Raw genomic sequence first — 144,179 nt, forward strand, 5'->3', positions numbered from 1 at the left:
TGATGATGCCAACTGTTTGAACGGCTCTGATGTCTTGCACATGTGACAAGTCGGCAAAGAAACAAGTGTTGTACAGTAAGCTTATGTTACTCGGGTCGATGTATGATGATGGTCATCTGAGCCTCATCCTAACTAATTTTATGTTACACTGTTCTGTTCTACCCCATCATTTCTTTAATAAGAATATTTGATTTGACGTCACCCAACATCACCATCACCATCACCTTCTTTTCTTTTCTTTTTCTTTTGAAAAAAAAAAAAAAAAAAGACTTTAGCTGATCCAACACGTGAAATAGAACATCCATACCTTCCACCATCCTTGCTGATGAGACACGCAGGTGCAAGATCTATGAGATGCCCTAACCCCACGACAAAGTGACAAATCTCGTTCCCAGGAAATTCTTTAATTTGAAGTTTTTGATGGAATATTATCAGAAAAAATCTCATAAAAAATAATTTTTTAAAATTATTTGTTATTTGTCAATACATAATTTAAACATATAATTATATAATGAATTAGTTAAAAATGTAATAACTTTTATGTTACTATGAGGATAACTTTGAGATAAGATTGCAAAAAGTAAAAACTACCAATTATTTGTAAATCTTAGGGTATAATTGTAATGCATCGTCCGTTTGCGAGGGGGGGGGGGGGCGGTGCGCTCTGTGGGTGTAGCATGGTGGTGGAGGGTAGGCGGGGCTCTGTGGGGCCCACTGTGATGTAAGTGTTTTATCCACACCGTTCATCGCTTTTCTCAGATCATTTTAAGGTATTACATAAAAATGAATCAGGTCCACAGCACCATTGGACCACACCAAAGGAAGATGCATTGATAATGACACGCACCGTTGAAACCTTTCTAAGGGCCACCGTGATGTTGTTTTTACCATCCAACCTATTCATAAGGTCATGTAGACGTGGATGAAGTGAAAAAAACAAATATCAGCTTGATACGAATAGGTTGGATTGAACGTCCACCTTCCCAAGAAATTTTTAATGGTGAATGTTCAATCCCCACTTTGTGGTCCACTTAAGCCCTGTACCTGCTTAATATTTTGGCTCATAACTTAAAATGATACGAGAAAAACGATGAACAGCGTGGATAAAATACTTACATCACGGTGGGCCCCACAGAGCCCTGACCAGACGGATTACCGTCCGGGTGGAGGGGTCAGAAAGGTTGGGAGGCCGTGTTTAGCTGGGCAATTTGGTGAGAAAGGAATAACTAGTGCTTCAATAATCCATCGGAAGTTTATGAGGAGACATTTCTAAGCTCAATAATAATAATCAGTTGTCAAGTTGGCAGTGGCTTTTTCAGCGTTGAAAGAGTCCAGTCTGAGATGAGCTGTAACTAAATAAATTAATTAATTAATTTTAAAAAAAGAAAAAGAAAAAAGAAGAAGAGATAAGCTGTAATTTTTTGTTTTGTGCTAGCCTTTGGCCCAGGGTCTTATACATGTTGTCCGTTGCTGCTATATATAGCCGGCCTTTTGGCCCTGTTCAATAAAATTGTTATCTTCCAAATTGTTATTTTTATTTTTATTTTATTGCAATGCTTAATTGATTTCTCTTGAAAATATCATAAGGTTGTCGCCCTGCCCACTCAGACCCCCTTATCAGGCAGGCACAATGTTAGCAAGAAATGCATGCTTTGTGATCTGTGGTCCACCGTTAAAATGGGACACCCAAACATCAGACTAATCCAACCATCAGGTTGGCCGCCATATGAATTTGGAGGTTTTTGGTTGGTTTTACATAGTTTTCTTTGGTGTGGCGCACTTGATGATTGCTTAGACTGTCTTTTGGGGCAACCCATTTTCATGGTAGGACAACCCTTCTGGACGAATTGGATTCCACTGGCAGCTAGTTGCACAGTTTTCTCATCTACAACCAGTCGAGGGTGAGATATCCCCACACAACAATTCGAAAAAAGACTGTTTTAGCATTTGCCCAACCGGAGAACTGATAACCTGCAAGCAAGGCACCGCAACTTGGACTGTACCATTATTCCCCCAACATGCCACTTTTGTAGGACATCAATACCATGAAAACGGTAGGTCCAACCATGAAGATCACTTGACTAAGAAATCAGACCAGTTCAATCATTTGGAATCAATGGACAACTGACAACCTGACTCAACATACAGGTGTAGCCCACCTACTGACAAATCAATGGGCACGATCAATCTTGGCTCTGCAGGAAAAAAAAAACATACAATGGCCTACACTTGCTGCATGCATACCAGTCCACATGTAACAAATACAAATGCATGTGCTCAACAGACCAAGGCCTGAGCCATCCAGAGAATCCAGACAATGAACCCCATATCTGCTCTGGCTGGAAGAAGAGAGATGCAACGGAATCGAATTTCCAATGAGAAAGACAAGGCATTTGAACAAATGGTAAGAATGACAATATGATACATTCTCGAAAAAGAATTCCCCTCACAAATCTTTTAGCCCCATGCATAGGGATTTCATAAAGGAGACTTGGAAGGAGGGATGGATGTAGAAAAGAGCTACCACTTTGAACCAGGCTCTTTTACAGGTCTTCAATGGTCATTGGATGTCCTCTTTTTGAATGCTAGATTCTTCAACGATGCTGGATGGAGCTTGGTTTTCTATACTTGGGAAAGGCGATGGAGCGAAACAACATTTCCTTTCAATCTCAACTCTATTGTTCTGATTGTCAGAGAGCCTTAAACTGAGGTATTTAAGGTGTGCGGAATGGCACCCAAGATTTTCATTTGTTGAGGCTGATTGAGACCAAGGCGAGGAACAAATATCTATGAGGAATCATCGCTGCGTCTCTGTTGTATGATGATTGAGCTGATGCTAGTTAGAGAAACAACTAGAAAAAGCAGTTCAAGAACTTCATATTCTAACCTCGTCACCTCAGATCCCTGCCACAGAAACAAGCAACAAAGCAATATTGAATACTTTAGTTTCTTTGATTCATTTGGATGATCAATGAAATGAATAACAATACTCGATTCAATACAGTGGACATTACTGAAGTAGGGCTAGCCCAACTTCCTTTGGAATGATGGACCATCCCCTGCATTTGCAATTAGGACCATTGCAGATCCAACTTGGAACACATGGCACTGCATTTGGGATTGGGCTCACTACTAATTATAATGTTGCCACACCCAATTTGATGATTTCTATATTGATTTGGATTATTGCTATTCGGATCAGTTGAGCATCCAAATGCACTAAAAAACCGATATATAGAGTTCGAAATGTAAACCATACCGAATATCTTGGATGGCGGACAGCAGCATTTATCAAAATTCTCATGGCATTAAAGATGCTATTTCGGAAGCTATAGACTAGCATGAGGCGGTCATGTGTCACCCTGGCGAAGCTTTCTTGCACCTTTCAGCTCTACCATGAAAATTTCAGCTTTCAACATCCTTGGAAAGAATCTGATCGGGATAAAGCATTTCATAATGCCATTCATATTGGAAGATTGAGCTAGATCTCTTAAAGATTCTGTGCTAAGCATCTTTGATCTGGACCATCCTCACATAACCATCACCACCACATGTAAGGAAGCCATGAGAAAGGACTACAATGTCTGTGACAGCAACCTGCTTCAGGAGCATGAAATACCCGTTCAACAAGGGAAAGTGGTTGCCTCTTAAAAAAAGATAAGGTTTCAAATCCAACTGATTGGACCATATTTTGTGTTACACTCAGCTAATAACTTCCGACCTATCATGTCCGTGCAACATCCAAACTTTTCAATAGGTTGGCCCCACCATGAGGATCACCTTTTTGCAAAAATCAGTCCAATCCACTCGTTAGTGGGCCAGAAAACAATGTGGCTGATTTTTTCACAAGGCAATCTCAATGATTGTGACAACCCGTTGGACGGATTGGATGCCATGCACGCATGAGAGGTTGGAAGTTATTAGCTGGGTTGGAACAGAAGTTATGGTCCAACCAGTTGGACTTCAGACCTATTTAAAGAATTCTCTCTATTTCTAAAAGCACCATCTTCTTATTCAGACATGGTTGAAACTTTAATCTAGGGCCGGCAATTGACTGGGCTGGCCTGTAAGCATTCTGGGCCCATCGACCATTGACCAGGCTGGGGCCTGATGTTTAGATCCACGGATTGGGCCCTCGCTACATTTCAGGCAGGCTGAACTTTAGGCCCGAGTAATAACGGGCATATTATGGTCTAATGGCTGAATTTCAGGCCAGCTGAATTTTAGGCTCGAGTAATAACGGGCTAACTATGGTCTTGCCCAAAATCCATCACATTGCCACCCTACTTAAACCTCAACTTTTGCAGAGTGTACATCTCTCCCTTTGGCAGAAATAGATTACCCGAACAACTCCACCAAAGCCCCGTGAACTCGGTTGCAGAAAAGTGTGTCTGTCGTGCATATTTTGCCAATGGAATACTAGGTCAACCTCAGAACCTCTTACATCCCAAAGTTTAACATCTCCATCTTTACTACCCGTCAAGAACAGGCTCGTATTGGGAATGGTTGATATTTTGGTAATGCTTCCTGCATTCCCATTAGATCAGAATCTATATTAAAAAGAATCATGTCGGCATTCTAAAGTAAGAGCACATATTTAAAAAGAAAAAAGAAAAAGAAAAGTCATGTTGCTGACCTTGGTGAGCTTTTGGTATATGCCAAAGCATCCCATTCCGGTTTTGTTCCCCAAATTTGTTGGAAGTCCCAGACTGCATGTTATGGGCTGAAGAGGACCTCATGTTTTGTTCATTGAGATGCCGGTGCCGCTTAGTCCTCCCAGTTGCAATGTAGCGAAAGTCATGCAGTCCGATATCGCCCCCTTTTCCCCCAGTAACAATCAGAGGTGAAATTGAACCACTTCCTATATCATTGTCAAACACTGAAAGGGACCGTGCGCCACCTTCACATGAACAGGTGAAAACATTGGAACCATCAAATGCTTTTTTGTGGCATACAGAAAGAAGAAAGTTAACACAAGAAAGATGGTAGCCATGAGCCACAATGAAGGTGTGATGATTGAGAATAAATGCTAAATTATATGACTAAGAATGCAGGGTCAGTTCATCATCTTTTCATGCACTTTGGGATTACTATGATGAAATTTTTAACGCCCTTTCCAACATAAAGTGGGTCATGCTGGGCTCCATTGGAGACTTGTTACATGCTTGTAGTGCAAAGGATAAATGAAATAGAACCCTTCAACGTCTCTCCCCTAGCTGTGATGTGGTCGCTATGGAAAGAACAAGATAATTGTAAGTACGAAAACAGATCTGAATCCATGATGTTGTATACAAAAATGACTAAGGGAAGGTAATGCGGGGCATTTTCACATCGGGTCGAGTGGGGTGGCCTGTGGGATGTAGGGGCACACTCGGGGTGGGCGGTCCGCAAAACCTATAGATTTGGGGGCCATGAGGAGGGTTCAACCGAGGACCTAACCCATGGATTTGGAGTCTGAGCTATGAGATAAATGGATTAATTCGCCATGCTCAATCAGTTGAAGCTTTTAGAGCAAGTGGTTAATTGTTAAATTGGTATCGGATCAGGAGGTCTTGTGTTTGAGACTCCTCACTAGGAGTGATTAATGCGGGGCATTTTCACACCGAGCTCGAGTGGGGTGGCTTGTGAGATGTAGGGGCACATTTGGGGTAGGCTACCCGTAGAACCCATGGATTACTTGTCTTGCATCAGAAGCGTTGTCTTGGGGATTGGGGTTCATATGTAAAAGGGGAGATCTTGTGGGTAATTGGGGTGGCACTTTCTAACTTCGGTGTTAGAGATGGTGTGGGATGATCTCTCATAATCCCTTCATCCCTATGACTGCAGCCTTCTTGTTTCAATCTTTTAGCTTGGTGCTAATGAAGTTGCATTACCGTTCAAGGAAAAAAGAAGAAGAAGAAGAAGAAGAATAAAAAAAAGGGAGAAAAACCATATATGACAGAACTCCAATTAAACTTCGGCTTCAACATCTAGAAAAGGGTATTTATCCCCAAAATCCTAATACATGAACCTTTATTGTCTGTAACTCATTGCATATTTTAGTTTTATACTGTCTCAAAAGGGTGTCTCTCTCTCATTGTAAGCTTCTATATTTTCTCCTTTCACCAAGAAGGGTGTTTTAATCATTACGCAGTTGTATATAGGACTGCAACTTGGCTTCGGGTCAACCAGAACCTGACTGACCCAACCTGTGTTTGGGTTGGGTTGTCAAAGTCCATGGGTTGGGTTCGGGTTGAAATATGCTAAACGTGATTTAAATTTGGGTCAGGTTCAGGCTAGGGTTGAGCAAATTCGGGTCGGGTTAGGTCTGGTTGGGAATAATCACATGTAATTGGGTTGGGCCGGGATGGGTTTGGTCGAGTATAGAGGACTTTGGGTAGGTTCAGGTTGATCACATTGGGTTGGAATTTGGGTTGGGTCAGGTTGCAGTTCAGGTCCTCTGGAGGATGGGTTGTGCTTGGGCTGACCCTCGACCAGACCGAACCTGCCTGAGTTGCACCCTGAGTTGTCTATTACTAGGGCAATTACCCAATCAGTAATGAAGATTGAATCAGTGCTTCACTCAGCTTCTCTATGTACTTTCTAAACTCAACTCTAATATAGCTTGAATACAGAACAGTGGGTCACATTCTAACACTTACCTGGATTCTTGCACAAAGATTGTTAACTTTCTTGTTTTAGTTCCCTTCCCAAGAGATCCATGAGAAAAGTTTTTAAAAAGAAGAAGAAGAAAAGATTCCATGCACCCAGTTTTACTTCGATGTTCAATACTTCAGGAGTGTACCTTCATGACATATAACAGAAGCTTGTGAGGTTGCTGGAGGAGCCAATGTATCCCATATGACTAAATTTACGCCATTTGGGCTATAGCCAGCCGTGGCAAGAATTGAACCACTGGCAGCCACATATCCAACATCCCTGAAACCAGCTACCAAGGTGGTTTTAAGGTTTTTTAGCATAAAAAAATACAATGTGACATGTATACAACGGAATGAACAAGTGTCATATATTTACTCATTTTACTCAGAAGGATACGTACGATGCATAGCTGTTAAAGCAAAGAGATGATTCTGTAGGGTGGACGTTGCTCCTGCCTCCAACCTCAAGTTGCCATGTGCAAAGAGTACCATCTAATGCAGCGGTAGCAAATCTGTGACCACAGCGATCAAACTGCAATGCCGATATTGACGCGAGTGCATATGGTGGAGGTACATTTGCAGCAGGCAGGACACCATAGGTTGCTGTAGCTCTGCCCTTACCAAACTGCACAAGTCAAAACCATGTTGATTGAGCATAGGAAGGGTGTATAATTACAGGTGTGGAAAGAGAATTCAAAATAAATATCATTGTAAAGTAGTCTAAGTGCCAAATGTGAGAGTTCAAGGATCCAATGGAATCGGTTTGGTTTTACAAAGGTCCCCCTAGGGTCTCTGATTTTTCTTGGCTAGTGGCGAAAAATAGGTGCTTACAGTGGACAAATTGTAGAAGAGACATATGAGCATCCCTGATGCCTATATTACGTGCCTTCGAGATGAGGAATCAGTGAACAACTTGTTTATTCGTTGAATTTCTGCCAGAGCTATTTGGTGTTAGGGTTTTTCTATTTGTCCAATTGCAGTTGGGTAATGCCAGGTTTTATACAGTAATTCTTTTTAGCTTGGCATGGGGCGTCGTATCAACCTTAAAGGGAAAGCATTGTGAAGATTGTCGCTCCTAGCGGGTTTATGGTTGATTGGGGCTGAGCATAATGGGAGATGTTTCCGCAGAGCCCTGATCAGGTGTTAGGAGCAGGAAGATGGATGTTATCTCATAGGCTTTGATTCTTAAGCCCTTTGTTTCTTTTTCTGCTGGTTTTAACTCCCTCCCTCCCTCCCTCTCTCTCAATAGTAAATCTCATCCTCTAATAAAATTGATGTTAATTCTTAAATAATAGAAGAAAGAGCCAAACTAGTTCTCTTCAACAGCATGAGATTTACTTTATTTTTTTTTGGAAGGTGCAAATTTTATTAGGCCAAAGCCGAAGGAAAAACAGCAAGAAAGGAAAACACTAAACACACACACACACACACACACACACACACACACACACACACACACACACAAAAAAAAAACTACAGATACAACAACAGCAACCCCCGGGCCACGAAGGGTCCCAAAAAGGCCTAACGAAGAACACCACAGCCCAGCTCAAGGAGCCCAATCCTTAAACAACGGCATCAATCTGTTGAACACCCCTATGATTGAAAGACTTGTTGCGAAAGCATTGGTTGTTTCTCTCCCCAAAAAACTGCAAGAAGAATGAACCTCCATCTCTTTCTACCCAAAGACCATCCACTGCATGCCAGGCAAACAGGAGATCTCCAATCAAAGTAGGCATAACCCATTGACGTTGGCTAGAGACAGCACCCCAAACTAGATCGCAAACATAAATGGGCAGTGAATGAAGAGATGGTTGACTATTTATGCATCTCACTCGCATAAGAAGAATCATTCCTCACCTTCGAAAGCTATCAATAATTAGAATGCAAACTCTCGCAACTAGCCACACAAATGCCATGATCTTCAGGGGAGCCCTGTACGTCCACACAAAACTCAAGGGGTTGGGGGGAGCTAGAGTCAGCGGCCTGGAAAGAAGACGAAGAAGGATCGGACTGAGAATACCCCCGACGCTTTAGGTTTCCAGACCAAGGCATCTTCCTCCTCTGCCGAGACAAGCGATCCCTACAAGCCAGAGAGTAAGTTAGCAAGACTGGCAATCTTGCTATCCTTTAAATTCCTCCTAAAAGGAGGAAGCCACAACCCTTCCAAGCCTCTCCCCGAAATGCACAGGGCGATTGAAATGTTAATATATGTGCAGACAAAGGCCAGATCTGAGAAGTCAGCAATGATGGGCTGACCCCCCAACCAGGGATCCAGCCAAAACCTCACCCTTTTACCATTACCCACCATGAAAACCAATCCTCGAAAAACAGAAGGAGCCACCCGATTTATGCCCCTCTAGGTGTAGGACAAACGATAGAGGGAAGAAGTTTTAGTCCACCATCCCATAGGTGAGAGACCATATTTTGTAGTGATTAGAGATCTCCACAAAGCGCCACTCTCTTTAGAGAACCTCCAGACCCACTTGCCTGAAAATGTTGAATTAACCAAATCCATGCGCTTAATTCCTGCACCTCCCTGCGAGTAGGGAGTGCATACCTCTTTCCAATTTAGCGGGGGGAATTTTCTAGTAGATAATCCCCCATCCAAAGAAAGTCTCTACACATCTTATCGATTCTAGTAATAACTGATTTCAACCATTGGAATAAGGATATATAGTAGGTCGGGAGGTTAGCTAAAAAATCCTTAATGAGGGCAAGCCTTCCACCTAGAGAGAGCAGACTACTCTTCAAAGTAGAAAGCTTCCACTCTATTCTTTCAAGGACTCTATCCCAAAGGAATAACAGGGGCTTTCCAACACAGAGGGAGACCTAGATAGAAGGTGGATAAAGATCTAAAACTACATCCAAACACAATTGCTGAACGAGCTATGTTCTCCTGAGACAGGTGAATTCTAAATAATTGGCACTTGTATTTGTTAACTTTCAGCCCCGAAATAGTCTCAAACTAGCAAATAATCATGTTGAGGATGTCTACCATGAAATCTTCTGCTTCACAAAACAAAAGCATATCATCAACAAACTGAAGGTGAGAAATACAGGAGGGAAAATTCTCAACCAGGAAGCCATTATATAGCCAACTTCCGGCCCACGAGAAAGCATTCTGCTTAACACTTTAGATACCAAAATAAACAGAAAAGGAGAGAAGGGCTCTCCTTGCCGAAGACCTCTAGAGGATTTAAAGAGCCCAAAGGGAGATCCATTTATTGCAATGGAGAATCTTGTTGAAGAGATGCATGATTGGATCAAAGATCTTTATTTACTCCTAAAACCCAAGCGCGAAAGCATGTAGTCCAGAAATGACCAATTAACATGGGCATACACCTTGAGATCCAATTTGCAAACAATCCTAGCTTTCTTAGATCTATAGACAGAGTGAAGGCATTCATTAGCTATTAAAACACTATCCAGGATCTGCCTACCTTCAACAAAAGTGCTTTGGAAAGGGGATATGATTTTTTTTGAAAGATCACTGAGATTTCATTAGAAAGGAAAGGAAGAAAACAAAGACAGGAAAGAACAGGAAAAAAAACAACAAAGAAAGGAAAGGGGATATGATTTTAGGAATCACCTTACGCAAGTGTTGGCTAAGAATTTTAGCAACGATTTTTTAGGGGCTGCCAATAAGACTGATAGGCCGAAAATCCTTCAAGCTCACTACCCACTCTACTTTTGGAATGACGGCTACGAAAGTACAACCCAACTCAAGGGTAAGAGAGCCGGAGAAAAAGAAGTCCTCAACAAATCTAAACAGATCATCTTTTAATAAGTCCAAAAAACATGGTAGAAAGCAATAGTGAAGCCGTCAGGTCTCGGAGCTTTATCCTTTTCAAGAACTAAAACTGAATCCAAGATCTCATCAAGAGAAATTGAACTTCCAAGAAAGTTAGATTCCTCCTGAGAAAGGGATTCGAGGGGCAGATTGATGGGCCTAAGACAGTCAAAGCTCTCATCCGATAATAGAGAGGAATAGAATAAAAAAATCTCACTACAAATTTCATCCTTACTAGAAGTTATTTCATCGTCGACGAGGGAAGAAATAGTATTAGCTCGCGCTAGAGAACTAGCTATACCATGAAAATTTTTGGTATTCCTATCTCCCTCCTTACGCCAAATAGCTCGATGTGTATGATCATAAAGCGGTTAGTAATCCTTTAGATCCTTGTGTAAAGCTCTCTTCCAAGATGCATCCAAAAGATTAGAAATCTAAAGAAAGGATGGCAAAATTCCCTTATGCGTTTGTGATTGGAAGCTGACGCCATTTAATTTCTTCTTCTTAAGCCTAGAATTATAGTTAGAGCGATACTTATCTCTGAGCACTGAATCTTCTTCTGGAAGTTGGCCTGCCTCTTCCTTGACGTCCAAAGCCTGAATACTCAATAGAATTTGATCCATCTCTTTTCCTCAAGGCCAAAAACCTATTTATGCTACACTTTTAGCCTAGCTTTTAACATATGGAGCTTTTTAAACAAAGAAAAGTCCCCGGACACCCTTCAACGATAAAGGATGACCACCACTCTCAAATTAGGGGTCTAAGGCCTTCCAACTCGAGCCACACAAGCTCGAATCTAAAAGGTTTCGGGCCCCATTTAACTTCATCTACTTCTTATATGATTGGACAATGATCAAAGATTGGTTTTGACAGACAAACGGGAATTGATCTAACCATCCCTTAGAGACCAAAAATTTGTCTGAAAGGGACATAACCGAAGGAGACCGAACATTTGACCATGAGAAGTTGATGTTAGTCATGGGTAAATCTACTAATTCATGATCGTTAACCCATTGAGAAAAGTTACGCATGCTAGCCATTACCTTGCCTCCCAATGATTTTTCATGAGAAAATCTAATGACAGTGAAATCATCACCCATACACCAGGAAAGATTAAATCTATCTCTGATAGAGGATAATTCATCCCAAAACACACTGCGAGATGAGGATAGACTAGGGTTGTAAATTCCAGAAAATAACCACAAAAAGTTGGATGGTATGTCCTTGAACACTACGTTGACTGAGATATTTCCCAACTAGCAGTCTTCTTTGCATCGAACAGAGGGATCCCACAAGACCAGGATACCCCCAGCAGAGCCAGACGAGTTCAGGGCCAACTATTCAGCTCCCTTTCGACCCCAGATCGATTTGACCAATGAGGCGTTAACCGATTGTAACTTAGTTTCCTACGACACAATCAATCTAGATTTAGATTGAACACAAACATCCTTCACTATAGCCCTTTTATCAAGACACCCCAGACCCCTCATGTTCCATGAAAAAATCTTCATTAGGAAGGACCACTACCCCCTTTACCTCTTCTCTCCACTCAGGGGATGGCCTCGATCATTCCATCCTGACCCACTCTAAGGTTCAACAATTCTCTGTTAGACTTAGAAGATTTCAGAGAATTCCTACTAGTCATGACTGAAGGACTCCACAACCCCCTTGCCGCCGCCAGATAGAAAAGGGCTGTGTAGTCCTCATCCTTATTCCCAAAGAATACACCCATCAGCCTTCCCACATGACTAACCGCATCCCTAACCCAACGCTTCCTTTTAATTGTTTCAACTAGATTATCCAACTGGCTTAGGGATAAGAAAGGAGGGACACATAAATCATGGGTATCCGCAGCATTTGGAATCCCAAAATAAGCTCTAATTGGAGGGATCTCCATCATCTCAGCCAAAAGAGCCCTTTCAACATTTTCTGTCAGCCTTACCTCCAAACTCGAGTTGACCCAGAGAGGGATGGAGGAAGACATACGTGAAGAGTAAGGAACCAAGGCCAAAGGGCCCAATTCCTCAAGGAATGGAAGAGGTTCCTTAGAATGAAGCTCCGAAGAAAACGAAACCAATGGGGCTTTGGGGGGAGTGACTAACCTAGGGCTACCTGACTAGCGAGAAAAGGGATCACCCATCAAGAGGGGAGCTACCACTGGGGCGAAAGGAGGAAGAACTTTTGTTCTGGTTAGAGGACTCCGAAGGACTACCCGAAGACACACAGCTACCAGGATCCACACATATATCTTCAGATCTCCTGGGTCTGTCTGGCATCTCACCATCTTCCTCAGAAGTGAAGGTAACTTCTTGCACGGAGGCCCTAGCCTGATAGAGCTCTTGGCTTTGCTAAAGAAAAAGGGGGTTCTGATTTTTGGTGTCGAATTCAGTATTCCCTCAACATGAGTTGTTTGAACCAAATAATCTGTTTAGTCATCTTCGCATGAATGTCTCTAAACAACAATCCCTATAGATGTCATTTACTTGTGCACAATCATCTTATTGGGCATTAAATATATTACTTGCCAACCACATTATTGCAGAAAAACCAAGTTACAAAATTTACAAATGACTGGACACAGAAAAGTGAAAGACAAAACTAAAGGACCAAAAGAAACACAATGAACTTATCCTCAAAAGCCAAGGAGTTCAATCAAGCAGTTACATCCCTTAGAGAGGATAAGCCCAGCAAAAACTTTCTTTTAGATTTCACAGTCCTTTATCAAAGCTTTTAGATAATCATCATTATCATCAAAGCTTTTTGATGAATTATTATAATTAATCATGAAAATATAAATCGTGAGTCTGGACAACAGAGTTCCATTATATGCAGCACATAAGTCTTTGATAAAATATTAACGACAGGTTTCACATACCTCCCAAAGGTAAACATGCGTATTGCTGGATCCAACCAAGAAAAAAGGCCTAGAAGGATGACTGGATAAGGCTCTTGTTTTAATGTTTTCAACTGTTGCTGGTGGATCAACAAAATCATCAAAATCTTCCTGTTCACCCCAACCAAAGCCAGAAGCCCCAACACCAGCGTAACCTGGAATTCCAAATGCTCCACCACCCGTCAAGTCCTTCCCGGGTCTTGCCAAAGAACCTCGTCCAACTGTTGGTCCACCCAACCCAAGGTGCGCTCCTTTCTTGCTGCCAAGACCAATGCCTGGAGAAATAAATGTAGCAATTGGTGTGGATTCAGATCCCGCCCACCCATTCTCTGGCCAATCAGACTCTGACCAAATGTACTCAGCCGGCACTCGGAAAGGTTCAACTTTCAAATTAAAGAAAATTAGCCCCTGGATGAAACAGAAATTTTATTTAAGAGTAATGTAGAGATATCTAAACACATTCAAAGAAATGAGGCTTTTCATAAAAAGAGGGGAAGAAAAAACAGAGAGACGGGGGAGGGGGTGAGGGAGGGAGGCTATTTTGTAGTTTAATCTAGCTATTCCATTACTTCTCACTCCCAAAGCATCATGGAAGCTTTAACTGTTATGATTTGCCCTTGCACGTAGAACAATCATGTGCTTGATACAAAAGGACCGGAATAAAGTTGAAAAAGAAATATCCAAACAACACACATACAGACATTTTCAGGCATGCCTCTCTGATAAGGAGAGCTAAATGTTTAACCAAATTTGAAATGTGAAGCATCATTTCTGGTACAAGCTCTCCATTGGCGTCAGTGTACATCACTAGCATTTTTATTTGTAACGTGGCACATGGCAATCCACTAAGCCCTGGTAGCCATATGAGAATAACAACTCATACAAATGAGCACTATCACCTAACCCACTGAAATTGTTAACAACTATTTTTTTGAAAGATAACGGAAACTTTCATTGAAAGAGTGCTGAGGTAGAGCTAAAGCAAAAAACAAAAAACATACAATGGAAAGAAAAGGGAGTTCAATTGTTTACAATTATATCAATTTTGTTGCAAAAAAATCTGCCAACCAGCGTTCAATTCATCCAAATAAATCTCCATAAGTACTCCATTAATAGCAGACGAACGCCACCTCAAATTGGAGTAAAGTTAAAAGAAGTAATCTTTGAACAAAGACTGACCTTCCGGTTGCTGGCAAGTGCAGCTTGTTGTTGATTGATGGAATTTACACACATTGCCTGCACAAAGCCAAAAATTAAATCAGATAATGTAAAACTTAGTTCTGAAGTAGATGACAAATTGGTTCCGAATAATTTCTAAGACACAATGATTGACCTAATACAAAAATAAAACCTTGTAATTGTATCATAGAATAGAATAATGAGTTTCCAAAAAAAAAAGGATTCCCAGTCCACTGCACACAACGGATCGGGAAAAAACGTTTACCTCTAGAAGCTCTCCATTTTTCTTATATATTTCCTTCGGATTCCGGAAAGAAGTCACATCCGTGAGGAGACTGGAATCTTTTCGTCCGGTGCCCTGACTACTGTCCGAAGATCGAGTCCTAGCATGAAATCCAGCTTCGCAAATAGCAGAACTGCTAATCCTAACTTGATCAGTATGTATGGTGTCACCATTTTCATACTCATCAGTGATGGCTTTATGTATATCCAACCAGCCCTTAGAGGGCTTCTGGCCAACAGAAGGGAAAAGCAATTTTTCATGGATAAAACTTTCATGGATTGCCTTGGGATCAACACAAATCTCCCATAGTATTTCAAAGAAGTATGCCCCATTTTCATTGTTAATCTGCAAGCTATCAATACCCTGTTTTATGCAATCGTGGGGTGGCCTCTGTTCTGACTGACTAGATGCCTCTAACAAAACAAGAGTAGGTGCAGGCAAACCCTTCTCTACTTTCTGTCCCAGGAATGATGCAAGTTGTTTAGCAAGAGAGGAGGAAATGTACCCAACTGTGTCCTTTATCAACTTAGCTAAGAGTGCAGGGAACAGCTTGATCAGTTCCAGCATGCTGGTAATATCAGATTGATAATTTGCAGAACTAGATTGCAAAGAAGAACCTTCACACAGAGGAACACTAGAAGAAAAACTATTTCCAAGATCAGCCATCAATGTGTTTAAATGACTGTTGCAGAGGTTGGATAGGTGTCGCCACAAACAAACCCCGATGAGTTGCCATTTTTCATCTTCCGGTATTGAAAGCATTACTGATTCACTTTGTGTGTGTTGCTGCTGTTGGGAGTTAGAAGCTGGAATGTTTCCTTCAGAATCACTAGATGTAACATGGACCATCGACTCTGCAGCTTGAAGTAAAGATCTCTTCAGGTCTGCCAGTTTAATTTCAGAAGGAGAATGTCCGCCTCTGGATGCAATCAAGATGGGCTGTATCATAAGAAATAATGTTTTCCAATTCCCCTGAGACCATGCTGAAGCAAAGCACACACAATATTCAAGAATATCAAGAACAGTAAAGCTTTTCACAGTGAGATCTTTTGTGAGGAAGCCAGAACCATAAAGCTTTAAAAGAGGTCTTAAACTCCCCATTGAGCACATAACATCCTGTAAATAAAAATCCCAAGGATGAAACCGACCAAATCTAACCTCACCAAATACATTTCTCACAGGCAATGTTGGTCTCAGTGCGGAACGAGTAATACTGCAGGCAACAATATACCGGACGAGTAAACCGGATACCTCTTTGCTAGCCTTCAGAAATAGCTTGGGCAGAGGAGGACATAGCATGGAACTGTCAGAAGCATGCTGTTCATCGTGTAGGTGTAATTGAGAAGTATAGCCATGCTGTTCATCATGTGGGTGTTCTCGAGAAGTGTAGCCATGTAACATGCTGTATCCAAGAAATAATAACCCATTGTTGCATGCAAATTTTATTATCTGTGAAACAAAAGCTAATCATTGCCCCGCAGGAAATACAGCAAAGAGAAGATAGCAAATCAGGTGAATGAGACGCATTGCATTCTGAATTCGAGAAAGACATTACCATATTCATCAAATCAACAGATTCCAATGAATACTTCTGCTCCAAAATGGCAAGTCCCATGTTTAGCATCTGTTCAAATTTTTCCAGTAACAGCTCATATTGATGAGCATCATAACTGCAGGCAGGTGCACCAGATAGCCAGCTTGGATGCTCCATTATTGATTTTGAAACGAACTGCATTGCCAAATTCAATTTAGCACGGGACTCCAGATGCCAAGTAACATCTCCTGACAGCCAGCTTGAAGCCTCATGCATGGATGGCTTCAGAATCTCATTAAGAGTGCTAAGCTTTCCACTATCTGATAAGCTGTCCTGATCTTTACTGTCAAGAGTGCTTGAAGCAGATGAAAGGCATTCCAGAGCTTCAAGCTTGAGATAAATATGAACTCGATCAGATATTCTTTCTTACTCTACAATAAGATTATCACACAGAATTTGAATTCAACGACTGCTATTTACAAAGCCCGATATTGTAAGTCCAACAATAAAATATGCATAAAACTTGAACTCCAGATGCTAACATTCCAACTTAAACCACAGTTACCAACAGAAAGAAGTCCTTTGTTCATGTTGATAGCTGATAGAACAAAGCAGAAAATAAGACAGCTAGAAAAATTAGGCTGCCATAGTCATTTCAAGGGTAAAGCTTTATCCAGATACAACCTTGTCATTGTTTCATTGAATGAAGTGCTGATATCAACACTGGCAACATAGTTTCGCTAGTCAGTAATTATAAATTGTGAGAAATCATGTCATCTAAATATGGTATTGACTCATTTGGGCCCCTCTCCTTGTGAGAACTTATCTCATCTTAGTGATAGTTGACAAGAATTTACTTCTCTAATCTTGCTATTAATGTAAGGTTAATAGAAATGCCCGGGATGATTAACCACAATTAAAGAGAATTTAATTATCTGGATATTAAACACAAGTAAACAGAATTAATGCACTGTAAAAGGCATGTATACATTAATACATAAACTTCTAGAAAAGTATGTTACTTTACATCATAATCAAAGTAATAACAAAGTGGGTGCATGTCCAAAAGAAGCCAACAGGAATATATGTGTGAAAGGAAGATTACAAGTTACTCAGTGTCTCTTTGTGCCATTGACAGCTCTAGATTAGAATTTTCTGTTTTAGGTTGAAATTACTAAAGCATTAAAAAAGGTAAAATGTGAAAATGCAAAAGCACAAACCACTGTTTCTGAGAACAATGAACAAGATGGATATGAAAAGAGAAATTCTGCCAAATCAGCTCTTTGTCAGGATGCAACAGTTACTCATAACAACGCAATAAACTTACCGGGAGTCCACATCGGTTTAAGGCACTTGCCGTCATCCATGTTGCCCACCTTGCCAGCATTGCAGCTGTGCATTCCCCAACAGAATTCTTCATGTTATTTTTCGCCGATAGCAGTACACAGTACTGGCCAATACTTGGGTCTGAAAGAGCAGCACGATTGCTAGGGATAGCCAACTTATCGACTGTAGAATCCATCTCGAAGCCAAGCAAATGCTGAAAAGAATGAGAATAATTCCCCAATACCCACTGAACATACCAGAAAAAGTTTATACAGTATTAGCAGAACATATTTTTCACATACCACGCATGCAGTTGTTGACAGAAAGCAATGTTCTCAAAAAAGGGAAAAGTATGAACTTCTAAATTGCATAATTTACACACCTCAAGCAGGCTAGCAAGCCAGTAATCCTCTTTCTCAATTGCAGTTGGAAGCAGAAAATTTGATATAAGATGGCGTTCCAACGGACCACCGTATCCCTCAACTAGTCGGCAAATTACAAGAGCCAGCTGTTCATCTCCATGGTTTTTAGCGCAGACTGTGACTGCAGAAGAAGGATCACCTCCAAGAAGAAAAAAGGCAATAGCAAGCTCTAGCTGATGTTTTCCCATTAAAACATACGCATTCTTCAAAGCAGCTGCCTTATTTTTTTCCTCCTGAAAGTTTTAGTATAGACATTAATAGAAAAGCACAGTAAACATGGCAGTAGTGATAGTTGCATTCGTCTTATACAAGACTCATCCAATGGGAAGGACATGGCTCAATGTGAAGGTTCAGTCTGGTGGGTAAGATTGTATGGGTATACTTCTTCATGTGTGGTTCCTGGATGTTATCAGTTCGATAATAGATAATAGACAGCAATGATAATAGATGATATATAGCAATGAAGGAATAGATGATATATTATACAAATGAGGTTTTCCTTTATTACGATACAACACCTGGAAATTGCGTGAAAGAAATCCAACCAAGGGCCTGTCCTTTTCATCTTTGCTGATTTTAAAAAGTCCAGTCAACACTTGAAGTCTGTTTAGTGCAAGATACAGAAGTGCACAGTCCTTTGGATCCTTCTTCTTTAAATATTGTACTCTTGCCAGCTTCTCCATCTACATACTCAAATACCTTCAGTCAGAAAAGAAAGGGAACTCCAAAATAAAACAAAAGATATATACATTACATATTCACATACAAAAAAGTCAATAGCTAAAGAGACATAAAATCTTCAGTTTGTAGTTCATTTACTCATTTGGCAATGGAAAAAAATAATTTGAATGCAAAAGGTGGCACACTGATCATAGGTTCCTAATGAACAAGTGTTTTGAGGTAATATATTAGACAACGGAGGATTTTATCCAATGTTTAAAATAAAATAAAATAAAAAACAGAGGATTTTACAGACTGCATTTGTGTCCTAATTTTCAAGGTTGTGGCCTCAAATTTAAACAGAGACAAGACCTTGTCCTATCTGACCAGGATCATTCATTTGCTAGATCAACTCAAATTTGGCAAGTAGTGTTTCTAGAAATTGAATTTCAATTGGTTGCCATTGGTCAAAGGGGCATTCTTGAACAAGGAAAAGGATACAATTAATTTAAAAGGTTTGAACATGCAGCATTTGAGATGAAAATCACATATAGTGACAGGTTTTAGCTCTTACAAGTATAACCTGGTCCCAGGTTGGAAGTTCAACCGACAAATGAATTTTCCTTTGGTGCTTCAAGTCATATTATAAATTGGGAAGAAGGAAACAGATGCTAGAAAATTTAGCAAACATTCCTGATACAAAATAGTAGCATGTTTCTAGCATATCAAGATCCAAAATACTACAAATGATGTTCCTTGGATATGGTGATCATAATAAGTAACCTTTCCCCAAGCCAAATTGGAAACCATTTGGGACCCAAGAATTAATGACATGCACAATGATTGAAAATGGAAGCCATTGGTGGCACAAAAGAGAATATTTATTTCTTGTGAGATTCATATATAAGGTAGCAAGCCTAATGAGCCAAAACTCAATATCTTAGACCCTATCTGCTTTAGTTAGACAATAAACTATCAAGATACTTCAGAAACAAGCATGGTGTGCTGTTAAGGCCATAACAGGGCCGTAAAAGTCGTTACGTAAAGCTAACGGTGGCGACCGTTACACGTTATGGGGTCGTAACGGCCGTAACAGCCGTTATGGAAGAAAAAAAAGACCCGTAATTGTCTGTTATGGGGAATATACGAGTTTTCCAAACTTTTTAATCAACATTTCGAGACAGATACAGGTTTTTCAGGATTTTTTTTTTTCAATTAAAAAACAGACCATAACGGCCGTTATGGGGGCTGTAACAGCTGTTACAACCCATATCGTAAAGGTAATGGTGGTGGCCATTACGGCCACCGTTACCATTACAGAACACCTTGGAAACAAGAGCATCTGATTTAAAAGTCAACAAAAGACAATCATTAAAGAGAGAAATAGCAAAGATATTCAGCTTATATTCTTACCCTTGTCCGTAACTGGGCCACATTGGTAAACCAAAATCCCACACCTAAATTTCTCATTTCTATCCAAGATGGTTCATTAGATAGGAAAGAACTAAACAGATTGTCTTGGCAATCAGATTGGAAGGCCCACACAATTGACCCAGAATCAACGATCAACTCTTCTGCAGCAGCCAGCCTTCCAAATTTCCGGAGAATATATAGTTGTTGATATCGTACCGCAACCCAAAACCTTCAGAAAGGTGAAGTAATACAATTGGTCTTGATAAACAAAGAGTACTTTAATAGAAACGACTAATCATCTGTCCACATTCTTGCATTGGGAATAACAACAAATAAATAAATAAAAACTGGCTACCTTGCCACTAAATAGCACAAAGTAAATATAACTTCCATTTTACTTCAGAAGGGAAAAAAAAAATGGCACTATTGCAGGTGAAAGCTTTGCTAAAGTAAAAGATAGAAACTATCCACAGGTTTCAGTTAGCTTCAAGTCAAAGTTGAAAGCAGAGATCTTTCCCAAGAAAAATAAAATAAAATGAAAGCAGAGCACTCCATAAAGGGCTTCAGAACTTGAGGTGGAATCTGCAAGAGAAGACTCTTGGGTCCACTCTAAAGTAGTACTCCAGCAAGCGTTTTGAAAATTGCAAAACAAACTTTACATGTGAAACCTCTTTGGTCTGCTCCCCAGACTGAAATGTGTAAAACAAACTTTATAGAAGAAGCCTCTGGTAATAGTTTGGATCAGTAACTACAAACAAGGGACCTGAGATGCCACTAGTGGCCTATTGGAAAGGGCTAACTCCAACAATGGACCATGCCTGACACACAACTCATTGCCCAATGAGAATAATGGAACCAGGATATCAAATATGGGCATGGGAACTCAGATGGATAGGTATAAATGGAAACAACTCATTTTCTCTGAACATATATACCAGTATTACCAAGTCAACATATGTGAATGCAAGTATAAAATAATAATAACCAGAAAGAAAATAACAAAGTAATATTTAAGTTTAAAACTCTAAGTTCACATACCATCCAGCCAACTATAGAAGTAGAAATTGTAAGAAGACATGCACACGCGCGCGCACGCGCACACACACACACTCACTTATTTTTTTATTTTTTTTAAAGACAAATGAAAAGGTCGTCTTATTCAAAACCCCAATTATGACATCCCTTCTCTCGCACTCCACACCTCGGAACGCACTATTCTTATAGAGAAAAACGTGCGTTAACATCTTCTTAACCCGAAATGGCTGAGGAGAGGAAAGGTTCCTTTTTGAGGGTACTCCCAGGAACAGATCCAGTGGAGATGGGGTGGGGCCTGTAGCTCAGAGGATTAGAGCACGTGGCTACAAACCACGGTGTTGGGGGTTTGAATCCCTCCTCGCCAACAACCGGCCCAAACATTCCATTCCTGCATCTCAAGGACCAAAACTTGATTCTCCAATACATTTAAATATTCGCAAAAAGAAAAAGGCCAAAGGGCCAGGTCCTCATAAGAATGGGTAAGAACACAAAGCAAAAAGGAGACTTCTCCAAGATGTGCTCAGAAAGAACTTTCCAATCATTATTTGGTACATAGAATGAGAGATCGTCCCTATAGTGAATGAGAGAAAAGAAATAATCCAACTCTTGCTTTCTGGAAGATTGTCAGCAGCTATGGGAGCGTTTACCAATCCAAAAATAAAATAAAAAATGTAGGAGAGTGTCTCTTGGAGGTTTATTATGATTTACATGTATAAAGTGTAATACACGTACCTAAGGTCAAACTTATTTAAATGTATTATAAAGTCATATAAACTTGACTTTATAATAAATGACTTTCTAAAGTCAAGTTTAGAACAGACAAACTCTGCTTGAAAGCGTATGCACCAGGGCTCTACATGGTAAGAGTGCGCCAGCTGACCCCTACTTGGGAAAAGGAGGGGGTTGAGGTCAAGTAGGCAACCAGTCATTGAAAATTTTCCAGGTAATCTTGTGAATATTGTTTCAAATGAGTGGCAAAGCAGAATTTGTAAAGCTGGCCCCCCGATAGTTGGGACAAGAAGATGATGATGATGATGACGATGACGATGATGATAATAAAGTCAAGTCTAAAAATATATCTTTGATAGGAAATGCAAAATCATAGAATAATTGATACATCCAAGCCACAAATCACCAGCAAATGGCTCCCAGAAAAATTCACTACATGGACAATCGAGGATCATGTAGGCCCTGATCAGACCCATCCAATCTGGACAATCCAATCATCCAGATTATAGATCTGGACCTTAAGGAACGTCCATTATGGTACGATTGATGACCAGGATCAGATCTATGATCTGCTTGTCTCGTTGCACCCACATGGTCAATTTGATGGTCCATAGATGCCAAATGATATCTCATTATCAGTTGAGGGCCTGGTTGACATTGATTGATATAGATGGCCCATATTGACAATCAGGTGAACTGCAGTGCCCGCAAGTCCATGCACTTATGCGTCCAACGCATTTACAGGGCATTTAAGGAAAGATTGTGATATGTGGATTCTTCAGAATTTGTTAGTATAGAGAATCCAAGTTGTGTATTGCATTGTGTATTTTCTTTATGTTCCTTTTTTGGTGTATAAATGTGCATAGTGTTGTGTGCTCCTGTGGAGTATGTTTTTGTTTCTCTAGCAATATAATAAAAGGTGTGGTAGGGCTTCAAGCTCTAACACAACAACAAGTAACAAGCTTTTCTCTCAAACCCTGTCTCCTCTCACTCTTTTCCTACTATTTCCTTTTCTCCGTTTCTCCCTTTCACTCCCTAAATCCATCCAAACCAACTTGGTATCAGAGTACGTCACTGCAAGTTAATCAACACTACCGGAACCTACTGACGTCAGCACTATACATTCCATATGGTTCGTTTCTTTCAACTGGAAGAATATGGTTTGAAACAGCTGATTTTAAAATATTTATAACGATTTTTGGAGGCCTTTTGAGGTATTTTTGGACTGTTTTTCACATTCGACCAAAAATAAATAAAAAATCTCTAAGTTTTGGTGATTCCTCTCCAATCAGTGGATGTTTCTTTGACTTCTCTTCATAGTAAGCATTAGATTCTCTGTCCCTAATGACCCATGGAGTTTTTATCTCATGATGGGAAGATCTGAGAGGGTTGTGAGCCAAATAGAGGTCTGGTTGTACCCTTTTTGGGGCTTGGGGCTGAGACTATACACCATAACTCATGGTGTATGTCCAGTGTAGTGGGTGGCCTCCATGCTTGAGTCGGGCCTCGTTGTGAGTGTGGTTGCTGTATTTCTCTTAAAAAGTTGCTTTTAGGACCTCAGGTCCTCTTCTGGAATCCACATACATACAAATCTGAGTATCGCATGGTGCGTGCTTTCTTGCAGCTGTTGTGGCTTTGTTTTGTATTGCTAGGCCCTTGTGGAAGACGAAACTTCTTCCGTATCCGAAGTCAGATCATCAAAATCGTACCCCTTGTTGATTACTACAGCAAAGTTAAATGGTAACAACTATTTGTAGTGGGTGCAATCGATGAAATTGTTTCTAAGAAGAAGAGAGAGACTTTCTTACGTATTAGATAAAGCGTTGGATCTTTCAGGTATAAATTTAAAAACTTGGACCAAGGAGAACTACCAAGTCATGGCTTGGCTGCTTAACAGTATGGAACCTACTGTAAGTAATTCAATTATGTTTCTAACATCAACCAAAAGGATATAAGACACCCCTCATGATATGTATTCAGAGGCCCATAACGTATCCAAAATTTTCCAATTGAGCTCAGACATTGGAAAATTCCAACAAGATTCAAGATCCCTGAAGGAGTATTTTTCAGCTCTTTGGGGTATGTGGGATGAGTTGAATCTCTATCATCCACTCCCTTCTCACTTTACCATGGACTATGAACATGAACGGCAGCACCGTATAGAAACGAGAATTATGAAATTTCTCTCTAGCCTCAACTCTGAGTATTATAGCGTTCAAAAGCAGATTATAGTCATGGACCCTAGTCCTTCTCTAACAGCTATCTATGCCCACATTTTAAAGGGTCGATACATTGTCCGACCCTACTTTTGCTCCACCCGATCAGCATACCTTCCTTTAGCCACGAGACTCAAGTTCTAATGTGGAGCAGTTGGGGACATGGACGTGATAGTGGGTCGAGTGATCAAAGCAAGGGTTGTGACACTAATCGTGTTAGCCGTGGTAGTCGAGGCCGCAATGGACAAGGACAAAGACGTGATGGACCACACCTTTGTACACACCATGGGGGCACCAAGCACTCTGTTAATAGATGTTGGGATCTTGTTGATCATCCATCTTGGGCAGGCGTATGTGTAACCGATAGTGCCTCCACTAGCTCTAAGAAGACTTCATTGCTACCTATAGTGGAGAAGCCTCCTCGAGTGATTCAGTTCTTGTCTCGTAAGCCCTATGATGCATTGATGCGACTTCATATTCGTGATATTCCTGACACTTTTAGAGCCACGATAGCCTAGTTAGGTATTGCTCTTAGTGTGTCCTCTTCTCCTTCTCCTTGGATTATTAACTCTGAAGCCACCTCTCACATGGCTGATAAGTCCCATCTGTTTAGTTCTTATCTACCTTTAGCCAATCACACTTTATCACTGTTGCTAATGGAAACCAAACTCATGTATGCATCTGTCATCGGTTCTACATGTCCCTAGTTTTCTCCTTAATTTATTATTTGTCAGTTCACTCATGAAATCCTCGAATTGTTCAGTAACCTTTCTTCCCTTCTCACTGTGTTTTAGCACCTCTAAACGAAGCAGATGATTGGTGGAGGCCGTGAACGTGAAGACATTTATGTCCTAGATGACGCACATGTGATAGCATCTAGTGCTTTGTCGTTAGAAAGAAAGTTAGTGTCCAGATGGCATTGCCGCATAGAGCACCAATCGTTGTCTAGGTTAAAAATTGTATTTCCTTCAATTTCTGTATGCACTCATTTATGTTGTGAAACTTGTGAGTTCTCCAAACATAATTGTACTCACTTTCCTCCTAGTTCGTGTGAGAGGAAACCCAAACCATTTGAGTTAGTCGACTCTGATGTTTGGAGCCCCATTCCTGTTATCACTTTTTTTGGATATAAACATTTTGTTACTTTCATTAATGATTGCACCCAGATGACATAGGTTCATCTTCTAAAATCTAAGCATGAAGTGTTTAATATGTTTAAGGTATTCTATAATGAGGTGGTTACTAAATTTCAGTATTCTATCAAAATTCTGCACTCTGACAATTTTATTTTATTTTTATTAATTTTTTTTTTATTATTATTATAATTTTTGGGTCTGAGACCAAGGTGTTCTATCTCGTACTTCATGTCCACAAACCCCTCAACAAAACAGCGTTGTTGAGAGAGAATTGTCACCTTCTTGAAGTCACTCACGCTCTCTACTTGGTATGAATCTTTCGAAACGTTATTGGGATGATGCAAGTTGCTTATCGCTGTATTTCTCATTAATCGCATTCCATCCCAAAAATTATCATATAAGTTCTCATTTAAAACTTTGCATCCCTATGATAAATCGTCCCCTTTACCCCTTGGGTTTTAAGATGCAAATGTTTTGTTCGAATTCTTTATGGTAGTAATGATTAGTTGAGTCCACAGGCCATTAAGTGCATCTTTTTAGGGTACTCACAATCGCAAAAGGAGTATAAATGTTATGACACTCTGACTTATAAGCGATATGTATCAGTCAATTGGACCTTGAAGGCGTTCTGTACTTATCTGGTGAAGGGAAATCTCTACATAATCCCCTTACTAATCGGGGGGAGCCTATGCAGTCTAGCCCTATACCTCTCATTGTCTATTGTTTTGATAACACTCCTACTCCGTCTATCTCAAAGCCTATCATTGTGTATCATCAATGAACTAAATCCTCTACTGATCAGTTGCCCATCATCTCATCCACTTCAGCTGGTGATTCAATTATATGTTGATTAGCCGCCCATCATCTCATCCGCTTCAGCTAGTGGTACGGGCATATGCTCTCCATTTCCTGACGATCTTCTTATTGCCTTGTGCAAGCATTCCCAGTCGTGCACAAAGCATCCCATTAGCAATTTTATTTCTTATCATTGTCTTTCACCTTCCTTCAATCTTTTGCAGCTTCCATATCCTCCTCTGTTATCCCGCATAATTTGAAGGAAGCTATGAGTAGCCCTAACCAAACTAAGGCTATAGTGGAAGAAATGTAGGCATTGGAGAAGAACAATACCTAGGTGTTAGATCCCTTACCTCCAAACAAATAGATAGTTGGATGTTGATGGGTTTATACTATCAAGTATCTTCTGAATGATTCTATTGATCGATATAAGGCACGGCTAGTTGCAAAGGGTTATCCAACTATCAGTTTCTTGTTTATGATAAATTTCCATCTGTCAACTATCAGGATCTAACAAATTGTATTAGATCCTAGGAGTCTAAATTAGTGAAGTCCAAATCTACTAGGATTCCGCTGAATAATGTCTATAAGAGACCACAACAAGGGATGACAAAGAGCCAAGAAAATTTATATATATATTTGGCCATGTGTTGCTTATTTCAGTAGTAGAAAGGGAGGGTGTTATGTGTGTGTGTGGATGCAAACATACAGCTCGTAGGCTGCCTGGAACTCTACAGCAGTTGCTCTAGTTTCTTCTTATTTTTATATGCAGCTGCGATATGTTTCAGATTCAAATTTTCAGTTTTACTGCTGCTGAGTGTGGTTTGTTCAGAGATTTGTTTCTGGATCTAGAAAAATACAGCACCATTCTGATTTTGTGCATTGTCAAGCATCAATAATATCATACGATTTGAGCTGAAATTGAGGTTTAACACTCAATGAAAGTGATCACCTGGCAAAGCCAAACTTGGTAACTTAGACTTGACCATGTTTTTAAACCATGAACCATATAAGAACATTTTCGGAATCAGCCTCGATCCAAAACACTGGCCAACGTATACCTGCAGGAATACTGATCCTAACCAACAGATGACACGTGATGTAGATAATAAGTGGAAGCATAATAATTAAATCTTCACACAACAACATCCATAGATGTAAAATAATAAAGGCTCATTGAATTGATATATTACATAATCCAAATTTTATTAGTATCTTCCAAGAAGCCTTATTGCTTAGACTGCACTGCAATGGAATCATGTACTAGGTTCAACAGTAATAATCCTTAATTTTATAGCCATGAAAAAGAAAATTAAGGAAAATTTAGCAGTCTCATTTTGCATGCAAATTTCCTTAGTTATTATTTAGCTGTCCAATCAAAATGATAGAAATCAGCTTCAAACTTTTCAGCGCTAACTTAAAATGCTTTTGGGAACTGATTTTTTTTTTTGGATAGGTAATGCTTTTATCCCTTTAAAAAAAAATGGTAATGCTTTTGGGAACTCATCCCTGGCAAGCCAGATAATTATCAGTTGCATGCCATCAAAATATAAAACTAACAAAGAAGTGCAATAGGCATCTAAATAGTCAATTCAATCCAAGTACCTTCGACCAGGTTCATCAAAACTTTCATATGCAGAAGCATAAAGTGAATCGCTAATTTCACCCAGAAGATCTATCATTGCAAGAATTTGGGTTCTCTCTGTGTTCGTCATAGCTGTTGTGACATGGGATTTCTCTAGAGACCTCAGGAAGCCAGTGACCTCAAATTTTCCAGAAGTGGCAACGAACACATTCGATTGAGCATTAGCTACTGAATTACCATCCACAAGTTGGAATAAGCTTCTCTGAGACACTGTACTAGATATTCCACCCCAGTGCAATCCTTTATCACAAGCCGTGGTAGAGGAAAGTTCCCCAAAATACTGGGATAACTGGATCTGTGGAATGACAAGGGGAGATTTTCCACAACTATGGTCCTTGCTGCAGGTAGCTGAGGTTTCATCAGAATTAAGATATTCCACAAGATGCTGCACTGCAACATATGCACGTTTCCAATTCCCTGCAAGTTGCAAACAAATTACTATTCCAAGCTTAACTGCAGAATAGCCTTTTTCCAAGGTATGTACATCAAGTAGAACATAATACCAGTTATAAACAAATTACTATTGCAAGCTTACCTGCAGAATAGCTTTTCCAAGATACCTTAGAAAGAGATGGAGAACAGTTCACATGTATAGAGGAACTAACTGTTGTCTAGAATCAACCAGACTAGCATGTGCGATCTTAGAACAAGGTCAAGGTTCGGTTAAAAGTTAATTCCTGTTTTGACTTAGAATGCAAGACAGCTCTGCATGTTGCAGACTCTAGAAATTAGAGATTTTTTTTAAGTCACAACACAAAAATTGTATCCACATGGCCCTCGCTTTAACGTAATTGTCAAGTGAGAAGATGATCCCCAGGGGGATCCAGTTGTCTACCATTGGAGGTTCAGTGCGATTTATGATCAATAAACCCAAATTTCTAAGGACTACATTAGATAAATTTGACACCTTTCTGGCCTTATTTTAAGCTACTGTTAAAGAGAATGCTTGAACCAGTGTCCAAATCAGCCAAAAGAATCAAACCCAAGACTGCAGCATGACAGGTGACAGCACAGTAGCCAATCATGCCAAACACCCAGAAAGTAGAGGAAAAAGAATGTAATAGAAGCATTCGGCTCCCTCATACCCATACAAGCAATACTATAAACAACAAAGATGGGAAATAAGTTTGCAAGGATAAAGTCAATGTTGCAAAAGAAACCATGCCTGTCTTGGCAATGATTTTGAATAAACAAACAATAGGAATCTGGATCATTGTAAGAAAAGACTTGATGGCTATGGTCTAACTGAAGTTATGGCCCTTGATAGAGTGGAATGGCGAAACAGGATTCATGCAACCAACACCAATTAATTGAAAGGCTTAGATGATGCTGATGATGATGAAACGATAGGAAGTGTCTTCCAGTTCATTGTAGAAAGCACAAGCCACAATAAGCGTGTTTGACAAATTGCGTGCAAGTGAGGATCTCTAGTTTCAATGCCATCCAGATGGAAGCCAAGGCTGTAGGCAATGAATCAGAACTCCATAATCAATATATTTGAGAAGTGCCATGATTGCAAGCGGAAAGAAGAAAATTAAATGATTTGTTGGAAAAGTCCTGTTAGATACCAAGGGCAAGACAGCATCATGTTGGCCATCAAAACATTGGACAAACGGACTCCAGATCTTATTGGAAAAGCAAGAAGCCACTCAAAGAATGACCAGAGATAGCCTCACAATCTATCACAGACCAAATTGCTCACGCATCGAATCTATTTAGACAGTAACAAAACCTGGCAGCAAGATCCACATGCCTTTAGACGATGAAAATAAAAAGGAAGTGAAGGTCATCTCCACACACTGTCCACCCAACCAAAAAGAAAATGCCATGTCCAATACAAACTCTATATCCCAGTAACCACCCAAGTTTCCACAAGCAGAGATACAATTCCGCATACACAGCATTTCACTTCCCTTTATAAACCCTTTCTAAATGTGAACAGATCAAAATTTTACTTTGTCTAGGAAACAAACTAGATGTCTCTATTGAACGATTTTCTTTTTCAGATTCCTTTAGGATATGTAGAACTTCCTCTACCAATTTTCCCAAATCTGCAGATGTAAAGCCTTATGCTTTTCCAGAGTTGGAGCAACTTGAATAGAGCAGAGAGCTTAGAAATTTAAAATGAAATTTCATCTTCTATGGAATTGCATAGACCAAGAATGAAGCTTTGCATACCATAGGTTCTCCTGTTGTGTATATGGAATGGAAAATGCTTAGTAAAGGATAACTTGGGTGCAATTATTAAACTTATGTAATCCATGTCTAGCATTTGAGAATCTTCGTTTCAAAATAAAACCACTTTGTATAGTTTATCATAATAGCATAGCAATGTTCATGTAGACTTGTTGAAGGGTTATGACCTGCTTTTTCTAGGAGTTTAGCAAAGTCTGCTTTCTCAGCAGATCCTCCCTCCTTTTCTGTATTTTGTTTCTTGTTTCTTAATGCACAAATCGTTATCTTTCAAAAAAAAAAAAAAAAACATAGCAATGATAATAAGTCTTCAACATTTATTCCAATTCCATGTCGTCCTACGTCAAACACTATACGCATGAAGAGTAATGAGAACATTTTACTAAAAAAAAGGCCAAATTGATGAGTAGACATTGAAGAATGAAGAAACCAAAGAGGAGGAACGTGAGAGAGGTGGGAGAAAAATGTGAGTGAGAGGGTTTGAAGAAAGAGAGAGAACGTGTGACCTCTCTTATCTTATTCAATATATATGTAGGGTCTTTTTTCCCTTTATTACATCATAACAGCCCACTTTATACAATATTTGCAAATATTCCCACTAATATCATATTTACAAAAATGACCCTACTAACTTAATATTTAGAGTTTTCCATGTCAAATTCAAATGACTTGCATATGACGTGTTTTAAAAAAGGACAAATAGAAAGGGAAAAGATTGTGCTCAAGGTGATGTGGGGTGAAGTTTGTAAACCCTATGACGAAGGTGGTGCTATTCGTAACTTGGATTTGATGAATGGGACCCTATAGGGCAAACGGTGGCGCTGGTTTGGGGTGGAATGGGGAGCTCCTTGGAGAGAGATCATTGCTAATAAATATGGATGTGTGGAAGGAGGGTGGGGACTAAGGAGACCTCTAACTACAAAGCATCAGCAGCTTGGAAGGTATTTCTAGCATGAGAACTAAGTTCTTGGAAGGAACGACTCTCTCTTTGGAAGATGTGTGGAGGGGCGATTTGCTTCATCATATTAGATTTCCAATTATTGCTCATCTTTCTCTAGATCGGTGCATCATGATTGATAGATGCATTGAGATTTGTGGGGAATCGGTTGTGTGTTCTCCACCATGCCACCGTTCTCTCCAGGACAATGAGGTGGATGGGTATGCCGCTCTAATGGAGTGGTTGCATCTTTGTAGGCCTTCAGTTGGTGAAAGGTATAGTATCTTTGTACTAAAGACAAGTAATGTGCTTTTCAGCTAGATCTTTCTACTTCACGATTCGGAATGGATGGGAGAAGTCTGGGAAGGCGACTCACGTGTGGCATTACAATGCCCCACCTAGGATTGGGGCTTTTGGTTGGCTTGCGGGTGAAAATAGAGTTTTGACGATGGACAGTTGTTCTATGGTCATCCCAAATATGTCTCTCATGCATGTCCAATGCCGAGTCAATTAACCATCTTTTCAACCATGGCACCCTTGCTAGCTGACTGTGGGCTTCTTTCCTCGTCAGATTCTTGGCTTGGTCAATGTCTTCCAACATTGGTGATCTCTTTATGGTGTGGCACATGGTAGCCCTTCACAAAAAAGTTCAAGCAGTTTAGAGGCTTCGTCCCCTTGCAGGCTTATGGTCAATATGGGGTAAGAGGAATGGTAGCAATGTTTGCCGAAGTGTCAAGTGGGTTGTTAGTTATGTTTGGGATATTGTTGTTGAGTGGGTGGTGGGTAAGGGGTGGTTGGAAAAGATGTAATTTTCCTTTTCCGATCTTGGCTTTTTTTTCTTTTCTTTTTTCTTTTTTTGCTGTTTTTTCTCTCTGGCACTACCTCGGCGCCTCTTTTTTTATGAAAGCTCTCGCTATCTTTCAAAAAAAGAGAAAAAAGACTGTGCTTAGCGTGCATTTCATATGGACTTTGAAAACTCAAATTTCAAGATGCTTATAGATTCCCACCATCTTTGGATGGTGGGACATAATGTGTACACCAACTCTCAGCACTCCCTCTGCGGATTGAAGGCGTGCTTAAGTAAAAATTGAAAATAAAGGAATTCAATGGTTAACTGAGACATATACCTGAATGTAAATACAGAAACAGTGCCTCAGGGTGATATATGGGCAAAGCTCCCCGCAATTTCTCTCCTATTTCAAGCATGCTGTGTAGACCACTTTTGGTACCATATTCATATTGCTGTCGAGATAATGTTAAACAAAAATTGCACAACCCGGAATATTTTTTGAAGTTAGTGTTAACAGGTGGCCGTAACTCACATTTCACATCTACTGATGATTCTTTCATATTGCATAAATCCCTGTCAGTATAAATAGCACAAAGCAGATCTTCATTTACATCTCCTACGTAATGAGAAGGATGATTTGTGGTGCATTCAGGGTAGAACTTAGGTTGGTGTTTCGTATCTGTACAGGCTGACCACTGACTAAAAAGTGAGAAGTACATGTCATGAACTAGAATAAGAGTTGACCTTGGGCCCCACAAGAAACCCTGAGCTGCAGGTGAAGTATGACAAAATGCAATACAGAACCAAATATGCATCTCTGATAATTTCTCTGATTTTACCCCAATCTGACCAACAAGCCTTTTCTGGGCATATACACACAACTCATTCCTCATGCAAACCCCAAGCAATAGCTGACCGTTCCCTACAGCTAGCCAATCAAAAGCAATAACAGCCTCATTTAACAATACAGTATCTTCTAGCAAGAAACTCCCTGCACCTGTAAGGCATATAGATTCCCATATATGAAGAGTGCTGACACTGTTTGGAGCCCCCATGCTAATAGTTGCAATCTTACTGCCACAACTGGACAAAGAAATGCCACTAACTGGTCCCTGATGTGCCATGAACATGCCCACAAGCTCCCAGGATAAGGATGCCAGCTCAGAAGGTGGAATGGACGAAACTACATGGCCAATTCTCCACAGTTTCAAGCTGCCATCAGAGCAGCCTGTTGCCATGTTATATAAGGAAGTGTTGCTGCACAAATCACTAGAAGAAGCCCACTTTTGTTGGATAGATGGGATTAAATTATCTGGGCAGACCACAGCAACAGCTGTAACCTGATCATGGTTGTGAGGATCTGGAATCTTTGATGAGCATGGCTGAGCTATAACATGATACCTTCTACCATCAAAAGTACTTTCATATCTCCAAGCCTCAGATGTCACAACACTTCCAGCATCAAAGCCACATTGACAGCTGCTTCCATGTAAATCATCTGAGTGCAAAACAACTTTCCATGATAAAGCCTGAAAGTCTTTCATCCATATGCCAAAAAGCATAAAACTATTAGAAATGAAATTCTGGCAGCAAGTAGGGCTTAAAGATGTTGCAAAAATGTGGTCAGGACCACTTTCATGAGTACGAGTAGGGAAAGGGATTGTGCATATCTTGTGGTATATGATTTTATCTCCATCGCTTTCAGAAATTTTGATTATAAGAAAATCAATCCCTCCTACATGTCCCATAAGAAGAAATTGCTTCTCACTGAAAACTGAAGGTGCCCACTTCAAAGTCGAATATTTGACACTCGACACATCTTGTGTAAAAATTCTCCCTAAAGGCTTCCATGTGGGATGAACTAACGCTGGCATGCTCAAAATGCAACTGGAAGTGGTAGAAAGTGACCAGAACAGAAGGAAACCATTAGAATCCAAAGAAACAGCAAGTTCAACCTCACAACTATAAGGATGTACTGCAACCTGTAAAATATTTCCAGTGGGACCAGCTTGACTTATAACTTTCTCAGCAAAACATGATAAGGTATTCTCATTGCTAATTTTATCTGAAGATCCTTCTCCTGAGTTGCTTAATGCAGGACTATACAAATGTGACCAGCTAATGGAATTATCAGGTAATAACTGAAGCAAAGAGCATGTGGTCGGTGGACCAAAGAGTCGGTTTCTTGAAATAATAGCTCTCAGAAGCATAGGTTGGTTACGAGAATTCAACTTGCCAGTATTACAAAGATGTCCAGATTTGAATTCAAGTAGACCTTTTTTCTTCCATAAAGTCACTCGTGGGAACCGTAATGGGGATATGTCATCAAGGCAATGGATGGCCCAAAAAATAAGTGATGCTTCAGGGCCTACCCCAATTAACCACTCACACTTGCCAACCATGTCATACTCAGAACCTTGCGTGGCAGTTTTACCAATTGTATCCCTGATTTCCATGGCCCATGTTATAAAAGTATCCATGCCAAGAGTTCCTTTTAGGGGCTGATTAATTTCAATTATAGCAGCAACATGGAATGATCCTCTCCTTGTCTTCTGATCAGTTATGTCCTTTGCGGATTTTCTAGCCTTCCCACTATCAATCTCGCACCACAACCTCACAGTCCCATCTAAACAACATGTCAGCAGCACATCCCTCCATGAATGTGAATCATCCTTCTTTGTTGGTGCTACAGTTGACGGCCTCCACTGAATCATTGAAACTGGCTGAGGGTGACAGAGCTCTACTTTCACAAATCCAGATTTCCCATCACCATGATAGACTAATACACGTTTGCTTGCTTCCCTAGACAAAGAAGAGGATTCTTCAACATGGGAATCACTAGAATAAAGCAATGCATGAATGGCTGTTGCAGAAGGTCCTTCAATAGACCATGTTGCAGAAACCAGAGTTTGAGGCAGTTCTGTTCTTGATTTCCAAGCTAATTCCCAGGCTTTGTTCTTCTTTTTCCACAAGACCACCTCGATTCCCGCTGCAATTAATCCATCCCCTGATCCTGTCCATTTTATGGCCTCCACTGTAGAAGATTGCAGAAAACCGGCAATCTGCCTCCAACAGAAAGAACCTGAAAACGTGAGATAAATCAGATTTAAGAACTTAATAAAAGACAAAACTGGGAAGAGATTCAAACTTGTAATTTCCAAAAATCCTCAATTGATCCTAGATTTCGGTATTTGTAGTGAAACTTGAAGAAGCATGTTGGAGGGAATGTGTTCTACCATCATCATTATCTAAGCCTTATCCCATCTAATTGGGGTTGGCTACAGGAATCCTGTTCCGCAATTCCATTCCATCAGGGAGAATGTGTTGTCTTCATCAAAAATATCCTTAAGGTACAGAAGCATTCAGAACTTGTTAATGACTAAAACTAACCTTAACAAACATACAGTATGTCATTTAAACCTCCCTCCAAATATCATGATAAAAGACAACACTTACGTATAAAAACATTCACAAATGTAAATCTCCAAACTACCGTCAGGGTATAGAAACATTCACAAACTAACTACTTAAGCTACCCCTAATAACTTTGTAACAAACAGTTGAAAGTGATCTCTAAATTAGTCATAGACTACCCTTAATAAACTTTGAAATCTGTAGAAAGATACCTCTAAATTACCTTAATAAACTTTGTAGAAAGCTAAAGCAATCACTAAACTATCTGTGGAAAGCTACTTTACATACACATTCCCACCCTCCCTCCCTAAAAATCCCATGGGGTATCATCATGAATTCAGTTAGTAAGAAATGAACGCGCACCGTAATGAGAGATAGAACCAAAAAAAAAAAAAAAAGAAAGAAAGACAGGAATAGAAATACGAACCATCTGATACTGTGGAACTTGAAGAACAATGTTGATGTGTCTTCCTTGAAAATAGCCCCAAGGCATATATACATTACTAAGTGTTAATGACTAAACTATCAATAATAAACTTTGCATAAACATAACTATCTCTAGAATTGACTGTGACAAAAAACTACTGTTATAGAAAGGATGTCATGTAATGTAACATGTGGGAAGGGTAGTGGCATGGCAAGGAAGTTAGCTACATGACACATGACAGATTGGTCTTAACCCACTCAACTCTACAATTCTATAATCTCACATTGGATGATCATGTCTTAAAGCAAATTATTAAAAAGGAATGTGCAGTATGGCCACAGAAACCATTCCAGCATGTAAAGGACCTGTTCAGTAAGAGACAGCTAGTTTAGAGATGAGTCAGGAATTGATATTTCGAATCGGGTGGCTCCTTTGGAAAGAAAAAGTGGGGAATCAGCTTGATGGCTTCCTTCTAGGCGATCTAGTTGGAAAGGAATAAATGCTGTTTCTGTAACTTGAGAGGGTCCACCGGTCCAGTGATGTAGTTGCGGGAAGGGTTGCTATGTAGAGGCATGCTCACCTACGCACCTACGCACGTGCGCACCTTTGCACACGTGTCACGGGTGTTAAATCCGAATATTCCATAAGATGCGGAATCCCATGAAACCTTAGGGGGTGAATTTTCACCATGATCTAAGATTTTGGTGGGCCATAGCAAAGAGAAATTCAAATCAAGGGAAGAAACTATTTGCATTTTTCATGGCCCACCAAAGTTTCGGATCAAAGTAAAAATTTATACTAGGGGGTTTCATGAGGTTCTGCTTCATGTGGACCGTTCAGATTTGCGAGATTCATCAGATATGATGAGTTCTCAAAAAAGTTCGTATGTACTACGTACGAACTAGTTCGCGGGTGAGCGTTTCTGTGCTATGTATACCAGGGAGTGGGCTCCCTGAGTTCCTTTTCTTTTCTTGTTGTGGTTGCGGGAAGGGTTGCTATGTAGTCCAAGGAGTGGGCTCCCTGAGTTCCTTCTTTTTTTGGTGGCCTTTGGCATTAATAATATTTCATCTTTCAAAAAAAAAAAAAAAAAGAATTGATATCTCGTCTATAAGCATATGAATGATTTCTGGTGTTTTGAATTCTCAAATGTATGCGCATGATTTGCAACGTTTCTAGCATGGGATGGGCCTAGTTGTGAATCCAAAATAAAGGGAGACTTTGGGGGATTGAAGTACCACAAAATTGAAAATTTTCACAAAAACTCTTCCCAACAAACTCCACACAATTATTTTTCAAAATAATAATAAACTCCATTCCAAACTATGTTAAAAATGAAAAAATAATAAAAGAAAAGAAAATAGAAGAGGGACTGACGAATGAACTAAGAACAGTCTTCAAGGCAACACACCACTAGAAAGGAATAGCACTAGGGCATCACACCATTAGCTCATGAAGCATCACATGATTCACATAATCACAGCTCACAAATTAACACATCATAGGTTTAAAAGAAAAAGTTTTAATGAGCAAAATGACCATGTCCATAATCATAGGTAGGGCCTTCCATTTCATACAATTTGTTTACTATCTTAACCATAACTCTTAATTTTTCAAGGAAAAATTGGAAGAAAAAAAAAAACTGTGAAGGTAAATAAAAGAAAAAGAAAAAAGAGGTTGTAACTTGTAACCTACAACTGGTTGTAGGAAACCATCATCATCATCACACAATGTCAATGTAATGATGCCAATTATTTCCATATGATTAATTTATCTAGTATGGTACTGTAACCCTTTTATACATGGGGGAGTTATTTGATACTCTAGTAGCATATGATGTCTGATATGAAGGCACCCGAAATTGTTTGAGGAATAGATGAAATCAAAGTTAGAATGCCTTCTGCCAAGGAGTCAATGTAGGCAAGTATGGGAGCCAAGGTGGCGGCTAGGGTTTAAAAGGCTCTTCTCTCAAAAAAGCATTGCAGATTTGGAAGGGGATTGCAAGACTCAAGTCCAATTTCAGTGTAGGGATCAACTTTGCAATCAGAAATGGGGAGAGGATCAGATTCTAGGAGATGTGTGGTATGGGGCATGTCCCTCCAAATAGCTTTCCCAGGAGTGGCTCATATAGCCATGGAAAAGGATATTATAGTATCTAGGTGCTATGCTGTCATAGGGTCCGAAGTGGTGTGGACCCCACTTTGCCAAAAGAATATGCTAGATGAGGAAATTGAAGAATTAGTGAGGCTCCTCGATTGCCTTCAAGTTCGCGTTCCAGTTAATGAAGAAGAGGATAGAATGGTGTGGTTGAAAGATAAGTCGGCACGCTTCTCGCTTCGGTCATTTTATGAGTCCCTTCGGAGGTATGAGAGGGAGGAGTTTCATGAGCACACGTCATATGTTTGACATTGTGGAGCCCCTCTTAAAATTGAGGCTTTTGAGTGGCTTGTAGGTAGAGGAAAGATTCTTACAATTGACAATCTCCAAACGAGGCCCATGGTGCTCCTGAAATTGTGTTATGTGTATGGTGAATGCCGAATCTATAAATCAACTTATCATCCAATGTTGGTCCGCAAGTTGAGTGTGAAGCTGTCTCATATGCCTTTTCGATATATCATGGGTAACGTTGGCATCAATGAGGGATATATTCTTGCTTTGGTATGGTGTTTGGCTTGGTCAAAATGTTCAAGATCTTTGGAGGTCGGCCCTGTTGGCTGATATATGGCCTATATGGGAGGGATAGGAATGGAAGGTGCTTCCGGAGAGAGCTTTTCAAGGTGGAGGATGTCGCTTCCAAAGCAAAGTGTGTTGTACTAGAATAGGCTTCTTGTATAGAATATATACAAGACTGTAACCTTTCTTTTTTGCTTAGGTTGTAATTCTTTGCGCCATCTTGATGCTTTCTTAGTAAATTGATCTATTACTCTTCAAAAATAAAAATAAAAAATTTGTGTAACTCGCTGACATTAAGTCACATTCTCATAATAAAATATTTTGAAGAATCCTAAACACTGATTCGTGGACATTTGCTTATTGAAACAGGACCATTGGCTGCTTTCATTTTTAACCATCCAAAAAATGTTCGCCAATCTGATAGTCACATACATGATCAAGCAATCCTAATTTTTGGTTCACTACATACCTGTACTGGAGCCCATAATTGTATGCCACATATGCAATTTTAAAGTAATTTCTAAGTGCCTGCGCATCATCCATCCCATCAGCCAGAGTATCAAATATTTCCTCTTTATACATTGGTGTCAAGACATCCAAACATTCTGTTGGGTGTACTTAACGATTCAAATTTTGGGTGCCTTTTTGTATCTCTATATTTAGCCATCTCAGTTCATTCATATCACATCTAACTGAGATCTTTCCAGAAGTAGTCATAACAGTGCACTGCATCGGGCTGTATCAAATAACATCATCCATATCTCATGCAATGCCCCCAGTACAGCAATCAGAGAAAAAGAAAATGCAGCATGAACAGAGCAGGGATTTGATTTCACAGACATAAAGCTCGAGAGAATGTGGAGCAGCAACCATGAACACACGGATATTGCAAGATCAAAATTGCATATCTGGAGCATAAATCAAAACAAGAGCATCTAGATTTTTCCAGAAGCAAAGACAAGCATGTGCACAGTGGCAGCGGTCTCTGGGCTAAATTCCATTTCATTGCAGGACAGGAACGTGCAAAACATAAAGATGGTCGAAACAGTATCTTGGAGTGTTACTCGTGTATAGTATAAGAAGTGCACACCATACACCAATATTCAGTGTATAGCCCACCACTCCACCTACAGATCCAGGACTGCATTCAATGGCCTGGAGGCAGATCTCAGCAGTATGATATCACAAATATCAGAATGACAGCAGTGCAAGACCGACTACACACCGACCAACAGTGTACATTCTAGCCACCTCCCTCTGTATTCAGTTTTCCTTCTCACTGAATTTCTGAAGGAATGGAATTCCTCGATTTCAAATAAATGAGCTGAATTTTACATACCGTTTGCGCTTCCGGAATCAGCAGAATACAAGCAAATCCGATTCTCGGATGCTGCTGCGATCTCGCCATCCGACGGACGAGACGGAGACCAGGCAACCGCATTCACGATGGTAGGTCCGGACCCGCCACATGGCAGCTCGATCACCTGTCGGAAGATGGGGCCGGTTAGGGTTTCTTGATGAGAGAGAGGAGAAGGGAAGTGAGAGATCACGAGCAGAGAAGAAGCGCCGAAAGCGATCCATGAGAAGCCAGAGAAATCAAGCAGGAAGTCGATCGAGGAGTCTGAGCGATTGGGAGAAGGAGGGATTTTCTGGGATTTGATGAGTTCAAGGGGCAAGATGCTGGAGATGTATTCGATTTCAGTAGTCGCGTTTTCTTCGGTTCTCGAGCTGCTTGTTCCTGGCATCTCTTTGCTTGCCGGAGACATGGAGAGAGGGAAGGTGGAGAAGCGGCATGAGTTCTCTGAAATAGATAGGAAGTAGCGCGATCGATACTCCCGCGTCGAGCAAACGTGAAATGCTGACAATATTTGGTGATGGCGTGGGGCCAGTGAACTGTACTTGTGGGGCCCACATTTCGGGATGCGAATTGTCTGATTGGTGACCTCTTTGGTGATAGGAGCTGGATCGGGACAAATGCACGGAAACGGATTGGCTACTCCCCCTGACACCAGCCCTGTGGCTGGTGGTCGGTTCTCTGTGGGTCCCACCATGATGTATGTGTTTCATCCATTCCGTTCATCCATTCTTACAGATCATTTTAGGGCTTGATACCAAAAATGAGAGGGATATAAATCTAAGTGGACCACACCACATGAAAACAATAGCTATTGGATATCCACCATTAAAATCCTCCTAAGGCCTACTGTACTGTTTATTTGACATCCAATCTGTTGATTAGGTCATACAGGCCCAGATGAAGGGAAAAAACAAAAATCAGCTTGATCCAAAACTTTTATTGGCCCCAAAATGTTTTTAATGGTCGACACTCATTCCACACTGTTTCCTGCAATGTGGTCCACTTGAGATTGGGATATATCTCATTTTTGGTCTCATGCCGTAAAATGATCTGTAAAAATATATGGACGGCATGGATGAAACACATACATCATGGTGGGGCCTACATAGCACCGACCATCAGCCATTGGATGGTGTCAGGGGAGTAGCCAATCCGTTTCCCAAACGCACTCCGTCCATCAGCGTCGCAGGCTCACAGTAGGACAATATTTACAGGAGACCACGCTATAGAAAGCAGTGAGGATGAAAATTCCCACCGTTGAAACCTTCCCGGGCCACGAAAGTTCTGAATGGTGCTAATATTTGGGTTTCAGTTAGACGCGGATTTGTGTTTCAGTTCTAATGGTACTAATATTTTAAGGCATTAGCCAAAGAGTGAGGCAGATCCAAAGAGCTCAAGTGGACCCCGCCGCATAAAACAGTGGGACAACAGTGACAGTAACGCCCACAGTTGAAACTTTCTTGAACCCATCACGATGTTTATTTGAAATCCAATTTGTTTACAAGTTCACACGGACTCAGACAATTTGAAAACACAAATACCAATGTAATCGTATTAATACAAATATTAGCTTATCTACAACTTCTATGGGACCCAATAGATTTCATCAATGGGCATCAGTCCTGCTGTTTTACCTTAAAAGGATCTCTTCAAATGGTTGAATCATGTATATACAACACATGCATCATCATGGGCCCACAGAACTTGGTGACCTCACGTATGTAGTAAATGTCGCTGCTGAAACCTTTAATAATCGTCTGTTATCATGGTGGAAATTGGATTGCGTGCTGGGTAACCAGCCGTTAATGTACCAAGTAAACTCTCATGGGTCCATTATAAATGTCTATAGTTTGGCCATGTTGTCCATCCATTTTTTTTAGCCATTTTAAGAGTTGAGCTCAAAATTGAATATGTCCGGAGCTCAAGTGGATCCACCACAGGAAAAAAGTGGGATATCGATGTCCAAAGTCAAAACCTTCCTAAAGCCCACATTGCTGTTTATTTGTCATCCAACTTATTCATAAGGAAACAAAAATGATCCAAAACCTACTATAGGTCCCACTAAGATTTCAATAGCAAGTGTTCAGTTCACCCTGTCTCATGTGGTACGGTCCACTCAAGCTTTGGATATACTTCTATCTTTAAATAAGCTGGTAAAATGGATGGACGGATGGATAAGCCACATAACTCATGTTGAGTCCCACTGAGTTACCCATTAGGCAATCCGATTTCATCTATAAGTGGAAATAACTTTAGGAACGGTTTGGATGACGTGTTTACAATGGGCTCCATGATGGAAATTTTCGGCCATTTTCATTATTCCTTTTCAGGTAGTGTAGCCCGCAAGAGCTTTGTATCTGTCTCATTTTTTAGCTCGATTATATTGGAAGCTAGATAAACCGATGGACGGAGTGGATTTCTCACGGAAGTCGAATGCCCCGTCTAGTGTCCGCCTACACGAACTTACTGTCGGCAGAGGCACAGGCATTTCGCGTCTACTGGACCGAAATCCGATGTAACAGAGGTGCCGTTTCACCCAACTGCAACGAACACAACTCGATGAATGTGTTTTATATCCACACCGCCCGTTTGAAACTATACTTAATGCCTTCTCTTTCGTCAGATATGGATTCTCCGTTTCAGTTTTCTGCAATATCGACAAACAACGGATCGTGTAGGACAGCCCCATCATGGTAAGATAAGAAGATGAAAGGAACTCTCCCTGAATTCACGTCTCCAAACATGATGTATTTTTTCTCTGATATTCTTTACTTCTTTCTTCTTCTTTTTGTTGTTGAAGTCGGCGCTCTTCAATTTCCATTCGTTCCTAACGGTGGTTCTGCTCGTCATATGCACTTGCACCTACGTCAAGATGCAGTTTCCCACCATCCTCGAACAGAAAACCGGGTACCCTCTCTGCTTCTCTCTTTCCACACCAAGCTGGCATTTTTGTATTTTCAGCTTCTCCCTCTCTCTCTAGGGTTTTGAAGCGTTATACTTGTCGAATTGATTGTTCCCTTTAATTCTTGGATTACGAGATCCATGGACCGCGTATGTGTAGGGGTGGGCCCGCCTTTTATGTGATTACATTTGTTCCTCCACCGGCTCGCTGGGGATGGTGTGGGATATGCAAATGGAGTAGAAGATCAAGTTTATCATTCTCCAGCTGGGAATGATTAATGGTGTCATCTCCAAGGGTCCTTAGTTCGTGATCCTGGTCATTGATCTGTTGGGCTCATGTGGATGGACCATACTGGAAAAAAAAAAAACTGGATACTGTGGAAGATCCTTGCAGTACAGTCTTTGGCCCTATTTTTGTACTTTGAACATGGACTGTCGCTGCATCAGGTGTTGTTTGGAGAAATTTAATTTGGGAATTACTCAAGAATTGGCAACCTGATTTTTTTTTTTTTTTTTGAAAGGTAGCAACCTGAAATTTGATTGTGGAAATCAGAAACTGTGCTTTGACGTTGATTGATTGATTGATTGATTGAGAGAGAGATGGAATTTGAGAATTCCTTGAGAATTCGCAACCCGAAATTTGATTACTTGGAAATCAGGAACTGTGCTTGGATGTTGAGAGAGAGAGAGAGAGAGAGAGAGAGAGAGAGAGAGAGAGCAATTGCAAAAAAAAAAAAAAGGACAATTGTCTCTCTCCCATACACACAATGAACGGTATAGAAAATTTTACTAAAGAGAAATAAACTGGATAATCCAAAAACAGAGGATTACCAACCGATGCAAAAGAAGAAAACACCATGAGACAGCAAGACTACACTCAACCACAACATTGCATCACATTTCTATATGCAGTTTGCAAATTTTGTCTAGAATCCACATTGGCCTTTTTAGGGACCAGTGGGAAAGAAAAGTCCCTACTAATACACAGATCATGAACTTCATCAATAATATCCACGATTCTCTGAAGGTAGGACTTACTGTTGGGAGACCACACACCTTTCTCCTATATGTGCAAATCAATGGGATTAACTATATAGAATATTTAATGGATGCTAATCACTTCCAACACAAGCAAACAAATCATCAAACATGTAGGATGCAAGAGACAACGAGATTTTTTACATGGAAAACCCTCCGATGCGAAGGGAAAAACAATAGGACCTAGTCTGGCACAAATCCACTATGTTAGAGATAATGGAAGTCTAATCATCAAGAGACCAAACTCTCTTGGATATTTAAATACATCACCCCAAGGGTAGATTTCAAGCAACAATGTAAAAAAATAAATAAATAAATAAAAGTTCTCTCACCAACTAAGGACTGTACAAACCCCTACACAATCCTTGGAAAAGACAATCGAAGAAACTTGCATTGTTCATGGAACCTCACGAATCTGGATGCGAAGATTTCGGTGATAGAAGGCTCTTGATCTTCTTATTCTACAAAACCCCTTCTCTTCTTCTTTCTCCTCTTTTTCTCCAAAAAAGTAAAACCCCAAATATTGTTAGAACACTCTCCAAGAAGAAGAAGAAGAAAACCTTTTCTTTTATTTTACTTTGCTTGGCCAAATGACACTTACGGGAATCACCTTCAATGATTGCATGACCCAAGGAAGCTTCAGACACAATCTTACATGCTTACAAAAGAGGCACAAGCAGTGCAGTTTCTAAGGATTTTGAATCTTAAAACCCAATGGGCCCCAAAAATTCATTAACGATGTTAGAGTTGCTATCATGTAAAATCCCCCCTAGGCCTGGATTTTGAACTAGTTAGGCCAGGTATACTAGCCCTATGCAAAATTTTGAATTTACTGGGTCCAAGCCCAGCACATTGTCAGCCTTAATCCCTCCCCGCCCCATTCCAAGTGAACCTGGTTTTCCCAACTGCTCCCTTCAAAATCTATCTTAGGCTTACCAGGGGAGGAGGATTCCATGTGACAACAGGGATAGAAGCTTTTGAATCCACTGTTTAAAATGTTGGACCAACAGGTTTGCCACATCACCCTAGCTCAAGTTGCTAGTGGGGACTAAATTCTCTTAAATAACAAGCCCACGGATGTTAACTTCCCTTCAAAAAAATCTTATATCTTTCTCTCCAGTTCACCAACTGTTTGCAATAGTGGGATTCTCTCTTTGGGGTATTTTACCCCAATAGTGAGTCCATTAGATCAATTGCCTGGATCATCATACCATGACCATATGCACTATCTATGCATCCACAAATCAAGGAGGGGGATGGGGGATTGTCTATCCGTCATCCATTAGCAAGACCAACCAAATGAGTGGTGTTGGCATAAATCAAACCATAGAGCATTAGCTGCATTACATAATACTTTGTGAAAATTAAAAGAAAATAATTGACTTATAAGTTATAATGGTTTCCTCTATTTCTGAAGATTCCTTGCTGTGTCCATCACCTTGATGAGAACTTTCCCCATCCATCGCTGTGTGGTGTGGAGAAAGAAGTCAAGAATACATATCCACATCCCTCAGGTCTTCACTCAAACTGGAAGAGTTGATGGGTTTCCCTTTAGACTCCTTCAAAAGCATCATCATCTCCACACCATTCAATATCAAACTTTTCGCCAGAAGTCTGTAACATTTACTGCCTCTGTCATAAGTTCCCAACACTTATTTTGCTCCTCGGTAGAGCTTTTGAAGGAGGAAGCATCTTGAATCCATTATTGACATTGTTATTCCTGTTGTTGGTAAAACAAGGGGAAAAAGAAAGAAAGAAAAAGATTCCTAATTCCTGTTTACTTCAAGGCTTAGTGACAAAGCATCCAAAGCCTAGACTCGAGAGTGCTTGTTGCCCCTCGATGGACGTTCTAGTGACTTAAAAAAATCCCAAGGTCCATATGGTAAGAAGGTAAAACAAAAATGCTTGCATGACTAGTCATGTGGGGGCGTGTGTGCCACCCTATGTTTTGACTGGGGCCCAAAAATCAGGCGTGATTGAAAACTTAGGCAGGCTACACCATGGGGAACAATTGAGATGGGAAGTCCCACCATTAAAATCATCCAAATTGTGTATGGGGTCCACTGTGGTGTGTACACGCCATTCAATCCAATGATCTTAGAAACTATGCCAGGAGGGATGGATTCCCCAAAAATAAGGACACCCTAAGACTCATGTGGGCCACACCTTGAATTTAGAGTTTTTAGGCATGATTTTACACCATTTCTTACAGTGAGGCCCACCGAAGTCTTGGTTGGACTGATTTTTAGGATCCATGGTGAAAATATGGTGGCTCATCTGATTGGCTTGATGGATCTGCTGCACATTCTCCCATGTGGTGCTTGGTTAGTAGGCATGCCCCCTGTATTACCACGCATAGTCAGGCTAGCATAGTCCAAGTAAATTTGTGTTATGGATGTGTGGTTGTTCTGTATTGGAACTTGGAGCCCTTAGGCAGAAAAGATGTGCTTAGCTGGTTTTAGTTACGCCAATGACATGGTTGGCCATTTACTATAGTTTTGGAATTTGTTTGGTTGATTGTTTTTCAACGTCACTTGATTGTTCATATTTGTTCAGATTTGTTGGTAAACTGATTTTGTACATAAACTTTGATATATTTCCAATGTTATCTTTTCCATTTTTTATTTTTTATTTTTATATTTGGATGAGTTATGAGATTTCTATATAAGGTTTCCAACTGTGCATTGCCTCTATGTATCAAATTTCAGCTTAATGGTCCATGCAGAGTGGTCACAACATGGACCAATAGAGCATCATGGTTTAGATTGGTTTGTTCTGAAATGGTTAAATATGTTTGTAGTTATGTTTCTTATCCAACTCCATTTCTGGCAGGTTTCGAGGTTTCTTTTGGAAAGCAGCCAGGATAGGTACCTTTTGGATTCTCAAGTATTGAATAATCTATTAGCATTATATGCGTTATTCTTTCATTGACAATTATTGGAGAGGAATTATGCAATGTTGCTCATTGTTAAATGTGCAGTTCGGTGGCAATCAGGAATCTGTACATCTGGGAACATGGTTCACTGATCCAGGCTGTTGATATGATGGACCCCAAAGTGGATGGAAGGTAAAAATAAAAATAAAAATAAAAAAATCTTCCAGATTGAAAGGAGAAAATCTTCAACTAATGGACTATAATACGCAGTTGAGGTGAAAATGCCGGGATGGTCCACATTTCAAAAGGTTAGTGATGCAGGACCAATGCATGAACTAAGTAACATGTGAGATTAAATAACCGAATTAAGATATTTAACAAAAAAACACAAATGTCGCTATATTCATCACAAATATCATGAAAATCAAAAGAAAATCATGCATAATCCTAACCTAAGCTACCAACATCGTAACACAAGATTACTAAATAAAAAAGAAACTAGGATCTAATGAATGTAAGGACATCCAATTAGCATAGGGTATAGTCTATTTCAAAATAGGAAACCTAATACAAACTAGGGTGAAAATTAGTGTTTGGGTAATTTTGGGAAAGCAGAAAAATTAAGAATTTTAGGTTTAGGGTTAGGGTTTTAAAGATGAAAAAAAAAAAATAATTGATATAATGATAGTGGGAAACCAAAAGGGGCAGGTGGGATTCACAAGTGTGGCCGTACGGTCACACGTGTGGCATGGGAGGATGAATTTAGGTCGGTTAAGGTTTGAATTGTGGATGGGTATGGGAAAGTTAGGTTTGAGAGAAAACGAAGATTTGGGATGAGAGAATTAAAAATCTAAAGATAATACTTGGATGAGGAAGAAAAAAGAAGATGGTGCAGGGATAGATGGAGACCTTGCACTTCCATTGATGAAGATTAACCTCGCGCCAATCTTCCTTCCAAATCGCATAGAAGTATCTTCAAATCACATAAAGATGGGAGAAGAAAGCAAGAATTTTTATTTTTATTTTTAAATCACAAAATTCATTGGGAGAGAATTCACACACCCTCTTTTTATAGATCCAAGAAGTTTCAAAAATTATAAAAATATCCGTCTTGTGAATTTTAACGAAAATAGCCCTAGTCTAAATAAAATAAACTAAAACACTCATAATATGTCCAAATATAAAATAATTAAAAACTAAATCTTAAAATATGATAAAGTCTAAAATTGATATGGACGATCAACAATCAATGGCTCGATCATATGATTCATGTTATCCAATGGCCCGATTGTCGCGTCCATCCAATCCAACGGTCTGGATCACTCCATAAAACAGTCCATGTGCATCTTCCCAGTGTGGGGTCTTCCAGATGTTCGCATATGCACATGGGGGTCTTTAGCACTATCACGGGTACTCACCTAACTACAAGGAAATCAGCGCGGCCTGCCTTCTCCTCTGATACGTACGTAAGGGTATACGTGACGTGATGTCCTCATTAGTTAGGATTAGTGTGACAAATATTACCAAAATTCTGAAAATCGCGCAATAAATGCACCAAACAATATTATCACAAGATTTTGGAAATCTTGGTAGATTTTAAAATATCGCATTTTTGTTGTGATATTAAATAAAAAAAATAATAGTAAAAACATTATGGAAATTGTTTTAATAATTCATAACAAATATTTTTGAATATTTTTCTCTACGGCAAGATTTTCCCAATAATATCCTGAGAAAAACCTCAAAATTTGAAAATCTCCTGAGAAACTTCTGGGCTGAGAAATAGCTAAGATCGAGATTTGTCGGTATGGTTAGGATCCTCCAGTCTGGGTGATTTTCAAGACACTGCCCATTGGAAGCCCATCCATTCAACAGTTTGGATCATCAAATTATGGTTCCACATGTACAAAATCCCGCGTGCCAGGAAACTTCATGTCTGCTGATGAGCAGGACTGCAGGACCTGATATTCCTCTTGATTGGATGTTACCATAGACGACAGGTTAATGTTTTTGCATATGTAACCACAAATAAGTTTCTAAGTTGCAATTGTCTAAACCATGGAAACAGAGTGTCTAGATGAATTCATATCAGAGAAATATTCCTTTTTACCTTATCTTTGTCACCGAAACTTTTCGCTCAAGGAATCTCCTTATCCTTCATTAAAGTGAAGATGGAGAGAACAATCAGATTTGCAGAAATAAGTTGCCGGGTTGATACTTTAGTGCCATTGCCAATGAATGAATCTTCAACAATTGGAACACATGCTTGGAATTCCTTGGAACAAAGAACTTTGATGCCTCTAATGTAGATATTCTTCCTTTTCTCTAGATCTCATTCTGATTTCTTGGCACTGTGTATGAGCACTTAATGCAGCCACCAAGTGAAATCAGGTTCTCTCTTGGGTCGTGTTTGCATTTGTAAGTGTATATTCTTCCTTTTCTCTAGATCTCATTCTGATTTCTCGGCAATGTGTATGAGCACTTAATGCAGCCACCAAGTGAAATCAGGTTCTCTCTTGGGTCGTGTTTGCATTTGTAAGTGTATATTCTGAAGTAATGAGAAAGTAGCCCCCAAATTGCACCGATGTTCCTTTTGGTTTGACTTGAAGTAGCATAATTGCAATATCAGACCCAGTCCTCCAATATGAATGCTAGGCTGCTAGCGACAAAAGCCCATAATTTTGGTTATTTTATTTGACTAGCATCACAATTCAACTAGATGTTGCATCCAAATGCACTCTTTGCGTCATTGTGTTGAACCAAATCACACACTAGACGCAAGCCATGTTAGTGGTGAGAAGATAAAAATAGTTAAAAGAACTTGAACCAAGTAATACACTGCATCAGGACATCAACAGAAGACTGCATTGCTCCCTCAAAACGATGTGCACATTGACCGTGAGCCCAAATGCATGCCGCCATCTTGTTCATCAAGCAACAAAACTTGCATAACGGTTCTTGATGGTCAAAAGCTATTTGGGAAAGTGAGATCAATGGTCCAAGCAATAGTTTAAAAACCTAAAAACTCAACTCAATTTTCATTTAGGTTGGGTTGACTCAAAGATTCGACGCATCTCAACTCAGTAGTCAGTAGTTAATAACAATAAATTAAAAACAGTAGGAATAGGTGAGGATATTTAAATTATTTATCTTTGGTGTTAATGTTATTAAATGAGAAAACAAGTAACTACCTGTTGCATGGCTTGCTGGTTGAGTGCGTCGGTTGTGGGTTCAACTCCTGTCTTTTGTTCCTTTTAATTGAAAATACCCTTGACAAGGCAAGTGATCCACCCCAAGTCTCTACGAGTCAACTTGACAAGTATTCCCAAGCCAGGGTCAAGTCACTCTTAGATTCAAGTTCACTGGTGGCTCAGCTGAAATCTCACTGACTCGTGTTGACTCAGCTGAGTTTCGAATTGAGTCAGTCTTTTAAAACTAGGTTCCAGACTGCTGTAAATGTCAACTAGCAATCTCAGCATCATTCTGTTTTGCATGAATTCATCATTTGACAAATCTCTCTTTTATTTGAATCAGGTGAACGCTTGAGTCCCTGGGTGGCCATGGGGTGCTTCACGATGGGTGTGTCTATAATAGTTTTTTGAGCGTCTGCAGCAGTTTCATTCTTATCTGCTGGGGTGGCGGGAAGAGACCGCTTCTACTGATGCCAATGGCACCTACTGCACATGGGTTCTTATGTAAGGATATGATGACTTTCGATTGCGGGACATGGGATAGGCCTTGTGGTTGGCTTGCTTGTATTTCATAAATGGTCCACATAAAATGCTCTGCTTTTTTCCTACATAAGCTGGAAGCCTTTTCTCATAGTGGGAGATTGAATCTTTACCAGAACAACATTTTGAGAATAGGTTATATTCTATTGACCACTGGCCCACATTGCCGCCATTTTTGCTTTAGCTGGAGCTCTTTATTGAAAGTGCCCATCTTTCAGATTCTTCCAGCATTGGTGCTCACGAAACTCACTCTGATGATCCAAGCCATCCGTTAATTGACCAGCTGACTGGGTGGTTAAAATAAAAATATAGCCTGAATTCCACATGAAAGAGCTACTGTTGGCTAGTTGGATGGCTCAGATTGTTCATTAGAGGTGACCTTTTGACCCATCAACCATTCATCTTGCAACCCACTATGTCAAAAGATAGCCCACCAGATAAGACTCATCTCTGGGTATCCTACCATCTTGATAACGATAGCTTTTGGGCGAAAGTCCAGTTCTCCGCAGGCACGGTCCGTTCACGCCAGCTGGTTTTCAGTTCTCACAAGTGATGGGCCATGGTTATGTATCCAGACCGTTGATCTGTTGCACTCCACTGTGGATGGACCAAGCCCCAGAAATCTCCCATCTTGATTACAATCAAGTGCTAATAGTCTGTTACGTGGGTTGGTTACAATCAATGATTAGGTTGTGGTCAAACCACTTATATGCTATAATCGGTGACTCGGTCTGACTTATTTTAATACGGACGAGTCAGCACAAAATATTAGGTGGGTTTATTTATAATCGGTGGTGGGATTTGAATTCGCAACCTCAAGGTGTGAAACATGGTAGAGCCATCTCTCCAAAGCACATGGAGTAGAGTGGGCCACAATCAACTAGAACCGGCCCAATAAATTGATGGATATGATCTTTCAATCTGTGCCCCATTTGTAGCAATTTTCATCGACATCCTCGGGTCTAGGATCATGTCATCGACCTCGTTATCCATTTACTTAGAAACAGCCGTCCAAAGCGAGCAGTTTCTGACTCATACTTGCGTGGACGGTGACAAATTCGAATTGGTGAGATTGTTACACATGCTGACCATATTCTATACAAGCTTCCAGATGAATAGTTTGGATTGTCACCTGTTAGGCCACATAAACATAGCTCAATTAGATGGATGTGTGACAATCTTAGATGGATCATAAACCAACAAAGTATCCCAAATTGATGTCCTAATTAAAATGGAAAAATAATCAACGGTCCGAATTCAACAATCGATTGCCCATAAATCAAAGGAAAGGATTTTATTTTTATTTTTTCAGTTAAGCGTATTTTGAGCTATGAACTATCTACAGTGAATCCCACGATTGGATGATTTAATTGAGTACATCATGCCACGTGTACAGCTCGAGTACGAATATCACTCTCTGCTCGAATATTAAATATCCCCCTCTCGATTTCCAGAAATCAGGCTGACCTATATGTTATTGGGAGCACGAATGAAATTTTGGACGGTTGAAAGGGATCAATCAATACATGTTTAGCCACCTAATGCTGTGTGATTTTTCAATACTCCGTGAAGGATGTGGGACCCGCGATTTTTATGGCTTGGATTGGGGTGCTTTGTTTGGCACTGGAAAGATGATGCAAAGTGACGCATGCGCATTGGAGCTCTTCCGCGAGTAGTGCATAACTTCAGAAGCTGCAAGCGCAACGTAGCAGTAGCCACTATGCAACGTAGGTTGCATGCACCACAATCCACACCATCCAAACAGTGAGGCGCGACAGATGGGTCCCACCCAAAAGTGGCATTCGAAGAATGATACTGGCTGATGAAAATAAACCTTTAAAACGAAAAATGGTCCACGTTGCAATTTCAACAAACAAGCATCTATTAATCGGGTATCATGCTCGTTCTATCAATCCGATATCGTGGGCGTAGCTTATAGATAGTGAGGTTTTCAATTTGTACGGTTGGATTGAGGCCTACGTGTATATATGTGCATCTGAGGCCCGCGCGTGTTGGGAAATTGGGAGTCCATTACCTGGACCGAAGATCGAATCGAGATTGAGAAATTTGCCACTGTATGACCCATTTACCCGCTTAACCCCACTCCTTTGTACCTCACCAGAATAAGCCCAGATGTACGGACGACTTGCCAAAGGTCGAAAATGCCCCCTGCTTTTACCTTCAAGCGGATCGGCTGGTGCTCGACGACGAGCGCTGACGCTCCTCGAACTGCGAGTTGTACGAACGGTTCAAAAGACATCAACGTTACACGGGCCCTACAGTTATGTATTTATTATATCCACAACGTTCATCACCCATATTTCGAGTTCATTTCAGAGCATTATCAAAAAAAAAAAAACATATCAAAAGATCAACGGTACCACACCACAAAGAGCAGCGGGAAAATTGATTTTCACCGTTAAAACCTTTATAGGGCCCACCATAACATTTATTTTCCATCCAACCTATTCATAAGGTCACGAAGACCTGGATGAAGAGGAAAAACAAATTTCGTAATGATTAGGGTTTTGATGGTATACATTCAATTCCCCTGCCTTTTACAGCGTAGTCCACACTTGATAGTTAGATCTGTCTTATTTTTCATCTGAAGCCTTAATATGAGCTCGCAAATAGGTAGACGGTTTGGATATAACACAGAACTCATGATGGTACCCACAAAAGTAACAAAGATTCCACCAAAAAGATAAAAAAGAAGCCCAGACCGCCGCACCAGGCAGAATTTATTTTTATTTTTCTTATACGAGGAAAACTTTTTCCCCGTCATATTTTTCTCTAATACATGATTATGTAAATATATATATAAGTATATAAAAATATTTTTCAACCTTTTAATTTATTTCTTTGTCAATTTATTTAACAAGCATATATCCTAAAATATAATGAGTTGCTTAAGGTACCACGTATGATTTTGGGGTAGGAGAAGCTAATTTAGCCAACCAATGTAGTTATTTTCTAAGATTTCATCAGGTCAATAGTTAAAAATCCATTTCATTCACTTCGCGGTCAATTTCATTCACTTTGCAGTCAATTTCAATCAATTCGTGGTAAATTTCATTAACTTCGTGATCAATTTCATGCATTTCATGGTGAATTCCAACAAATTCCCTTCACTTCACGGTCAATTCCATGCATTTCAAGGTCAATTTTTTTCACTTAACGGTCAATTACATGCATTTCACGATCAATTCCCTTCACTTCACGGTCAATTCCATGCATTTCACGATCAATCACCGGAATTGAAGGGAATTGACCATGAAATGCATTGAATTGACCGTGAAGTGAAAGAAAATCGTCGGGATTGACTGTGAAAATGAATGGAAATGACCGTGAAGTGAAGGAAATCGACCATGAAATACACAGAATTGACCATGAAGTAAAGGAAATTGACCGTAAAGTGAAAGGGAATCGCCGGGATTGATCGTGAAATGAATGGAAATGACCGTGAAGTGAAGGGGATTGACTGTGAAATGAATTGAATTGACCCCGAAGTGAAGGGGAATCACCGGGATTGACCGTGAAGTGAAGGGGATTGTCCGTGAAATGAATTGAATTGACTGTGAAGTGAAGGGGAATCGCCGGAATTGACCGTGAAATGCATGAAATTGACCGTGAAATGAAGGGAATTGACTGTGAAATGCAAGAAATTGACCGTAGAGTGAAGGGAATTGACCGTGAAATGCATTAAATTGACCGTGAAGTAAAGGGGAATCGCCGAAATAAACCGTGAAATGCATGAAATTGACCCTGAAATGAAGGGAATTGACCGTGAAATGCAGGGAATTGACCGTGAAGTGAAGGGAATTGACCGTGAAATGCATTGAATTGACCGTGAAGTGAAGGGGAATCGTCGGGATTGACCATGAAATGCATGGAATTGACCGTGAAATGAAGGGAATTGACTATGAAATGCATGGAATTGACCGTGAAATGCATGAAATTGACCGTGAAGAGAAGGGGAATCGTCGGGATTGACCGTGAAATGAAGGGAATTGACCGTGAAGTGAAGGGATTTGACCGTGAAATGCATTGAATTGACCGTGAAGTGAAAGAGAATCGTTGGGATTGACCATCAAATGAATGGAAATGACCGTGAAGTGAAGGGAATCAACCGTGAAATGAACGAAATTGACTATGAAGTGAAGGGAATTGACCATGAAATGCATTGAATTGACCATGAAGTTAAAAGGAATTGCCGGGATTGACCGTGAAATGAATGGAAATGACCGTGAAGTGAAGGGGATTGACTGTGAAATGAATTGAATTGACCACAAAGATAAGGGGAATTGTCGGGATTGACCATGAAATGAATGGAAATGACTGTGAAGTGAAGGGGATTGGCCATGAAATGAATTGAATTGACCGTGAAGTGAAGGGGAATCATCAAAATTGACCGTGAAATGAAGGGAATTGACCGTGAAATGCACGGAATTGACCGTGAAGTGAAGGGAATTGGATGTGAATACATTGAATTGATCGTGAAGTAAAGGGAAATCGCCGGAATTAACCGTGAAATGTATGAAATTGACCGTAAAAAGAAGGAAATTGACTGCGAAATGCACGGAATTGACCGAGAAGTGAAGGGAATTGACCAAGAAATGCATTGCCTTGACTGTGAAGAAAAGGGGAATCGTCGGAATTGACCGTGAAATGCATGAAATTGACCGTGAAATGAAGGGAATTGACCGTGAAATGCACGGAATTGACCATGAAATGCATTGAATTGACCATGAAGTAAAGGAGAATTGCCGGAATTGACCATGAAATGCATAAAATTGACCATGAAGTGAAGGGAATTAACCGTGAAATGCACATAATTGACCGTGAAGTGAAGGGAATTGACCGTGAAATGCATTGAATTGACCGTGAAGTAAAGGGTAATTGCCGGAATTGATCGTGAAATGCATGAAATTGATCGTGAAATAAGGGGAATTGACCGTGAAATGCACCGAATTGATCGTGAAGTGAAGGGAATTGACCATGAAATGCATTGAATTGACCGTGAAGTGAAGGGGAATCGCGCGGAATTGACTGTGAAATGCATGAAATTGACCATGAAATGAAGGGAATTGACCATGAGGTAAAGGGAATTGACCGTGAAATGCACGAAATTGACTGTGAAATGCATTGATTTGACTGTGAAGTGAAGTGGAATCGCTGGGATTGACGTGAAATGCATGAAATTGACTGTGAAATTAAGGGAATTGACCGTGAAATGCACGAAATTGACCGTGAAGTGAAGGGAATTGACTGTGAAATGCATTGAATTGACCTTGAAGTGAAGGAGAATCGCCTGGATTGACCGTGAAATGCATGGAATTGACCGTGAAGAGAAGGGGAATTGTCGGGATTGACCGTGAAATGCATGGAATTGACCGTGAAATGAAGGGAATTGACCATGAAGTTCACTTCACGGTCAATTCCGTGCATTTCATGGTCAATTCCCTTCATTTTACGGTCAATTCCATGCATTTCACGGTCAATTCCCTTCACTTCACAGTCATTTCCATGCATTTCACGGTCAATTCCGGCGATTCCACTTCACTTCATGGTCAATTCTATGTATTTCACGGTCAACTCCCCTCATTTCACGATCAATTCCATGCATTTCACGTTCAATTTCACGTGATTCCTCTTCACTTCACGGTCAATTAAATACATTTCACGGTCAATTTCCTTTACTTCACGGTCAATTCCATGCATTTCACGGTCAATTCCCTTCACTTCATGGTCAATTCCATGCATTTCACGGTCAATTTCCTTCACTTCACGATCGATTCCATGCATTTCACGGTTAATTCCGGCGATTCCGCTTCACTTCACGGTCAACTCCCTTCATTTCATGGTCAATTCCATGCATTTCACGGTCAATTCCGGCGATTCCCTTTCACTTCACAGTCATTTCCATTCATTTCATGGTCAATTCGCTTCACTTCACGGTCATTTTCATGCATTTCACGGTCAATTCCGACGATTCCCTTTCACTTCACGGTCAATTCTATGTATTTCGCGGTCAATTCCCTTCATTTCACGGTCAATTCCATGCACTTTACGGTCAATTCCCTTCACTTCACGGTCATTTTCATGCATTTCACAATCAATTCCTGCGATTCTGCTTCACTTCATGGTCAATTCTATGTATTTCATGATCAACTCCCTTCATTTCACGGTCAATTCCATGCATTTCACGGTCAATTCAGGCGATTCCCCTTTACTTCACGGTCAATTCAGTACATTTCATGGTCAATTCCCTTCACTTCACGGTTATTTCCATGCATTTCATGGTCAATTCCCTTCATTTCACAGTCAATTCCACTCATTTCACGGTCAATCCCCTTCACTTGTAGCGATATCGATACTTCCGGTTATCAGCGATATTATCGATGATATTGATATTGTTTCTGTATCCTTAGCTAGCGAAACTTGTAGCGATACCGATATTGCCGGTTATCAGCGATATTATCGACGATATCGATATTGTTTCCATATCTCTAGCCACCGAAACTTGTAGCAATACCGATATTTCTGGTTATCAATGATATTATCGACGATATCGATATTGTTTTCCGTATCCCTGGCTAGCGAAACTTGTAGCGATACTGATATTTTCGGTTATCAGCGATACTATCGACGATATCGATATTGTTTCCATATCCTTGGCCAGTGAAACTTGTAGTGATACTGATATTTCTGATTATCAACGATATTATCGACGATATCGATATTATTTCCGTATAAAATTGACCGTGAAGTGAAGCGGAATTGTCATAATTGACCGTGAAATGCATGGAAATGACCGTGAAATGCATGGAATTGACCGTGAAGTGAAGGGAGTTGATCGTGAAATATATTGAATTGACCGTGAAGTGAAGAGGAATCGCCGGAATTGACCGTGAAATGAAGGAAGTTGACCATGAAATACATAGAATTGACCGTGAAGTGAAGTGGAATCGTCGGAATTGACCGTGAAATGCATGGAAATGACCGTGAAGTGAAGGGAATTGACTGTGAAATACATAGATTTGACTGTGAAATGAAGCGGAATCGTCGGAATTGACCGTGAAATGCATGGAAATGACTATGAAGTGAAGGGAATTGACCGTGAAATGCATGGAATTGACCGTGAAGTGAAGGGAATTGACCGTAAAATGCATGGAATTGACCGTGAAGTGAAAGGAATTGACCGTGAAATGCATGGAATTGACTGTGAAGTGAAGCGGGATCGCTAAGATTGAACGTGAAATGCATGAAATTGATCGTGAAGTAAATGAAATGAATGAAATTGACCGCGAACTGATTGAAATTAACCACGAAGTGAATGAAATAGATTTTTGACCATCGACCTGATGGAATCTTGGAAAATAAATAGGCTGGTTGGCTAAAGTAGCTTCTCCTACCCCAAAATCATATAAGGTACATTAAGTAACTAATTTTGGTTTAGAAGATATTCTTCTTAAATGAATAAAAAAAGAAATGAAAAAAAAGAGAAAAAGAAAATTTATATGCTTATATATACATATTTATATAAATATGTATTAGAGAAAAATGTAGGTAGAATAAAGTTATCCATGTAAAAAAAAAAGTGCACAGGTGGATGTGGGGCCCACCAAAATCATGAACATTGAGTGTGGGCCCATGATGGGACCCACTTAATTTTTTTTAAAAAATCGGGCGGCACTATTGCACAAACGTTTAGAGGTCGGCACATTACCAGCTGATTAAAGTATCAATAAATACGGTTATGACTACGGTTATAATCCGTAGCCATAGGAGCCCAAGCCTTCAAGCACCAGCCGATCCGGTTGAAGAAATAAGCAGGGGCATTTTCGACCTTTGGCAAGTCGTCGGTACAGCTGGGGCTTATTCTCGTCGGGTAAAAAGGAGCGGGCTTAAGCAGGTAAATGGGCCATAAATGGGTCGTACAGTGGTAAATTTCTCATCGAGGATTTCCCGTTCTCCGGTGTAGCCGGAAGAGCCGAAGCATGGTAGATCCATCTCTCCACATGACACGTGGCAGATGTTTGTGCAATCGGGTCCGATCACATGATGGTCCTCGCTTTGCTGGAGTATGTCGAAAAAAGTCACTTGATTAGACAATCCTACCCATCTCATCTATGGCCATTAAAATGACGGTAGAAGACAGAGCAGTCAACGGCCAAATATGCAATGAGATGAAGTATAGAAAAATAATGATTAGGATTGGCCATGGATTTCGTCTTTAAAACATCAGCCATCCATCTTGGTGTCAGTATATGAGCGGGCCCGATCGATGCTTTGCCCTGCCACGTGTCCTCGAGAGATATGGCTCTACGATATTACGGTTCGTTGGTCTCTACCGTATCATCTCCCTCTCTTTTAACACAATGGTGCTGGGTCCCGCGAAAAGTAAATCAAGTGCAGGACCCACCATAATCGGGTATAAATAAATAAATCTCTACTTTAGAACGTCCAAAAAGAGCCCAAATGCATTCGGGAGTATCTTGGATTGTAGTGCGTCCGCGAAATGCACCCAAGTCATCGCATCCAGAAAGCGCACTACCAATCCTGCGCACCGTAACACCAGCCCGCGTTCTCTACTTCTCTTATTTTATTCAAGATCTTTTCTACATGCATCTGAACGTATTGCAATTGCATGCGTCGTGAATCTAGCCGTTGAATTTGGGTTTTCTTTACTAACTAGGAAAACCGTTCATGTGCAAGGGGTCCATTTGGATTGGAGATTACGTATGCGACTCTCAAATTAGATATTTTAGCCTTTTGATTATACAAAACAAATATTATGACCGTTCATATTCAAAGCAAAAGAGTCAAACCATCAGTGTTAAGAAAATCCAATTGAGAACTTTAATTGGTCATCTTAAAGCGAGAACAATAATATAAACGGTTTGGATCATTGCAAAATGACTCAAATTCAAAGGCTGTAGTCACGAAATAAGGTAATTGCTATACGTGGCGATGTATTCAAGAGAACCTCTTTCTTAAAACTTCGTGAAAAGTAGTTTGATGAGAGACGTTTACGTAGTCTAATCAATGGATCTGGACCGTCCATTAGGTTACAACAAGTGCCATGGGCTACTACGCGAATATCACCAATTATTCACCAAACCTTGGATGGGACGGTTCGGATTGCTTGGCAAAAGTGTTTCTTTGGAATCTTAAACAGTCCACGAGAGGTCGAACGAACAAGTAGATCAAGTTGTCGATCGGACGTATTTTGTCGTAAATAAGCTCAGCCGTCCATTTTATGGGCCATTGATTATACTATCAGGATCGTTCAATCAGTTTGACTTTTGCATAGTAGCTCACGGGACACGTGCTGGAGCTAATTGACCGATTAAATCGATCCAAGTGTACCAATTCAACTAGGATAACTATGATAATAGAATCATTTCTCCGTTGCTCTGGCAGATGCGATGGATGCTACGCAGGCCGATTGAAATTACTTTCATTTTGCATTCGTGGCACTTAAGTAATTGATATGTATATTGGATGGTGAACATTAACTAAAATATCCAATGATCAAGTGTCCACTAATCTGAGGTTAGGATTACACAACCCTTCTGATGTTTGGATAGTGATTCAGAGACAGTGAGGTCCACAATTTAGTCGGTTTAATTTACTGTTATCTATGCCACGTATGCAATTTCTGAGTGCATGCCTATCAAGCTTGATGCTCAGTCAGAGTATCAAATGAATTTCCTATAACTTTTAATTACCTTTGGATAACCATATTCGGGTCCTGAGGCACCAGAACATGATTTACGTCCCGATCGGCCTCGTCCAGATCAGTGAGGTCATGATTAGTGCCCTGGACCGGTGATCTGATGTGCCCCAACGTGGATGAAGAGTGGAATATAGAACCCTTGTATCAATGGCCTACCAATAGATGATTGAAGCCTGTTGTCGATTCCGCCCACCCACTTCAGAGCTCTCTGAGATCAACGGTCTGGAGATACATGGGTCGCACTTGCAATAAATGGTCAGATCAAGACCGTTATCAGGTCCTGATGCATCCCGACCTGAACTCTCACCCAATGATAAGGGAAGAGGATGAACTCTCACCTTATACGTGGCCCACAAGTGATGTATGTGTCTTATCAGTGCCGTCCATCCGTTTTTACATATAAATTCAGGCTATTAGCCTAAATTTGAATTATAAACAAAGCTCAAGTGGACCACACCACAGGAAAACAGTGGGGATAATGACTTCCACTAATGAAACCTTCCTAGGGGCCACAGTGATGTTTATTTGTCATCCAACCTTTTCATAAGGTTACACAGATATGGATGAAGGTAAAATAAGAATATCAGCTCGATCCAAAACTTCTGAAGCCCCCGAGAAGTTTCAACGGTAGAGGTTCAATTCACGCTGTCTCATGTGGTGTGGTCCATTTGAGATCTGTATATGCTTCAATTTTGGTCTGCTTTAATAAAATGAGCTATAAAAACGGATGGACAGTTCTGATAAGACACATACGTCACTGTGGGCCCCACAGAGTTTACTCAGTAAGCGTACTGAGTTAGTACGCAATCCGGTTCGCATTGGACGGAATCAACGCCAGCCATCTAACTCTCTCATCTACATTTACAAGAGAGAGAGAGAGAGGGAGGGATGTTGGAACCCGAAGGAGAACATCCGACTTTCCTTCACAAAACCACGAAAACCAGCTCCTCCATCGAACGGGAGCTGATGGATCTCGATATGGATCTCGATGCTTCTTGGCCGTTCGATCCAAACCCCTTGATTTCCAATCCTTCATCTCCTTTCTTCCTCTCTTTCTTCGCTTCTCAAAACTCTAACCAGCTCCAGCACCAGCAACCACCCTTTTCATCCTCCGACCAGCCCTCTTCCCCTCTATGGACTTTCTCAGATGCCGCCGCCGCTGCCGCCGCCCCTGTTGATGAGAAATCTGTTGACAGCCATAGATCTCAGTCACGTGAGTTCTAATGCCATCTTCGTCGTCCAATCTAGTTTACAATTTTTCAAAATTCATTTATTTTCTGACAATAATTCATTCTTCTTTTGTTTCTTTGCTTGATTTTGCTGAAATTTACTCAGCCAAATCGATTCATTTGGATTCAATTGAGAATTTCTGCAAAACCCAATTCTTTGCTTGCTTCAGAATCCATGGGAATTGTTAGTTTAGTCTCGGTTGTAATTTTCGAGAAATTCGAAAATTCGTAGTTCGATTTGATTGCTGAGGCCTGTTCCTCTACTGCTTATTCTAGAAGAGTTGTGCGTGGGCCCGCTATGGTTTGTGTATGGCATCCAACCTATCTGAACGGATTGTCCTAATGGGGAAGTTGGATGCCGCAAAAAATGAGACCGATCCAACTGTCATTTGCACCACCACATGAATTCGGAGGTTTTTGGGTGGTGATCAATTGTTTTCTATGGTTTGGCCCATGTAATTATTGCAGAGGCCAGAGTTTTTGGAGCATCTCATCATCATGGTAGGTGCACTTAATGCACGGGTCAGATGCAATCAGTGTTTAAGTAGCACATAGCATGTAGCATAGCGTTCACCCCTCTAAAGCACAAGCATAAACTACATAGCTTGTAGTGTAAGCTAGACACTACTCTAGATTTTTAATTAAGGTTGTGCTTGGTTGCACCAATTTCATGGTATTCTGCACCAAATTTAGATTGATTAATAATGAAATTTAACAAAATCTCATGATATTTAGTGCAACCTAAAGTTATAGGAAAGGGCAATGATCAAGTATAAAGGTAAAGAAAGAGCAACAAAACTGATTTAATATTGCTACTTTTATTATTTTACTAAAAGCATTAAAAAGATTAATAAATTTTTTTTTTTTTAATATTAAAAATAGAAAAATGTAACAAATAATTGAAAACATTAATTGATTTTAATATTATGATGAAAATAACTTATAATGTGAGCTACATAGCGGGTAGCGCAGTCTATGTAGCGTGTAGCATATACGAATTATCATGTAGCGTAGGCTACATGCGACTTAGTCTATTTTCATGAGCTATATAGCATTAAGGCTAAGCTATGCCACGTAACTATTTAAAACACTGGATACAACAGGCATGATACAATGGGCCCCACATGCATGAGTAGGTGAATAGGCAAAGTGAATAGTCTATGATGAATTTAGAGGAACTAGACTTTCGATTGTTATCTGATTTGTCTTCGAAAGGATTCATCAGATAATATGTTTTTTTAATTATATGCCACATTTGGATGCCTAGAAGCGGGTTATAGGGGGAAATTGGGGTCCTTGTAACTCAAATTCGAGGAATAAAGCTTATGGGAAGTCAGGTTAATGTTGTTTGGATGGGTTACACGAGAGTTACATGGAATTTGGGATTTTTAATGCAAGAGCATTTTTACATTGGGTTCAAGTGGGGTGGCCTGTGGGATGCAGGGGCACACTCGAGGTGGGTGGCCCTTATGAGGCGGAACTCATGTGATGTTGGGCCCACAAGGGGGTTCGACCGAGGACCTAACCCATGAGATATGAGGCCTGAGTTATGAGATAAAGGGATTTGCTCTATCAGCTCGAGCTTTTAGAGCAAGTCGTTAGTTGTCCTGCATCATAGTGGGAAGTCTTGTGTTCAAGACTCCTCACCAGGGGTGATTAATGAAGAGACATTTTTACACTGTGCTCGAGTGAGGTGGCCTGTAGGATGCGGGAGCCCCCATGAGAGGGGTTTGGCTGAGGACCTAACCCATGGGATGTGGGGCTTGGGCTATGATATAAAGGGATCTATTTGCCATGCTCTATCAGTTCGAGATAAAGGAATGATTGGCACATGTGTCAATATTGGAGAATGGTTCATGATCCACAAATCTGGTGTTGGATTATCCTAACCGTTTCATCAGTAGCCTAAACATCTCGGACGCTCATTACACCAGACGCACCGTGTATTGGAGTCATGGGATTGTTCTATTGTTTTGGTCCTTTTTTTTTTTTTTTTTTTTTCTGACCATCCAATTTTGATGCCATTTGTAGCCTTGTTATATGTATATTTTTAAATTACTCCATTTACAAGTCAGCTATGTTTAGTTCGGCCCGTGCCCAAACTAGGCCCATCACTTGTGCTACCCATGGGTAGTGCCTAGTGGTTTTGTCCATAGGTTGCTAGGTGAGGTCTGGGTGATATCATAAACCGATCTAGCTTCCCATTTGACAAATATAGACCAAAGCCCGTTGGGCCTGAAAGCAGGCCTAGCAACCAAGCCCAATCAAGGAGGCTTTCTTCAACCTCTTACACCTTTACTCACTCAACAGGGAAACCCACCATGGACTAAAGTTCTTCAATCATTCGAGACAAGGCCATCATGGAATGGATATCCATGGGATTTCTAAGTGTCATTGTCAAATAATAGCAAGCAACCTGCGACAGCCTGATTTATCATTGGAAGGTTACTTTGTGTCAAGGTATTCTGTAATGGTAATGGTGGCCATAACGGCTACCACTGTTACCTTTACAATACGGGTCATAACGACTGTTATGTCTCCCATAAGCGATCGTTACAGTCTCTTTCTTTTCTTTTTTTAATTGAACCCCCCCCAAAAAAAAAAAAACCTACATTTACCCTGTAATGTTGAAAAAAAATCCAAAAAACCTCTATCTGCTCCGTAACAGACAATTACAAGGTTGCTACGGCCAGTACGACCCCACAACGTGTAACAGTTGCCATCATTACCTTTACGTAACGGCCGTTATGACACACCATGCTATGTGTACAATAGAACCTTAGCGTGGTGGGCAAGCGAGCACAACGCACGTGTCTCTCAGCCCCTGCCACGACCTTGCCCTCTGGGCTTACCCATTTTCGAGGAACTCAGCTTACATTAGATGGAGACTTCCAACAAAAAAGGCATCCAAATGTGTGAAGTCGAGCGATGGAAGTTGAATTCTGTGCATCCAACAACCCAACATATTTATATATGTATGTACGTTGTTTTGAACAACACAATGCCTCCATGATTCTGTTCAGATGTTTTGTTTTATATTCTTTTGCTCAGTGTAGATTTGCTTATTATTTTCTTTTGCGTAGGCTATGTTTGGGTGGACCATTGATTTGTATTGCAGCGATCATAGTTAGTTTAGTAAAAGATGAAATGAAAATTTGCAGTTACCTTCCTTACTGTTGATATTGAAGATTAAGCTCCAAATAGCAATTATTTTGTTACTTTCAAGATGGGCTTGAAAGAAATGCAACTGCAATTTGACGGCTACTCCACTAAGAGTACAAAAGGTAATAAAAAATTTACAGTGCCGTTATCACATATTTGCTAAAGTGAATGCGACTACTTCAATTATGCAAGTGCCCGTGTTTGGGTGCAGTGCACTATTGAATTTAATTGCAATAACGTCTTAGTAAGAAATTACCTTTGATATTGCAATAATTTCTAATTAAGAAAAAAATGAAACATGATAATTAGTTACATAAAGTTTACTGCTGCGTGAATTGAATTGCGAATGTACTGTTTAATACAAAGGAAATGAGAAGAAGAAGAAGTTTTTCCTAGCGTTCATAATGAGGAAGTAGCCCTCAAATTGTAGTTACGCCCGGTCCATATCAACTCGAGCGTAATTTGATTTCATTTGGATTTTGGAGCTCAGCCTCGATATGTGAATTCAAAGGCTAGGTAGCTTGAAGTTGGTTTTTCCACTATGTTAGACTAAATATTGCAACTCAATTCATGGTGTACCCAAAAACATATCATATGACCAAGCTGCCATTATCTTAGTATTCATATCAAGAGACCAAACTCCAAGTTGCAGTTGTGTTACTTTCGAGTTGGACTTTGCAAAATTTAACTGCAATTTGAGGGTTACTTCCACATTAATGCTAGCAAAATTACTTACTATTTCATCATATTTCTCTTGATTGAACTGAATGTCCACAACTCAATTCAGTTGAAATCTCGATTGCTTCATATGTTGCAAAATCAATAATTCATGTTTTGGTTTGACTAAATTGCATTCAAATATAATTTTCCAGTCTTTCACATCTGTCACTACTCCATTTCCAGGTACCTCTCATCAAATAAATGGAGATGCAATGGAAGATGATGACAAGAGAAGGCTGCTGCCATCAGCAGTGGATGAGGAGAATTCAGATAGATCCCGTGCCATCAAGGAGAGGATGACGAAGGCACTTCGATACTTCAAGGAATCAACGGAACAACACGTTCTTGTTCAGGTTTGGGCGCCCGTGAAGAATGGTGATCGATATGTTCTCACGACTTCCGGGCAACCCTTTGTTCTGGACCCCCATAGTAGTGGGCTTCTTCAATATAGAACGGTTTCTCTGAGGTACATGTTTTCTGTAGATGGGGAAAGCGAGGGAGATTTGGGACTGCCCGGTCGTGTTTTCCGGCAGAAATTACCAGAATGGACACCGAATGTGCAGTACTATAGTAGCAAGGAGTACCCACGTCTTAATCATGCCCTGCACTACAATGTTCGAGGGACCTTGGCATTGCCAGTTTTTGAACCTTCTGGACAGTCTTGTGTTGGTGTGGTTGAGCTTATAATGACTGCGCAGAAGATCAATTATGCATCAGAGGTTGATAAAGTGTGCAAAGCTCTTGAGGTCGGTAATCTTGAAATCTGGTTGTTTGTTATCATGCTTTTCTGTTTTAAATCATGGAAATCTGATGTGGTTGGTTTCTTATGATGGCTGTTAATGTTGTTTGGTTCCTTTATTGATATTCATTCTGAAAATGGTAGTTGCAGTTGTGCTTTCTCTGTACTATTTTTTGTGATTTTTTTTTATTTTTTATTTTTTTCGTTTGATCTATTATGATGAGATGATGTTTTCATGCATGATTTAAGTGGCTAGTTCATACACACTATATTTGTGGATGATTACTGTGATCTTTGGACTAGGCTTTCTCTGTTTCTTGATGGAAAATACTCTCAACTTTATTCATTCTGAAAATGGTAGCTGCATTAACCCTTTAATCTATTATGATGAGATGATGTTTTCATGCATGATTTAAGTTGCTAGTTCTTTCACACTATATTTGTGGATGATTGCTGTGATCCTTGGACTAGGCTTTCTCTGCTTCTTGATGGAAAATACTCTTTTAACTTTTTTGGTGATTTGTGTTTGCATTGTCAAAGTCGAAGATCTTAGGGCCTGTTTGATAGGTTGGAATCCATAGTGAAGTATAGGAATTCGTAATCATGAATTCCGCCACCAGAGGAATCCAGAGCAAAACCAAGGATTCGAAGAAAAAAAAAACGCTATGCTTGATAGGTGAAAATTCTTAATCGCCTATTTCTTCTGTTTGATATTGCTATTCTGTGAGCTGGAATCCTACAAAATAGGACTTGGTGCACAACAGGAGGATTTTATTGAAGCTGCATATGTGTGTAAGATTGGACCGCCTCTTCATACTCACATGTCGATTCCACGTATCTAAATTTGAGCAAATTTTATCATTTGGTGTGCCATGTATAATCTGTGCCATTGATCAGTTTCTCTGAATTGTTCATTTGTTTTGTGAAGACGTGGCCCAACTGATCTTGTAGATATGTGTTTTTAGGTATGGCCTCTATGCTATTGGGATTGCCCGAAAAGCAAGTCCAATCTGTTACAAGTATGCTTTGTTCCTGTGTGTGGGAGTACAAAAAATGGGTTGGATCACTAGCCCCACTTCGTATTCATTGAAAATCAAAGTAAACTGTACAATTTCTGCAGTTTTGCATGGTATATACCCCAAGATATGAGGCCTTAATATTTCCTTTACCAAAAAATTTCGTCAGAATGGAGTCCAGAAGTGGGCAATCAGCAAAATCCAGCCAATCGAACATACAAAAACATCACGTCCACTCAATTTTCTTTCTTTTCCATTGGATTACCACTATCAAACAGGCCCTTAGGGGAGTTTCGGCCTTGCAAAGCAAATTTCCCATATTCTTCTATCCTTTATTGTAGGCCATGAAGGCCCATGTTATAGACATTCTTACTAGTATTGACAAAGCGGTATGTTTTGGTCTAACTTGTATCTGGTTTTACTCTTCCTATGTTAAATGCACAAAAGTGACATCCTTTACTGGCATGAGGGTACCTGCTTGTGGGCATTCACTTAAGCATGTTGGCTGCAACCTATTCTCTTAGAAGTACTGCAACCAAATGCGTGATCATGACCATAATTCACTTGTAACTACTGCAATGCGGGCACCATGCCAGCAAATGAGATTTGGAAGACCTGTCACCACAGGAGTTAGAAGCTGATAATCTCAAAAGGATGCTTATTTTGCATACCGCAACCAAGCGATGCATTTTTTTTTTTCTGCTGCTTTGGATGCGCAAGCAGTATGTGCTTAACTTGTAATCTATCTATTTCCTAAACATATGTATGTCAGCGGTAATGTTTGTTTTCTGAAGTCGTTTTATTTTGTGAAACAAGCTCCTTATTGGAATATGTTTATTATACCTCCAATACCATCACTTCTGTTCAATCTTACATTCTCCTGTCATTAAACTATTTTCAGTTCCTCTGCAGGCAGTAAATCTTAAAAGTTCTGAAATTTTGGATCACCCAAATGTTCAGGTGCATTGTCATTGTATTCAGAATATGAGCTTTGTTGTTACCTGTTGTCATTCTCTCACAAGTGTATGTGCTTGGCAATATTTCTTAATCAGATATGTAATGAAGGTCGTCAAGCTGCCTTGGCTGAAATCCTTGAGGCATTAACTGTGGTCTGTGAGACACATAAACTGCCGTTGGCTCAGACCTGGGTTCCATGCAGGCATCGCAGTGTTCTAGCTTATGGTGGTGGTTTGAAGAAGAGCTGCACAAGCTTTGATGGGAGTTGCATGGGACAGGTCTGCATGTCAACAACAGATGTTGCATTCTATGTCGTGGATGCTCAAATGTGGGGGTTTAGAGATGCTTGTGCAGAGCATCATTTGCAAAAGGGACAGGGTGTGGCTGGAAAGGCCTTTGCATCACACAGGCCATGTTTCTCTGCAGATATTACCCAATTCAGCAAGATAGAGTACCCCCTAGTACACTATGCGCGCATGTTCGGGCTAACAGCCTGTCTTGCTATATGCCTACGGAGTACACATACAGGAAGCGATGATTATATTTTAGAGTTCTTCCTGCCCCCTAATTGCACGACCGGTAGAGAGCAACAAGACCTTTTGGGCTCTCTTGCAACCACCATGAAGCAGTGTTTTCGGAGTCTAAAAGTCGTTTCTGAAAAAGAACTGCAAGAAGAAAGATCTCTTGAAATAATTGAAATATCTGTAGATGAGAAGCCTGAGTTGAAATTCGAACGTGAGCGAAGTCAAAGTGGCAGAAGTCATCTTCAAATGTCCCCTGAAGTCAAAGTCTTACCAGGGCTTGATGTTTTAGGAGTAGATGTTTTGCAGGTAGGAGATGTGATTCCAGATTTGTTGGGGCAGCATTTTGTGACAGAAGCTGATGCTCCAAAGAATGACAACAAATTTACTAATGCGGATGGAAGCCAGATTCCTGTTTCTTTACCTGAAAATAAAAGCACAAAGACATCAGAAAGAAAGCGAGGGAAAACTGAGAAGTCGATCAGTTTAGAGGTTCTCCAACAGTATTTTGCTGGGAGTCTTAAAGATGCTGCAAAGAGCCTTGGTGGTAAGATTGTGCACACTTATGCTCATTTCCTGCAATTGCCACTGTGTTTATACTCAATTTTGTAGGTGTTGAATTCATAGTACTCCAAAAGTGGTAAATTTCACACCATATCTGCAGGAATTGAATAGAGATGTTCTGATGAATGGTTGTAAGGAGCACTGCACAGATTATTCTAGCCATCCATGTGCATCCAAGTGTGGACGATTGAAAATTCTTTTCAATGGTTCGCAGTCAGCTCCATGGATCAATGGTCAGTACCAACCTTTCACCAGGATTAATGGAATACTCCCTTCAAAGTAGTGCCCAAAGCATGGACAGTTATGCTCTTTAGAAAAACTCCACAGTAAGGCCCAAGCAATGTGACAGATGCTTCTAGTCAGGAGTCAACAACATGCTGAGTACTGACATAGGTAAAGCCAACTTCTATGCAATATAAATGATCCCTTGATTTCTAGAAATGAACTCCTAGTGTTGGTCTTGTGTGGATCTCAAGGCCCACAATTCAGGCTCAGGCATCTTTTTGGGTCCAATAATTACACGAGCTGGCCTGGCCATGAAATCTACGAAAGGCTGCACAGGTCATACTAGCCTAGCCCGATTTAATTTTTTTGGCCCAACTATTTAAAGTATAAATGATCACATCGTCTTGAGCATGGTCTCTAGTTGGTGTGGGGTGGCATGTGTATGACATCCAACCCCTCGAAGAGGTTTACTGCACCATTTATTTGTACTTAGCACAAAAATAGGCCAATGCTAATGATGTGGGCTACATGATAAAAATAATGTCAAAACAACAACAACAACAACAACAACAACAACAACAAAATCCCAAAACGCATGTGCGGCCGACCTGATGATTGATTGGCTTGATTTTTTTGCTAGGCGATCTTCATGGAGTTTCTAAGATGTAGATTCCATATGCACACCACGTTGGGACCCCATCCCCCAGCTACTTGAGACCGCCACTAGGAGTTTCATTTCTAGGAGGAGTTCGCTTTGCCTATGTCACTACTCAGTATGTTGTGACTCGTGGTTAGGAGCATGTCACCCTGCTTGGGCCTTTCTGCAGAGATTTTCCAGTGAGGAGAATTGTCCACACACTGGGTGCTACTCTGAACAGAATGTGGCCCATTGATTGTGCTGAAAGCTTGGTATTGACCGTTGATCCATGGAGCTGACTGAACAATTGAAAAGAAATTTCAATGGCCCACATTTGAATGCACATATAGATGGCTAGATTCATCCATCCAGTGTTTCTTACTCTGGCCCATTTAGAGAATGCATCCAGCGCGTGGACAGTTCCATTCATCAGAACATCTCTGAATGCACCCAGAGGATGGTCACCTCAATTCCTGAGATGATATTTGACCTTTGTTTATCTAATCTTGTGCTAGTTAATTGCCTATCCATTTTCTTGATGTGATGGTTAGAATAAAATGGCCATATCTAGGCTGTAGCAACATAACACAACTTGCTACTTGTTCTTTTACAGTTTGCCCAACTACCATGAAGCGGATCTGCAGGCAGCATGGAATTTCCCGGTGGCCATCTCGCAAGATAAAAAAGGTGAATCATTCCCTGTCCAAGCTGAAACGAGTGATCGAATCTGTTCATGGCGCGGATGGTGCATTTAATCTTGCTTCTCTCACAACAAGCCCACTTCCTGTGACTGTTGGTTCCAACTCTTGGCCAGCTAATTTGAAAGTGCCGAAGCAGCAATCTGTGGGCACTGATCCTTCTGATATGCAGAGGGAAAGAGAGAAAGGATCACCACCAACAAGTAAAACACCAGAAAGTGATGATCATGGTGACAAGGGAGACAGCATGCCTGAAGGAGTTGGGTTGTTAGCTCGTCAGGAACTTGTTCATGAGCAAATCTGTTCTCAGCCGGAGTTTGGCAGGGCCTCCCATGGATCAAAGACAAGAAGCAGTTCTGGTGAAGAGAGCACAGGGACCCGAACTTCTCAAGATTCATATCATGGTAGCCCTGCGAATGAAACCCATTTGAACTATCCATTCATTCCTTCTACCCAAGACCAAGTAAACGTCGGAGGCTATCTGGGGTTGGCTTTTCAGTCCACTGGAGTACCGAATCTATCCGTTGCATACTCAATACCCAATGCTCTTGTAACGGCACAGCCTCAAGACCTTTTGGGTGGACTGTTAATCGAGGAGTCGGGAAGCTGTAAAGATTTGAGAGATCTCTGTAGTACAGCTGCAGATGGTTGTCAGGATGAGCGGGTGCCTGAATCTAGTTGGACAAATCCTCCTTGTTCTGAGCCTGCCAATCAGCAAACCATGGCTGCCCTCACTCTTACACGGCCCCAAGCAATGGCCACACAAGAGATGAGGACCGTAACAATAAAGGCAACTTACAAGGAAGACATCATAAGGTTCCGCCTGCCATTTGCTTCCGGTGTCATGGAGTTGAAGGAGGAAGTGTCAAAGAGGTTGAAGCTGGTGGTGGGCACATTCGATATTAAGTATTTGGACGATGATCACGAATGGGTCGTACTAGCTTGCGACGCAGACTTGCAAGAATGTATGGAAATCTCGAGGTCGTCAGGGGGGCATGTAATCAGGCTGCTGGTCCACGACATAGTTGCCAACTTTGGGAGCTCTTGCGAGAGCTCAGGCGAATGAGAGTTAGAAGAGGTTGCAAGCAACCGACTGACCCCACGTTAGGTAATGTTGTCTCGTTCTTTGTAATATTATATTGTCTGGTATCAGGCAGGTGAAATTGTAGATTTTGGTTTTGTGAAGCCTGCTTTACTATGTTGTTGTAGCATATTTTGAATTGGATTAGATAAACCCCAGGTAGTTCTGGCGGGTTGGACTGCTTAGCAATTGAATTTATTCTTTCCGTGGGGGCATGGTTATTGAATTTCAATGTAGCTAGTCGTTTTGCTTGTTTTTACCTGGTAGATTTTCAAATTCCACATGAGATATTTAAATTTTTATTGGGATTTTTACCGCAAAAATTCCTGTCTAATTTTATCAGTGAGTGCCTTGAGGAAATAAAATTACAAGAAGGTCCTTTCGTGGGGCTGAAATGACCTAATGCCCATGTTTATTCGCCACTCTAAATGGTGGTGGCGTCGAGAGATTGTTGGGTTTACAAGATGCATGTACGACATCCAACCCGTCCAATAGATGCTTCCTAACATGATGATCAGAATAACCAAACTCAAGCGGACCCCATCATCAGGTGGGCCACACAATAAAAATAAATAAATTTAACAGCACCCAAAAAAAATTCCAATTTCATGTGTGGCCCATATGCTGATTTGATCAGCCTGATTTTATTTCCCCCGATCATCAAGTCTGATTGCATCTGTTGGACAGGATAGATGTCAACACACGGTGTGGCCCCACAGCTCGAGTATAACAGTTCTTGAAGAAAAAATAAAGGAGGAGAGGGCATTTGGTTTATTTCAATCACCGAAAGGTACCTCTTTGAAATTTAAGTTTGTCAACTCATCATTTAGTAAAATCATCACTTGACCGATGAATTTTACAGGGAAAATTCCTTTGTTGTTCCCTTTTATTTTTGTTTTCTTTAAACTTGTGTGTGGATGTTTATCCATGGTGGGAAATGCTACTTAAACCCAACAACAGGGATAACATATGGATGGTTAAAATGAAATTATCAGCAGTCCAAATTCAATGGGTGGTGAGATGTGTACGTTTAGTCTACGGATGGACCGGCACGACTAATGGGCCATGGATGTCTACGGCCCAGGATTCAGGTGCATGTGCTACGAATCTTTTAAACTCACGTGCTAACATGACACTTGTCGTACGAGAGCCAGGCCATTTATAAGGTGGGCTCTACATGGATGTCGCCTAGCCTAAAAATTTAGTCGGAAATGGTTGTAACGAAAACCACCCATGAGAAATGTGGAAGGTGCACTTGTGGCCCACCTCATGAGTGGAAGGGCCTGATTTCTAGGTTAGGGTACATTAACGTAGGGAAAGAACCAGATCTCCCACATGTGTGCCATGTTGGCACATTTGGAGCACTTTGTGTTTGGCACGTGACATGTAGACAAGTCCCCTAGAAGCCCAAGCTCCGATGTTGGCGTAGACAAGACCGAGTGGACCCGAGATCGGCAATGTCCCTGCTACTGGTATGCGGGGTTTACTGATATCGGAGCCAGCTGACCCTGACCCAGCTCAGACCCGACCCGTTGCAATGCCTACTACTGAACTCTTGCCCATCTTCTTGTCTGCGATATCTGGGCCTTGCATCACGTGTGCCTGCTGCGCCTGCTGTGACCCAAATTCAGATCGATAAGGTCACTAGGCGGGCCACGAATTTGTGATAAATGGGCACTTAATGATCCCTGCCTGACGTGCGTGTGTGGCCCACCTGAAGACTAGAGCAGCCTGATCAGGGAACATGTCTTTGGGAAATACAAACCTTTTAACGGCTGGGATCTACCATTTATCTATGCTTAGTAGAATAATCACCATCACATCATGATTTGATTCTGTTCTGAAAATAAGGCCCATCATCGTTTAACTACTCCAGCCATAAACTCATTTGGCCAATGTACAGTTAGAGGAAGCTTTCAAATCATACCTCTTGGACCCATGGTTCAATGAGATCCATACGGTTGATCTCATGGGCCCCACAGAAGATTGTGGGGGCTCCACAGATCTTCCAAATTGGATTCTCCAAATCTTCATTCAGTGGGTAAGGTCCACATTCAGGATCTCCCATCAAAAGCGGGGCCCATCTTACCAACGTCCCGGATAACCAAAAAAATGGCCTCACATGCATGTAAGACCTCAGCTGGCCCAAAATCAAAATAATCAGGCGATCCTAACCGTTGGCATGATTAGAACAAAATCAAAGGTTTAGATATCTGAATTCGAGGTCAAGATGGGGAACAGGCTCATTTTATAAAGGTGAAAATGAGTGATGTCAGAGTAGCATACATGTACTTTCCATGCATGTACACTGCCACATACCCGTACACATTCTCACGTGACAACACTTGAAAAAAAGAAAAAGAAAAAAGCTTTGATCTTTCTGGGACGATCGAAGTAGTTTGGGGGTGATGCGCATTTCACGTCTGGCGTATTTCAGAAAGACAGGCGTTTGGAGGGGCGTTGCTTATCTTGTTGGAGTCTCCCATCACAGAAATCTCGGTCAGCCCCATCTCTCCCTTTGCTTTTCTCGCTTCCATCAGATTCTTCGTTGATTTATAGAACGTGGCGTACAATATCAACTGGGCCAGCCCGAACAATGCCCCCAGACCGTTTGGAATCTGCCAACCAACAATTGTTAATTACCACTGCAAATGCACCGCACGTGTGTGAAATCCAAGACGTTCATGAGGTGGGCCAGAGAATGTAAATGGTTGGTTATACCTTTTTCTTGCTGTCCATCTATGGTACATGTCGGTACGCCCGATGGACGTTCACTATAGGGCCTTCTTGATTAAAGGTCTAGTCTTTCACACGTGTAATGTAGCGTGGCACATGCAACTGTATTGCTTGCCACGTGGAAGCATAGATGAACGATCGGGTACTTCTAACCGTTTGATCGCTGGCCTACTAGTGAACCTCAACTAAAGCTACGGACTTAATCATGCCCACAGAAAAGTCCGTTGATGTGGGGTTATCATGGATTCAACGGTCCAGATGGAAGGGCATGCGTGCATAGACGGATGCTTATAGCTTGTAATGTCATATCCTAGCTGTGACATGGATCCTGAACTGTATCCGTGGATGGGTGTATGTGGGCCCCACCAAAACAGGTCGACCATTCATTTCATGAAATATAAGTCCACAGACTACCGAACTAGAACCTTAGTCCATTTCGATTGATGGACAAGACATGAGCTTGCATCCATGAGTTAGAATGGATCGGGTCTGGGTCAACCCGAACCCAGCTCGTTTATGAAACAGGATGCAAACCTGACCCACGACCCATTACTCTGTGGCCGGATCCGACCCATTGAAATCGAACGAGCCCAAGTCCAAGCCCGACCCAACCCATTTATTTGTAATTGGGCCAAGCTCAATCGATTAGTCCAATCCGACATGATCAGATCAAAATATGGGGCTAAAGGTATGAACCGCCTAGCCCAGTTAGTGGACACATACACCACGTGTATTATCTTGGTTTGTTTTTTTGGGTCAGGTCCGGTCATCTGACCCACCCCACTGACAGTTAAGACTCGGTGACTCAGACTGACTCGTCCAGCCCAACTCACCCAAGTGGGAGGGTTGACTCGTCTGGTGACTCATTGTATCAAACCGGGTTGGGTTGAACTGATTGTGAGTTGACTCGGATGAGTCACTGATGACTCGCGTACCAACCCAACTTATTGCAATCCATACTTGCATCCTCCTACAGCTTACCTAAAATAGGTGGGCCCAACCTACCCTGATGTTGTTTCCTTATTGCAAGGATGAGCCTGGGCTTTGATATATAGTGATGGACTCGCCCGGCCCGGCCCATTTGATAGAATGCTATGGTACGAGAAGGGACAAAAGGAGGATTATGGTATTTTAACCGTGATGAAGAGGTCAAAGCGGATAAGTGCGTAGGCCGTCCAGCAAACTCCGTTGGCGAAGGACGCAAGAGAGATGAAGAAGGGCATAAACTCCACGCTCCTTGTGCGGATTACCATTTTCTGTACACATCAGAACCACACACACCTGCATTAGACATGCATGACTTAACGTTGATGGCCTTACCCAATCATGGAGCGAAACTCCCAGCCGTCTGATTGTGAACAACCATCGAATTGGTTGCCACGTGGTCTTTCCCATGACCAGTAGCCACACGATAGAAAATCCGACAGCTGAGAATATATCCAACACCATGTGTGGGTTCTAATGACGTCGATACTACATGTAGTTCACACATATCCGCTTCTACCCAACTACGTGATGATCTAGACCGTTCGAATGGAAGGTCCCATCTTGTGGTCCGAATAGCAAGAGTCTGACTGGTCAAAGATCCCATCCAAATCAAGGCGTGTTAGAAACTACATTTATTGACCGTTGTTTCTATATCACTTTGAACGAACGGTAAGATCGAATTTTTAGGTGGCCCATCAAAGGTGGGACGTTGTAGATGAAGGGCTGAACCATCACGTGTTGGGCAGACGGCTACCAGGTTAGGTGAGTCTCGGTAGAATTTTCAGTGGATAACGTGTTTTACAAACTACTTCCAAAGCATGTATATATCGATACGTGTAAGCGTGCGTAAACACGTGTACCGGCACATCGAATTGCATGCTGACAAGACACTCTGCACGTGTGCACAGAAAAGAGTGTACCATGAACTTGTACATCTTAGCGGGAATTCAGGTTCTTGCGCGCGCATGAGCAAAAACATATTTCCAAGTGGCTGTGCAAAGAATTCCGACCCACAGCTCGCTGATCCAAACCGTTAATCTGATTTGGCCCATCACCAACGGGTTATCCGATTAGCAATTCTAGAGTATGAATTTCTAACCTTGGGATGATAGTCTGCAAAGATACGGTTACATCTTCCCAACTCCAATATTTCCAAGCGATCCACCACCCAAAGTGGGTCCACCAGATCAACGGTTGGATCACTAAGCCTTGGTCCCTCTCTAAGGAACCCCACGGTTTATCAAACTATATATGCCGGTTGATGCTCAGGACTCTATACTTCCCCAAGCATCTAGAAAGCGCTTCACATCCCATGCATGCATTGCAGCAAAACTACCTGAAATGATGCCGATCGTGTAGTGAGGCGCTCACCACCCTTTACGGTGATGGGGTCAACCGTTATGTATGCGTTTTATCCACTCCGTCCATCTGTTTTTCCAGCTCATTTTAGGGCATTATTCAAAAATTAAAGCTCGAGTGAACCAAAACACAGGAAAAAGTGGAGATAATGTTGTCCACCGTTGAAACATTCCTAGGGCCCACAGTGATAATTATTTTTCATCCGTCCTGTTCATAAGGTAACACAGACCTGTATGAAGTTAAAAATCAAATATCATCTTGATCCACAACACCTTTGGTCCCCACGAAGTTTTCAACGGTCCAAACTATTTCCTGTGGCGTGGCCCACTTGAGCTTTGGATGTATTTAAATATTGGTACCGTGGCTTAAAATGATCTAGGAAAAAGATGGACGGTGTGGATAAAACAGATACATCACGTTGGACCCCACAGAATCTTCACACCACCGTAAAGGGTGGTGAGCGTCTCACCGCACAATCGCTGAAAGTACAGGCATCTACCGCTTCTAGCTAAACGCCAAACACCACTAAAATTTCAAAATCATACAGCAAATACATTCCAAAAATAGCATCACACACCATGAATGCATATCCAAACACACGTGTTGACACGAATGCAAACATCATGCATGCATGCGACGCATCAAGCACAAGGCTCACTTCGATCGACTGCCAGTGAACCGCCCATGGCCCATCCATGCTACGAAGTATAGGTGGTCCTAAGGTTGTCCAATCTGGACCGTCGATTCACAAATTGGACAGTTGATGGTACACTGAAAGAGCAATCTAGCATTTGATTTGTACGGTCCAGATAAAAAGAAAAAGAAAAGCCCACTTGAGGCTGGCTCAGCCCACAGTAGAAGCTACAAACGTGCACTCAAGCAGACGTGCCAATATGGGAATATAGGATTAGATATTCTCGCTCAAAAATCAGGCCGTTCCACTCATCAGCAGCCCACGGTATACAAAACAAACGGACGGCTTAAAAAGATTTATTTCTAGCCATCCATTGGTTTCTTTACACCGCGCAACCGGAAGAGTCAAACGGTAAGTTTTTAGTACAGCATATGATCTAAACCGTGCATCTCATCTATCTGAAGGCTCAGATCTAGCACATTTACCCCATATTGGCACGTACGATCGAATGAAGATAGGCGGGCTCTACACGCGCGTCAGCTTAGCAAACCTCTACCACGAATATTCATACGTTAAGTGGTATTCCAAGTATCGTGGTCCACGAAAAATGGGGACCACGAGTTAGGATGTAGGGATTCAGGACCGTACATCCGAATGTACTGTATAGTGGCGATGAACCATGATCGTCAATTGCTCGACGAGCCGAAAATCACCTCCATGCAACAAAAGGCACATGCAAGCAAAGCGACAAATCTCGCTGAAAATAAAATATTTTAAAATATTTATCATAAATTACTAAATAATTTTAGAAATCGAATTTAAAATATTTATCATAAATTACTAAATATTTATCAAGATTTTCCCGTTAAAATCTTGATAATAAGCGATAAATTCCCGAAAAATAAAAACATCCGAGAACATGGAAATATCGCGTGAAGACTAACCATGACTGATAACGGCGCAACATACATGAGCGTCCCGAACAAGACGCAAAAGCTCCCGACAATCAGAGACCGTCGCTCGTGCGTGTGAGCGAGCGAGAGAACAAGGGCAGCCACGACTCCCACGAATGTAGCTTCCAGGAGAAACATCAGGAAGACCCACATCCTCTTCTTCCCATCAGAGTAGAAGAGGAAGAGCAAGATGTAGATAAGCTCAATAAGGAAACCTGAGCCGTTGATGGTTATGACCAGCATGCTGTGAGGGTGGACCAACGGTATCCCATACAGTACCCACAGCATGCAGTTGAGAATAGTAGCCAGATATGGGGCTGGTGAGAACTGCTGGACCGACCCTTTCTTCCATATATTATAAAAAGTAGGCCTGAAACTCATCAAAAGATATAAATAAATAAATAAAATCATTTAAATTCAAAAAAATTATTGCATGAAGGTATCTGTTTTTTTTTTTTTTGCCGTAGTATTGAAATGCATGCTTACACAGGAGATAGGAAGAGCCAAAATGATATTATGTTTCCTGCAATAGAGAAAGCCCATATCATTTTCGAATGAGAGAGAAAGAAGGAAAGAAAGAAAGATAGATAGAGAGAGAGAGAGAGAGAGAGAGAGAGAGAGAGAGAGAGAGAGAGAGAGAGAGAATCAGAAGCTACGCACATACATACATGGTTAGAGACATTCATGCATACAATTCAATAAAAAAATAAAAAAAAAATAAAAAGCTACCTAGGATGGCATATCTATGAAGGAAAAAGACCTACCATCAATAACCTAAAAAATGCAATTTTCTATAGAAATTAAAAAAAAAAAAACAACAATATGATTTTCCGTTGTATTTTGAAACAAAAAAAAAAACATAGTGTTCCAATCAAAATGGCAAAGATGTACTTCACAATTGAAAAAAAAAGAAGAAAAGGAGAAAGCATCCCAACATCATCTTCCCGTTGAAAAATAAGAAAAGACCCACCAATTCAAATACCCATATGGGAAATGATTCAATACTAATCGTTTACACCGAAATTTTAGTAGTTAGATCACTTAGTCTCCAGAAAACAAAACCACGAGCAAAATGAGAGCTACCCGTTTTCGGTTGTAAATTTTGAATTTGGATCTTTTAATTATTAAAAAAAAAAAAAAAAAAAACTAATCTCATTTCACTCTTCTCATTCTCCTCCAACTCATCTCTGTCAATGGAATCACCATCTTATTGAGAAATTAGAAAGAGCACCCAAAAAAAATACAAACATACGTACATTACATCAACTTCTTTAATAACCCAATACAGCTAAGCTTAACATACATCCATTCCACCCACCTAAAATGCCAACCACAGTCCGAGCTGCTTCTGCAGAAACCATGGCTACAACAAACCAAAGAAAACGAGCAAAATACAAGAAAAAAAAAGAAGGCCTACTAAGGTGTGTATCCAAAACTAGACTATGAACATTTCATGCGGTAGGAGAAATGGATATTATATAGAGGATAGAGAGACTTTCATCTCTATCTTTTTATCCAAAGCTTTAAAATCTGGTTGGTTGGGGTATGACATGTAATGGCGCGTGTAGAGTGAGAAAACACGTTGAGAGAGCGAGGTTTTAATAGGAGAGAGATAAGAAGGTGGCACTGGCTTCAAGGTCTGCCTTTTCTTTTCTTTTTCGAAAGCCCTAGTGGAGCGGTTTTAAATGACAGTTTCAGATAGTGATATGTTTATATTTAGAGGCATTAGCCATTTTCCTTACTCTTGCATTTATGGGAAGTTAGTAATGCCAGTAGGAAACCTACTTCCCCTCAATTTGCGTTACGATCTTATCCACTCCACTCGTATGCATTGATGATCAGATCAGGGCCATATGTGACACGTGTGGGCCAGCATGTAAGAGATTTGGCCAGTTGTCATGTGGGGTCCACCGTTAAGATAAAATTAGCCAGTGTGTCGAGTCAACAATGTCTTGCATGTAATTTGAAAAGGGCGCCTGCAAGGGAGCTCCTGTAAGTGTTAGCTCTGTGGTGCCCTCTGTGATGTCAGCGTGAAATCTACTCCGTTCATCAGTTTTATCAGCTCATATTAGGGTATGAGCCCGAAAGTTAGATTGATTCGAAATTCGAGTTGGACATACCACAAGAAAGAGTCGGAATTTAACGGCCAGCACTGAAACATTTTTGGGGCCACGAAAGTTTTGGATCAGGCTCATATTTTTTTATTTCTGTTCATACGTGTACAAATAATCTTATGAATAGATATGATGGCATATAAAAGTCAAGCTGACCCCAGGAAGGTTTCAATGGTGGGAATTTCCGGTCCCAATGTTACTTTAGTGTGGCCCACTTGTTTTATATCTGCCCACTTGATTTTAGATTCTGGCACTAACATAATCTGGATAAAATGATGGACGGAGTGGATTTCACACTGACATTGCGGGTGGACCCCACAGAGCGTACTCCTACAGGGGCTACTGGTATACGGCGTGACAGGAAATTTCTTTTCATATGGAGGTTGAGAATTGCTAATTCCACACGCGTGTGAGAGCCGTACACATCCAAGCGCCCTCGCACGTGTCATAATGTGAAACATGTGAGAGATCTGAGCATTCCATCAGGTGAGCCACACTGTTTAGATCTTCTGGGTACAAATCGGGCCATTCGACATCCACCTGCGTATTAAAACAAATGGATGGCCAGAAAAAAAAAAGCCGTCATCTTTACTTTCCACGTCGTGGCCCACCGAGAAAGTGAAATTATCTGATCTTGAGGCACATGAGTCAACCCCTACGAAAATCTCCGATGTCAAGCACATGTTTCATATTTGCACGTGTGGCCGCCGAACGTGAATGCGTATTGCTTTGCCCGCGCGTGGATTAACAAGGCTCATGCTTGTGCTGTCACCAACTTGGGTGGCGCCAGTTCAGCACGAATGTAGAGACGATCAGATGAGCAGAGGCGTCCATTTTCTGGACACCACCATAGACAAGCCATACTAACAAACTTGGATTATCGGGTGATTCTGACCATTGATTTGTTTTTCTAAATGTAGACATAGAAAAATCAGTCTTTCAGATTGATTAGGTGGGCCCATCAGCTCAGATCTTGCTGCTCCGGTTAGTATTCTGATTTACAGGAGCATGCTAGCATCAGTACAATAGGTTTTTAAGGACCTAAATTTTCGAAACACTTGTGGTAAGGAGCCTATGAAACAAAAATCTTTGTGGGCCCACCATGATGTCCGTGTGAAATCCACTCTGTCCATCATTTGAGCCAGATCATGTTAGGTAAAGCGTCCAAAAATTAGGCTGATATAAAACTCAAGTGGGGCACACTAAATGGAATGGTGGGGATGGGGACTCCCAAAATTGAAACCTTTTACGGACCACCCAAGTTTTTTTTGGGGCTGTTACTTGTATTTTTTTACCTCATCCTGGTGGGATCACCTCCTGAATGGGTTGGATGGAATGTAAACATTATGGCGGGGCCAGGGAAGGTTTCAATGATGGCAGACCCCATATCCACTATTTCCTGTGGTGTGGACGATTTGAGTTCTCTATCTGTCTCATTTTTGGGATCTCATCATAACGAAATCTAAGTAAACTGATGAATGGAGTGGATTATATAAAGACATTTCAATGGGTCCCACAAAGCTTCGTGTTACCCGAACACCCATGAAGGTGTTGCAGGAAAATCGAGTACCTCCCTACAACTTAGATTCGCGTCCGGATGTTAAGGCCAGAGCGGGTCTCTCGCGTCCTACCCAAGGAAAATCTCTAGAGCAATCAGAACTGTCGATCTTGTGGGCCACCGTATGGAAAGGCCATAGCCTAAAATCGATGTGATAATCCCATATATTAGATTATTGTAATTTCTGCTCGTTGCACACACACCATTGCTCTTTTCCAGATTTTTTTTTTCGCTTGACTTATTCTTTCCATCCATTTCCTGACCACTAATGTGATGGCTAGTGAAGTCCGATTTCTGTGATTTTTTATCAATAGCACATTGTCATGGTAGTCCACCTGATCAACGATTCCGATTGCGACATACCAGTTCCAGGTATCAATGGAGATGGCACTGACTAGCTAGCCTCCATCTCCAGCAGGTTCTCCGAACCATTTGCATGCAGGGCAAATGGAAGCTCATGAATCATGACAATTGCAAAGAGTTTATTTCGCGTGTCGAGATTCGGCGGCCAGCTTGCGTCTCTCCGTGGGGTCCACAAGCACAGATGGTCCAGAAATTGGAACCGTCCATCTTCTGAGTGCTGCCTTACTTGAGGGAGCCGGATTGTGTATGGTGACCCCAACACCACCGATATCCCTGCTGACCTGACTACGTGGGCCCGTGATATATGTGCTTTATCCATACCATTTATCCATTTTCCAACCCATTTTAGGGCATGAGTAGAAAATTGAAGCATATCCAAAGTGTTGTTTATTTTATATATATATATTCACACACGCACGCACCCCACACACTCACGCTAGTGGAGTTTCACCACCTATGGGTAGTTGAACCCACCACGACCGGGTGTTGAAACTCTTGAGAGTCTACCACCCGAGCAAGAGTAAGGACCCTTCTCACTTATTTTAATTTTCATATCCAAAGCTTAAGTGGCCACATCACAGGACACAGTGAATATTGAATGATCTACCGTTGAAAATTTCTTGGGGCTCACATAAGTTTTAAATCAAGTTGATATTTAAGGTTTTCCTTTATCTATGCTTATGCCTGTGACCTTATTAATAGGTTGGATGGTAAATAAATATCATGGTGGATCATAAGACGGTTTAGGCCAATATTGCAACTGTTCGTGTGGTGTAGTCCACTTGAGCCGTGGATGTGCTTCAATTTTGGGTTCATGCCCTAAAATGATCTGTCAAAACTGATGAAGACAGGATAAAACACAAACATCACGGTGGGCCCCACAGTCCGCCACCAGGGCAAGTCGCTTCCTGCTATAGTGTAGTAATCACAATTGCAAAAGATCATAGTCTTTGATTTTCGTAGTTGAATGCAAGCCGTTAAAAATGTTATTTCCAATGTCCACGTTGGAATCTACCGTTCAGCTAAAAAATTCTTAGAGGGGCCCATTGAAAGTAGTTTCCGGAACATGGGCGGTTCCGATCATTAGAACATCTAAGAACGTGGGCCCTAATTAGAAGTCCTGAGGTATCTCAACTCTCTCTCTCTCTTTCTCTCTCTACCCTACACACAATAAACACGAGTGGCAAGCAGCTTCTGAGACACAAACAAACACACACTCCCCCACTCTCTCTCTCTCTCTCTCTCTCTCTCACACACTCACTCACCCATCCGCACGTATACTCACATATACATGGACATACATGCTCACGTGCACGCTTTCTATTCGGTATCTGTCTCATTCAGGAGCATGCACAACCACGTGCACCCTCTTTCTCACGTGCTCACAATCACGTTCACAAGTACCGTCCTCTCTCTCTCTCTCTCACACACACACACAACATATGCACGTATGTGAACACACGAACACACAAGCTCCACTTTCTCATACAACAGACACGTGTACACGCATAAACATGCGCACCAATACAGACGCTCCCTCACACAATGCACACGCGCGTACAAACTCGAAATCGTCTACGACACTTGTTTTATGCAGCTGCGTAAAACACCCTGCCGATAAATGTCGTCCACCATGTAGTACATGTAAATCCACCCCGTCCATCAGTTGAGAACTCTTATTTGAAACGTACAAACCAAAGATCAGCCCAATAAAAATCTCCTATATCCTGCAACAATAGGAAAAATGTAAAATTGCTCCTAAAACCTCCAAATTCGCACGGTGTGGCCCACCTTGGTTTGTATCACGATAATTTTTGTGTCTTTCACTTCATAATGGTGAGTTACACATGATTAAAGGGTTTGATGAAATATACACACCATGGAGGTCCCACACACAAACCTATGGTTGGCATTCCATACCCATTGTTCCCGGTTGCGGAGCCCACCTCGAGTACAGAACATATGAACAGAGTGGATTTTACGTATATAATTGGTGGGCCCACAGAGCTTGGTAGGGTAAAACAAGTGCTGACTTTCACGGACTAGGGCTAGGAAAAAAAAAAAACAAGAGAGAAAAAGTACTTTTGTGATTGATGTAAGATGCTCCACCTCTCCTTTGTAGTGGACACTTGACCATTTTCCTTTTATCTCTACCATCTAAATCATGCTTCCTTTCGACCATTTTGACAAAATGGGGTAGCTTTCTTTTCTTGTGGGCCTTACTCAATTTGTCAATGGTTTATCTGGCTTTCCTTGCAATTATAGAACTCTTGAGGGTATATTGCATCTCTCTCTCTCTAGCTTGGAAGTGGCACCGACTAGCCGGGCTAACCCACTTTGGGCCCGACAGTGAAGATCTCAAGGAATACAATTCGAGCTTGGGTTAGTTCTCTAGCTTAATAATATCTGGGCTCATGTAGGTCGAATATATTCTATTGTAAATGAACAATTATCTGTTGAGGTGGTGGATGGTGTGAAACTGAACACTCAACTCACATGGTGGCTCACATCATGTTGGAGGGATACACAACTCATACCACAAACAGCCCTAATGAGAGAATATATATATAGTACAAGACCTTTAGTTCTCATATCATGTTAAACAAGTACTTCCTTCAAAACTTCGAACAGTTGAACGATGACATATCAATATATATCAAGCGACCTTAACACTCTAACAAGTATGTATGGTGTGGCCTAGTTTTCCTAGCTAATTTGCAATCCTCTCTTTTACGATGTGCTTTATATAAATGGTACATATAGGAAGAGATGTTGATTTTGGTAGTGTTTCTTGATAAGAGACCAATGTATGTGGGAGTGGTGGGAGGCTTTGTATTTCTAATTTCTTTTGTTTTAACGAAAGAAAAAAGTTTCATGTTGTTGGCTTATAGACATAGCTATGTTCTCGAGTCACATAAATCTTTGCTTTAATCTCTTTTATTCTTTTTTAAAATTTGGGTTATGGTTTTGCTTTACCTACATCATTTATATGTGAATATTTCTTTTACAATTTTTTCATTATTATCAACTTTAGTTATCTGAATCATTCACAAGTATATGATCACCAACCTATACCATTCGAAGAATATGGTAAACAATGATCTAGATCATTCAGTACAATAGGTAGACAAAAATCTTGACTGTTAATTTCAAGATGATAGACAGTGATACAGATCACCAATCCTTTCACCAATATGTGCAACGAGATGACCATATCTTAAAGGCATGTTCTTGATTTTTTTTTTTTTTTTTCACTTTTCTTATATATATAAGTTAAAAGGTCATTAACTTAGATACGAAGGAAAGTGTTAAAACAGAAAAGACTCCTCGAAATGTAGTAACATATAAAGAAATTTTTTGGATGATCTCATATATATAGTTAAGCCAAAAACAGGTGGCGTTTCATAAAATACATCCCCCGACTCAGGGTTTATCATAAATGATGAACTTTTTCTCTCCTTTTCTCCATTGATGGATTAAACTAACATAAGTGACTCTATTTGCAGAGTTTTTACCAAAAACAGAAATGATGGCTCTAGAGCATGCTATCTAATTGTTATGTGTCACATTTCACTTGTGTATAACATCCAACCCATCCACCACGTTTGCTCCATCATGCTTCACACTTAAGGAAAAAATTCAGTCCAATCCAATTATAAGTGGACCACACCATAAAAATATATAACCACCCTAGAGAGGTTGGATGCACGGTTAAAAGACTCCTGGACGCAAATAGAATCATTCGGTCTGCCCAAGTCGGAGCTTAATGGGCCCAACTGGCCTGAGTGAGTCATCGTATCGAACGGTCGGATCCGGACCCAAATCCAAGTCGAGTCAAACGAGTCCATCAGACTCGTCCAAATCTTAAAAACATGGGTTACAGCTCATGGCTCATTGGTAGACAGTGCATTTCAACACTGAAGTCATGGGTTTGGAAGCTTGTGAGCTTGTATATACGAAATAATAATAATAATAATAATAGTCTTAAAACCAGGGGTGGATGACATAGGCACAGGACGTGGGTCCCCGTTCGTTCAGACGCTTGCAATAACCGTGCCGACTTCCGTATTTGGCAATTGGCATGAGCTTTGCGTGCGCTTTCTCAAAATCTGAGATGGTCCAGTTATCAGATGGCCCACGCATGTATCTTGAATATAGACGGCTGGGGTTTTCTTTACGCCATCCGTTTTTTCCGTACTAGTACGGTCCACCCGAAGAATATAGTCTCATTTATTGGACAGGGCATGTTCACGGGAAATGGGATTGCGTACTGAGTAAACTCAGTTGGGCCCACCGTGAATGTATGTGATTTATCCACACCGGCCATCCGTTTTTTCAGATCATTTAAGTGGTTAGAGACCAAGATTTAAGCATATCCAAAGCTCAAGTGGATCATACCACAGGAAACAGTGGGAATAATGATATCCACCGTTGAAACCTTTCTGGACCTACAGTGATGTTTACTTGCCATCCAATCTGTTCATGAGATCTTATAGACATGGATGAAGGGAAAAAACAAATATAAGCTTGATACAAAACTTCTCTGGCCCACAAGAATTTTCAACGGTAAACGCTCAATTCGTACTGTTTCATGTGGTGTGGTCCATTTAACCGTTGGATATGCTTTATTTTTTGGCTCAAGAATTAAAAATTATCAGATAAAATGTATGGACGGTGGGGATAAAATACATAAATCATGGTGAACCTCACAGAGTTTACTCAGTACGCTAACGGGGGACAGGTAGACGCGTCCAGCCGCAGCTTAACGAGGGTTTCGATAGGATGCGGTGCCACCCTACCAACAGTTATTGTATGCCGGTGGGTTTTCACCTTGATTGCTAGTTAGATGATGATCTGAACCGTTCGTATTCTCGATTATATGATACAAGTCCATCTTAGGAAGGATGATGGTATATGAAGATTAATTTGGAACATTGAAAAGTAAAATCTGAACGGATCATGTTCAAATCTGCGATTCAAAAGTTAATATCATCAACGAAGCATTATTATAAGAACATATATTACATAAGTCATAAATGAGAAGATGAACGGTTCAGATCATCATCTAATATGCAATACTAAGGTGAAAACCTGCCCCCCTTAAAATACTGTCCAGGGGGCAGTTTCTATTAAAACCGCCGAATAATAGAAGCAGGAATCTTACACGCAATCTCTCCTCGTGCGAATGATTTCCAGCATTTCTCTCTCAGATATAGATATTCTTAAATGGAAGTTGTTCGACACTCCCGCTGCATATGTTACTTGATACGCTGGCACCTAAAAATGTTACACGTGGCATATATTAATTCAGACTAAACCGATTAAATGACGGAGCACACCGTAATTAAGTGCACAATCTAAGAATTAGATCAGCTGAACCATCCTAACCTTTGATTCCTTGACACTTGTTAATTGAAAAAAGATAATTGGATGTTTTTCATTTTTAACCGTCCAATAAATGAACAGAAGTCTAATCGTTAGCTCACCGCATCATAGTAGTTTTTTGCTCATGATACATCTAAAAAGGTGCCAGTAATTTGGATGGCTAGTTTGAAAAAATTGTATGCAATGCTGGGAATAATTCCTAACTGCACGCGTTTCATCTACCACACTCTACTAGAGTATCAAAGTATTGATCATTTAAGAATGGATACATCGTACGGGTACCAAGTAGTGAACTTTATTAAAGTGCATTGGATAAAATAGGTCAGCTCTCTAGACCATCGAGAAAGCTGATTTACTACCTCTTGGATGAGCCAACTTCTAAAAATCATATGTTTAGAGTACTGGAGATAAAATAAAAATAAAAAAACAAAAAATCTTTTAAAAGAAGCTTTAAAATCGAAATGATTATTGGCTTTTTTGTTGAAAGATTATCCCACGTTGATAGAGATAAGGAATGTGAAGTAATTACAAAATGCTTCTCTTTAGCCATATAAAAAAGTGTTACAACGTTAATTGGACGTGTCAAGATTTGTGAGGGTAAAGATTATCATATGCCATTGAGAGGCCATCTTTTTTATCACCTTAATGGCGTTGGAGGTTTAGGACCACTTATATAAATATTTATTTACTTGTTTTTTTTTTAACACACGCACGCACACCCCCACACACTTATGCTAGTGGAATTTCACCACCTATGGATGCTTGAACCCTTGACCAGGTGTTGAAACTCCTCAGAGTGTACCACCTGAGCAAAAGTAAGGACCCAAATTAATGATGGATGGTCTAGATTAATGATTATAGATAGTATAGATTAATTATTGTCAGTAGACTCTAATCCTTTAACAAAAGTCTTGTTGTAGGTAAGAATTTCCATACACTAGTCTAGGTGGGGCCCACCGTTTATGTTCCTGGGCCTGAAGTCGAGACTTGTACACAGGTTGTTTGACCCACGTGATGTATGGTGTGGGATGGCCAGCCTTCCTCGTGATATATATCCTGACTGCCCCCACTGTATTTATAAGCACGTGGAGAGAGAGGGAGTGTTTTGTGAGAGAGGTTTGTTCCAGTACGTCCTGATTATACAGCAATACGATACGTCGGGACTGTATCCATCGTATCTGGGTTCGCGTTAGGTGATCCAAACCATTTACAAAGTGGGCCACACTGTAGATAGATTATACGTACAAGGTAACGAAACGATCTGATTGGAATACCTAAGTAGTCTGTTTTTTTTCTTTAACATCTTCTGTTGAATATGGAGCAACTACCTGAGCATTTTTTTGTAGCCATTGATTTTAATGCCTAAAAATTTCCAATCTAGAAGATATTCAAGACACATTCCTCCATCATTGTATTTCGTAATATCAACCCATGAAAATGTCATTTCTTATGATATATTTTCCATCCAAACACTTTCCAAGCTCCCAAACAGTGCAAAAGAAAAGGTGGCCCTAATTCTGCAATATTTCACTTACTAAGCTGACCTTATGTTATTCAATGAATTTGAGTTTTGAAAGATGACCCAAGGGACGTTATAGATGTGGACGATAAAGCTCTCATGGTAGTGGTAGCGTTTGGGATCCCATGATAGTTTACCACCATTTTGAAAATAGTAGCCACTGATATGCCTGACCACATGGCATAATTTTATGGTGTTCTAAGCAACCCAAATGGCTGACCAAAATGTAAAAAGGAGCACAACCCACAAGTTACAATGAAAAGATGACATTTTAAGCCGTTCGAATTAGGTCCATTCACTAATTATGTTTTAATTATCCATTTAACAGCCATCTACTGGGTGATTAATTATGATGGCTTGAAAATGGTGTTGAACTTTCACGAGAGTCCATTCCCTTAAGCTGTGGGATGCGGATTGCGTCCTACAGGGGCAGGACTGACTGGGTTATGGCGGGGGCTCTGTGGACCCCACCATGATGTATGTGTTTTATTCACGCCGTCCATCCATTTTGACAGATCATTTTAGGCCATGGGCCCAAGAAGGAGGCAGATCCAAGGCTTAAGTAGACCACACCACACAGGAAGCAGAGGTGATAATGACATCCGCAGTTGAAACCTTCGTACGGCCCACCGTGATGTTTATTTTCCATCCAACCCGTTCATAAGGTCACGTAGACCTGAATGAAGGGAAAACACAATATCAGCTTGATCAAAATTTCTGCAGCTTCCAAGAAAGCTTTAATGGTGGACGTTCAATCCCCACTGTGTGGTCCACCTGAAGGTTGGATCTGCTTCATTTTTGGGATGATCAGCTATACTGATCTGGAAAAGTGGATGAACAGTGTGGATAAAACAGATATATCATGATGGGCCCCACAGCCCCTGCCAGTACGCTATCCGCGTCCAAAACTGTGGGTGTGTTAATTAATTCTCTCTTCCGTGTCTTGATTGCACCAAGACCCCATTTTTTATTTATTTAAAGACAAATCTCCGTCGATAAATAAAATCTCCCCTTTTAAGTAATCGCTCATTAAGAGAATGAGAGGGAAATATTAGGTTGGACGCTGATTTTTTTGCTATTATATAAAGAGAAAGGGACACCTTGTTACTGGTGCGCCTTTATCACCGTCCAATCTCGTGGGGCCCACCAAATCCCATCCACCTTTTCTAATTTGTTCAAGAAAGTGAGGCCGCGGATTAGGTGTTACCAGGGTAACACCTTACCGTGGGGCCCACCTTGATGAGGTTCTGTATATCCACGCTGTTCATCCGTTTTTTCAACCCATTTAAGGACGTAATAGAAAAAATAAAGCAGATCCAAATCTCAGCTGGACCACACTATACGAAACAGTGGTGATTGAGTGACTCAAATTAAAATTTCCAAAGGGCCCGTCGTAAGGTTTTCATAATGTTTATTTCTCATCCAACCTGTTTATAATGTCAAGAAGACATGGATGGAGGGAAACGATAAAGATCAGCTTGATCCAAAACCTTTTTGACCCACAGAAAGTTTTTAATGGTCATTCATCACTGTTTCTAGTGGTATGGTCCACCTGAGATTTGGATCTTCTTAAGTTTTTGGATCTCATCCTAAAATGAGATGAAAAAACAGATGGACGGCGTGGATATACAAAAAATACATGAAGGTAGGCCCCACACGGTTGGGATAACACCCACTAAGGTGTTACCCGGGTAACAGCTAATCCGCCCTCCATCGCCACCTAGGGCTGTCAATGGGCCGGGCCAGCCCTAGGGTGGGTCACGGCCCGGATTTTGATATGCTTCGGACCGGGCCTATTCGAAATTCTGATTTTCCAGGCCAAGCCCGGCCCATGGATCCCCCCGCCCCACATATTCTCGTCCTAGTGCCCAACCGATACTGGCGTTCTTATCATTTTTTACGGTTTAGCCATGGGTTGTACAGTTGTTCCCGGATCAAAACTCCGGTGATAGTTCACCACCATTTCCAAAACGGTGCGGGACATCCTCCTAAGGCATCCAGGCCATCTAAATTGTTGGGTCCATTGTAAAGATGAAGGACAGCAGTAAAATCACACTGATCGAACAAATCCTAATGATCTAATCGATGGCTATCAAATGAATGGTTAAAGAAAACATTTAAGTGGTCCGAATTCAACGGCAAAAACCACGGATACTATCAACTGCTCAGTATCATTTTTGGGTTATACTCCATCCAAGGTCGGCTCAGTGGCCTGGATGGTCTGGATTGCCATACAACCATGCCATGTGTTTGGTGGAAGAGACCCGCCATTTCTAAATGGTGATGAACGCCGTCTAGTCCACTGGAATCATCACATGCTACCTTGAAAATCGTACTGATCGGATGATCCAAGCCGAGTCTGTGGCATAAAAAAGTAGGACGAGATCATTCATCGAGTGGACTTGCCCTAATGGATGGTCCAGATGGTGATATGAATGCCAACTACGTTCTGAAAATGGGCTAGGCTGGTGGGTTTGAGGAAAGTTCCAAACCATCCGCTCCAAACCCAACTAGTTAACATTTGAGTTGGGTCCGAGCCAAACTAAGGATGGGCAGGGTTTCAGCAGCGTTAAAACTCAAAGAGACAAATCCAACAATATTTATCTATGGGTTGGGTCCAGGTTAGGTCTTAAGTTAGTTTGTCCGGTCGTGTAATGTGTGTGGGATGGGCTTGTGGGTTCAAGAGAAGTTCCCGATCTCACCCAATTAATGATATGGTCTGATTTCCGACCCCTACCCAAAATCACTAGTATTTGAGTCGGGTCCGAGTCAAATTAAGCTGGATTAGGCCACATTTTAGCAGAGTTCAGCCTCAGAGATCCAATCCCAACACATTTATATATGGGTTAGGTCTAAGTTGGGTTTTGTGTCGGTTTACTAGACCTTGGACCGGTGGGCTCGTGGGAAGTTCCGGATCCAACTCCTTTAATAATATGGTCTGAATTCTGCCCTAAAACCAACCCATTAATATTCGAGTTGGATACAAGTCAAATTAAGTTGGGCTGGGTCGGGTTTTAATTAAAGGCAGATCAAAACCCAACATCCAGTTTGAGTCTAAGTTGGTTTGCCAGATCTGTGATATCGTGTGACATCCTACCAAGCAATTCAAAACATCTTGTCTACGCTACACTCACTATGGGCAGGCCAGGGTTTAGGCCTAGATTTTGAACCGGTTGGCTTAATGAGTTGAAGAGCTAATTCATGGGATGTGATAGCTTGGTTCGTGAGGGATCTAGCCGGTTCATCTGACAAGGCCTCCATGAACATGAGCCGTCTAGAAAAAAAAGAAGAAAAAAAAGGGTCCACTGATCAGTTGGGCAACAAGCAGACGCTGAACATATTGTCAGCCATCCTTCCAGGATCGCGAGTAGCTGATAAGCAGACTGACCAAATTTTAAAGTCATGGCATTTTCATGGTGAGCCCCACATGAAGATTCGCTGGACCTCACAGATGGGCACCACCACAGAACACCTTTTCAATCTCTCCCACAAATTGTTAGTGTTTTGGCATTCGACTACTGAGCCATGATCTCCCAAACCTCTAACCTTGTCAGATGAAATCCTAAAACCAAGGATCAACCGTTGTCAATCATCAATTGATTATTTCAGGATGAGTAATATCATTTGAACTCGAAGCAACAACTGGAATGAGATTGTAAGAGCATCTCATGGAAAGACTCCATCCCACCCTTTTAAGAAAATACTAAGGGTGGGCCCGTTTGGGTGGTCACTTGAGAAAATGAGTTCCATCTCAATTTTGTTTAAGTGTAATCACGTAAATAATAATAATAATAAAAGATCAATTCTTTTGGTAGGGATTAAAAATCTAACAAAAAATTTATTTAAACTATGATCTCTGATACGTGAATGATGCTAACTAAAATGAGATGGAAGTCACCTTTAAGTGGCACCCAAACAGGCTGCCTGATCCCATTTCAAATAGTAACCATGTATTGGAGATGATTATACTTCATATAAATTGTCAGTTATCACGGTTATTTTCAATCCTCTAAGAAAATTATATATATATATATATATAAACTCTGATAAATAACTAATGTTAACTAGAGATGAACTCATTTTTAAATGGCACCCAAACAGGGCCTAAGAAAATAGGAAAAACATCAATAACCGGGTAACTTTGGATCCTACCATAGAAGTCCTCAAAATATTTGATTTTATTAAAAAATGCCTTGATTATTATTATGCCCGAAAATGTGCTTTTTAGGAGGTGAAATGACCAAATTGCCATCACGTAGTTTTTCCCTTAAAGGTGGTTCAAGCACTGTGAGGCCCAGGTGGCGTGTGTATGTCATCCAACGCTTCCAACAGGTGCACTTCACCATGATGATCAGGATAACAAAAAATGTGGCCAATCGAATCATCAGGTGGGCCACACTACAGAAAAAAAAAATGCCCTACTAAAAAATCATCCAAATTCACGTGGCCTACCTGATGATTGGATCAGCCTTATTTTTTGTTCCTAAGATTGTATGATGGGTGGACCTGTTGGATGTCATGCCACACCCCAATCTTATCCATAATACTCAACCCCACTTTGTAGTTTTTAAATTTTTTTTTTCTTTTTATAAAAGTCGAGGGCACTTAGGTCATTACAGCTCCCAAAAAGCAAGTTTTATAGATTTAAATATTCAACGCATTGTTGGGTAAAATCAGAAAATTTGAGGAATTTTGCCGTAAAAAATGATATAATCACTTATAAAGGTAATAAAAAGAACATGACAGAACCTACAATATATATATATATATATATATATATATATATATATATATATATATATATATATATATAAATACGTGGCATTGAAAATAGAATGAATTGTAAAAATGTTGAACATTGGCATATTTTATCTTCTCTGATATATATAAAAAGGAAAAATTCAATGGGACAACTTCAAACTGCAGAATGCATGGGGAGTTCTATTTAGACATAGCTTCAATCATTTAAAGACATTTCAGCGTTAAGATTCCAACTCTAAGTGCACGCCGTACATGCCACTCTGTGTGCATAGATCCCTTGTACATGCGGCATACATGGACCTGAGTCCAAAACATGCAGATAGTCCCACCCACTGTTGATGGATCATGGCCCCAAAATCAGATTGAATAGACACCTGATATCCAATTAGTAAACAAACAATTGTTGAATTCGACTAGTTTTCAGTTTTTTGCCATCCATTAGATGTCGACCAATCAGCGGTAGGGATCACCTTTCAGTTTGATTTTTGGTTTATAACCCGTCAAGTCGGGTCAAGTCGGGCCCACAATTTGACAGGTTTAATTCAAAGAACATGTACACCACATAAACAAGTGCTGTCTGCATGCATATTTATCATTATAGACTGCAGGGACATCAAAGTTTTTCTAATGAAAAATGGAAATTTTAATCACTCAAACCACCATGTCTGAGAAACCAAGAAACGCAATACATCAAAGCAAAACGCATATGCTTGCTTGGACATGCTTCTCGTGTCTTTACAGAACAGATGGCCCAGCAAAATGGGAGGACAACCCATCCCATGAATCAAAACAACAACAACAACAACAATAATAAATAATAAAGATAGCATGAAAGAGTAAAAATATCTCTAATATGGGGCATTTGCGATAGTGTCACCATTTTCTTGCCATGTACTCATTCCAGGCATCCCTGGATGTTGTACTCCTGTAATCAGTACAATCATATTGATTTCATAGTTCAAAAACTGGAAAATTTGAATCAACTTGATGTCTAGCCAGGTCAGGTCAACTTGAAGACTTGACCGGGTCTTTAAACTACTCGACTACATATTTTAATATTTAGTGCATTTAAACCTTCTAGAAATTGATAAAATTTTAAAAACATTTAAATACTCGAACAAGATACAATTGTGAATCACGCCACCAAGTAAGCTTCCAGAGACTTGGCACGAAATCCCGTCGAGTCGACCTGACTCGGCTGAGTTTCAAGTTGAATCACCAAGTTTTAGAACTATGATTGATTTCTTGCTTAAATCTGGATATCTTCACTGGAAATTTATAAATAGTTGCAGGAAAGCAGATGGATGCATAAGATAACCACCACACACACACACACACAAAAAGATTAACTATGGAACGCATTCCTATTCTTAGAACTGCAGATTGACATTAAAATGAAAAAGAAAATAGAAAGAAAAAGAAGAAAAATAAACCATTCTTACCTTTTATACAAAGATTGTTGATAACTGCCAGATTCTGGGAAAACAGATTACTGGTGAAAACTGAAAGCATCCATTGCTACCTTACAAGCTCTCGGCTTTACAACACCCATAGCTCAGATTTAGCTTGGTGTGGCATCTTGTGCTGTTAAAGACGAGCAGTACAGCTCAAATTACAATTCTGAACTAAGATTGGAAAAGAAAATAGCACTAAAAAATGAATGGTCTGATAACTGGAAATTGCAAGGGAAAATAGAAACTAACTGCTCAGAATAAATCCCTGGAGAAGGCTCTGGGCTCTCTCAGCCTGCTCGGGACTACCGGATATTTGGACCACCTTTTCAGTTAGCTCAGGTCTATCTTCCATGAGGCTGACAGTCGCCCCTGACATCTGTTTACGTCAAATATCAATACCATAACTTCAGCGACCAGGTTACAAAATCAAGTAGGAAATATCCGGACTGCATCCATTCTTAAGGATTCTAATATTTCAACTCTGTAATTGTTAAAATAAAATAATTTAAAAAAAAATAAAAAATCACTCAGCAAGCAATGTTACCTCGCTGATCTGAGCAAGCTTGCTTCCTGATCTCATGATGAGGCTGGGAACAGCATGCTCTGGTATGATTACCTCCAGCGTCTTTTTCGTGACAACCGGAGTGAGGGATCTAAAAGACATTGGTGAAAACATGCATTGGCATTCATTATGTGATGAAATGGCTATGCATAATCAAATGAAGTGGAGTATTTAAGCACCTGCTTGGCCCACTTGACCCTTCTTCATTAGCATCGCTCTCTTCCTGCTGCAATGATCCACCGCCAGGCCGTCCAGTGTCCTACCAACCAGAAGGTTACATTCTTAAGAACCACAGTAAAAAGGCAGCATAACACAATAGATCAATTATCAAAGGTTTTTTTTTTTTTTTTGGCCCACTTAATAAACAGGCCAGCTGTGGATACTAGCCAAACCCAATTATGTATATAAGGCATGTTTGTTGATGAGTTGGATCCACCGATAGAAGGGTAAGAGTCTTCCCTTCTGGGAGATTTCTGCAGGCCTTGGCTTTATAAAAGGTCACTAAACATGGAACCCACATGCATCGCTTGGATGTCTCAACCCAAAAAGTTTACCAGTTATTATGTGTCGCCGCGTGTGAAAGTGCATGTGGGTTTTTAAAATATGTAGGAGTCTATTTAAAGTGAAGATCCTCATAACCTCATCAAGTTTGGTTATCATATATGTAGAATTCAGAGTGAAGACGTATCAAACATTTGCTCTAAGAGATTAAACAGTGCACTTGTGTTTTTAGTTTGAACGAGTGGAACCCATGTTTAAACAATGCACAACTTTGATACGATTAGACTCACCTTTGACAGCTCATGTGCGGAAAAAAAAACTGTGCTGGAAGGTCCTAGCAATAGAAGAATATTTGGCCTTCTATTGGTTGCATGTGAATAGCGGTTTTAAACATTGTCTGACACAACTCAGGATTATCCAAGTTATATCGGTTTAGGTTCAAAACAAAATGAGTCACTTGACCACTATAGGACCCAAATGTGACCGAAATGGATCTTTACAGCACTGGAACAGAAGAGTTGGTGCGAGTCTCACTGGTTTTAGTCCCCAAGCAAGTTGCATTCAAAAACCGCTACTTGAATTAGTTGATGTGTCTCTTTCTTGAACCCCACTCTTAAGGTTTAGGATTTTTCAATCTAGATCTTTGGAGTGTTTTCTGTTCACACTAGGCACCATAATAGCAATAGTTTGTACCATTTGCAATCAGGCCCCAGTTTAACAAACTAAAAAGCAGAACAGTAACTTTTTCCTCGACCTGAGCATTGTATAGTAACTCATGTAAATCACGGATTGTGTAGTCGATATCCGTGCTGTAACTCATGCAATCATGCATGTTACCATTCTATTTTTATGTTTTTGTAATAATTTTTTTTTTAAAAAAAAAAAACAAAACAAAACAAAAAAAAAATATATGCTTGATGTGTAATGCATGATGAGGAAAACCATCGACCACCTTTTTGTGCATAGTCCAGTAGTGGGACGGGTTTGGGCTGACCTTCTAAGTCACTTTAACACCTGCTGGACTTCGCCAAGGAGTGTTCCTTCCTTTTTGATGGCTTGGCATGGGGCGTGGTTTGGTCCCCCCAAGTTGGGGCTGTGGAGTATGGCTTTGCTAGCCGGTTGGTGGGCAATTTGGGAAGAAAGGAACCCGAGATGCTTTTGCAGTGTTACCAACTCAGAAGCCAACATTGCTGAAAGAGTGAGGTTGCTTGTTATTGAGTGGGCCTCTTGTGCTTCTAAATTAAAGGATTGAAAATTTGTTTTTCTTGGGAAATGGTGGGGCTGCCTCCTTGGCGCCCCCTTGCAGTTCTTCTTCGTAGTTTTCGTTTGTTTAATAAAATTTCCGTTATCTTTCAACAACAACAAAATAATAATAATAATAACAGAAGCCTGGGGTGCATTTGTTAGTTCTCAGCTAGCTGTGTCGCCAGGGTCCCTTTCTCCTATGAAACCTACAGTTGGGAATGGAGAGCACCAGGAGTGTCCTGTGGGTTGCAGGCTTCGGTCACTGTGGGCGGTGTATGGATCCTCTCCTCCAAGCTCAGGTCACTGCTTGAGAGTTTCCATGTCTTTTAGTGCCAAGGATAGTGACTCTCAAGACGGTCCCTCTTCCTGCTTTGACTCATTTACTGCCGATACGGATGAGAGGGTCCTGGAGGTACCTCCTGTGCTGGAGATAGAAGAGGAAGGGCTTTACTTGGTGGGGGGACCATGTGGGCGTCAACAGTCAGCTGGAAATGCTAGAAGTTACCCCTCTGCAGGCTAAGAGAGGTCACGTCGAGGTCACGCGCAACAGGCTCTTCTCCTCTGTTGTGATGCCATGTATTTCTACAGAGGATGGACTGGATAGCCTTTGGATGAAGATAATGAATGGTTAAAGGATGCTTTGGGGTGGGTGGGGTTTCTAGTGGGGGTTACTTTTAGGGAAAGCAATGAAGATGTTCTGGAGCTGTTCAGGTTTGTAGGGGGGTGAGATTGGTTCCCAATTAGGCTGCTAAGTTGAAATGTAAGAGTCCTGAGTTGCAAACAAAAAAGGGCACAGGTAAGGGACATATATTGGAGGGCTAAGGCTCAGCTTATCACCCTTCAGGAGACAAAGCTGCAGTATCTGGATAAGAAGATGCTTGACTCCATTTGGGGAACGAAGAAAAGGAATTGGGTTGCTTTAGATGCAGTTGGCTCCAGTAGGGGCTAGATTCACCTGGCCCAGTGGTCAGGAGGGTGCCATTTCTTTACAGGTTTCTGGTTTCCCCTGACTGGATAGAGATGTTTCCTTTAATTCAACAGTGTTGTTTGCCAAGGCTGGTGTCCAACCATTCACCTATCCTTCTCGAGGTGGACAAGGAAAATTGGGGGCCAAAACCTTTCCACTAGGAACTATTTTGGTTAGAAGTGAAAGGCTTCTTAGTTTTGACCAAGGAATGGTGGGAGTTGTTTGAGGAGGAAGGTTTCACAGGGTACAGATAGAGCCAGAAACTTAGATTACTCAGGGAAAATCCGGGCTTTGAAGAAGGAGATCCTGGGGAAGAGGGAAGCAGAGGTTGAATGCATGCTGAAGGAGTCCAAGAAGAAGAAATTAATTGGAGTCAAAAATATAATGCAGTGTGGCTAAAATATGGAGATAACAACACACGGTTTTTCCACAATATTGCATGTGCCAGGGCTAGGCACAACAGGATCAGCTCTATTCGAGCAGACAAGGTTTCGTTTGAAAAGCGAGATCAAATTTGCAAAGAAATAGTGTAGTATTATAGGAAATTATTATCAGCTGAAATGTGGGAGAGACCTCATTTGGACAATTTAGATTTCTACCAATTGTCGAGTAGGGAAGCTGAATCCCTTGACAGACTGGCTGCTGAAGAGAATATCAAGCAAACCGTGTATTCCCGGGGTAGGGACAAGGCCCCAAGGCCACATGGATTCCCCATAGCCTACTCCAAGTCTTTTGGAATGCGGTGAAAAATGACGTAGTTAGCTTCATGAAAGACTTCTTTAAGCGAGGGAGGTCGTCTATAGATTTGGGGGCTTCTTTCATTGCAATTATCCCAAAGATTGACGGTACAAGATAGCTTGAAGGATATTAACCGATCAACCTTTTAGGGGTGCCTATAAGATTCTTGAGAAAATCCATGCTTCCAGGTTTAGAGCAGTTCTTCCTCTATCATTTTGGACAACCAAGCTTTTGTTGCAAGCAGGCAGATTTTGGATAGAACTTTGATTTCTTATGAGTGCATTGGCTCGAAATATACGGATAGTGCAAAGGGTGTGGTGTGCAAGTTAGACATCAAAAGGCCTAAAATGACATTCATTGGAGATTCTTGGACTATATGCTCAAGAGGCAAGGGTGCAAGCAAAAATGGAAGGGCTGGATCCAAGAATGCATCCATTGGCTGCATTGTCAATTCTTGTTAAAGCATCTTGAAAATGGCTCTTCAAGGCCTCCAAAGGTCTAAAGCAGCCTAATTCACTCTCTTTTTTCCTATTTATCGTTGTAGCCAAGGTCCTAAGCAAGATGCTAGCCAAAGTCCAAGAGGCCGGCTTGTTCCAGGGATTTAAGGTTGTCCAAGGAGGGTGCTTGAATCTCCCACCTCCAATTTGTCGATGACACAATCCTATCATGCGAGGCTGATACGTCTTCGGTGGACAACTTGCAGAAGAATTTAAGATGCTTTCGATTGTGTTAGGCAGATGTTTTTGGGTGTAGGGTGGGAAGCTTCCCGTCATCTTACCTTGGTCTTCCGTCATGCATCAGGTAACTTGCCAAGTATCTTTGGGATAGGGTGATCAAAAGAGTTGAGAGGAAGCTTGAGATTTGAAATTGTCATTATCTCTCTTTGGGAGGGTAGCTTGACACTAATTAAAGCTACCCTTTTACTTCATGTCTCTTTTCAAATATCCCCCATTCAATTTTGGATAAGTTGGAGAAGTTAAGGCAAGATTTTCTGTGGGGAGGGTCCAAGGACAGCAAGTTTTAGAAGGGGGGCTGGTATTATGTTGTTGGGGATAAGGCCTTGTTTGAGAAGTGGTTATGAAGATTTGGGACTGAAAAAGGGAGACTATGGTGTGAGGTTACAACTAGCAAGTATGGGGTCAAGAAAGGGAGGTGGTGGGTCAAGTCTTCTTCCCTTTATAGAGCTTTAGAATTGTGGAAAGTTGTTTCCAATGTGTCTTTGAAATTTGAGTGGGTTTCTTTCACTATAGGAGAGGGAGGGTGGGTGTGCTCAATTCTGGGAGGATGTCTAGCATGGGGGATCTACGCTCCAGAAGGATTTTTCTAGACTAGCTTCTCACTTGTCATAGAAGAACAACTCTGTGGATTGTTGTTATGAGATATACGATGGTGCAGTGATCTGGTCTTCACTGTATCACAACGATCTCTGAGACGTGGAAGTGGGGGAGTTCATTGGCCTCTTGGGTCAGCTGTAGGGCTTCGTTCCATCTCCAGGGAAGAGGGGTTAAATGATATGGCAGGGTCACAATTCAAGTCGATTCTCGGTTCATTTCTTTAACGGTCCACTTACGAAGACTCAAGCCATAGGGCAGCAAGTTTTTTTTTAACACACGCACTCATACGCCACACACACCCACACACTCGCACCACTGTGGGATTTCACTGCAATAGGTACTTGAACCCATGACCTCGTCTTACCACCGAGGCATGAGTAAGGACCCAGAGTAGAAAGTTTGCACATTCTATTCTTGGCATTATGAAGCCTTTCCCAGTGTCGCAGCTTTTGTGAGGGGAGGAACAAGGTTCTCACGATTAACAATCTCTAAAGAAGAGTAATGGTTCTTCCAATTGTGTGTGATATGCATAAGCGATGTCGAGTCGATAAACCATCTATTCATCCATTGCCCTGTGACCTGTAAGGTGTGGGGGCCGATGTTAGCTATCTTCAATACCTCCTGGATATTGTTGTAGTCGATTGTTGAATTCCTTTTGGCTTGGTAGGGTGGAGGGGGTGGGATGGGGGCAAGATGCTTTGGAGGCTAGTCCTTATGGCGTCTCTTTAGGCAATTTGGGAGGAACGTAACAATCGTTACTTCCAAAATAGGGGCATCTTGTTGACGAATTTACTGAGGAGGATCAAGGTGGTTGTGGTGGAATAGGCTTCTTTATTGGGAGCCAGGAATGTTTGTATTAGGCTTCTTTTTTTGCTTCGTAATTTGTTCCCTACCTTAGCTTGTGTTTTGCGGGCCTTAGTTTTTTTTGGTTTTTTTAATATAAATAAATTTTTAAGTTAATGGTGGGATTTTCTTTTAAATATCAACTCTTAAATGGTTATTGATACCCTAATGATTGCAAGCATAAATGCCTATTTCAGGTCCAACAAGGGTATGGGCATGGGTAGGAGTATGGGCAAGGTGTGCCATAAACGTAACGATGGGCATAACAGTCCCCACCGTTACCTTTATGCGTAATGGTCTTTGTAGTGGTAAAGGTCTTTTCTTTTAAAGAAAAAAAAAAAATTCCAAAAAAATGTTGGAAAAATCAGGAATACCGAGAGCATTCCAAATATGTATTCTTTTGTGCTTTTGAACATGCATATAATGGTGTAACGGTCCATACTTTGATAAGAATGTTGTCTTGACCTATTTGATGATTTTATTACCCTGACAAGCTTAGATTGACCTAAATTGGCCCAAAAGTCATGCAAGTTATGACAATCATACCAATAATGTGCATCCTTAAGCATTTGGCATCATTCCCCCAAAGTAATTTTACGGTAAAATTCAAATGAATAGTGTTGCTGATTTGGGGCCCCATCAAATGCTCCCAAATTGACCACAATGTCATACATCTATGGCACTCTTCCTGCTAATGCATACTTAATGTAGGGGCATTTTCGCACCAAGTTCAAGTGGGGTGGCCAGTGGGATGAAGGGGCACACTCAGGGTGGGCGGCTCGTGTGAGGCGGAGCCCATGTGATGTGGAGCCCACGAGGGGAGTTCGGCCGAGGACCTAACCCATGTGATGTTGGGCTTGGGTATGAGATAAAGGGATTGACTCGCCACACTCTATCAATTTGAGCTTTTAAAGCAAGTGGTTAACTATCCTGCATCAAGACACCTAAGCAATTGACATTGTTCTCCCTAAAAAGATTTTAAGAAAAAAAAATCGGAATTAACTTCGGATGAATAGTGTTGCCAACTTGGGGGACCACTCAAATGCCCCCCTAATCAGTCCAAAATTCATGCAATCTATGGTACTCATCTCACTAATGCAATCAGCCCCAAATTATGCTTATTTCATCATCTGATATCAAATCAGTGGAAATTTATTGGACGGTGAAGAATTAAAAATACCCAGTGGTCCTATTTCAACAAACAAGTGCTTGCAAATCAACGATTACGATCATTTAAACAATGTGATTTTGGGATTGTGACTTACCGATGGTGGGCCCCACATTTTAACAGATTTAGTTTGATTTAATACATACCACATGTATAAATTTCCAAGTGCAAGTATATCAAGCTTCATACACCACCAAAGCATCATATAATTAACAAAGAGAATGTCTCAAGTCAAACTAGTTGGACCACAAGGTATGGTCCACCTAGCAAATAACTTCGAACTAGTTAAGTGTATGTGAAATCCAACATTTCCGATATATTGGCCCCAAAATGAGGATCACCTGCAAGATATTTTATATCCACAAAGATGGCCACAACAGTCACCACCATTACCGATACATGTATCGGCCATAACGGGTGATATGGGGGCATAACAACAATTACAACCTTGATAACAATTGATTTTTTTTATTTTTTGTTTTTTGCACGGAAAATTCTGAAAAAAAAAAAGAAAAAGAAATTCATAATAATGTAAATATTCCAAATCTGTATTCATTTTTTGTTTTGAACATGTTTATCGTAGCGTAATTAATGGTCCACTCTTTGGAGGGGAAGTGTTGTATCAGGTTGTTTGGTGAATTTATGAACATGGTTGTCTCTACTATTTACACATCACAATCAAACATTAGAACTAGAATTTTTTTATTATTATTTTTTAAAGGCATAAATACCCACTTTTTTCGATTTTTTTTGAAAAAATGGCTCTCGAAGTTTCTATTCGCCCAAATCGCTTCAATCTACGATTTTAATCCTAAAAACTATAGTAAGTGGCGAAATCTGTTGTAGAATAATTTAGGAAACTTTTTGGAATGAGAAAAGTGAAAAAATGAGGGAAAATGAATTTAAATAGGAAAAAATAAAAAATAAAAAGTGGCCATTTTTCGACCATTATAAGGGTAACGATTGTTGTGCTCTGTAATGGCCAATACGGTCCCAAAAAACCAACTATCCCATTTCACCCCCATATCACGTAACACTCACAGTCATTACCTATACGCAATGTTTTAAATATTGACGATATCGGCCGATATATCTTGTATCTCACTTGTGCGATACAAAACACACATGTAGTGCCGATATATCTCACATGTTTGATTCACTGAGCATTTTCAATTCCAATCTCTTTTTTTTTTTAATTATGTCAAATCAGTGTCAAATGGTTATAAATCCATTGGTTCTCCAAGTTTTGCATGAAAAATCATGGAGTTAGAGCTTTGATTTCGATATCCATTGGTTCTTCGTGTTCTCCATGCTTTTTTTTCCGAAATTTTCCTTTAACTAGTTGTCAATCGAGACTAATTTCGAAGCATTTACAAGTATCTGATGCGATCATCAAATACACTCCAATTTCAAATTTTGAATGTAGGTGGTCCAATTTGGGGAAAATTGGAGAAATTAAAAAATTCCCAAATTTCTCCCAATTTGCTTGCAATGTTGTACTCCAAACATGAAATCAAGTATGTATGAGGGCTACACTACTGATTTGTTAAGTCCTTGTTAATTTTTGGAAAATAAAAATTATTTTTTAATTAAAATTTATTAAAATATTTTTTTTCTCGAAATTTCCCTTGAACCAACTGTCAAATAAGACTAAGGCCGTGTTTGTTAACGCTGAAATTTTGCACTTAACGCGGAAGCGGTAAGTGGTTTTTCACTGAATTCTTTCCGTGATAGGAGTCTGGCTTAATGGTGAACGCGGAATGCGCTCCGTGATTTTTCATTAAACAAAAATTTTTTGCTTCCGAAAATACCCATTTTCAAGTTACTAAGGAAATTTTTTCTTTTAAATTATTTGCACAATAAAAAATCAACCTTTAACCGGGGAAACTTCTTTATGCCCCACCATGATTTATATGTTTGATCCACACCGTCCATTTTTTCATTTTAAGGTGTGATCCAATTAATGATTTTGGACCATAAGGTCGTCCACTATTAAAAACACATTTCGGATCGCACTTCATCCAGTTTACCCTAATGAATAGGTTGGATGGTAAAAAACATCAAAGTGCCTGTGAATTTTTAATGGTGAAAATCATTATCCATCTCATTTGAGCGTTGGAAAAAGGATTGACGGTTTGGATGTACAGATACATCACAGTGGACCCACCCACAGAATTGCCTGTTCGGAGTTAGGGGATGCGGATTTCCTGCCAAAGGCTTTCGCGGGAAGTTCCTGCGCTGGAAACTTAGGTGGGGCCTACCGTGATGTTTGTGAGAAATCCACCCCATCCATCCGGTTTTTGAGATCATTTTAGGACTTCAGAGAAAATTTGAGAAGGATCCAAGACTCAATTCGGCAGCAATAAAGGAAAATGTGTACAGGGAAATTCCTGCCATTGAAACGTTCCCGGGTAGACAGTGATGTTTATATGCCATCTATACCATTTATAATGTCATTCATACTGGGATGAAATGAAAACAAAAATATTATCCTGATTCAAAGCTTTTGTGGCCACACAAATATTTCAACTGTTGACGTTCAATACTCACATTTTTGTCCCACCTGAGTATCAGATACGGTTCATTTTTGTCCTTATGTCCTAAAATGAACTCACAAACAGGAACTTTAGGCGAAAGCTTTTCGCGAGGAATCCCCGTCCGAGTCACGGACGGGATTGGAAGCGGATTGGCTGGTGTGTTAAGCAAGTTCTGTGGATCCCATCATGATGTATTTGTTATATCCAAACTGTCCATCCATTTTGCGAGCTTGTTGTAAGACTTGAGCTGAAAAATAAGACATATATAAAGATAAACTGAACCACACTGCAAAAAGTAGTAGGGAATTGAACGTGTACCATTGAAACCCTTTTGGGGTCATAAAAGTTTTGGATCAATATGAAATTTGCTTTTCCTCTTCATCCCGATGTTTTTGACCTTATGAATACATTAGATGGAAAATAATCGTTGAAAAATTTATGAATGGTGCGGATATAATAAATGCATTATTGTAGGGCCCATGTAACTTTGATCTCCTTTGAAACTTTCATACAAGGCGGACTTCAAGGAGCGTCTTCGCACGACACGTATCCACGTATCAACGGATTGGCTACTCTCCCAGCCAGCAGCCTGGTGGGTGATGGTCAGTGTTGTGAGGCCCCATGATGTATGTGTTTCATCCATCAAGTTCATTCATTTTTAACATATCATTTTATATCTCCTATTCCAAAAAAATCCACCATACTTATACGTACAAATCATTAATTTGCAATATGTATTCATGATTAATGATATTTTAATTTTCTATTAAGTATTTTATAGTTTATTTGAATTAAATAGAATAATTTTATTTTCATTTAATAAAAAATAATTTCTTTATAATGGAAAATATTTCTAAACAGGAGATAGGGGCAAATGTGTCAAATCAACCTATTTCAGACAATTCATATGTTCGTTAACAAACACAATGTTTCAAATTCAGTACTTAATTTTCAGACTTCAGCCATAATTACTTCTTTTCTGAGAGGTTACGATTTAAAAATGTGTATTAATGACTTTTTTAACAGTCCCTGAAGTTTCATTGAAAAATTTAACCATGTTTCCCAATGCGATAAATTGCCCAATACAAACGATATATCCTATGCGATAACCAATACGTATATGTATCCCAAGGATGTGATCAAGTGATACATAACGCGATACCGATATTTTGAACATTGCCTATATGTATCAGCCTTTACAACCATATCGTAACGGATACGCAACACCTTGGTCACCTATTGCCAAAATTATCTACATATACTCATTAGGTGGACCATAACATAGATAAATAAAATAAAATAATTAATCAATTAATTAATTAAGTCATTGATAAATAGAAAAAATTACAAGTGTGGTCCACTCGATGAGTAGATATGCTTAAGTTTTTCAAAAAGTGATCCTCGTGATAGGGCCAACCTATTAGATGGATTGGATGACTCACCCACATAAAATATTAGAAGTTAATGGCTATTGGACCATAACTTACAGTCCAACCGGTTGGACCTTCTATTTAGAAGGTTACCTGGCCATAAAGCAGCCACGTCTGGCATTCCTTAAAAAGGGTTGAAAATGCATAGAGAGAGAGAGAGAGAGAGAGAGAGAGACGCGCACGCAACCTTAGCAGGAAACTGAGAAGAAGAAGAATATGCTCTTTTGTTTTAGTTTTTTTTCTCAAAGGATTTAAATAAGTAGAGTCAAAATTCTTGAAACACGACAACGACATCGACATCAACCAAGAAATGAAACACCTGAACGACGATGACATCGACATCGACGACGAGGATGATCTGCTAACGACGATGAGGACGATATGCTAACGACGATGACTGCGACGTCGACGATCACAGACTCTCTGGGTTAAGGTCGTTCTGGTTTTCTGCCTATGTTGACGACCGGTAAGAACAAAGGGGTCGATGAGATATCGACCACCAATCTAGGACTCGACAGAAATAATGGGCGAACATCTCCATTTGAAGAGGGAGAGGTCATCAGGAACGCTGACAAGGAGTGGAACCTGGTCGAATCGAGAAGACGAACTCGAATCGGGAGGGCCAACAATTGAAGGATACATACTTCTTTTCCCACTCTCTTCGTTAAAGGTTACCCTCACGGGTGGTTTCCTATCAACCCAGAGAAAATATTTGGTCGGGCGGGTGCTGTCATGGGCGTTGTAATGCCTAGGGACAAGGAGAGTGGCACTTATCGCGGCTTCGCTTTAGTTCGCATGAGCAGCAAAGCCGAGCTGGCTAGGGTGGTCGCCATGCTTCATGGTGTAAGCTACGGTGGAAAAAAAATGTTGGTTCAAAGGGCTCGCTTCGGCTCGGAAACTGTTCCCGCCTCTACCATCACGAAGCATCCCTCCTTTTGTCCCCCCAAATACCGTAAATCACCTCATCAGTAGGCCATTCACACAGGTCAGGTCAACCCGCATCCCACTTGCTCGGAGAATCAATCTTTCAAAGACGCTTTGTTACACGTCTCGAATGGCCCCACCCCTGCAGATCGGACGCCGGACGCAACCCAGAACAACCCAATCAATCTTGTTTGTAATGATGCTTCCGACGAGGTCTCTGACTACACAATTATAGTAGACCAAGAGATTTTCAATAAAAATCGATCAGAGTTGGCTAAATCGATGGTAATCCTAACGCGAGAGGGAACCTCGATCTCGGCAGTCAGGGCTTGGATCAGAGATTGTACAGGCTTCCTTGTACAGGCTTCCAATACGGTAACTCAGATATTAAACCCCTGAGCTATAATGCTCTCTGGGTTCGAGTTTGTCCCGGCCTCAACCCAGATATGTTAACAATGGCGGGAGAGTTACATGCTTTTGGTCCGATTATAAAAGTCATGTTGTGGGAAGAATATTCTATCTTTGGTAAAGAAAACATCTAGGTTCTAATCTGGGACATCCCAATGGAGTGTTGGTATGAAAATTTTCTCATAAAAGCTGCTTCTCGCCTGGGTTTTATACTTGAAATCGACTCTAAGGAGCAATTAGGAGTAGAACTAGGTGTTATCAGGGCTCGAGTGAGGAGGAAGAAAGGATCCCCTCTGCCGAACCACCTTCGTGTCAAGGTGGTTAATAGAATCATCCTCTTACCGGTTCAGAAGGAACTTCCGGAATCGATTCAACCTAGATGGGGAGATGTGTGGAATTCTGGGGAACCGGTGACCTCTCCCTTGGCGCAGACGCAGGAGTCTTGGAGGGAAGAAGGACTACAGTCCCATACTCCATCGGACTACCAGTTCTCCGAACAGCCTGCTCTCCTGCAACCGTCATCCATCAAGACAACAGCCAGCTTTTTCATAGGGTACGTGACAGCTCCTCCTCAGCTCTCTTGTCTCGCCTGTCTGACGAGATCCAGGGAAGCGGCGGGAAGATCTCGACAGCACAGGAGAATGCTACACCCGTCCTCCAGTCAAATCTCTCTGCTCGAGAGGAAATCTCCTCTCCTCACCGAACGGCGATCGTCGTGACACATGGCCTCTCGTACCAGCCGAAGCAGAATTCCATTAATGATGACGTCGCGCCCAATGCAAGGCTTCGACGTGTGTCCCCCACCCGCTCCATCGACGGTAGCAATTCCATCCACGTGGACAAACGGGTGCGTTCTCCCAGACTGACTTCGCTAATTGATTTAGGGTCTGTTCAAGCGGGCCCCTACTCGACCCAAATCCATCTATCTCCCAACAAATGGGGCTCGATCAATATACCCGAACCCGTCCCTACCAAACCCTTACTCAATCCTCACCGTACCTTCAGACCCGATCTCCGCCAAGCCTCTACCCGAACTCAACCTCACTCTCCCTTTCCTATTCCCCCTTCCCATAACCCCCCTTGCTCTCTCTCTCTCTGCTCTGGGCGACGATATCTCAAGAGGAGAGATGTTAGAAAATCTCCTATTTGAATCCCAGTCTGCCTCTTCCATCCCTTCTTCCCCAGTTACCTCCGCACCCCTAAGCAGGGATTGGGCAGATCTGGGCCCCATCACTCTATTTCAGGAACAGATTCCTAGCGATGTGATTATCGCTGAGCCTCTTCAAATGTGCGCTGAGTTTCTGCCTCAACAACAGGAACAACCTCTGGTGGGGTCAACGGGAGAGAAAAGTAGAGAAGAAATTTTTGAAGAAATCCGAAACAAAAAATGGATCAGAGATGCAGTGGGTTGCGTGGGTCGTTCTCTGGGCCTCTCTTTCGGCAACAAATCAGAGGACTATAATGGTCTCTTCCAATTTATCGAGAACAGGGGCAGGCCCCTCCCAGTGACAAAGACTTCGGTCAAACAAGTTACCTGGTCTGCTAGTAACCGAGAGCTTCTCAGGCTTCAACCTTCTCCGACTTCAGCCTCCACGTCTACGGCCAGACACAGACGCAAGGGTCCTCGGGGCAGCTCAGTTCCCCAATGATTATTCTCTCTTGGAATGTTAGGGGAGTCGGCTCCAAGCAGAAGCGGAGCCTGATCAAGCGATCTATCAGGCGTAAGAATCTCGATGTCATTTGTCTTCAGGAAACTAAAGTTCCTGCGTTCTCTGATAGTCTCCTGGCTACAATCTGGGGGGTTCAGGACGAGAAGTTCGTGTCGCTGGATGCCATCGGTTCCTCGGGAGGCATCCTTATCGGTTGGAAGTCTTCCAAGTCTTCCAAATGGGACCTTCTCTATTCCTTGACGCGGTCATTCTCGAAAGCGGTCATTCTCCAAGACAAGTCATCCAATTTTCATTGCATTATTATCTCTGTTTACAGTCTTAACGATGATTTTTTAAGGCCGTCCTTTTAGGACGAGCTGACTGCCATTAGACAGTCCTTTTCAGGTCCCTATTGTTATGTGGGTGACTTTAATGTCATCCGTTATGCGAACGAGCACTCTCGCACTCGGAGATCGAGCCAGGCGATGCAATCTTTCTCTGATTGGATTCGAGATCAAGAGCTCGTGTATCTTCCTCTGGCTGGCGCCAAATTCACTTGGACTAATGGAAGAAAATCCCAAATCTAGTTGAGGCTAGACAGGTTCCTTCTATCCATGGATTGGATGGAGGAATATCCCTCTGCTAATCAGATGGCTCTTCCTAGAACGACATCAGATCACAGCCCAATCCTCCTCTCCCTCGTTAACGTCAATTGGGGCCCCAAACCTTTCAAATTTAACTCCGCTTGGCTTCTCATCGACGGCTTCAAACAGCAAGTTCTGGAGTGGTGGCCTTCCTCCCAGGTCGAAGGCTTCGCTGGTCATAGCTTGATCTGCAAGCTCAAAGCCCTGAAGGAAAAGATTAAAATTTGTAAGGTTGAAGAACTTCGGAAGAGACAATTCGAGACAGAAGCTTTATTTGCTGAGATGCATCAAATCGACTCTTCGATTGAAGGTATTGATATCCCTTCAGATATTCTATTCAGGCGCATTCAAATCATTCAATCCTTGTTGCCTAGATCTCTTGAAGATGAACTATCTTATAAATAGAAATCAAGGGCGAGGTGGGTATCGAAAGGTGACAAGAACACTAAATATTTCCACCGCATAGCCAACATGAGGGCTTGGGCAAAAGCTATTCTTTCTATCTCTATAGATGGCAGACAAGTCGATGATTGTGATCAGATTTCTGATTTAGCAATATCTCACTTCAAATCAGTTCTTTCATCTGAAGGATGCCCCAGACCTCACTTGGACAGGATTCCTTTTCAGTCCCTCCTGAGGGCGGACGCAGTTCTCCTTGAGGCCCCCTTTTCCGAGGTAGAAGCGAAGGCGGCTATAGATGCAACGGAAGGCGATAAATCCCCGAGGCCAGATGGCTTCCCCATCATATTCTTTCAGCAATTCTGGGACACTGTTCACCCAGATGTCATGAATTTCCTGAGTGAATTCCACTCCATGGGTAAATTATCCAAGGGTGTCGGAGCATCTTTTCTTGCCCTTATTCCCAAAGTAACTGGCGCAAACTCGGATTTCAGACCCATCAGCTTGATTGGCAGTCCGTATAAAATTCTGGCCAAAATTCTGTCTACAAGACTTTCGACAGTTATCGGGAAGCTGATCTCGAAGTATCAGAACGCCTTCATAAAAGGTAGGCAGATTATCGATGGCGCTCTCATAGCTAACGAAGTTCTTCATTGATGCCACATATCGGGGAAGAAGAGTGTCTTCTGGAAACTTGACTTGGAGAAAGCTTACGATCATGTGGACTGGGGATTCTTACAGTACATGCTTCTTCGAATGGGTTTTGGAGAAAAATGGAGGCAGCGGATTCAATCTTGCATCGAATCGGCCCATTTCTCTGTCCTCCTCAACGGTGTCCTCAAGGGCTTCTTCCCTAGCACTTGGGGTCTTCGTCAAGGAGATCCTCTCTTGCCCCTTCTCTTCCTTCTGATAGCTGCGGTCCTCTCTCAAATGCTCCTCAACGGTCAACGTGCTGGTCTCTTCAACGGGATTTCTATGCCAGGAGTTCAAATTCCCATCTCCCATATTCAATTCGCTGACGACACCCTCATCACGATTGAGGCGGACTCTGATTCCATCAACAATCTTCACACGGCTCTTAGATGTTTCGAGGCGGTTTCAAGATTAAGAATTAATATGTCCAAATCTAAGGTTTTCAGGGTGAATATTTCAGATCACGACCTCTCCTCCTTCGCTAATTCCTTGGGCTGCAAGTCGGCTACGCTTCCGACGACTTTTGTTGGACTGCCGCTCGCCATTGGATACCCCACGACTTCGATGTGGGACAAGGTTGTGGTAAAAATTCAAAAGAAGCTGGCTTCATGGAAATGCAGATACTTGACAATGGGGAGCAGACTCACCCTTATAAAAGCAGCATTATCTAATATTCTCATTTATTTCATGTCTGTTCTCAAATGCCCGCCCTCAGTTCTGTTAAGGATCGATAAACTGAGAAGAGATTTTTTGTGGTGTGGGAAGGACAATCATAAGAAATTCCATCTTTTGGATTGGCAAGAAGTCTGCAACCACTTCCAAGATGGATGCGCGAGCATTAAAAAGCTGAAGGTCATGAATAGGGCCCTCTTGGGTAAATGGACATGGAGATTGGGATTGCATCAGGAAGCCTTAGGGTGTAATATTGTCAAAGGCAAATACGGGCATTACCCGGGAGGTTGGTAGACTAGGGACTCGTCGGCCTATAGAGCTTCACCCATTTGGAGGGATATTCTGCGATCTAAAAAATTTGTTATTGAAAACATTGCTTTCGATATGGGAAATAAAGCTGCGATTCGATTCTGGGAAGATATTTGGCTGGGGGAGACAAGACTGAAGGACAGATGCCCATCTATTTTCCGCCTCTCTGCTAACAACCAAAGCCCCGTTTCTAGTTCTATTCCATTTCCGCCGCGGCCACCGTTTGGGACATCCCTATTCGCAGAAACCTTTACGATTGGGAGGTTACTGAATATGCTCAATTGCTGGAATGCCTTTCTACTGTGTCCCCGATCCAGGAGGAGCTCGACAGAATCATTTGGACAAAGGATAAATCTTCCCGCTTCTCGGTGAAGTCTTTGTACAATGCTAATGACCCCATTCAACCCACCCCCCCGGGCCTCTCCATTCATCTGGAAATACCCAGCTCCCCCCAAGTTCCTCTGCTTTGTGTGGCTTGCTTCCAAGAATCAGATTCTCACATGATTGAAAATTTGAAAAGGAAAGGCGTGCAATTGCCTAATATCTGCCTTTGCTGCATGAACAACGAGGAATCTGTTGACCATCTACTAGTCCACTGTCCGTTCATCTCCCTCATTTGGGCGGATTTTTCCAACAGATACAACTTCAGCGGGTGTGTACCGGCCTCCGTTTTCCAACTGTTGGCTTACTGGCATGGGGGTCAAATTGGGTAAAAACAGAACCTGGATATGGAAAATGGCAATCATCGCAATTTGGTGGGCAGTCCGGAAGGAGAGGAGTGACAGATGTTTCAACAACACTCAATCTTCGCCTCAAGCAGTGGGCTCTACGGCGAAAAAATTTCTTATCGAATGGGCTACTAATGTCTCCTCTCTTAAGGATTTTGATTTCATGTTTTTAAGCTTATAGCTTTTTTCCTTCTCTTTTGCTTGCTGCCATCTCGGCAACCTCCGCTGTATGCTTCTCTTTTTTCTTTTTAATCTAATCGCCTTTTTTTTGTTTTTTTGTTTTTTAAAAGGTACACTTTTTTTCCATGCAAAGGCAACCCTTTTCAGTCTTTTTTTTTTCCTTCTAAAAATCGCCATTACATCGCGACAATGCATTTTTTCAGGGTGGTCCATTATACAACCATATCAAGTAATGGGTCACACTGTTACCATTATGTAATGGCCATTACATAACCAATATGGCATACCTTGGGTATGGATGTAGTACCTATTGGTAGGCATGGGTATGGGAACCCATATGCCAGACTCGAACCTAACCTATTAAAAGCCCCACCAGCTGGTGGACCATTTTGGACCTGCCCGTCCACAAATACAAATCAGCCTAGTTAATAAGAAAAGGGTCAGCCTATGGTCCAAGTTGAAAAACATTGGTTAACATTTTTTAAAAATTAACATTTTATATAGCACTTTGGTTATAATTCAATGGAAGTTATAATGCGTCATATGAATTTAGGGCGCATTTTCCATTTACATTGAAAGCAGTGGAACACAAAACTTTCAACATCATCATTATCATAATATCTAACCCTATGCCAACCAATTGGAGTCACTACACAAATTCTGTTATGCCATTCCACTATCAAGGACTGCATCTGCAATTAAACAATATGCTATCGAATCTTTTCTTATTACCTCCCACGTCCTTTTGGGCCTTTCCCTTGCCCATTTAGAGCCTTCAACTTGATCCAACTCCTAACCAGTGCACTTCTTGGTCACCATTGCACGTGGCTAGTCCATGAAAGTTTACTTTCCCTCATCTTATTGCCTATTGGTGCTACTCCTAAATTCCCTCAAATGTGTTTATTTCTAATCCTATCCTTCCTCACCTTGCCATTCATCCATCTCAACATTCTCATTTTGACTACACTCATCCGGGGAACATGTTTCCTTGGCTGCCCAACATTCTGTCTCATAAAGTATGGCTGGTCTAATAGATGTCTTACAAAATCCCCCCTTCAGCTTGATTAGAATGCGGTGATCACATAAAACTCCATATCCACATCTCCACTTCATCCAAGCTCTAATTCTATGAGCAACATCCTTCTCAATCTCTCCTCTCTCATGAATTATCGATGCAAGATATTAAAAAAATGGTAATTTTGGGGTACATCTTGGTCAACGATTGTTAACTAATTCCTTGATTCCACTCCAATTGTTACTAAAATTGCATTAAGCATACACTTTTTTTTTTTAATGACGACAGGATGTCCCCGCCTCTTTTTGAGGCGAGACTATTCCCTGCGGATGCACGCATATACTGTTTTAGTTCTACTGATTTTAAAACAATCAGATTCTAAAGCATCGCTGCATAGTTCTAGGTTCACGTTTACCCACTCCCTCACCTTGTCAATCAAAAAGATCAAAATAGTCAGAACCATGGAGTGTTGGAATCCAAACACATCTGGCACAGGTACTTCACCTATTCGTGAAACATAAAGAGTCCCTGAAATGACAGAAGAATTTTTATTTTTTTTGAAAGATGAAATGACAGGCAAGAATCTGTTCACATGGAAACGTAAACAGTTAGACTGTGCCAGATAGTAGGCTTGGTAACTTAATGGGTTCCTCACAAACACTTGAAACATTCAATAAAGAAGACAGTCCAAAGAGAATTCCTCAGAAACTAAAACTGTCTTAGATATGGCCCTTTAAAGCAATTGTGCATGCAGTCTGTGTTTTGGTCTCCCATTTTCTTTTATGAGGAATTAAAGCAGTGATTTTGAAGAGTTAAAACCACAGTACGGAAATAAGTGAACTATGTAGGACAGTACCTTTGACTGAAATGTAGTTGTTGCAGGTTGCGTATTTTGATAGCCTGCCGTTGAAGATTCACTTCCTTGGTAACCTTCACATGCTGAATTTTTATTGGGAGAACCCGCCTCGAGGCCAAATATGTTCCCAACAGGTCCTGCGGCAGCCGCCGGTGGTGGTGGTGGTGGTGGTAGCAAATCCTTTGGAAAGGAAATCTCATTATACAAGTGACTCCGCAGCCTTAACGTTATCTGGACAAGAGCATCACGAGCTGCCCTTATGTCCCCTACAATCTGTAAGCACTCGTTGTCATCATGCAAGTAACGATTAGTTCAATGTCTCCACATGAAAAACATACTCAGTTTCCAGAAGAATGGCAAGTAGTAAGCATCCTTCAACAAGATCGAAAATCACAAACCTGTACAAGCTCATCCCCTGACGCACATTGGGGAAGGTCTTCTCTTGGTAAGATCTGTATATTGGCACGAGTCAATCTCCTCATCTCAGATAATGATCCATCCCTTCCTTCCAAACATCCAATGTCAGTAGCTGGAATGAGCAGTCTTGTTGTTATAATGTTATCCTTGTCGGGACCAAGATCTACAATACGACTCTGGATATGCAGCAAAGCTTCCTGGGCTGGAAACAATTCATCGTCTGGACCCTAATGTAAACATAAAAACAGGAAAGTTAAATACACTTAACAATAAGCAGCATGCATTTGGTCATTGGTTGCTAAATTCCCACTACAATAACTTCTTAGTAAAGCCATTATGGTTTTGTATGAAATTTTGATTAAACTATAAACCACTTCCAGATTCGAAAAGGAAAACCATAATTTCAAAAAAGAATGGCAAAGACCACAAAATGACAGCAGAGTGGGCACATACCTCATCAGAATAAACAATAATTATCTGTTCATCAGACCCAGGCACAGGAGCAGTAACCATGACATCAACACCAATATCGCCGCGAAGCATTTCAATAATTCCATCTGACTCTCCCATAACACTTTCAACCTTGTCATTTGGGCAGAGTATCCGAAACACAATGTCCTCACGGTGAAATGACTGTGCATGCCCAGTCATGGGCATAGCTGCAGATTCAAATGCATATCCTGATGGACGTGAAGCATAGGCATTGCCTCTAACACTATTTAACGCCATTCCTGAAGCAGGCCCATCCAAGGATGATCTAATATTGCTCGTGTGAGTGAAATCATCATCGGGTGGGAAATAGCGCTCTGGGGAATGAAAACGTCCACGGAAAGAACTACGGTCACGAAGCAGGCTTTCTTTCAAGCGAGATGAAATGATTGCTAAAGCTTTCTTCACAGCATTGCCATCACCAACAACCTGCAAGAAAGGATCATTATCAGATAATAGAGAAATTTAAGATCAGTATATGCCGCTAAACAAAACACATCTACATGCATTTAAGAGTTAGTATCCATAATGATATAAGCACGCTTCCTTGGGTTGAACACCAACCAAATAAGATTGAAACCTGAAACCCATCTCCCTCCCTCTCGAGTCTAATCATATCTACCACAACCCTCCCTCCCTCCCTCTGAAGGCTCAAGTATAATCATATCTACAACAACTCTCCAATATACATGCAAAGTTCAGTGCTAGGCACAACCACTTAATGATGGTTGCAGGTGCGAAGGGAAAACCCAATAATGGATACAGGAGCCAGCACCTATAAACTTATCCACTCATTCAAGCTTCCCTGGATCTAGGAAGAAATGATTGGACAGAAGTAGCAAGCCAATGCATTATCAAGGAAACATTACACATATGTTTAATAAGTTATATGTATGTGGGATAAATCATGATCCATTAACAACAAAAAGAACAAAGTAAACATTACAAAAAGGCCAAAGAGTTGCAGGCCAATGCAAAAACCCCTTCTAGGCAACACCTCTTTAGATACAGCAACAGTCACCACATTTGCCTCACGGAGAATTGAAACACCATTACATCACTTAAAACAAGGATGCATTAACACACACACACACACACACACACACACAGAGTACAAGGACAAAGCCACTTAGACTCCAATTTACACAGTACAAGGACAAAGCCACTTAAGACTCCAATTTGCTATTTGGTCCACTATCAGGGACACTACAAATAACTAGAATTGATAAGAAATTAATTTGTTCTAAAGACCATCCACTATCATGGACACTACAGATGGCAATAGAACTGATCAGAAATGAATTTTGTTCTAGAGACCAGCCCATCAAAAGAATCATGCTATAAAAAAGTTATTGAGTGCTCCATAGGGGACTTCACTCCATCCAGGTGTCCTCCACTCCCAGATTTTCCTCAGTACCAATTTGGGTAGAGAGAAACCACCCCATGGAAACCTGACAACATGAAAATGTGTGAAAAATAATCCAAAGTACCTTATTTGTTTAGCACTTATGACTCATGGAGTCATGGGGGAGGTTGAAGATGAGAGGTCTTTATGTACAGGTGCAGTGTATAATGGAAATAAACAAGGCATAACAGTAAGTTGGTGTCTCTCTTTAACAAGTTTCATGAAGGAAATCAATTTCTACAATTTTTTAGGAAACGGATGGAAATACAAATTGCTTTCCACACTTTCTTTTATAATAATAATAATTTAAATAATTTAAAAAAAAAAAAAAAAACATGAGAAATTTCTGCAGTGAATTATTGTGATAGTGTCCTAATCACATCTGTTGTTTGTAAGCCTGAAAGGACTTCTCTGTTACCATGTCACTGAGAAGTGAGCTCTATGGCCAATTAGCTAGGTAGTCAAGTTGTTTTCATCTTAGGTCATGGAATCTGAGAGAGGAAATTCCTCTTTTAAAACTCAAATATTACTCCTTTTTTTTTTTCAAAGGTAGTTGCTCTGGGGTTTTAGCTTAAGGGCCTGTTTGTTTTGGAGGAATCCAAGGACATGGAAAAAAAAATGTAAACTAATTTCCAAACCATAATAAGTGAAATGAAAATAGTATTTGAGGATTCCCCACTATTCCTTGCTGTCCAAACAGTGGAAAATAGTACTTCTAGAGAAGGTTATCATGATTTTAATTTCAAGAAAAATCCTCAATGTGTAACTAGAGATGATTCATCACTTTTCTGGCAATCCAAATAGTGGAAAATAATGATTTTGTGGAAAAGGTAATCATGATTGTTTGTTGAAGAAAAATCCTCGATATATGCTAGAGAGGATTCGTTGCCATTTCTTGCAATCCAAACTATGAAGAGCAGTGATTTTGTGGGAGGGAAAAGTTAATATGATTTCCAAACCACAATAAATACAGTGGAAGTGGTAGTGAGGATTCCTTGCTAGTTCTTGCAATCCAAACAGTGGAAAGCAGCAATGTTTCCATTTCCAAGACACATTAAATACAATGTAAATGGTATTGAAGAATCCTCAGCAATTCTTGTGATCCAAACAGTTGAAAACAGTGGTTTTGTGGAAAATGATTTCTTTCACCAAAATTCCACCAAAACAATGAGGGTCTAAGGCACATTTAGATTGTATCATCCAAGTTGTAGAAAACAAGAACTGAAGGGTTGGATATGGAAACATGAATCGGGAACTCCTTTAGAAGTGAAGCCACATTGTATGTCTAGAGCCATTTTGCATAATGAAGTCTAAAGCATTTTTTTTGGCGTCAAGTTACTGTCGATAATGAACTTAAAGAGCACGTTTTGAGAACTTGTGCAAAATCTTGAAAGACTGCATGGCCCCTTTACAATGACAATTCGCTACGGACACTTCATTAATTTGTTTTTCTTCAGTAGAGAAGAAGCTTGTCTTGGCTCCAAGCTATATTTCAGGCAGGCATTTTTTCCCTCACAAGATTTGCAACTGTCTCTCTTTATTTCTATGATTTCTCATGATATATTTTATCATTGGAGGCATGAAGGCAAACAATCAATGAATAATCATGCTGTTTTCAATTTGCCGCAGAAAAAAAACAAAGGAGATGCATCAGACCCTCCCTATATGTCTCCGTAACATGCATGTCCATAAACACGAGGCAGAAACTGAATCTTTCATTACATTTATGGAACACTTACAAAGGGATGATTTGTGTTTCTTCCTTGTTTGGTTGTAAAAGTAAAAGAAACTGCAGATCTGTTAGCATAAAAGATTTCTCCATGTCAAACCATTCAATTCATATTCAAGCAAAAGTGTGAATTTCATCTGCCGCTGTCATTTTAAACTCTTACCATCAATTCCAAAACCTATAAAATCTTACTCATTGGGTTCCGTCCAAATCCGACAACCGTAACAAAGTGAGGATTGTGGCAGAGCTTACAATTCCATCAAAAAATGATGAAGAAAAAACATACAATCAACCGTGTAATGCAATGCGGACTGCATACCAAAATACCGCTGCAACTAGGAATGCAGTGACCACTGCCAAGCTGGGTCACTTGATCGTTCTTCTATAATGTTCACCGCCATTGGAAGTTAGAACCCATCCATCCAAAGCAAGCACTGCCACTAAAATACTGCTCCGAAACCCAATTCAGAGATAACAAACTCCCCATTCCTTTCTTCAATCCACACCATTAAAATCTTTCACAAACAAAACAGGAATAGAAAAGTCAAGGCCATTACCATGTCAAGAAGTGAAAATTGGGATTGGGTTGCAGTTGAATCATGATAAATTGGTCATCCAAACAAGGTTTAAAGAGACGGGAACTGACAAATGAACAGAACGGAACAATGCCGTGGGAGGGTGATACCTGAACGATCTCCTCGGACATTGAGACGCAATTAGGCAGATTGTGGTCCCTCGGCAAGATCCTAATCTGGGTCTTGGTTTCTATCCTCATCTGCTCGATGATCTTCCCACCCTTCCCCAACAAACACCCGACATTAGCCCTCGGCACCACCAGCCTCGTCGTGACACGGCCCCCACTGCCCCGTGGACCAGCATAATCATCCTCATCATCGCCATCGCCGCCATCAGACCCGGCTCCAAAACTTGACTCACTCTCGAGGATACGCTCGTGTATCATGAGCAGAGCCTCCTGTGCGGGGGAGTATGAGGGATCGCGGCGTCGCGCGTCGGAGATCTCGATGATCCGCTCCTCGTCGCCTGAGATCAGAGGGTGGACGTTGATCCAAGCGCCGGTCTCCTGACGGATGGTTTTGATGATGCTGCCCGACTTGCCAATGACCCCACCAGCCTTGACATCAGGGCAGAGGATCCGGAAGAAGACAGAAGGAGGGGGAGGGCCGTCCTGCTGGGGTTTCGAAGGGCGCCCTCCGCCGCGGCGGTGGTTGTGGCTATTGTTGTTGTTGTGATGATTATGGTGGTAGCGGGGTTTCGTTCTGGGTGGGGTTTGATTGTCGTAGTCTTGGTCATAGTAATAGCTCCTCTTGGATCGAGATCTCTCCATTTTCGGTTTTATTACAGTCTTGCCACGCTTTTTTAAGAAGAAGGTGGTAGAATGCTGGGAGGCATTGATATAGTTGCAGACATTGGTGCTTTGCTGTGGTTGAAATGGAAGATATGAGCTTCCTTTTTTGTTTTCCTAGTTTACAATATATGTGTTTGATTGCTGCTGCTGATGTTGCTGTGGAGTGTTTTGGGAGTTTTAGGTTTTGATTTGGAATGGTTGTCTTGCAGGCTGCAGCAATGTCTGTTGAAATTCCTGAGAGAGTTCGAATTCTTCGATCCGCTGTTGCTAACGACGAATTAGTCCTGCGCGCTCGCGGGAGAGAAAGAAAGATGAGTATGCAGAGTAAGCTGATTTGATGTTTTAGGGGTTTTCCGCTTTTTCGCTGCTTCCGCGAGTTTTCGTCGGGACAGAAGCCTATCTCGCTTTTTCTTTTGTTCTATTTCTTTTTTTTCCTTCTTCTAATAAAGAGGCACAGGGAAAAGAGGTAACCCGTCTATTTTTCGCTGGTGCCGGATTGAAAGGTGGGGATTGTGCTTTAGAGGAGAATTCTCGAGTTTGTTGCATTCAGTGTCGGTCCCAGCTGAGCAGCAGGCCGGATCACTGGATTATGGTCACCATTCGTCTGGAAACCTGAGGCTAACGGACGCAGTTTGGCAACTGACCCCAACACCAGGCAGTTAGCTGGTGTGAAAGCTGTGTGGCCTGCCGTGATATATATGTTTTATCCACGCGGTCCATCCACTTTTCCATCTTATTTGATGGCACTATTAAAAATGAGGCAGATTCAAATCACAGGTGGACCATACCATAGGAAAATGATATTTAATTGAATTGTGAACTATTAAAAACTTTCTAAAGCCTACTGTAATGAATATTTTCCATTCAACTAGTTAATAAACCCATACAAGCTAGAACTAAGGGAAAACAAGAATATTATGTTGATGCAAAACTTATGTAACCCCAAAAATCTTTAACAATAAATGCACAATCCCATGGTTTCTTATGGTGTAGTCTACCTGAGATTTGTATGTATCTTATTTTTATCTTTAGGCTAATCACTAGAAAAAATAAATGGACAGTATTAATAAAACACTTAGATCATGTTAAAGCCCACAAAGCTTTGAGACCATCTAGTTGGGCAGTGATTGTTGAGGTAACTAGCCAAACAACTTATGGGGCTAATGGGCATGTCCTTCTGATAGCCACATATCCTTGGAAAGAGGGAAGTGAGACTCCGCAGGCTTTTTGTTCAGAGTAAATGAGGTGCACCTAGCCTTTTCCATGTAGGGTAAAGCTTATCTCTTAAAATGAGTGGCAAAACATATGGAAAGAGTGGATATAATACCATTTAAGTCGTGTCCTACCATGTAGAGTGAGGCTTCTCATTTTCTTTGTCGGGAGCGAATCATGTATGACCTTGATTGTGGGGCTCACCATAACATACCGTATATCGTTGCCAATCTATTTTGCTAGCTCGTTTTAGGAGCCTAAATATAGGAGACATCAAAATTTCAAGTCCACACTTCAAGAAACCGTGGTAATTGAACACCCACCCTTAAATCCCGGAGCTATGGAAGTTATGGGTCTTGCTAATATTTACGTTTCCTTTCATTCTGATTAGTAATAATCATCTTATAAATGAGTTGGATGGCATATAAACAATATAATAAGCTGTATAAATGTTTCAATGGTGGGTCACTCGATTTTTTTTGGTCATTTCATTTTTAAGTTTATATACCAACACGAGCCAATGACATGAATGGTGAGATGGATCGAAATATCACATGGCCTCAAGGTGATAGTTGATTGAGATGGGCTCACCGTGTCGTTTCCACGGCTCCAAAAAAGGTAATCATATCGTTTGATAGGCAACAAATTTGCACCAAATGTGGACCGTTGATCCTTTTTTGAACTGTTTTTAGCCAACCATTTTTCATTCGTGAATGGCCCAATGGACGATCATGATTTCTTATCAGGTGAGGCCCACTTACTGGATTCATGTTACCGTGACCATTGTACAGGTGATTGGGTTTATGCATACCGCCAAGGTGGACAGATGACTACCTACTTTTGAGTTCTTCACGTGCCACCGGAACAAAAAACACACGTAGAGCTAACAGTCTGAAATACCTGAGCGAATAAGGTGAGACCCTGCCTCACCCAAGACGGTACAACCCTTATCTTGGGGCCCACCTTTATTAGGTATCATGTATCCATGCTGTCCATCCATTTTTCCAGATTAATTTAGTGTATTATTCCATAAATGAAACATATCCAATAATTTGGTGGACCATATTATAAGGAAACAATGGTGACTAAATGCCCTACCATTAAAAACTTCTTAGGGTGCACCTTAATGTTTCCAGAGTGTTTATTTGCCATCCAACCTATTGATAAGGTTACGTTAATGATCAATCACCACTATTTCCTATGGTATAATCCACCTAATAATTGGATTTGCTTCATTTTTGAAATAATGTCCTAAAATAATTTGAAAAAAATGAATGGACAGTATGGATACAGATTGCATACATCGAGGTGAGCCCCACTGTAACGGCCACACCATCTGGGCAAGTCGGATGTATGTATCTTATTTTTAGTTTTAAGCCAATGACCTAAAATGGACTGGCAAAAAAAAAATGATAACGAACAGCATTAATAAAACACTCGGATCATGGAAGAGCCCGCGAAGCTTTGACATCGTCTTGTTGGCTAGTGAGTGTTGAGGTAACTAGCCAAACAACCTTTGAGGGCAGTGGGCATGTCCTTTAGATAGCCACATGTCCTAGAAAAGAGGGGGAGTGAGACCTCTCAGGCTCTTTGTTGGGAGTAAATGAGGTGCACCTGGCCTTTTCAGTACATGGTACAACTTATTTTCTAAAATGAGTGGCAAAACATATGAAAAGGGTGGAAATAATACGAGGTAGGACGTGTCCTACCGCATGGAGTGAGACTCCTCATTTTCTTTGCTGGGAGTGAATTACGTGTGACCTTGATTGTGGGGCCCACCTTAACATATTATATATCGCTGTCAGTATATTTTGCCAGCTCATTTTAAAAGCCCAAATATAGGAGATATCAAAATTTCAAGTCCACACTCCAAGAAACTATAGTGATTGAACACCCACCCTTAAAATTTCAAGTCATGCGTCTTGCTAATGTTTACGTTTCCTTTCGTTCGATTAGTAATAATCACCTTATAAATGAGTTGGATGGCATCTACACAATATAATAAGCCGTATGAATGTTTCGATGGTGGGTCACTTGATTTTTTCCTTCTATTCATATTTAGGTTTACGTACTAACACGAGCCGTTGAGATGAATGGTGAGATGGATCGCGCGACAGTTGATTGAGCGGGGCTCACCATGTCCTTTCCACCAACCAAAAAAATGTAATCATATCGTTTGATAGGCAACAGATTTGCAGCAAATGTGGACCGCTGATCCTTTTTTAAACTGTTTTTAGCCAACACTTTTCATTCATGAGTGGCCCAATGGACGGTCCTGATTTCTTATCAGGTGAGGCCACTTACTGGATTCCTGTTATAGCGACCATTGTACAGGTGATTAGGTTTCTGCATACCCTGCGAGCTGGACAGATGAGTACCTACTGAAGTTGTTCAGGTGCAACCAGAACAAAAATGACACGTAGAGCTAACGGTCTGAAATACTGGAGCGGTGAAACCCCGCCCCACCCAAGACGGTACAACCCTTATTGTGAGGCCTACCTTTATTATGTATCCTGTATCCATGCCGTCCATCTGTTTTTCCAGATTAATTTAGTGTATTTTTCCAAGAATGAAACAGATCCAATAATCAGGTGGACCATATCATAAGGAAACAATGGTGACTAAATGCCCTACCATTAAAAACTTCTCCGGGCACACCTTAATGTTTCCATAGTGTTTATTTGCCATCCAATCCGTTGATAGGGTCACGTTAATAGTTAATCACCACTATTTCCTATGGTATGGTCCACCTAATAATTGGATCTGCTTCATTTTTGGAATAATGCCCTAAATTAATATGGAAAAAACGGATGGACGGTGTGGATACAAATTGCATACATCAAGGTGGCCCCCGCGGTAACGGCCGCACCGTCTTAGGCAGTCGGGTCTCACCTAATCCGCTCTCCTCAAATGCAGTGGAGCCAAATTGCTACATTCGGTAGGTCGTCTATCAGTCAGATTATCTAGTGGGACCCACTACTGATGGAAATTTATTTAAGGCCACATGGAATTATCAAACCATATTCGAATCAACGGTGGTAAATAAAAACAGTTAATGGTCAACATTAAGAGCTGGAAAGTAAACATAAGTGACGGCCGTGATCTTCTCATAAATATCATTTTGAAAGCATGATCGATCCATAACAAGGGCCACAAATCGGACAGTTCAGATTGATGGATAAGCATGCCACGTGCAATGCTTAGAGGTGGCTCACCATGCCTCCGTTCTTCCATTTCTACCGTATCATCTCCCTCCCCCAGCTGAAGTGATAGCACCTATTCAACGCCACTGTGGATGGACGCGGATTGCCACCTGCCCACAGTGGACTCGGAGACTATGTGGGGCCCACCGTGATGGATGTGTTTTATGCAATGCCCTCATTTTAACAGATCATTTCCGGGCATGAGTCCAAAAAAAAGAAGCACATCCAAGGCTCAAGTGGAACACACTACATGAAATAAGGCTGATAATGATGACCACCGTTGAGACGTTCTTAATGCCCACCAGGACGTTTAGTTGCCATCGAGCCTGTTCATAAGCTCTCATAAGCTCACATTCATATAGATGAAGAAACAACAGAAATATCAGCTTGATCAAAAATTCTACAACTCTCAAGAAAAATTTGACGGCGGGCGCTCAGTCCTCACTGCATAGTCCACTTTGAGTCTTGAATGTATATCAAGAGATAATATGATTAAATGAATGGACAGCATATATAAAACACATAACGGCAGGTCTAATACATTATATGTGTTTTACTTGCATTGTTCATTTTTTTTTTTTTTATAGATGATTTAAAAACATGAGCTCAAGAAATAAGGCACGTCCAAAGCTCAAGTGAACAATATCATAATAAAAATAGAGACTATTGAAAGAGGATGGTTGTAAAAATTTCTTAAGGCCGATGAAATTACAGATCAAGCTATATATGTGCTTTCCCAAAATCCTGTGTATGTGACTTCATAAGCATCATGGTGGGCTTCAAGAATGTTTTAATAATGGTGTCACCGTCCCCACTATATCATATGTAGTGGTCGTGATTTTTGGGCTCATATCCTAAAGTAAGCCGGCAAAAAGCATGAGTGGCATGAATGAAACATGTCTGTCACACATGCAACATGGTGAACCCAAAAGGTTGTGACCTGGTCTTTGAGTAGGGAGTGGATTAGGTGTGCCAGAGCCTTACCTAACCTAGTTAAGCCATGATTATGACCTTCATGTATGCATAGTATATCCATGTCATCCATATGCTTTTAGTGATCATTTTTGGACACAAGGTGAAAATGAAGTGGATCCAAATTTCAAGTGGATGACACTCTTATGCAAGGGAGGACGTGAGGTCGAGCACTGTCTTCATCAAGGATAACTACTCTGAATCCACGGAGCTTCTCTGGACTACTCATAAAGACTTCTTGAATCCACGAGAAAAGAAAGCAAGAAAATAGAAATAAATTTTAATAAATTCAAGTTTTAATTGATCCATTGAAATAAACGAGTTCACAACCCTTTAAATAGGAATACCAAGCAATAAGAAAGATATCATAAGCAAACTGAAATTAAAATTTCTAAAAATTCGTAACTTACTGTAAATACTAAATTTACTTTTTATAGTAAATTTCCTATGTGGCTTAGCCACGATATTCTCCTAATTATTCTAAGCACTAAAGGCCAACAGATGAAGAGTTATAATCAAACTAAAACTTACTATTCATAATAAAAATGGAAATAAACATGGAATTTGACTATCGATATGATGGAATTTCACAAATTCGGCGTAGGTAACCCGTCATAGCTGGGTTGGTTGGCTAAAGTAGCTTGTCCTACCCCAAAATCATATATGGTACGTCGAGTAACTTATTCCGATTTATGAGATATGTCTGTTTTAAGGTTTTAACGGTCTTGATGACTTTTGCTTCTGATTGGGCCTTCTTTGGTCCATCTTAAACATGAAAGTGTCCGTGCCCTACTCTATATCAGTCTCCTCCACTTCAAAAGAACTCGTCCTTGAGTTCTCATGCTACTTCAATTCATGATACTTGGTCTGGTGTGTCGTATTGATACTGGATTAAAAGTTATAATCAATTTACAGTCCACCTTCTTTTAGTCCAACCATGCTAGGAATGTATCTGTAACATGTTCTACATAAGACCCATCCGCTTGGAAAAAAACTCATCCTCGAGTAACTCAAGAGGCTTGGTTCATGATTTTGAGATAACTTTTGATGCCGATGTTTATTAGCTTTTTTCTTGTAATTGCATTAGATTCTTGAGTTGACACAATACATGTACTCATGCTCTCATTGACTTGGCTAGTATAAATTAGTTTCTTCACTTCTGCCATCACGATCTTACATTTTTTTTTGATAATGTGGGCAATTAGGCAGACTAATCCATGTGACAAGATCAATGTAGTTTTGTATATCTCGTATGGGAGATAATTTATTAGAGAGTTCATCGAGCACAATTGCCTTGAACTCCTGCAATACTGGTTTAAAATCCTCTAGGATATTCACAAGCTCCACATATTTTTTCTTTTCAACTAATGGATATATCTTTCTCGTTTATTCAGATTGTTTTACAAAGGCCCGTCCTGTTATAAGATATTGTCCCTCCACTTTAGAAGTTTTGGGTTGGTTCTCCGTTCCCATAGGGGCCATATGTTTACCACTGATGAATCTTATGGCCTGTCGCGATTCCGTTTCGATGAGGAGGTTTCTTGTAGACAAATAATATGATCTTTCTGCATAACATTTTACTGATTGGTTATCTTAGTAATAATTTTGGTTTTGTTGGAATAATACCTGATCGTAATCTCGGAGGAGAAATCGCACACATAATAATTGCTTCATCCGCGACCACGTGCGGATTGACGCATTCATCTGTCTTGTTCGCTCGAGTTGAAATTGTTCCTACCAATCTGAAGCTCTGCTCGTCAATTTGTAGGCCACGAGTTTAACTTTCTTTTTTTCCACGATGTTCATGCGGTCGAAGAAATGTTTGACTTTAAGCAACCAATTGAGGAAGTTCTTGAAGTAGAGTTGACCATTAAAACTAGAAAGATCGACTTTCATCTTGAATTCTTGATCCATCCGATCTATTTTATCAATGTCTCATGTAGGATGTTGTGGAATCATGTCGCCGGATCCTACATTCTCAGGAGTGATCTTGTGGTTCATTGATAACATCGCCCTACGATCAGTATAATTACGAATTCTAGCAATTGCTGGTGGTGGATCATTACCATGAACACGAAGCTGCCCTAGGGCCTCCGCCTAACGATCAATCAAGCGATCTGTTATGCAATCGATGGAAGCCTACAGCCCTTGCATGACTTGCCAATTTTCTCGCTGCGCCGCTTCGAAAGCTGTCACCGTTAAAGATAAATTTCGTAGAGCACCGTATATGAGATTGTTGCCCGACCAGTCATTAGAAGTCATCGATCCAAGGAAAAACCTTGCTTTGATACCAATTGACGTAGGGGAGAACGTGAGGTCGAGCACCGTCTTCCTTAAGGATAACTACTCCGAATTCACGGAGCTTCTCTGGACTCCTTAAAGAGACTTCTCGAATCCACGAGGAAAAAAGTAAGAAAATAGAAATAAATTCTAATAAATTCGAAATTTAATTGATTCATTGAAATAAATGAGTTCACAACCCTTTAAATAAGGATACAAAGTAATAAGAGAGAAATCAGAAGCAAACTAAAACTAAAACTCATAGAAATTCGTAATTTACTACAAATAGTAAATTTACCTTTTATAGTAAATTTCCTATGTGGCTTGACCATGCTATTCTCCTAATTATTCTAAGCACTTTTCATGTTGGACACAACTCCTAAAGCCCAACGGGTGAAGAGTTATAATCAAACTAAAACTTACTATTTATAGTAAAAATGGAAATAAATATGGAATTTGACCGTTGATATGATGGAATCTCGCAAATTCGGTGTGGGCAACCCGGCATAGCCTGGTTGGTTAGCTAAAGTAACTTGTCCTACCCCAAAATCACATATGGTACGTCTAGTAACTCATTTTGGTTTGTTAGATATGTTTGTTTTAAGGTTCTGATGGTGTTGATGATTTCTACCTCTGATAATGCCTTCTCTAGTCCATCTTGAACGTGAAAGTGTCTACAACCCACTCTACATCACACTATAAAAATATATGGTAATTGACCACTAGAAACTTTTTTTGGGCTATAGAAGTTTTGGATCCAACCGATATTTGGTTTTTCTCCTTATCTAGATTCTGGTAAGATTATCAATCGGTTGGATGGCAAATAAACATTGCGGTGCACCCTAACAAGTATTCAACTATGGCTGTTCAATTACATTGTTTCTTGTGACATGGTCCACCTTAGACATGTATTTGTTTCATTATGGACTCCTGACTTAAATTGAGCCATAAAAATGGACGGACAACATGGATATAATACACACGTAACAAAGTGGGCCCACTGTCAGGGTTGTACGTTAATGTGCTCTCCTTCCTGCAATTCAGGAAAGCATTTCCTAATGAAAGCTAAGCAGGGCTCATTGTAATATTTGTGAGGAATCCATCCGTCCATCTATTTTTGCCATATCATGTTAGAACATAGCTTAAAATTGAAGTAGATCCAAAACTCAAGGCGGCCATGACACAAAAACGTGGGTGGGAAATACCTAGCATTGAAACTTATCCGGAATACAAATGGCTCTTATATGCCTTCCATACCATTCATAAGATAATTCTTATTGTGATCAACTGAAAAACACCCAAACATTAATTAGATCTAAAATCGAAAAACATAAAAACATTGGCTAGATCCAAAATTTCTATAGCCCCACATGTTTTAACGATAGATGCTCATTCCTCATTGTTTTCTATTGTACAACCTGACTTCGAGTTTTGGATCTGCTCATTCATGGGAGTACTATATCGTAATATTATCTAGCAAAGTGGATAGATAGGGTGGATTTCTCACAAATATCATGGTGGGCCTCACCTAGCTTCCCATTGCAGTAAGTTCCAGATAAAGGCAATATGCATCCCATGTCGACCGGGTGGGCCCCACCCAGCCGATGGAAACGCGAGAATACGTTTGTGCGGTTGCTCGATCGTCCTTTTCTCGATGAGATCGGGGATACATTAGCGAGACGGCGGGTTGAATTCCATGGTACAGCCATCGGGAAAGTGAATCAGCCGTTAGGACCGTTTATCAAGTTACTGGCGTTATGGATCAGATGATCTTAGCCATCTGATCCTTGGGATTTAATGTGACAATCGAAACAAACGTGAATATTACAACCAAAGATTCAGTACGTGACATTGAAAAAAAAAGAAGCAATGAACAAAATTCTCTAAATAGGTGTATTTTTTAACAAAAACCGTCCATCATAGGGTCCACTATATGGACGGCACGTTTAATAGATCAACTTTGCCATGTTTACTGTAGAGAGAGGACAGCGGTTTGGCTAGTGACGCGGCCACCACCCAGGTGGCTAGTGGTAGGTGCTATGAGGATCCCACCTGAGATTTAGTACGGTTCCGCCAGCTCATCCGCCGTAGGGTGAATGTGTGTATAAAAGAAATAGACTATGCGGTCCACATTCAAATTTCACATGTGGCCCATCTAACAATTGAATTTAGACTGGCAAGGCTCTAGAGACCAGCTTGACAAATATCACAATAATCTTGCCAACAATACAATAAACCAATGGATTTTAATAAACCTTTAAAAAAGCTGCTCTATATATTTTTAATTTTAAATATATTTATTATATTCTATCAAATTATTTATAAATGAAATGGTCTTTAAAGGGGTGAAAGTACTAAACTGCCTTCATTTATTCTTTTCCCTTTCTATAACATAGTACCGGATAACCGCAGAATCATGTGTATAACATCCAATCCACCTAACACGTGAAACCCACCAGAATCACACTAACCATGATCTGGGCAATGGAATCATCAGATTAGCTGTTGCGGGTCTCTTCGAATAATTTAGAGTGGCGCGTGCTAGATTTTATGGTTTCGCCCATCATATCATTGGATGCGACATATTTTTGTCCTTTTAACTCATGTAGGATACATCTGTTGAATAGGTTGGATGTTAGACATGTACCTTATGGGCTCTATAATTTTTTATTTACCAGTACTGTTAAAGAAAAAAACAAAAACAAGTGTTTAGATAATTTCTCTCAAAAACATACTCCTTGGTGATTTTCATTTGTGGAAGCATCATTTGTTAAAATCCGATCTTATGAAGACTTTTATGGTAAAATACTTTATATTTATTAATCTGTAATAATTTTAAATTCTTTTATGTTTTTAGCAAGATTTTTAAAATTTTCTAATGACATTCCAAGAAAAATTTCAAGATTTGAAATTCTCTCAAAGAATATGCTGCTACTACCGGGGAAATTGCCAAGGATGAGTTTTGTATCGAGAGAACTCATGGTGATCGAATCACGCAATGGTCAAACTTTTCTGGGAACGGTGATTGTGGCTGCTGGACACAAATGCACTAACTCACCATTCTATAGCATGGAGAGAAAACTCTAAGGTTCCCACTTCGATGTATGTGTTTCATTTATGTTGTCCGTCTGTTCTTTTTGGTTCACTTTAAGCAATGAGTTTAAATTTGAAGCATATCCAAACCTCAAGTGGACCACACCATAAAAGTGGTAGGGATAATTACGTCCATTGTTGAAACCTTATTAGGGGCCATAGTGATGTTTATTCATCATCCAATCCACCCGTACGATCACACAAATGTTATTATCCCTACTATTTTCCAGGGCACAGTCCACTCAAGCTTTGGATGTGCTTCAGTTTTGGACTCATAGCCTAAATTGAGTTGGAAACGGATGGACAATGTGGATAATTACATGTGCATCACAGTGGGCCCCACAAAGTTTATTCACCGCCCTATAACATGGCAAGTTACTACACAATCTGCATCCATAGCCACCATGTATGTTTTAGCATATGTTGAAATATATTTTATATGTACTAATATTGGGGTTTCTAATTTTGATTTTCCAGAATAGAAATGCAATGGCTTTGCTCTTTAGATAGCCTTTAAAATGGACTACTAAAATGAGTTTTATATCCATTCATTTGTTTGGAAGGCTATGCTACACTTTAGGTTAAAGAGTGAAATATTCTGATTTTTTGGAACTAAACAATATTGCCCTCTTAATATACAGAAAATGTGTTCTTGTAGACAACGTTATCTACTAAATGGGTCCCCGGTGATGCACGCAGCTCTACAAATGGTCCACATGCAACATAGAAAATTAAAAAAGGTTAAGGTTGGCTAAGTCTTCCATCCATCAAAATCTCATGTGTATGTCTAGAGGTATCTCTCTTTTGCACCCCATTACATTAGAATATCAACCAAAAAATAATCAGAACCAAAGTTCAAGATGCCAGAGAGAGAATTTGCAGAAAGTTGCTTGAAGTAGATGGAAAGTGGATTGCTTGCGTCACTAGCCACAAGGGGGATATCCCTAGCGTACGACTTTACGAGGTCCACTAATATTTGTGTTTTAGTCATGTATTGTTGTCTATCTATTTTACCATATCAAACTCAAAGCTTAGATAAACCACATTATAGAAAATAATTAGAATATTGACAACTTCCCACTATGATGTTTGTATTTTACTCATGTTGTCTATCTTACTAGTTTAGATCCAAAGCTTAAGTGGACCACACTATAGAAAACAATAGGAATATTTAAAACTTAGTGATGCTCACAAACCTACCTTAATGAATACAAAATACATTTATAATTGGATACGAAACTTATGTGACCGTAAGTTTTCAACAATAAATGCCCAATTTCAACTAATTTAAATAGATAGGCGAATATATCACGTCGGCCCCACGGATTTGTGCCATCATGTTGGCGGGTGCCGCACGCAATCTGCGTCCGGGTGGGGACCTCCCCTTTTTCTTGTGCGCCCAGTCGCATGATTGCCTCTCTCTCCCGTGCTCTCTTTCCACGTGCATAGCACGTGCCACGCCTAGTAAAGAGCAGTAATCGTTAGACAATTTCTTCAATCCGTCTTATAAACTATGTGCTTGTTTGGATGCATCGATCCATCTGGGCTAGGAGGTACGCGGGTTGCACGGCGACTCGCGACTCAATGGTTCCTGTGCGACCCATATTGGACTATTTTATTTATGCCATCCATCCAAATTTTTTCATCTCAACGTGAGCCAAAATGGGATCTAATTCTCAAGTGGACCACACCACTGTTTTTAACAGTGGTGATTGAATGCTTATCACAAAAAACTTCATGCGAGTTATAGAAGTTTTGAATTAAGCTGGTATTAGGACTTAAGAAGTTGGATGGGAAATAAAACAGTGGCTCTGGGAAGTTCGTAACGGTGTGTTCAATCACCACTGTTTTCCAATGGTGTGGTTCACGTTAGATTTGAATCTCCCTTATTTTTAGGCTCGCGGCCTAACATGAGCTGTCAAAATGAATGGACGGTGTGGATAAAACACACACATCATTGTGGGGCCCACATTGCATCGACCAGTAGGAACGTCGAGTATGCAATCTGCATCGTCTGGCGAGAGGTTCACATCCTTCACACGTACGGCTCCCGAGCATGCTTTTCCAAGATGATATAAGCCGATAAACGGCAGAGAGGGAGAAGCGAGCATGGCTTTCTCTTCTCTGCATTTCATCAGCTGCCCTTTGTCTTCTCCTGTAAATCCATTTTCTACCCTTTTTTCTCGTTACTCGTTTCCGTCCGTCTTCGTTTACTTTCTGTAATAGCACCCTAATGCTCTCTTTCTCTCTCTCAGAAAATCGAAGGCAGAGCAGAAATTCCATGGCGTTTGAACATCTCCTCCATGGCGCAGGTTAGCAATCTCTCTCTCTCTCTCACTCTATATTATTTCGATATTTTTCCTTTTTCTTGAATTCAAATGGGCATCCGGACCACAGAAATCGTCGGAGAAGAGCGGACGCGGGAGACGGATATGGCGACGGAGAAAACTGGTACGTTCAATTTACCTAGGGTTTGATTTTCAAGTGAAAGAAAGTGATTGGATTTTTTCTTTATTCTCATTTTCTCGAATTTCAATGTCAATTCGACTGTGGCTACTGAGCATCTGTTGATGATTATGCTATAGGTCATTTGAGTGCTCTGTATCAATATCTCAAAGGGAAATTATTGGCCCATGGTTTGGTGATCCAGACTGTTGGTCTGGCGGGCCCCACTGTAGATGGGAGATGCCCCAGAAAATATCCAAGAGATCCAAATCCATTGATTGGTGGCATTTACATGGATGGTTATGGAAAAAAAAGGGAGGTTATTAGGATTTACAATCTGGGAGGTTTTTGGGGCCACTCCCCGATGGGACCCATCTAATCAGCTGCATGGATGAACATTGCAAGGCCCCTGAAAGTATGGAATCCTGATGCATTTCCTGCATTGTAGTATTTGCTAACACTTGGTAACCCTATTATTCCTCTGTCTTAAAACCCTACTTTCTATTGTGAGATAACATACACACATATACACATGGATGGAAGTGCAATTAAAAAACACATAAGATACAGAGAACTGATCAACTGCTAATATTGGTCTTGCTTACTACTACAACAACTACCACTACTATTGTATTTGAGAACTAATCTCCTACAGGCAATGACACTGTAATTTCTATCATTCCTGCCATATGGCACTTGTATAGAACATCTGCACCATGAAAACAGCAGGCCCCATCACAAAGATCACTCATCTCTAAAATCAGGCTCACTCATATGATGGTCCACACCGTTGAGTCTCATTGATTCTAATGGTGTGCTCCACCCGATGAGTGGACCAGTCTGACTTTTGTGCCAGGTGATCTTCATGATAGAGATACTCTTTGCAACGTGTGGATGTTCTTAAAAAGTGCAATGTTGGCAGCGAAGTTAGGCCTACATGACAAGTTATGGTGCCATCATCAGTAGGCGATCAACCTTCATTATAGTTTTGGTGACTTAATTGATACAAGTTCAAAGAAGATGATAACGTGTCTCATGAATGTTAGACCAGATCATTTTCATACTTTTTACAAACTCCCAAGAAAGTATGCATTAGGTTCTTTGCATTTACATGATTACTAGGGGATATGGGGCGTGTGATGCACGTGGAGTGAGTGGATAGAGAGAAAAGGGAGGGAGATTTGGAGGGGAGATAAAGAAAGGAGAGAGGTAGAGGGAAAGGTGTGGGCTACACGTAGGGGACATGAATTTCTCGTAACACCTGTTACAGGGAGTTCCTGTAACCCAAAGCTCTGCTGGCCCACCCCGATGTCTGCATGAAATCCACTCCGTTCATCAATTTCTCCAGCTCATGTTAGGATAGCGGCCTAAAAATGAGGCAGATCCAAGACTCAAGTGGGCAACAACATAGGATATCGTGGGGATAGAAACACCCACCATTGAAACCTTCTTGGGCCATATCGTGGTGTTTATATGCTACCCAACTTATTTGTAAGGTATTCCCACTAGGATGAAGGGAAAATACAAATATTAGCTCGATTCAAAATTTTTGTGGGCCCTAAGAAGGTTTTGATGGTGGGCATTCAATCCCCCACTGTTTTTTTTTTTTTTTTTAAATTTTTTTTGGTGGTGTGGCCCACTTGGTTATTAGATCTATCTCATTTTTGGACTCTCATCCTATTATAAGTTGGCAAAACTGATGGATAGAGTGGATTTCAAATGGACATCTTGGTAGGCATCTAGAGCTTTAGCTTACAGGAACTCCCTATAACACCTATTACAGGAAACTCACATCCACAAGCAGGTGCATGCTACAAAGAGAAGGGAATTGTGGGCAACTCATCTCATTGTTCCCCTTGCTGTGGCCAACTTGATGCTTTGATCCGCATAATTTTTGGGTTGATGTCCTAACATGAGCATACGTGATAGACGTACGGAGTGGATGTCACACAATCATTAGGATGGGCACACAAAACTTTTGCCTCATGGTCACCCTACTAGCTTAGTGTGGGAGCCAGCTGCACATGGACAGGTTGGTGCGGGCTACGCTCATTAAAAGAAGTTAAAGAAAGCAGGTGTTATATCTTTCAAAAAAAAAGAAAGCAGGTGTAATCTACATCGTCCCTTTGCAGTAAAATCTCAACCGTTCCCTTCCAAGCAGCCACATTTTTATGATGAATTTACCCTCTTAATCAATGCTTTGAACACTAATTGCAAGAGGAAAAGTGCCCAAAGCTATTGGCACTATATTTAGTAGAGATAAAGCGATTGGCATTATGTTTAGCAGAGATAAAGAATGGAGACGTTCTCATCTTGGTTATTATGTTGCAGAAAGTATTCAAGTAGAAAACAAGAAAAAAAAAAGTAATCTTTGAGGAGGTTTTCAACTTGCTTTGTTGTTCTCGTTTGAGAGAAATCTCTACTGAGTATCTCAATGGGGTCTTTTGTTACATAGTCATGTGAAGAAAAATTCAGACACTGAATTTGGGCTTTAAAAAAGCTTCGATGTTCTGGGTTGACATTCTTGGGACTGTTAGAGGGTCTCACAAACTTAACATGAGTTTTTTGAGTTTGGATTGATCCTCGACAAGGTCACCTCAGGCATACCGTTAAAGGCAATTTGCATGGCAATCAAACCTAGGTCCATCACCTAGGCTATAATGGCTGGGGCTTTGAAGGCCTAAGCAGTCTCTCAAGGTTTTGTGAGATTGCCCAATCACCTAGTAATTAGGTGAGGCCCATGTGACAACCCATGAAATACAAACTCAGCTTAGCCAGGTCACATAACATTTTCTTATGACTACATATGTGTAAAGTATAAACAACAGTTAGATAAAAATTGTTTTTAGTAGCACACATTAAAATTGCTAGTCATGTGACTGTAAATGTGTTAAATTAGAAAAACAAAAGTGTTTATAGATTCAAATACCTTCCTTCCCTAATATATCTTCTTGGGCAGGCAGTTGCATATGCATGGGGCGGCGGGTCTTATTTTGGGCGTCTTGATTACCTTGACCCGGGGCTTCTATTTTGAAGATCCTGACTGCCCTTTGATTTCTTGGATTATTTCATTTATAAACACTAATAGGATTTAATAGAGATTCAAGACTTGGGTCTTCTTGGCTAGGTATCTTCAGTGAATCAAAATGTCCTCTTATTTTGAAACCTCAGTCATGATACTTGCTCCATTTCTATCCCTGATAAAAATGGGTATTTGAATCGAAGGACACCATTGGAAAGTGTCAATCTCCAGTAGTGCATAGATGTGCATGTACATGCACAAGCACACACCAAGAGTCTTACAGGCAAGTTCAGTTGTGGTTGTTTGACTGAAAGAATCTCTTGAACCTAGATTAATGGGGGCTAGTGGGCATGGAGCTGCATTGCATATGGTCATAGGTGACCTGGGCTTTAAAATGCTTAGAATACTATCAATATCAAGAATGTGTTTGGATGCACTATTGAATTGAATTGCAATTTTCTAACTATAATAAAGTTGAAAGTACCATATTTCTATCAAGAATCCTTCATTCATATATTGAGGGTGTGGTCACCAAAATCATTATCATTTTACTTTATAGTTGGACTTGAAAGAAACACAACTGCAATACTACTGCTACTAGTCTATAGATTGGAGGCCTTTGTCATTCTATAGAATGAATGGAATTAGTTTTCAATTCTATTATTATTGAGGAGCTGAGTCACCTTTAGGTACTAGATAAGTTGCAGTTTGCCCTTGGTACATAATCGGCAATAGCTCAATGGAACCTTTGCCCTTGGACAGCTACAGATCTTAGCTCCCTTTGACCATAGAGAAATGGTAAACCTCCAAGTTCAATGGAACCTTTGGGCACTACCTTTTCTTATAGTTGGGGGAGAACACCAAAACTCCTGACTATGACTACTATGAAACATCATTAATTTTTCATCTCTTCGTACTGAAAGTGAATGATGGCATTTCAATTTACTCATACATCCAAACACAGCCCAATGTAGTGGCATTATGACTTTGGCATTGTGGATCAACAGTCATGCTATTGAGATTTTGTGGCATCTGATTGCGTGCTGCCCTAACAGTTTATCGAAAAAGATCTATAGAATGTCAATTGAGTGGCAAATCTGATTGTGCTTATTTCAGATGAAAAAAGATGACAAGCTGCAGTACAAGATGGAGCGGATCCCTTTCCTAGAAGAGCAGGTGAGGAAAATAAAGGAAACGGGAAAGCTTTTGAGTATGGACATTGAGAGGCTGTTGCTGTCTGAAGATAACAGGTTTGATTTTGTAAATGAGGTGGCGGCGGAGGCGAAATCCTATGTTGAGAACAACCCAGATGAGTATGGGGGGAAGAAAGCCATATTACATGTGCTCAGCAACCGCATGAACGATGCTGGGGTCCACCGCGAAGAGGCTTACTTGGAATCCGATCCCTTCAAGCCTGGGCCCACCTATCTCAAAGAAGAATTATAAGCTGCAAATACCAAAGTCACTCACTGCAATCTCTCAGTTGACAAGAAAATCAAGACTGTTCTGCTCTCGAGCTTGAGGCCCAGGTTTGAGATTTACTACTATGGAGATTTTCTGTCATCGTTTTACTGTGGAAGTGGGCTGCATTGCACTTTATATTAAAGCTCCTCGTTATGGCTAATGTGATCCTCGATGCAGAAATTTTGAAAGATTGAGACAGAATTCCAAAGTTGAATATAACTTTTTTCTCAGGTTATAGCCATAGTTCGAAAACCCTAAAACTCAATTCGATGTTTCAGCTGGGTTGGTTCAACTTGAAGACTTGAGTCAATATTTAATAATCATAATTAGAATATTATATATATGAGCATATGTTTAAGATAGTTAGAAATAGTACACATAGTAAAAAGATTAGTGTATTTTTCTAGAAAATCAAGTTGGCATGTTGGTGTAGTCCATCTCTTTGTTTTGGTGAGGTTGTAGGCTTGATTCACTCCATCCACATTTACTTTTTTATTAGTATAATTCACTGTGACTCAGTGAATGACTTGGGTTGAGTCTCCATGATGTTGCATCGAGTCGACGAGTCATCCCAAGCCTGGATCAAGTCAGACCCAGAACCGAGTTTCCTAGAGACTTGGCTCGAGCTAAGATAACTCAGCCAAGTTTTTGAGTGGAGTCGGTGAGTTTTAACTGTTCCTGTGTGCTGAATAAGCTTTTCTAAGTATGCTTCTCTGTAAAAGAAACGCTATCAATGCTGTGTGCAGCTTGCGTCACAAATTTTAAGCATCTTCCTCGTGGTATGCGAGGCAAATGTGCGATCATCAGGACTGTTGATCTATTCAACCAACGGTGGTCAGTGGATGGGCTTTAGGCAGGAAATCGCAGTGGCTGCACTACTCTTCACCATCCTAGTTTGAATTCTGCTTATTGAAAATATACATTTTTCCCAAACCATTTGTTTTGCAGGATTTGTGATCGGATGGCTGCCATGTTCCAATCCCTTGTTTCTGGGACAAGGCCTGTCCATATGATGGTCCACCAGATCAGCAGTCCCTATCAAAAACATGGGCCACGTGCTGGCAAGAGGGAGCTGTGTCGAATGCAAGCTGCATGATAGCATTTCTCGGTCACAAAAAGGCAGTATTATATGATTTGCGACCCGCATATATGCCCAATGCACAGGTTTTCAATTCTGACAAGTGGGGCCCATGGTTTGATGATCTAGGTCATAGGTCTGTTGCATCCCACTCTGGATGGACCTGTTAAGATCTCCTAGATTGGAAGATCTCAGAGATCAATCTTGGGACTTTTTTCACCTGACTTTGAACTGAATTGTATTTTCATCTTAACCATCTATCTGCAGGGCCTACAAACTTAAGGTCAAGATTGTCCATTCAAAGAGATAATTGGGACATAGCCCATCCATGGTGGGACACGACAGATCTATGGTCGTACTTACTAACCATGGGCTGCTTGTAAAATTGGAAAACTGAAGAGTGGATTATATAACATAATCTCCGACAGAAAAGCATGCCTTACTCCAAGAAGTGGAGCAAAAGGCTAATGGGTGAAAATGAATTAAGGATGAGCCAAGGCATGCTACGGTGAGGAGTCGACAGTACGTCATAGGGCTGTCGATGAGCCGGGCAGTTCGTGAGCATTTGGGCTGAGAGCAGGTATTTAGGGTGGGTTTGGGCATGTTTTTTTGGCCCATGGAGTGGGGTTGGGCTGAGGTATAAAATCTCACTGATATGATGATCTAACCATTCCTTTGATTTTGGCCTTATTTTCTATAGCCATCCCTTTTCTAAGCCATGGATGGATGGATGGGTTACAATTGCCCAAGAAAAGTAAATTCTTTAAAATCAAAGGCAATCCATGATGGGTCCTAAGACATAGATAGATCAAATTGTTTATTGGACCTATTTTTACACAAATGATCTTTACCATCTATAGTATAGGCTATTGATCAAATGGATAATATTTGTCTGATTGGTGTGATGTTTGCATGGTAGCCCCATGAAATGTGTGTTGGACCTAATGAACGGTCTAGATAATTGGATTGGACCATCTAAGTGTCCGATGCAATTAGGAACAGTATGACTTATAGTGTGCTCTTAGAGCACTAGAGCATTTCTCTACATCAAGTGCTATACAGTACCATTGGCCACATAATGTGCCACGTGTCATGCCATAGATTCCTCAACCACATGGACAGTGGGCCTGGAGTTATCATCAGACATGATTGAATTTCATAATTACTTGTAGTGGTAGCGAGACTGCTAACCTCCCTAGTGCTGCTGGAGTCACCTTCTCCTCGACCTGCGGTGGGAATACTCGGCCCTAGGCCTAAATTTAAGCCCACTTATTAATCAGGCAGGTCTCCATCTGTGTTTAAAAGCGTATTAGACGGTCCAGCACGTTTAGGGTCTCGATGACAATTCTGTCATATATCAGGCATATTGGGCCACACCTGATTAACCGCCCTGATCCTCCATGAAATTGGGTGGCCAGGCTCATCACTAGCAGACCTCGGCCCTGTTTGTTTTGGCCCATCACGGGCAGGCTGGTCTTGGACAGACCACGGCCCAGCCCGGCCCCGCCAGTTGATAGCCCTACAGTTTGGCGATTTTGGCAGAAAGAGGAGTGGGTTTGGGGCCGTTTGGACGCACCGTCAAAACCAGCTTTCAAAAAGAACCGTGGTTTTACGCAATCGTCGATTTTTGGACCCAATGGACAGTTGAATCTTTTTCATGATATGACGGGGGTTGCTCTCCTCAGTCGACAGTCCGTCCAAATGGGCCCTTGATGTTTGGCGTGGACACCAGAAAAGTATACGATGCTCATGCTCGGGCTTTCAGTTTGTACAAGTGGGGCCATGGTTCAGTGATCCAAACCGTTGATATGATGTGACTCACATTGTATTCCTCTGCACCAAAAACTCCTGCAGATTCAATGATCTTTTACTGATTGGATTCCCTTGAGAGTTTTAGGATTTTTTATTTTTTTTTCTTTTTCATGGGTGGGGTAACTGGAAAACTGAGTCGGACTTTTCATAAAAGGAAAGCCCAAAAGGTACGTTGCAGTCTCTCAGCCAATGAGGTCTAAGTCCATGCCACGGTCTGGGTCTAGCTTTATTTCAGTGGTTGCGCTTTATCTAAAGAAATGTTTTCTTGCCCTTTGGTCATTATCATTGTTATTTTTGCGATGACTGGGAAAGTCAGGGGTGAGAAAGTGAAAAAGATTTAAAATTTCAGAAATACTACTAATTTATATTAGAAATATCATTTAATATTTGGCCGAATCTCTCCTAAAATAAACTGCATGGGCAAAAATGTCACAGCTCTTTGCTTTATACATTGAAGAGATTAACTATTATTATCATTATTATTACTGGCGTGTGCAATGCAGTATAGAGAAAGACTAAGGGAAACGGTGAGGCTACAGGCAACTGCCTGTACATATAGAAAGAATAATTAAATAGTGGACAGCCCATTCTAACTTTTTAAAAATAATTCTGTGACTTATTTGAACTTTAGATCACTATTTTTTTTCTAAGGATGAAATCTTAAGATATAGGGAATGAATGTCATATTATCATCACGATGAGGTCACACAACTAGCTATGAAGAAAGAGGAGGAAAGGTGGGTGTGGGCTACTCGTATAAAAGAGTTAAGGGGGGTGGACATCACACTATCATCATGCTGGCCCACACAACCAACACAGAGGAGAAAAGGTGGGTATAGACTAGTCAGTGTGAAAGAGTTGAAAATAATAATAATAAAAAAAGACCTAGGGTTGGTTGAGTAAACAAAAGGGAGAAAAAACCCCAAGTCCCTCCCATGACTAAATCCTTGGGTAAAATTAGTCAAACGCAGTTGCTTGTGTTATAAATGATATAGATTAGCCGGGTTTTTTTTTTTTTCATACTGAGTTGTCTATACCTAGTATTTGTAAAAATGATTATGCTTTACAACAAGCATATGATGTGATCCTTTTAGGGCAAGTGGAGATATTTTAGCCAAGAGCCAAAACCTAATTACAATCAAGAAATTAAGGCAAAGGCTAGAAATGTAGCCACTACTACCCAAGAGAAAGGTAACGAGAGGCAACAACATGGCACTGTCCAAAGAGGATGCCAAACAGATTATTACTCTGGGCGTGGCTTCGGTCGATCCTTAACTATGGAGCCAAGCCCACCTTGATGTATTGTGCCTACGTTGTTCATCCATTTTCACAGCTCATTTTAGGGCATGATCCAAAAATTGAAGCAGATTCCAATCTTCGGTGGACCACAACACAAGAAACGGTGGTTGTTGGCCATTAAAAATTCTTCTCATGGGCCACAAAAGTTTTGTATCAAGCTGATATTTGTGTGGTCCCTTCGTCCAGGTCTTTGTGACCTTATCAATAGGTTGGGTGGCAAATAAACATTCCGGTGGCCCCCAAGAAGTGTTTAACGGTGAGCATTCAATCACCACGGTTTCCCGTGGTGTGGTCTACCTAAGTTTTAGATATGCTTCATTTTTGGTATCTTGTCTTTTAATGAGTTTTCAAAATGGATGGACAGAGTGGATGTAAGGAACATACATCACGGTGGGATCCATAGTCCTGCACCCGGTTACTCTACCACCATTTGCACACGTGGCATTTGTGCAGGCACATCAGACCATCCGAATTATGAAGCATTGTAGATGGGTCATATCTCAAAATTCACAATGATCTAGAAATCGTAACCATGTGATTGATGGTTGTCAAATGGATGGATGGTTGAAAGAAAAATTGTGAATACTTCCAATTCTAATAGAGAACAGATGGTTATTACCATATTCCGTGTAGGTTGTCGTTTATGCTAACATTACATCTGGAGTTATTTCAGAGATTTGCACGGTCCAGATCGTTTTGAAACTATGTCACGCGTACAATTGAATAATCAATATTCTCAAATGATGGCAGTTTAGTACACACTTAAACGCCTTCACCTCGTAATTACCTCAATCCCCTTTATTTTCATTCTCTTTTTTATTTAAGAAAATTTAGAATAATTTTATTTGTTTATTAATTATTTCTTTGATTTATTTATCTTTTTTTTTTTTAATGGATGAAGAGGAAAAAGAAGACGAATGAAAAGAAAAAAGTTGTTTTATTTATTTGGCATTTTCATTTTCATTCTCTCTTCTTTTTTATTTTTTTGTAAAAAAAAAATTAGGAAGATTATTTTTTTCCTGTTTATTAGTTAAAATAACTAATTTATTTATTCTTTTTTCAAAAAATTAAGGAAAAAGAAAAAAAAAAGAACGAAAAGAAGAAGATAAGTTGTTTTATTTATTTGATATTTTTATTTTCATTCTTTTTTTTCTTTTTTCTTTTTTTCTAAAAAAGAAGAATAAGAAAATATTGATGGTTATTATTTATTTATTTATTTCAAAAAAAAAAAAAGGAAAAAAAAGGAGGAGAGGGTCTTAATTAAGGGGAACTTTGAATCTACTTTGGCAATAAACCCCAATTTCTAAGTAATTTTGAAGTGGCTGTTTATCATTCATTTCAATTTTTTCTAGAATGCATAGTTCAAACAATTGGTAAAACCAAATTGTGCCCTCCGCTCCTCTCAACATACAGGCTAAAGATTAAAGTGGCTAGTAGACTAGGTTGGGACAGGCCAAAGCATGTCCATGTCAAGACGTGCCCAAATCTTGGTCAGACTGGACTGGGTTCACCCAAATAGTCAGCCCACCAACACTAAAATAAGGCGAGTGGTAGGGATCCTGCTTCTCAGCCATTTAGGTCATGGAATGCCAACTCGTCTGATTTAACTCGGCCTCATAAGTTATCCTGACTCATGTAAGTCGGGCTCATAGACTTGAATCAGGACAAGACAGGATGAGTCGCCAAGTCAAAAACCATGGTTTAGGCATATTTAAGCATAAAGGTCCGACCAGAATGCCTGAAGGCTCAGCCAATCTGCATGAACCCTGCTCATCATGTAATGACCGTGAGACAAACCACACAGACACTTACCAGAATTGTAAGAGTGGTTCTGGTGATTTCGACTAACAATGGGGAACAAACCAATGGCAATGGTCAATCAAGGACAGAAGAGCTGAGTTTAAAAGAACTGTAATCTCATTACTAGTTTGCAGTGGTTTCTCTTTC

The 144,179-nt window shown here is 40.7% G+C and overlaps 7 protein-coding genes across 16 annotated transcripts in view; 3 read left to right on the forward strand and 4 right to left on the reverse strand.

The window, feature by feature from the left end:
* Window positions 1–2,041: 2,041 nt before the first annotated feature.
* LOC131245220 (uncharacterized) lies at window positions 2,042–39,991 on the reverse strand. 4 transcript variants are annotated; one of them, XM_058244527.1, is made up of 17 exons: window positions 39,468–39,988; window positions 31,955–34,699; window positions 27,658–28,114; window positions 20,142–20,370; window positions 18,587–18,751; window positions 18,029–18,301; window positions 17,648–17,893; window positions 16,342–16,710; window positions 14,769–16,235; window positions 14,504–14,560; window positions 13,307–13,732; window positions 7,040–7,263; window positions 6,785–6,918; window positions 4,637–4,900; window positions 4,343–4,527; window positions 3,260–3,600; window positions 2,042–2,904 (listed from the first exon to the last, which is right to left on the reverse strand). In XM_058244527.1, exons 1-16 carry the CDS (start codon window positions 39,892–39,894, stop codon window positions 3,505–3,507), a joined length of 7,764 nt encoding a protein of 2,587 aa, XP_058100510.1. In that variant the 5' UTR covers window positions 39,895–39,988; the 3' UTR covers window positions 2,042–2,904; window positions 3,260–3,504. The 4 variants fall into 4 exon arrangements, with proteins under 4 accessions (XP_058100510.1, XP_058100511.1, XP_058100513.1 ...); XM_058244528.1 differs by having other exon boundaries at window positions 3,260–3,597; window positions 39,468–39,987; XM_058244529.1 differs by lacking the exons at window positions 2,042–2,904; window positions 3,260–3,600; window positions 4,343–4,527; window positions 6,785–6,918 and having other exon boundaries at window positions 4,732–4,900; window positions 39,468–39,990.
* Window positions 39,992–41,902: 1,911 nt separating this feature from the next.
* Window positions 41,903–50,213, forward strand: LOC131245221 (uncharacterized). Of its 2 annotated transcripts, none has more exons than XM_058244532.1 (4): window positions 41,903–42,178; window positions 42,286–42,392; window positions 46,257–46,291; window positions 48,629–48,719. In XM_058244532.1, exons 1-4 carry the CDS (start codon window positions 42,176–42,178, stop codon window positions 48,658–48,660), a joined length of 177 nt encoding a protein of 58 aa, XP_058100515.1. In that variant the 5' UTR covers window positions 41,903–42,175; the 3' UTR covers window positions 48,661–48,719. The 2 variants fall into 2 exon arrangements, with proteins under 2 accessions (XP_058100515.1, XP_058100514.1); XM_058244531.1 differs by lacking the exon at window positions 48,629–48,719 and adding an exon at window positions 49,834–50,213 and having other exon boundaries at window positions 41,922–42,178.
* A 10,402-nt stretch (window positions 50,214–60,615) lies between these two features.
* On the forward strand, window positions 60,616–71,547 carry LOC131245222 (protein NLP3-like). The gene is made up of 5 exons (XM_058244533.1): window positions 60,616–60,985; window positions 65,067–65,629; window positions 67,551–67,598; window positions 67,691–68,663; window positions 70,156–71,547. Exons 1-5 carry the CDS (start codon window positions 60,661–60,663, stop codon window positions 71,304–71,306), a joined length of 3,060 nt encoding a protein of 1,019 aa, XP_058100516.1. The 5' UTR covers window positions 60,616–60,660; the 3' UTR covers window positions 71,307–71,547.
* Window positions 71,548–73,655: 2,108 nt separating this feature from the next.
* On the reverse strand, window positions 73,656–79,711 carry LOC131245224 (bidirectional sugar transporter SWEET4-like). The gene is made up of 5 exons (XM_058244534.1): window positions 79,309–79,711; window positions 78,477–78,513; window positions 77,982–78,360; window positions 75,194–75,313; window positions 73,656–73,939 (listed from the first exon to the last, which is right to left on the reverse strand). Exons 1-5 carry the CDS (start codon window positions 79,349–79,351, stop codon window positions 73,739–73,741), a joined length of 780 nt encoding a protein of 259 aa, XP_058100517.1. The 5' UTR covers window positions 79,352–79,711; the 3' UTR covers window positions 73,656–73,738.
* Window positions 79,712–94,380: 14,669 nt separating this feature from the next.
* Window positions 94,381–120,783, reverse strand: LOC131245225 (RNA-binding KH domain-containing protein RCF3). 6 transcript variants are annotated; one of them, XR_009170805.1, is made up of 9 exons: window positions 119,672–120,779; window positions 115,817–116,281; window positions 115,345–115,590; window positions 114,947–115,228; window positions 95,886–95,965; window positions 95,689–95,797; window positions 95,394–95,520; window positions 95,133–95,274; window positions 94,381–94,600 (listed from the first exon to the last, which is right to left on the reverse strand). XR_009170805.1 is itself a non-coding variant. In XM_058244535.1 (8 exons), exons 1-8 carry the CDS (start codon window positions 120,329–120,331, stop codon window positions 95,252–95,254), a joined length of 1,992 nt encoding a protein of 663 aa, XP_058100518.1. In that variant the 5' UTR covers window positions 120,332–120,779; the 3' UTR covers window positions 94,517–95,251. The 6 variants fall into 6 exon arrangements, 2 of the variants coding, with proteins under 2 accessions (XP_058100518.1, XP_058100519.1); XR_009170803.1 differs by having other exon boundaries at window positions 94,381–94,615; XR_009170804.1 differs by having other exon boundaries at window positions 94,381–94,958.
* A 12,344-nt stretch (window positions 120,784–133,127) lies between these two features.
* On the forward strand, window positions 133,128–138,478 carry LOC131245226 (protein PLASTID TRANSCRIPTIONALLY ACTIVE 7). Its single transcript, XM_058244537.1, has 4 exons — window positions 133,128–133,269; window positions 133,368–133,424; window positions 133,510–133,563; window positions 137,696–138,478. Exons 1-4 carry the CDS (start codon window positions 133,222–133,224, stop codon window positions 138,023–138,025), a joined length of 489 nt encoding a protein of 162 aa, XP_058100520.1. The 5' UTR covers window positions 133,128–133,221; the 3' UTR covers window positions 138,026–138,478.
* Window positions 138,479–144,127: 5,649 nt separating this feature from the next.
* The window catches only part of LOC131245227 (protein KINESIN LIGHT CHAIN-RELATED 1-like), an 8,011-nt gene continuing 7,959 nt past the window's right edge, over window positions 144,128–144,179 (reverse strand). Inside the window, exon 3 of the mRNA XM_058244538.1 lies at window positions 144,128–144,179. This exon is cut by the window's right edge and continues 520 nt beyond it. The gene's annotated coding sequence lies outside the window, so the exon portion shown is untranslated.

This window comes from Magnolia sinica, chromosome 5 (genome assembly GCF_029962835.1).
Source record: "Magnolia sinica isolate HGM2019 chromosome 5, MsV1, whole genome shotgun sequence".
NCBI lineage: Eukaryota > Viridiplantae > Streptophyta > Magnoliopsida > Magnoliales > Magnoliaceae > Magnolia > Magnolia sinica.

Bases quoted from the DNA above. Each gene is read 5' to 3' on its own strand.
- LOC131245222 (XM_058244533.1), top strand. From the start codon at position 60,661: ATGTTGGAACCCGAAGGAGAACATCCGACTTTCCTTCACAAAACCACG. The intron at 67,599-67,690 runs GTGCATTGTCAT...TTTCTTAATCAG, and splicing joins TGGATCACCCAAATGTTCAG to ATATGTAATGAAGGTCGTCA. The intron at 68,664-70,155 runs GTAAGATTGTGC...GTTCTTTTACAG, and splicing joins TGCTGCAAAGAGCCTTGGTG to TTTGCCCAACTACCATGAAG.
- LOC131245225 (XM_058244535.1), bottom strand. From the start codon at position 120,331: ATGGAGAGATCTCGATCCAAGAGGAGCTATTACTATGACCAAGACTAC. The intron at 115,591-115,816 runs GTATGTGCCCAC...TGTTTACATTAG, and splicing joins TTATTGTTTATTCTGATGAG to GGTCCAGACGATGAATTGTT. The intron at 95,521-95,688 runs GTAACATTGCTT...TGACGTAAACAG, and splicing joins AGCTTGCTCAGATCAGCGAG to ATGTCAGGGGCGACTGTCAG.
- LOC131245220 (XM_058244527.1), bottom strand. From the start codon at position 39,894: ATGTCTCCGGCAAGCAAAGAGATGCCAGGAACAAGCAGCTCGAGAACC. The intron at 28,115-31,954 runs GTATATGTCTCA...TGCAACTTGCAG, and splicing joins GTTTCTGTATTTACATTCAG to GGAATTGGAAACGTGCATAT. The intron at 7,264-13,306 runs GTATGTGAAACC...TGACTTGTGCAG, and splicing joins CGCATGTTTACCTTTGGGAG to TTTGGTAAGGGCAGAGCTAC.
- LOC131245221 (XM_058244531.1), top strand. The intron at 42,393-46,256 runs GTACCCTCTCTG...CATTTCTGGCAG, and splicing joins ATCCTCGAACAGAAAACCGG to GTTTCGAGGTTTCTTTTGGA. The intron at 46,292-49,833 runs GTACCTTTTGGA...TATTTGAATCAG, and splicing joins TTGGAAAGCAGCCAGGATAG to GTGAACGCTTGAGTCCCTGG.
- LOC131245226 (XM_058244537.1), top strand. From the start codon at position 133,222: ATGGCTTTCTCTTCTCTGCATTTCATCAGCTGCCCTTTGTCTTCTCCT. The intron at 133,425-133,509 runs GTTAGCAATCTC...TCCGGACCACAG, and splicing joins ACATCTCCTCCATGGCGCAG to AAATCGTCGGAGAAGAGCGG. The intron at 133,564-137,695 runs GTACGTTCAATT...TGCTTATTTCAG, and splicing joins TATGGCGACGGAGAAAACTG to ATGAAAAAAGATGACAAGCT.
- LOC131245224 (XM_058244534.1), bottom strand. From the start codon at position 79,351: ATGGTTTCTGCAGAAGCAGCTCGGACTGTGGTTGGCATTTTAG. The intron at 78,361-78,476 runs GTAAGCATGCAT...GATGAGTTTCAG, and splicing joins TGGCTCTTCCTATCTCCTGT to GCCTACTTTTTATAATATAT. The intron at 75,314-77,981 runs GTTAGTCTTCAC...TGATGTGTACAG, and splicing joins TTGCGCCGTTATCAGTCATG to AAAATGGTAATCCGCACAAG.